At 31.1% G+C, this 144,179-nt stretch overlaps 6 protein-coding genes and 1 long non-coding RNA gene across 9 annotated transcripts; 3 read left to right on the forward strand and 4 right to left on the reverse strand.

The window, feature by feature from the left end:
- Positions 1-26,337: 26,337 nt before the first annotated feature.
- LOC121128479 (protein unzipped) lies at positions 26,338-82,012 on the reverse strand. Its single transcript, XM_040724069.2, has 3 exons — positions 81,624-82,012; positions 34,492-34,694; positions 26,338-28,057 (listed from the first exon to the last, which is right to left on the reverse strand). The coding sequence occupies exons 2-3, from the start codon at positions 34,611-34,613 to the stop codon at positions 26,695-26,697; spliced, it is 1,485 nt and encodes a 494-aa protein (XP_040580003.1). The 5' UTR covers positions 34,614-34,694; positions 81,624-82,012; the 3' UTR covers positions 26,338-26,694.
- An 18,852-nt stretch (positions 82,013-100,864) lies between these two features.
- Positions 100,865-105,148, reverse strand: LOC121128499 (syntaxin-7). Its single transcript, XM_040724086.2, has 3 exons — positions 103,869-105,148; positions 102,729-103,125; positions 100,865-101,299 (listed from the first exon to the last, which is right to left on the reverse strand). Exons 1-3 carry the CDS (start codon positions 104,093-104,095, stop codon positions 101,054-101,056), a joined length of 870 nt encoding a protein of 289 aa, XP_040580020.1. The 5' UTR covers positions 104,096-105,148; the 3' UTR covers positions 100,865-101,053.
- LOC121128490 (phosphatidate phosphatase LPIN2) lies at positions 101,378-102,739 on the forward strand. Its single transcript, XM_040724078.2, has 3 exons — positions 101,378-101,925; positions 101,983-102,189; positions 102,252-102,739. Exons 1-3 carry the CDS (start codon positions 101,482-101,484, stop codon positions 102,588-102,590), a joined length of 990 nt encoding a protein of 329 aa, XP_040580012.1. The 5' UTR covers positions 101,378-101,481; the 3' UTR covers positions 102,591-102,739.
- A 4,259-nt stretch (positions 105,149-109,407) lies between the features above and the next one.
- Positions 109,408-110,234, reverse strand: LOC139906242 (uncharacterized). Its single transcript, XR_011781618.1, has 3 exons — positions 109,943-110,234; positions 109,700-109,881; positions 109,408-109,596 (listed from the first exon to the last, which is right to left on the reverse strand). It is a non-coding gene; the product is annotated as an uncharacterized lncRNA (long non-coding RNA).
- A 3,990-nt stretch (positions 110,235-114,224) lies between these two features.
- Pomp (proteasome maturation protein) lies at positions 114,225-115,379 on the forward strand. The gene has a single exon (XM_040724093.2). It carries the CDS (start codon positions 114,922-114,924, stop codon positions 115,306-115,308), a length of 387 nt encoding a protein of 128 aa, XP_040580027.1. The 5' UTR covers positions 114,225-114,921; the 3' UTR covers positions 115,309-115,379.
- A 2,577-nt stretch (positions 115,380-117,956) lies between these two features.
- Elp6 (Elongator complex protein 6) lies at positions 117,957-119,295 on the reverse strand. Of its 2 annotated transcripts, none has more exons than XM_040724104.2 (2): positions 119,145-119,295; positions 117,957-118,751 (listed from the first exon to the last, which is right to left on the reverse strand). In XM_040724104.2, exons 1-2 carry the CDS (start codon positions 119,162-119,164, stop codon positions 118,031-118,033), a joined length of 741 nt encoding a protein of 246 aa, XP_040580038.1. In that variant the 5' UTR covers positions 119,165-119,295; the 3' UTR covers positions 117,957-118,030. The 2 variants fall into 2 exon arrangements, with proteins under 2 accessions (XP_040580038.1, XP_040580045.1); XM_040724111.2 differs by having other exon boundaries at positions 118,985-119,193.
- Positions 119,296-120,079: 784 nt separating this feature from the next.
- On the forward strand, positions 120,080-125,822 carry LOC121128534 (homeobox protein extradenticle). Of its 2 annotated transcripts, none has more exons than XM_040724122.2 (5): positions 120,080-120,459; positions 121,640-121,811; positions 122,557-122,810; positions 122,867-123,067; positions 123,955-124,882. In XM_040724122.2, the coding sequence occupies exons 1-5, from the start codon at positions 120,196-120,198 to the stop codon at positions 124,150-124,152; spliced, it is 1,089 nt and encodes a 362-aa protein (XP_040580056.1). In that variant the 5' UTR covers positions 120,080-120,195; the 3' UTR covers positions 124,153-124,882. The 2 variants fall into 2 exon arrangements, with proteins under 2 accessions (XP_040580056.1, XP_040580064.1); XM_040724130.2 differs by having other exon boundaries at positions 120,082-120,459; positions 121,640-121,805; positions 123,955-125,822.
- The last annotated feature ends 18,357 nt before the right edge of the window (positions 125,823-144,179 follow it).

Below are 144,179 nucleotides of genomic sequence, written 5' to 3' on the forward strand. Positions count from 1 at the left end.
GTTACGATACATCAAATTGAAAATTCTAGCAAGCCCGATTACATAATGGTCTAACCTTGTATATTAACCAGGGACCGTAGGGTTGCTGGAGGGGATGTAGCCCCATTCTCATGCCCCTGATTATAGAGTACCTAGAATTAACCATCACGTAAATAATGAAGAATATCCCTACATGCCCTAATCGGTTTGATATTAAAGTTAACCCCCCTAGCATTAGAGGAATTTCTATTGTTATACCAAAAAACCAACAAATACGAGCTCAAGCCTAAACCATCTCATCCTAGAATTAACTGTATGACATTTCTTCTATAAATTAATAATATTATGCTTAAATAAATACCCTTACTAAAACTATAAACGGATTAATGTATTTTCCCCTCTTATGCACCTAAAGACATAAATGTAAACCCTGCCCCTAATTATTATTACAGCCACCCTAAATGCCACAGAGTAAGAATCCCCTAAACTTATCAGCCCTAACACTAGACCTAAAACTCTTTAATCCTTGAATCCTTCAAAAAAAATATATTTATAAAATACTGCATCAAGTCGATATCGAATCATCGGAGGTTTTCTCTTAGAACTCTCATTGCCGCCGTCACAAATCCTTTATTTATGCTCTTTCTCTTCGCCATAGTTGCAACTAACATGATATAGAGTTTAACAATTTAATTGGCTAATACATACCTCCATATTTAATTTTGACCATTTACTCAAAATTCAACCTATCACTGAATCAATTCAAATTAAAGAGGTTTAAAAATTATGGTAAACCCTGTAAAGTACAATTTTTTTCAAATTAATAATGTTTTTCTCCTTCTAGGTATCGTCATTATCATGCAAAAAAAAAAAAAAAAAAAAAAAAAAAAAAAAAAAAAAAAATGTTTACAAATACATTTCGTTTACTCACTGCCGTAAGCTTATTTTGCATATTTTTATACGTCAAAAACCCCTGTCATGGGAATTTTTTTTTATATAAAGTCTATGTAATTTATGCATTGAATTCGTTGTAACGTGATGAGAACCATTTTTCTGTGAGTCCAGTTTAAATTGATTTTTTTTTTCATATTTTAATAGGACTATAAAAAAACCCCAACTTTTTACGAGGTGATTTAATTATTGATAGGGGTATCTTCCTTCCTGAAGGCATAAATAAGTAAGTATTTATAGACCTTAATTATGAGAATTGAATGGGCAGGAATAATGAATTCATTAAATAGGTTTGGGGGGGGGATATTATCAGATGAGATGATGTTGGGAGAAGAGAGAGTTTATGAAGAATAATGAACATAAAAATCATCATCATATAAGCAATTAAGAGACAAAATGCAATTAAATATAATATAATACAAATCTTGGACATTAAGTTAGTTATAAGATGTAAATTGTTACCTATCTGATGATAGAATATGACTTACTCCACTATACATTTACACTCTCTCCCATAGTTGCTTGATAGTTAGGCCCAGATTAGTAAAAAACTATAGAAGACTTTTCAAAATTATTTTGAGCCATAGGTTCAATAAAACAGAAAAATAAATTAGAAAGAGAAATATGTCTTATACTTAATTCATGTTAATAAATGCAAAATATTGGTGCCTACAATTCCAACTTGGGAAGGCTATAATGGATCCAAGGAGGCCAGATAATGTCGTCAACTCCAAGGATTGGTCCATGGTTAATTCTGATGGATGTACTGGTTATATAAATGGAATCTCTGAAATTGAATTTGAATCACAATTTCAACATTTCTCGGTAATTTAAGAAGGTAGGACAAATTTCATTATTTAAGGCAACAAATCAACGGATTGTAATTAATATATAAATACATTTGAAGTTTGATGCTAATGTTTACCGTGTTTATATTTTATTTAATCAAGCTCTGAGTTGCTGAGGTAAAACAATATAGGGTTATCCACAGGGGGTTGGGGCTGGTGGGGCTCTATCCCTCTTAAAATTAAGAAATTGATCGTTATCTATATCATTATGAAAGAAAAATAAAACTTTTCACCAAGGTACTTTACTTTGAACTTATAAATTTCAAGGCATATATTGCAAAAAAAACTCACATTCAGAGTAGAAAATTTTAGAGCCATTTTATTAGATGCCACAGTAATATATGTTTCTTTCCTATCAAAATACCACGAGTCAATGGAAAGTTATAGGAAATTGCCTAAGACATAGATTGGTTCTTACCCTCTGAATCAGAACGTCATCTGAAAAATTTATAACATATCGTCGTCCTTCAAATAAGTTAAAGATGGGGAAATTTTTGTTACTGTAATTTTTATTATAACATTAACTTTTTCTGAGTATTCGTATACATTTTAATTTTTTTTAAATATTTTTGTTAACTGTTTTTTTTGTATCTATATTATGGCTACTTTTTCGCTTTTATTTTTATTTTCATTATGTTAAATTAATACTTCATACTTCTATAGAATTTCTGAAATTGAGACATAACGAAAGGAACCGGCTATCTCTGGAGTTCTAATTTGAAATTAAAATGTTTATTTATAAAATGCAATTCCTCCAGTTACAGGGGCGTCAGCAAAAATGTTTTCCTTCTTACTATATAATTTAATGTTTAAAAAATAAATATATAATTTTATATTTGAAAGAAAAAAAAATCAAAAAATATAATATTTGAAAAAAGAATTTCAAAAAATTTAATATTTGAAATTAAAATTGGATTTTCCTATTTTTTTTCCAAAAAAATTAATTTTATCTAAATAACATTGGATTTTTAATATTTTTCTCCAAAAAATTTGTTTTCCAAAATTTCATTTTGGAAAACTTTTTCGGAACAACTGTGGGTTTTTAAATTTTTTTCGAAATTTTAATTTGTCAAAAATAGCTATAGATTTTTAATCTTTTTTTTTCAAAAAATATTATATTTAGAATTTTTAAGCAATTTTTTTCCAAAAAATTGCAAAAACCAATCCTCCTTCAAAATATAATCCTGCGGACTCCTCTTACTTATTTATTGAATTATTAATTAACTATTAATTGTAATACTATGTAATAGTTAATAAAAAAAGACCAAATCTTTAAAGAAAAAAACCAAAAAAAACTTTGAAAAAAAACTTTTGTAGCAACCATATGGGTTACTTCTGGGCGTCCTTCATTTGGCCCTCCTCCAGTCATGACCTCAAACAACCTGGAATTTGTAGTTTGATGTGTCTTAGAGAATAATGTATGTTGCACCTGTTACGCAAAATTGGGATTCACTCTGAGCTGCTACGGTAAGAACGTGTTACGCCATGAACACAGCCTTCATCATGAAGAAATGTCAATTTGTTTACCGGCGTGGCGAGACTGTTATTATTTCTGGAGGAGAACATATCACATATAAAATATAGTGTTAAAACATAATAAAAATTAGTTTGCAGTTGTCATTTAGTCTTGCCCGTGCAAGTTTTGGCTACTCACTCTGCATACTGCGAATAATTCTTCAATGCTTGTAAATTAGAATTTTGTGAGGCAATTATGCTTATTAAGTAAAGTTAGTCAGCTAAAAGCATGTTTTTATTGAAAAGGAAATGGTATATTTTAGTATAATTAATACTTTGTTTATTTAATTTAAATACTTTTGTTGTAAATTAAATGTATTGATTATAGAAAACCTTCCTTCTTTTTATAAATAGTGAAGCACCTGATCTAAAGTTTTAAATAATATATTATTTAATAAATTAGTGTTAGAGAAAGTGCATTAGCTTTAAGAGCCACATATTGATTAACCCCTTTAAAATAAGGTGTAATGTTTGAAAATAGGGAAAACCCCCAGGGATTTTTATCCTTATTTTTATTTTCATATCCCTGAATACAAAGAAAATATTAGGATACACATCGTAAATATATTAAAATTGAAACTCCAAATATATATTCAAATAATTTGAAACCATTTTTAAAGTTTTTTTTTTTTTTTTGTAAGTATAACTATATTTCAATTGATTATTATAAGATGAATAAAGAAGGGATCTGAGTAAAGAAAAAACTAAGTATAGCGATTAGAAAGGGGAAAAAGGTTGATGCGTGTGCTGCTTCTTCCTCTTTCTGTGTTCATTATTTAATACGTCGTAGGGGTTTTAACATCTCCTTCTAAACCAGGACTGCAGAGTCCGAGTCGGTGCCATTTTTGGTGGAGTTGGAGGCGGTAAATCTCTACTGACTCCGACTCAGGCCATAAAAATTATTATAATGTATGTAAACAAAACTTATCTATAATCTAAGGCTTATATTGAGCATTCGGAAAGCTGTTTTCTAAATGGTTATAAATTATAAGTATTAAGTACTGTTCATGTATGAAACTTTATAAGTTTACTTCATATATTTCAATCGTGCTCTATAGTCTATAGAATCACAATTCCCAGACACTTCTAAAGTCTAAAATATTGTGTTGGATAGAGCATAGCTACTAGCCTTGTTAATTCATTAATTAGACTTGTGAATAGTCAATGTCATCAGAGAAAAGTGTAGCATTGCAATGGCATGTTGTGTGATCCTCGGTTATGAGTGCATAAATTATTTTACGAAACTTATAAATGTCTAAGCATTAGATAGATTTTGATCCATTTCATTTCTTGTTCATCTAGTTAAATATATTATATGCCAAATATTTTCTTTATATATAGCACAATTATATAATACATACATATAACCAATAAATACCTTTAGCTATAAATTAAATATATATTGAAAGTATATAGACACAAATGACTCAATAGTACTTATATTGCCTATAAAAGATATTATTTAAAAATAACAATGTGTGTTGGAGTCGGTGGCATTCAAAATACTGGAGTTGGAGTTCAAAGTAGGGCATTTTATTCATCAACGCCATAGGCCTGCTCTAAACACTGGTTCTTAATCTTGTTGGAGGTACTGAACGCCACCTCTTTCATATGAATATTTGCCAAACATTTCTAAATTGCTCAAATGGAGCGTGTTGACCTCCACAGAACTCCTAGGGTTCGACGGAACCCAAATTATGAACAACTGCTCTAGTAGAAGAATTCTTCCTTATTTTTGGTATAAATTGATTTAAAAAAGCATAAATATATATGATTTCAAATAAAAGTATAATATTTCCCTTCTACTCATGCTATTTTAAATGAGGGAGAACCTCCACAGTAATTCATTTTCTCCCTCTCCAATCCTATAACAGGCAGATGATATTAACTAGAGTCTTATTTCAAGTGTATCATCATATCTATCGCTCCCGCCTTGTCCTTACGCTCTTATACAAATCCCATCTCTACTTATAAGTAAAGAAGGGATCTGTGTAAAGAAAAAAATTAAGGTTAGCGATTAAAAAAGGAAAAAAACAGTTGATGTGTGTGCTCCTTTGTTATTTTTTGTTTATCATTAATAGATTGTGGGGGTTATAACAAGGAAATCTCTCTCTTGTGAATAAGAATCTATTAATCACATAGAATGTGGAAGGGTAAACTTGGACCTAAACCTAAAAAAAAAAAAAAAAGAAGAAGGAATCATATTCCTATACAAATCTTTTTATGCATCTCTCAATAATTTGGACATAATTCTCGCACAATATTAAAATATTTTAAATCTTTAGTACTTAATAATATTTTAATATTCAAATAAATAAAAATAATAATAATGTGTTATGCTCTCATTCATGCTTTCACGCGATGACTTAGAAAAAGGAGCAAATTCGTTCTTCATTAGTCTTCCCATAAACACTACCCAGAGAGAAGGTGTTGTTGCTAACTATTTTATATTTTATCAAAAATCGTGAATTGCCTTTATTATATTTTGAACACAAACCCAAGATTAATAGAAATACAAGGTTATACCATAACGCGTGTATGACTGATGTTTGACTTCCACCACGTTTTTTAATATTGACGTCATAGTGTATGAGTGGTTGCGTCTTTCTTCAAAATCTGTCTTTCTTGCCCAGCAGTCGGTACGATACATCTAACTTAAAATTCTAGCAATAGTGACGTGATAGACTATGATTGGTTATATGTTTTGTCAAAATCTGCCTGTCTTGCTCAGCAGTGTGTACGATCTCATATAAAAATTCGTCTAGATTGGTCCAAAGTAAAAATTTGGTCTAATTCGGTCCCAAAATAAATACCATGTACTTTTTGAGACTTTTTGGAAAACAATGAATGACAGTTGATTTAGAAAAAAAGTTGGTCTCTCATTATATATGAGACCGAAAAAAATCGGTCCATAAATAGAGACCGAAAAAAAAAACAGTCTACAAAGTGAGACCAAAAAAATCGGTCACTGGTCTGAGACTGCGGTCTGAATCGAAAAATCGGTCGAGAAAAAATCACTTGAATAGATACACTCGCATTGCCCATGGAATCTCAATTGTTGATTGATTTATTGACTTCTTCTCTTTCTAACTTATTTTTAAAATAATTATACGACATTTTTCAAGATTTTTCTTAATTTATTGAACCTATTTTTCGGTCCATATATGAGACGTTGGGATCAAAATTAATCAATTTAGACCGAATTTTTATATGAGACCGGTCCAGACCGAGCTTTTTTGTTATACAGAACTGATTTTGTCCAACAAAAAAAAAATAAGGTCTCAGACAGTCTAGGATTTCCAGACCGAAACCCAACACTAATAACTACATGTTATTATAACTTCAATTATCATCAAATATGTTTTTTTAGGGAAAATGTCCATTCTGCAAATAGGCCAAAGGGTCCGTAATGGAATTACTTTTATGTAGTAACACCACTGGAAATCTTGGATTGAGGCATGATGCACCTCATTGACACAAAATGCCGAAAACACAACAAAAATTTATAAATAAAAGAACTTCTACACCTTGTAATGCCAATACAGGGTGCAACCTTTATATAAGTACCAAAACATTTTTTAAATGGATTTTATCCTTAACTAATCATATAGGTATGTTACAAAATGCCGATTTAAGGAAAAGAAAAATCTCGCAGGCGGCTTGCACAGATGTTTAGAAGTGTTTTGGAGATCCTTGTTGAACTGCTAGATGTTTATGCCTTAAATTAGGAAAATGAATTAGAAGTCATTTGTATTTAATGAAGATAAATTCTTAATCGTTCACTCAGTTTAATTTTTTTTTTTTTTTTAAATTTTTTTATCGAACAATTTTCTGAAAAATAAGTAATCTCAAGATAGTCTTCTAAATTACAAATAAAGTGTAATGGATTGAATAAAAGTTATTATGGATTTTAAAAAAATTATTAAACTTTTACTTTGGAAAGTTTTTAATTAAAAATTGTTAATGCGACGTACATCACCTTTAACCCGATATTGGAACATTCGATTTTTATTCATGCACAATATGAAAGTACTTTGTCTTAATTTTTAACCTCTCTTTTTTTTTCAATAACGATCATTAATTGTCTTGAGAGAGTAGGAGGATATTTATTTACTCGAGTTTCCTATTAAACAATTGAATTGTAGGTATTTCAAATATTATCTTTTGTACAATACTGTACTCTGTAATTCATAAGAATTTCATTCACTTCTCTTGATGTACAAGAAAGTTGTGTTCTTTTATTGAAATATCATAATTTATTATATCACAGATTTTGGTGTAAGTTATAATATGAACACTACGGGGAAAAAGGCTTGAAAAGTTATGACAAATTGGTCATAACTTCTTTACTATTGAATTTAGAGACATGATTTTGGTACCAAAATGGTTTTTTTAACCATTATCTATTAGATGAAACAGGTTTAAAAGGAAAAAATATAATCTGAAATTTTTTGTAACATGAAAGCTGAATAACAAAACATTTAATTGTTCAATATAACCACCTTTGGCATCAACAACAGCCTCGAATCGCCCTTGGAAACGGGAGCAGGTCTTGATGTGAGTCTCTTTTTGGCATATTTCGTAATTTATCCCGGATCCTGGATATCAATTCAGATTTTGTGTTTTAGAAAGCTCTGTTGGTGTGTTGCTCAACTGTACTCAACACAAATAAGTCCATGGTGTTCAGGTCCAGTGAGCTTGGAGACCAAACACTTTGTCTCACAAAATAAGAATATAAAATCTGACAACCAGATCAACGTTTTCTTTGCAGTGTGGGATGGAGCAGAGTTTTGCTGTCACCTCCGGTATCTTTAAGTTCCTTTCTGACACTCCAGACCAAGAGCCGGTCCAGGCTATGAATGTTTGCAATATCAACATCGTTTCGTCCGCCGCGGATCGTAACAAGGACACTTTGTCTTTTCAACGATTTTTGAATAAAGTCTTGGTTGATCGATACTTTTTTTTTAAGCTGACTTCAAACATATGTATATGGTTGCCGACCAAAACAACAAATAATGCCTTACTTGCACATGCCATCAAATTTTATTTGTTAAATATTGCCTGCACGCTGTATGTTGAATTTTTGCAACACATCAGGTACCCCTTTTTTTAGCTTATAAATTTAATGACTTATTTTAATTTGGAAAAAAAAAAACAATTAAAAATTTAATAACTTTTTTTTACAATCCCCATGGTTCAGAACCACTGCTGCAGATGCCCTAGGTCAGTGATTTTTAAAAAAAAGTTTACGTTGCCAATGAGATATCCTCAATCTAACAGGGGTGTTTCGCCAATTTTACATACGAGAAAACTTAAAATGAACAACTTAGATCAAAGGTAAATATTCCAAAAACTATTTATAATAGACTAAAGATTTTTTTGGAAAGTACAAAAACACAATTAGAAAAATAACATTTATTTATTTTTTTTATGTACAAATGACAACGTTCACAAATTTTTTACTTAAATAATAAGGTATTTTCTCTGTGTTCAAGTGTGTATCTGATAGATGTATGATAACAGAATATTACATTTTTCTCATCATTCTCTCCTATTGTTTGATAGGTAGACCGTAGACCCCATCATTAAAGAACAGTGGACATTTTTTAAATGTTTTACTTACAACTACGTAATATGTAGATACTAATTATGTCATTAACCCCCTCCACAACACCGAGAGAAGTCTATTTATTTAATCATAGACATCAAACGTCTTCCTTCCGTCTTGGAATACACTTCCTTCTAAAGGAAGGCTATTTGAGGTTTTTGCAGGTTGGCAAATATCCAGAATAATTATATACAATGAAGCTGCCTCGATCACGGCCTAGAAACGGCGTCTGAACCTCAATCCAGCCCTGGTGACGACATCATTGTGGAGGTAGATAAAGACAGCCTTGAGCCTGTTGATGAGGTTGTATCTGATCTTACATTCAGTCCTGTAAAAATTGATGATTAATTAAAATATCTTTCATTTTCTGAATAATTTTTCACCTCTTTAATTTTTTTTTTCATCTAACTTGAATTTTCAATTTTTAAATAGAAATGAAACAAAACAATGCATTTTTGAGTTACAATTATAAATCTTAATATTATTTTAGTATTTTAAATTTCCAGAACATTGTAAATTTTGGAATATTTGTAAAAAGGAATTAGTTGCCAAGAGTTATTTTTTCGACAACATTATTCTCCATCACTTTTTTGGTTTTGCTAATACGGAATAAGTATTACTAGATTTGTGTTCCTCTTTACAATGGCAATAAATGTAAGTGGTTATTTTTTGCAAAATTAGTGCAAAATTGATTTTTGCAATTTTCTTTGTGAATTTCGATTATAAAATTTTTTAACAAAATAAGAGATACACGTTTTGACAAATTTTTTCATGCATATTTGTTATATGAAGTTTATAAAACAATTTTTTTTTAAATTCATACTAATACATTTTATATAATTTACAGGCGCTACATTAAAATGCATTATAGAATACCCTGAAGCTTGCCCACACCAATGGCGTATAAACATTAAGAAAATTGCATTGACCATTGTCAATGTGATTTCCCACTCCTGCGTTTGCCCGAGCAACGCCGTTTAATCCTTTTGCTAGAGTACTTTATAAATAAAAATTATAGTACATTCTATTTGTTGGTATTATGACCAATCGAATAAATATAATGATAAATGATTTTTTTCCCCAAATAATATTTTATAATAATACTATTAATTTTCATTTAATATATGTAAAATATCAAGAAGATCCTTCAATCGAGGACACCATGACCTACATACCAATGTACAAGTTGGGCCTTGTACATACATAACTCTTTACCTCGTATACATTTTTTTATAATTATTAGACTATTAATTTTAATTACCAACTATATATTGATACAATCATGTCATTTTGACTAATTAATATTTCCCCCCTTATAATTAGTGTTTTTACTTATAATCTGAATATATATAGAATACAGACACTATAATTTTCCTATGTGGGAAGAAGAAATGAAGGAAAATGTACAAGTTTCATTCGAAAAGTCAAAGGTATTACCCATAAAAATCAAATCATTAAATAAATTAAAAAGATTTTATTTACATAGGTACTCTCTTAATTAGTTATATACAAACTGAAATATTCAAAGGGAATGTTACAAAAATGACTACTTTTCCCATTTTAAAGACTTTTGATCCACTTTTTTTTGTATTATCTAACAACAACTGTTTATTTTGTATTTTTTTATTAAAAAAAATATTTTTATTGTTTTTAGTGAAAAAAATATCTGAAATGATCAGCAATTATTGATTGTTGTCAAACTGGTTCATTGATAACCGGTTTGATTCCAAGTGATGTAACGGTAGAGATGGGGACTTATGAGTTGCGACATGAATTGGACTCGAATTCATATTTTAAGAACTTGTGACTCGACTTGATCTCACAACTAAAGAATCGGGACTTGACTTAGACTCGAAAATTAAGACGTTTAGAATTAAAAAAGTTTGTATTTTTTATTATAAAAGACTGTCTTGGATTTCTACACCATTTTTTGAATAAATCTTCTCAAAATCGTTTCAGACCCTATTTATAAGTAACTTTATGTTGAGTACAAGTTGCGACTAAAAAAATGAGATGAATAATTTTAAATAAAGTATTTAGAGTACTTTTCTGATCAGGAGAATGCAATCATTGTATATTCCATAATGCTCCAATTTTTGTACTATTTTAATACAATATAAGTACACATTATAAAGTTCAAATACTCACTACCATTAGTAGTTGGAAATCAGGATGCTCAATATTGTAATTAAATAATATTTTATGAGACGAAGAAATTACAACTGGTACAATGTGCCTATACAAGTTGTAAGTTCTACATAATATATACGAAGTACTATTCATATAAACCTGGCTATACATCGGAATTGTTGCTACTAAGAATATATTTGCTACAGGTAAATTTTATCAAAGTTTGTATTACAATTTTTTAACAAGATGAAGTATCTTTTTTTTCCTAAGGACTCAAGCACTTGAGCTAAGACTAGAGACTTGAATTGGAGTTGCAATACAACAAATTTTTCCTACCTCTGTATATTGGAAATAATTGGGAAATTTTGCGGATTACCAATCATAAACAAGGCCCTATAACACTCATATTTATTAGTCTTATGGATACATCTCTCCGTGGGCGTCCGCAGGAGGTGGGCTGGAATGGCTGTAGCCTACTTTTACAAATTAGGGAATTTTTTACTCTTTACTAGAAACTTTAATATTTAATATAATATTCTTTCAAAAAATTTAATAAATTTAAAATTAATTTACTATTTTTTTCCCCACTATTTTAAATTTTTTTGTACATAAATAACTGTGGATTTTTGAAATATTTTTGCACAAAATTGATATTTGAAATTTTTCTCCAAAAACTTTAACATTTGAATTTTTTTTTTCAAAAATTTCTTATAATTTAAATATAGTTCTGGAAATTGTTTTCCAAAAAATGTAATGCTTTGTAACGGCTGTGGATTTTTGAAATATTTTTCCACTTAATTATGTTTTCTATGAATAAATATGGATTTTTGAAATTTCTCATCAATAAATTTAATATTTAATTTTTTTTAAAAAATCTTATATTTGAAATATATTTTTTTAAATTTTTTCCAAAATATTTAGCATTTGAACTTTTTTTTTTAAATTTTATTTCCAAAAAAAGGAATTTTTCGATATGTAAAAAAAAATCCAATAACTAAGCCCCCCCTCCTCCAAAGAAAAAAAAAAATGTCCGAGTCTTAATTTGTAGTTATGTTAGAATCCCTAATAAGCTCTAAAGTATCTCAAACAATGTCTCTTTCCGTTCTTCAAGAATATTACCTACACATTTTTAAGGCCACACTGAGAGGAAATGGCTTTACATATATTTAGAGTTAGACATAATGTGTAATTAAATTGTAAATACTATTTCTAACGACAAAAAAGCGTAATATAAATATGTTAGAAGATGAAATATAAATAAATCACACAAGAGTTATGCTTCTTTGTGAAAAAATTAATTTTAATTTTTCAAGGTTAAAAATAATAAAATTATATTAGGATATTTCTTATCGTCTACAAACATATTTGTAAGGGATTTTTAGTATGGATGTACTACCCAACGACGGAACACTAATGTTTTGTGTGGGCATATCATTGTTGTTTGTAAGTAAGAGGGATCCCCATTGGGAGGATTCTTTTAAAAAGATTTAATAGTATGTAAAAAAGCACTCGCAAAAATCGCTTATTTATTCGATCCGTTCCAGTCTTAGGACTGGTACTATCAGTCCTTGGGACCGTTCCTTAAATCTAAATCTGTCAGTCCTTTGGTTAAGTGACGTAATTTCCAACCCAAAGGATATAACACGATCTTTAATAATTAGTCAATTAATATGCTAATATGAAACGTGAAGAAGACCGTTGCATCCAATAAAAGATACACTTTTTTCATGGATTCTTAAAAAGTGATATCGAAACATTAATGACGTCAAATTTTAAGCAATTTATCCGTGAAATGTTATTACGTTAGAGTAGAATATAGATTTGAGCCGACTTAAGTCGAACCGAACCAAGCTTGAGTGCATAATTTAGAAAAGGAAAAGGAAAAAAAAAAAAAAATCTTCAAGAATACTATAAAATTTGGAATTAATATATAATATGATATATTTTCTGTATAATGAACTTGGCAACTCTAAAATTGTTTTCAGGCAGTATATGACGAGTATCCTGTAATAAAATATTGACTTGCCCCCCCTGAGTTTAAAAATTAAACATTTTATTATTAGAGTTGAACCGAGTCAGGAACTACAAATATTAATATGTTCACAAAATGAAAGATTTAACGGCTTTAATGAAAAATATTTTGCTAAGGATTTAAATTCAGAAAATGATCACAGCTTAGGTGTACTACTAACCAACCTCATAAAGCTGTTGCTAATACAAAAGGAATGGGTAGTTATTCCACGAAAGTCCTGGAGCACAGCTCAAATAAACTTGCTATATGAAAAAGAACACCCAATTGCCTTGTGCGCCAAGTGGTACCGCGATTCCCTATTTCTCATAATATCATAACCATATAATCAATATTAAAAAGTAAAGTTTGACTATTTGTTTGATGGATTGTCTGAAAAGGACTCATTTTTAAATATGAGCGTCTGTAGATATAGCTAAGTACGTTAAGCCAAAAAAAAAAAAAAAAATAGTGAGAACATATACATTTGTTGTAAATCAAAAGTATTTTACGCCCACCATTTTTTTTTTTTTTTTTGGCAAACTGAAAGATGTTCTTTTAATTTTCTCAAGCTCATATTAATATTCTTTCATTTTTTAGGAGAGAATATCTAAGTATTGAGTAGCTACGTGTGAGTGCACTCCTCATAAACGAAGAGTATCACTGATGATTTATTTATGAGTTATCTTAAACATTAAAAAATGTTGTTGATAAACGGAACAATGTTTTTTTATTTGCTCAAGCTGTTATGATTATTTATTTTCATGGTTGAGGAGAGAACATCTGAGTTATGAGTAATTACGTGTGAGGGGTTTCATTAAAAGGCAGAAAGAAAGATTGAGGGATACTATTCTATTAGAATTTATTTATTTGGTCCAGCCCAGTTGCAGGACGGATCCTATTAGTCCTCGGGACTGGTCCTTCAGACCGTCAGCCCTTCGGACTGCCAGTACTAGAAATGATTAAAAAAGAAGAAGAAATTAAGTTGAGTGACGTTAACAAGGTCGGAACTTTATAAGTTTTCGGACTGATAAACATGACTGAACTAGACGGGGACTCTAGTCATTTGTCCCAAATAAGAATCGACGCAATATTACTCAGAGAGAAAATCTATTTTATCAATCAAAGTTTGTCTGTTTGTTGACGCCTAATAACTTCGAGCACGGCCGGGTACTATCACTCGTAGCTAATGTTGTGCCGGTCCTTATTTAGGACCGAGGAACGCTGTCCAGTCCAGTCCTATTTGTCAGTTTTTAAAGAAAGTAAAATCGATCCCTCGTGACGTCAATGTGTTCATTATTCCCTTAAATAATAGAATAAATTATACTCTAATTAACAATATAATTTGTTTGTATTATAATGAAAAAAATCATATTTTTTTGCAAGATACATGGAATAATCTTAATACATCTATCATATATTTTAATAAGCTTAATAATCCATCCATATTTTCATGAAAAGTTCCAAGAACCAACAGTTAAGGACCGGTCCTAATGATAGACACTCCAAAGGACCGATAGTACCGGTCCTAAAACTGGACTGGACCAAATAAATAAGGAACTACATAACCCTACTCCTACTATACAAGTTTATACAACATCTTCTAAAAGGATTTACAAATATATATATTCTAAATAACCTCATTTTTGAGATATAAAAAAACCCAATATGGAAACGGACTCAAGTTAATAAATACCCAACTAAATAATAGCTATTATTTTTTGTTCCTTTCCTCAAAATTTATAGGCCCATTATACCTACTTTATCTATTTTTTTTTTGTAAATATTTGTCTAATTGACATGTCAACCCTTCAAATTGTAAATGCCTCAGAATCTTTAAAGTCTCTGATGTAGAAATGAATGGGTCGAGCAATGTCAAGTATTTATATATGCATTTTCTCAATACCTATAATCTTTTTCAAATTCCCTTTAAAAAACGTTAAAATGTATTATTAAGGTGTAATGAAGGAACGTCTGTAGCTACTAGTAGGGGAGACTGTGCACAGTTGAAACACTCTTATACTTTATACTTTAGTGACTAACTCCATTTCACTTTTAAATAAACCAGAAATAGTTATTTTTTACAAAATGCAAGGATTTTAAAGAAATTGAAGCTAATATTGACGTTTCCAATGAAAATTAATAAAAATGAAAAAATACCTCCTATGTTGTAAATTCAGAAAATGAGTCACAGCTCAGAATTGGGTGAACTACCAGTGGCATCTGGAAGGGGTGAGATGGAGGGACTGCAGGCACCCCCTCAAAAAAAAAAAAAAAAAATGTTTTTTACTGGATAATTTAATTTAATTTTTTCAAAAAATGTAAATAGTTATGGATTTTCAAAATTTATCTTCAGAAAATTGGAGTTTGAATTTTTTTTCACAAAATATAATATTTTGAAATTTAATTTTTTAATGTTTTTTCCAAAAATTTAATTTTTTGTGAGGAGCAGTGATTTTTTAAATTTTTTGGAAATAGCATTGCATTTTTAATTTTTTTTTGTAAATAGCCTTGGATTTTTGAAATTTTTTAATTTCGAATTTTTGTTTCAAAAATGAAAAACAACTTTGGATTATTGAAATTAAAAAAAAAAATAATGTTTGAATTATTTCCCTACAAATTTAAAATTTTGAAATTTTTTCCAAAAAAATTACAAAATCCAAGCCTCCACCCCTCCCTTTCCCCCCACAAAAAAAAATATATATATAATCCTGCAGACGCCCCTGACTACTCACCTACTGTAGTTATAGCTGTTGCACGTCATGTTAAAAAAGAAAAGAAACGGGGAGAACATATGCATTGGGTTGTAAATCCTAAGCATTTTTTATTGTGCGAGTTTAGTTTGTTTTTTTAACATCACGTGCAGAGCTATAGATACACACGCTCCTTTTTAAAAATGAGTCCTTGTCAGAAAATCATCCAAACAAACCGACACAACCTGCTTTTTAATACTGATTATGTGGTTATGATCAATATAAAAATATTGATTTATATATTTTAAGATGAATTAATACATATTATGCTATTTTTATCCATCCAGTCAAATCCGAATTATGCAAACAACTTTTTTTTTGGATGAGAAGTTAACTATATCCAGATTTTTCTTAATATGCAAAGTTCTTGGATGCTTATGTAAATAAGTAATTTTGAAATTCCACATTTCTAGGCAACCAGCGTTTGATTAGATCCTGTTTTTGACAGATTAGCGAGGCTTTTTTGGCACGTCTTTTAGCCCAAGTGCTTTTTGTAGGGGCACTCATAATATGTATTCGTATTCATTGAAATGCAATGTGATATGATTATAAAAGAAACGTAGAGGACAAAAATTTGGCGCCACTCTTCCATTTATAATTTGGCAATTCTTCATTTTTCTCAATTCCTATGAAGTAGGCTTTATGCAGATATTTTCCTTCATGTTTCTTCTATGCAAAGTATTTTATCTATTACAAAATGAGTTTGTGGGAGAATTTTAACCATGATTGTGTTTCGTGTAAATCCGGATGTAACTATATTCTTGATTCCCCTTTTCTTCATTTTTAACCCAATTTTATTTCCTATGAAATACATAAATTGTAATTGACGAACGGCCTATTTTTTTTTTTTGGTATCATATTAAAATATTTTTTCAAAAAATAATCTGTAATATTGATGTAAATTTTATGGGTATAGCTTTTTTGATGCTCGAGGAAGGACAAATTTAATAGATACGAAAAAAATATCAATATTTTTTTAATAGACAAAATACAACTTTTTTTATTGCAATGTCTATAAAATTTCTGTAAAAGTGGGAGAGAGCCGATGTTCCCAATGGTTTCAGCACATTTGTTTGTAACAGTTCCCAGTCTCCTCTACCCATAACCTTTTTCAAATTCACTTTAAAAAACTATAATATATTTAGGTGTAATAATAAGCGAAGGTCTGTTCGTTCCTACAAGTACTTACCCACATTATAGGTAGATAAAATAAAGTAAGGAAAAACGTAGCAACATAGAGATAAGAATCACTAAGATACTCCATAGATCTCACTCAAATATAAATGAACAGATATATATGTATACAATAATACGTTTATATTACTTTAACAAAGCACAAGCTTTTAAGGCTCATTTAAGGGGCTGAATCACGATAGCAAACTTCTTTTACGAATTGAAATACATTGAGACACACATTATCGTAAAATAAAAAAATAAATAGCATCGTTGAAATGAATAGCATACGAATGACTATTTTGTTGTATTATACTCCCAGTTTTTTGTGGATCTCATGGTCTGTGATTTAAATGGCAATACTTTGGTATTATTGATAAGACTTTAAAGCAATGCAATGGATATAGGTATATATAGCTATATGGATCATTCCATGAGAAATTTTCATGAAGGAACAGATTGGACTTGCTATATAGTATATTCGACTGTAGATCAACTTTGAAATAAAATTTTGGATCTTTAACTCAATCCAAATCTGAGTTTTTGTACCATTTTTCCTCTTAGACATTGTTATGGTTGAATGATTGAAATTAATTCATATTTCAAAATATTACAGTACCAACAATTTGTTGCAAACAAAAAAAAACCTGAGCTCTCTGGATTACAAGTCGAGAAAATGACTCTTGAACGTGATCCATGAATTTATATTCGCATAATCCAAGGGATTTGGGTGTTTCCAGGACCACTGTCTACGCCGTCAGCAAGTCCAAAACATTGGAGAGAAAGAAGGATTTTGTTTAAAAGGCCAAACTGGACCCGAAGGAGTAAAAAAAATAGCCCAAGCTAATCTTGTCAAGTCCATGTGGGTCCATGCAAGATATATCGGGATTTTACACTAGACGTTCCAGAGAACACTATCAAAAAAGTTGGTGGAGAGAGCCTTGTGAGGATGGAGAGGACACTTTTGACACCAAAATAATAAAAAAAACATCTCCTTCAGGATAACACTCTATTGAATGAGTCTTTTTGCATTTTTTTGATCTCTTTTATGACACTTTTGGCCCCCCCTGATGCCAACCCCATCGACTACACCTTTTTGGTGCATGTGGAGGAAGAGACCTACAGTGTCCCTCATTCAAACATCGAAGCCCTTAAAGCCATTTTCTGCCAGCACTGGGACGCCATGACAGATTACTACATCTGCAGCGAATGCAGTGCCTTTCGCCGCCCCTTGAAGCCATCATTGCCACAAAGTCCGGCTACATTAATGATTAAGAGAGCTCAGATACACATCTATTTATAGTATTAATTTTTGTTGACTAAAGAATTATATCTTGTAGAAGTTTAAAATTCAAAGTAATAAGGTATGGTTATTTAAACCTTTTTATGAACTTAACATATAAACACGCTATAAAGACATGATTTTTTTTGTCGACATTTTTTCCCAAAACTTTTGAAGGCTGTTCAATATTCTTTGATGTCTATGTTTATCGATTTTACAAGTTTACAAAATTTTTTTGAGTCGAATTTTACATTATTTTATTTGCTCAACAAAATTAAGTTTTAAGTAAAAAAGCGCCATCTATTTGTGAAGCCCGGGACTTTTCAGTCCATGTGTTGTAATAAAATTGCTATATTAGTCTCATTTCTCTGTTTCACTTATAAGCTGAACTCATAAAACTCATTGAACTCATAAAGAAAGAAAGAGTTTTGGGGGGTTTTCCTCCGTTAATTACAATGTTAACCTCAGGGGAATCATTCATCATCATCGTAGCCCATACTCTGACATATTTACATGTAATGATGTTAAATATATATATAGTCATGAGATATCATAAGTCACGAGAAGAAACACGACAAAGGCATGTACGAATACAATATAATATTAACTGTGGTTTTAAATCAAGCAGAAAATGTTGGGATCAAGGATCTTTGTACAATATAAAAGGATTGTATACAAATAGTGCTTATATGTCATTTGAGGGATTGATGTGGGTATATATAAAAATACATCAGACAGTCCCGAATTCAGGTGAATATTTTCTCGCCTCAGTACAAAGACCGTTTTTGAAGGAGGACCATAAAAAAATTACTTGAGTAATGTTTTATGCCTCTCAAACAATTTTTGACGTGGTACGCGTCATTTTAATCTAAAAACTACCTGCCAATATATTTGCAGTTTATCTGTTTGATCAAAGACTATTGGTAGTACCAGGCATTGTCATGAATAATAAGGCGCGAAAATCATCCGTTTTTCATGTGCACATAACTACTCGACCCTTAGATGTCGTTTCCTACAGAATGAAAGAGTTATAATAAAAGCAATACTTAAAAAGAAAAAAAAAATCATCTGATATCTACACATGCTCGTTCCTATACTTCATCCACAGTCAAATTCATTTCTTTCTATTTGTATTACCTTTTTCATCTTTATTTTTCATATGAGCTCAAATGGAATTGCCGTAGCTCATGGACAACGCGTTCGGGTGATATTATTATCTTGAACTCAATGTGCGTAGGTGCACGCCCAGGTAATTCCTAGAGAGAAAAAGTACTTTGTGTTTATGGACTTCACACAAGATTCCTAGGTATGTTGGAGTAATTGTAATACTATAACGTTTACTTATACTTAATCAGTGCAATTCCATCCAACCAATTAAAGGAACATATAAAAAATGAGTCCTCATTCGACACAAAAGTCAATTATCATTCAGACCGATATATTTTGTTTTATTTAATTAAAGATAGTGGGAGAACGTACAGACATACAAAAAGACAAACACACTTTGCTTTAATAATATAAATATGTACACTCTATTTCTTTTCTTTTTAATGTGACGCGAAGAGCTTTAGCTACATACACTCATGGCTACACTGTTATTTATACTTAAAACTTTTATATCAGTTCCTAGTTATTTAGCACACATTTAAGAATGATGTGTGGACAGACATACAAAAACTTAGCTCTATCAATGTAGATTATGAATATTTTTTTCCTCTTGTTTCACTTACTTTTTAATATGATGTACTATGAAGGTTTGCAGGATTATGCTAGGCTCTCCTATGTCTGGCAACAGGATGGTACATCCAGTAACATGAGGAATGAACCCAACAAACAGTGGCTACCGGAGAATCTCCGCAAAGCCTGTGTTACTCCTCACAGGAATGTGAATGACCTCAAAGCTGCTGTGGAGAGTGAATAGACTATAATATTCCAGCTATTGTTAAGTCACTCTGTATATATATACATATATATGTATATTTATTGTTGCCTATATTTGATAATTCATTTTCCTATATGAAGAATATATTAGACTCACTATTAGAGCTGACGCATTCATTATCCTTATTTATCAAGATATTATATTGGCAACGAGGATGGGATAAAATTTAACATACCAGAGGACTGGGTTGTCCGTTTCCCCCAAGGGCTTCAGGCCTCGTCTGGAGGCTACGGTTTCTGCTGGAGAATCATATTTTAAATGGAAATATATATTATATATTTTGGTTAATAAATTCAAAAAAGTATAAGAGTTATCAGACTTATTTTTTCTCAAATGATGTGCTTTCCAAGATTCCTTGGGTAACGTGCAACAGTTATGCTCACGCACACTCTGGATTTTGACAATGTACTCCTCTTCTTTTTTTTTTTTTATATGGTGCACTGTGCTTTAGCTACACACGCTCGTTGCTACATTGCTATTTTTTAGTTTAAGAAGACATAATATAGTTTTGAGACATTAAGTGCACACTCAAAAATGAGCCCTTGAATAATTTTTGCTTTATTTTTACAGGTAATGTATGTTGTTTAACAACTATCATTTCAGCTAAGGCTTTCATTTTGTTATTTTACTTCTCTTTATCAGTGATAAATAATTAAAAAATCAAGGTAGAATATTTTTTTAAGAAATCCCATTTATTTCAAATTAAAATAGATTATACATTCAACACCGAAAATGATTAGAGAGGTCTTTAACATTCCACCCAATCATTTTTTTATTGTCCTCAGCAGAAAAGTCTTGGTGTAGAGAATGTTAATACTCACTCAAAAACAGGACATCCTATTATATGTATTTAGATATATAACCATAGGCAATTAAATAAAAATATGTTTGAAATAAATACTCTTTGAGTTTTCAACCCTAAGGAACTTCCTTTCATATAATATCAAATACCCTTTTAAAAGGGGACTCAATCCATAATCGCATTTGTGTATTTAATGTTTATTCATGTAAATAGTTTTACTTTCAAATCCATGTTTCTCAATTATTCACTTTTAGGAGGAGCTCCTCATCTCCTAATAGAATCCCTCTTGGAAAGGAGAAGGGGAATAGTTGTATAAGTTTATATACATTATGCACCCAATTGACTCGGATTTAACCCCACATTGAATTTAAAAGTTTATGTTGTACAGTATTTTATAAAATATAAATTAAAGTACTCTAAAAAATAAAAATATGTTTATTATTAGTGACTAGCAGTTGTACTTTGCATTGCCTAGCGTAATTAGGCGTCGGGCAAAAGACAAATTTGGCGTTAATAAGATGGAAGAGAACTCCACAAAAAAACCTCAGTGCTACTCCATCCATTATCCATGAACACACTAACTCAATAATTTTGTCAATGACGTGTTCTCTCCTCTAGAAATAAATAAAAATAATAATGATTGGAGAAAAAAATAAATAATATTATGGGATAGCTAATGATTACTTTAGTTTCTAAAACGCTCACTAACAAAAACAAATAATTCGAATCATAACATATACTGAGAATGCATATGAATTATGATATATATCAGAGATCAATAACAAAAACAAACAGAAACAGTGCTACATATTTCAATTCTAAATGCATATATCTGCAATATTTCTATACACATAATATGCACACTCCTTCACTATTTCAATACATAGGGAACCTGGTGGTGACTGTTTTTTATACAGACAAACAGATAAACTTTGCCTTATTAATATACATTTAAAGAAAATGACTTCATTACCTAATATTATTAAGTATGTAATATCCAGATTCTAGAGACCCCTTCGAAAAGAACTTGCGTCTCGACAGCTCCTACCATGAAGTGAGCTCAAATAACACTTGGTTCTTGATGAGGAAATTAGAAATAACTCCCCAATTACTTTTCGATTGCTTTTAACTTGAATTCCTTAATATGTAGTTTACATTCAATGGGACAGAGGCCCTTTGTAGCACAACCATCTAAAAAGGAAACGCTAAAACTTCTCAGAGAGGCGTCAGTTTCTATCTCTAATGAAGGGCCTTGTTATTGGGTTGAATACAAACTCAGAGGAGATATCTATCTACCATTGCAGTTATGTTTTATCTTAATCTAGCAACTCTATAGTTATATTTGAACGGTCTATCATAATTACTAGGGCAGGGACGGTACGCTAAACCCAGGGTTTGCTACGAACCGTGGTACACCATTCACGGGACGTGGTTCTCTACGGTATATAGCAAAATGTTTTTTTTTTTTTAAATAGAACTACTGTAGTTTTCCAAGTTTTTTTGATATTTTCTTCCTTAATAATTTATTTTCTGTACAGATAAATTATTCCAAAATATGTTTAACTTATTTAAAAAACAGAGATTGATATAAATATTCACGGGCTTTAACAATCATATTATTCATGAATTTATAAATTTTTTTTGGAAACATTTTCTGCTAACAAGAGCGATTACCAGTCACAATATCGCCAATATCAAATTATTTAATATGTGATTATATAAATACCGACCACATCGTAAGGTTCCTACCAATTTGAACTACAGTACATCCCGGTAATGTACCAGCCCTTATAGTTACCGAATCTAAGGAGATATTGAATATTTCTATCAAAGATTAGCGGTAATTCGATCCCGGGTCTTAGAATCCATAACAAGCCCCAACATTAATGAGAGCTCCCTAGGATTTTTCTTTGTAATAATCCTTTTCCTTCTATTCAAAAGAAAATACAAGACATATGTTGTTCGTCAATATAAAAACAATCTTTATAAAAAGATTTAGAAAAGAAGAAATAGGTAATTAATTTTATTACTTCAAACATACAGCCCAATATTTAACATATATATTTGAGTTCATTAAATGCATTGTATTCAAATTTGTGAGACGAGTTAAGATATCTAAGAGCTTTATTTATAGGTTAAAACTTTTATTGAATTTAATAGACTTAATTAATTGGTCCCGATATGTTCTTTCAAATAAACGATGCCTGTTTCTCATTTTTATATGATGAGGATGAATTTTGGTTAATTTAAATGCACTTACGTGTTTTCCATGGCGTTCATAAGAATAATTAGTTAATACAAATTTTTAAAAAATCCTTCTGCTTCATTGATTGTGTAGACGGATGACATATTTTATAATATATATATTTTTTAAATAAATATAGCCCTTTTAATCCTTTTTACATCATTTTTTTGTCAACAACTGCTGTCTTTTGCAATAGCATTATCTATTTCGCTTATATTACATAAAATTGTTACACCCTCTGTTGCTTTAAAATTTTAATTAGTTCCGTTATATGATTTACATTTTAGTTTATCTTTATTCCTTCAAATTTTACTCTTAATTATAAAATTTTAAACTACCGTCAATTTTGATCTAATGATCATCTGATTTAAGAGTGTACAAGTACTAAGGAGCCGTAATCAGTTCCTGAGCAGAAATTTCATAACATTAAAAAGATCTATTAGGCGTACCCTGAAATCCACATACAGCGGTCATACTAATTATTAGATAGCTACTATATAAGTTCATAAATAAGCCTGCTTTTAACGGTCACGGTTTTAACGGTAGGCATGATCTACTATAAACTTATAATAGACCTTCTCTTAGAAGTTAATCAATAAAATATGTAAGCATGCTCATAAATGAGAATTTATCCGAAAATGAATGTTTTCCCAATGGAAATTACTGCCCCAATGTTAATATTGTCCCTTAATGTATGTATTTCAACCTTTGAATTACTCCAAATACCTAATCTGGTTTATGGGATCACGTTCACTAACCGATCACTTATTAATTTCCCTTGTCCGACCGCCTAATACAGGTTTGACTGAATATTGTTTTACAAATTAAGTGAATTTCAACAGAAAACATTCTCATTAAAGAAATATTTACAAGTAAGACAAAAATACTACTAAACTTTGAGTCTTGTTTTCAACAACACCTCATTGATTCGGATGTACAAACAGAGTGGGGGACCCAAAAATTATATTTTTATGATAATATTCCATCATACAAACAAACAAGAGGTAAACAAAAAGGAAGCAAGCAGTGATGTTAGGCAAGAACTCATCACATATTTCACTCCGCATCTAGAAAGGGCATCATACAAAATAATTAATCCAATAAAACTCTCACTCCTTCTCATATTCCAACAAATCCTACTGTTAGCCTACATCATTCATTATGTGTGTCCACAGGATTATATTTTTGGATGGGGCTAAGTTTTGGATTTTTTTTCGAAAAAAAATCCAAAAATTCACAAATGTTCACAAAAAAAATTATTTTTTTTGGAAAAAGGTTTCAAAAATTACATTTTAATTATAAAATTTTTTGGAGAAAAAATTCAAAAATCTATAGCTTTTCATAGAAATTATTTTTTTTGCAAAAAAATTTGAAAAATCAAAGCAAATTTTAAATTTGTTGAAAAAAATATTAAATTTTCTAGTAAAGAGCAAAAATTCCTCAATTTGAGGGGGGCACAGTCCCTCCAGCCCAACCCCTGTGAACGACCCTGTTCATGAGCTCACAAAAAAAATTGTTTCATTTTATTCTTACCTACATGTTCTCTCTTGAAGAATTAAACAATAATGCAAACAGCTTTAAATACACTGTTCAGGTTATCAACAAAAAAAATAAGATGCTAAAAAATTCCACGAATTTACAACCCTATGTATATTACTATGATGATGATGGGTTTAAAAGAATACTCAATATTAATAAAGAAAAGTTTGTGTGTATGTATGTTTGGGTTTATGTTAAGTCATTATTTAGTTACAGGATGGGGACGCAAAACTTGCAGTACATTTAATTACGACTTTATCTCGTTGTTTTTTTTTAATTTAAAGGTTTTATTACGCTCTCGAACAACAGTTGAAAGGAAAATAAACAAGTTTTATTTTTATTTCATGTCTCTAAGTGTAAAATATTAAAGCGGCAACAAAACAGGTCACCAGTTTGCAATCTTTTTCACGCCGGTGTCAAAGCCGAGAAGGCTTCAGAGATTCTTGGCAGCTCCATCTTGGTCCCCCTATAACATCAAAAAGTACAATACAGTTCCATACAGCCAAGAAGAACCAGACCTTCTGCATCAACAATATGGCGGACTTCTGGTCGGTCTCCATATGGCTCTCCTACAGGCCTGACGTCTACCCTCATCGACTTTACAGTTTGAAGTGTCTTGGAGAATAAATTCAACCACAAATTATAGCCAAATTTGGGTTCGCTCCGAGCTGCTGTCATGACTTTGTGATGCGCCATTTGAGTTGAGTGACGTCACAAATGTTGTATTCACTTAGAAATGAAAAAGATAATATTAATATGACAACGTGAGTTGAGAATTTATCAAAGTGGACTATGTTATATCTCTCTTTAATGTAATGGTCTACTCAAGGGATCTCGACTCTTAAGGCAAGATTCCTTGTAATCTTAGAGCAAAATACAAGTACGGGCTAGCGTTTCTACACATATGTGACGTCATTAAAATGGGCTTGCTTACTTCTGTCAAATTGTAAAACTTGTGAGCTACACACCTTTATTATACAACATCTTGATTTATACATATCAAATGGGCTGTATAGTCCCGGGCATTACAAAGAATACACGTTTTTTCCGTTCAAAATTGTTTTTTTAAAATTATTATTGTTATTTATTTTTATCATATTTTTTTATACGCCTTATGGAGCAGAGTACCCATAACACATTTCAAGACATTACTTTGCTTGAATGGTATTTTTTCTCCGAAAAAATAATCAAAACACAAAATTGATTTTGATCTATTGTTTTGGGAATGACAAAAGTCGCGTCACACTTAGTATAATAGCTCACATACCAAAAAAAGAGATTTTCATGAAATCTGGACAGCTGTCTTTTAAAGGTTGGTACTAACTGAAAATGAGGTAAATTTAAAAAAAATAAAAATATCACCATCTATGTGTGAAGCCCGAGACTTTTCAGCCGATGTGTTATCAAAAATTGATTTTGAGTTATCATCTCTTGAATTATAAAAACATCACATTTTTCGTAATTTATTCATGATACTGCTAGGTATAAATAGGTACAGCAACTCAGGTAATAATTCCATTAAAAATTCCCACTCGGTTTGAATTCACGAACCTCTTTTGTGATTTAATTTATTTATATGTTTATATTCTTAAAGATCTTTTTCATTATACCACATTATTAAGTATACTAAATAAATATATAATAGTGTTATTATCGTATGAATACAACAAACAAATAAGACAGGCATGAGAATGTATATTGCATCAAGAAAAATATAGAAAGAAAAAGAAATAAACAAAATGTCCACCCTTGTATTGTAACGCGTTCTATTGTTATATGTATGTAGTATATGTATTTTTGTTATATCATAATAAATCTCGGGAAAACAGAGCAGCATATATCTAAATATTTTATATATAAACACAATGTATACACAGAAAGAAGACAGTAAGAGGAGGATGTAAGCCTTTTGTGGTATGTTACATAGGAGTACCAGTGAAGAATAGTAGGGCCATCAAGGAAAAGTAGCAATAGTTATTTCCTAGGTGATCCTGATGAATACTTCTCGGAGAAGCGTTAGTAAGTGAAAATGTTTTTGGATTACCCGAGTAGGGAGATGTGGAAGACCTATTAGAATGGATCTCTCCCATCTCCGTCTCCTTTTCTTCTTCTTCTGGAGGATAGAATCGATAGAGCGGATTCCGCGTCGTAGTACTACTGTGTGTGTTATAAAGTCTCCCTCCTCGGACATGAGCATTGTTATTTGCATGACGAGGGTTTTTGATTTTAAAAACAATCCCTGAGTTATCCGCATAAGGATCCTCTGTAGGACCAACGGTGGTTGTGGTAGTCGTTGTGGTTGTAGTAGGAGCCACACTTCCATTCTTTATAAAATAAGGGAGTTCACAGTCCACACTCACATCCTTTAATACGGTCTCCATATAAGTTCCTTCGATTTTGAGTGAGCTGTTGGATCCGTCATCGTAGAAGGAGAGTAAAGTGGCTCTGTAAGGGATTTCAGAGCTCTGTTCTAAAGCTTTAATGACACATTTTGAGGCCGTTTTGGCCTGGAGAACTCGAGATACTTCTTTGAGTTGATGTGAGTGAAGCGTGAGAGGAAGGCCCCACTCAAAGTCATGGATAGGGAAATCATCTTTTTCTTCATGGTAGGAGGGGCCACGTGAGGGAAGGGCTGTAATAAGTCCCCAGAGTTGACCCCAGTTATAGGTATGAGATGTGTTGTAGGAAAGAACAGAGCGAATGGAGTTCCATGCCCCTTCGTTTTGATATAGACCTGCATTAATAAAGGTTTTGGATCCAAGGAGAACCTTTGTCTCATTGAGTACCTTCTTTCGGCGCTCAATATAAATCAGGTCACGAAGTTCATAGCGCACAGGCTCCTTCTCCACCAAAACAGCTCCAACTGTGGAGCTCTGTGTTTTACGATCACCATGCAAATTAAAGCCATTGATCTCTCCACTCAGCCCTGCATTGGGATTCAGAGATCCAAAGCAATACAACCCCTTCTTCTCTGGATCCTCAATCCTTGCAACAAAGGTTTTTAGATCATAGGCTACAGATGAACTAGGGATCTTTGTGAATATATCCCAGGGAGTCCAATCCAGTTTGGAGGCACGGATCCGCTGTATAAGAATATAGAATTTAGTGCGGAGTATATGAAGAGATCCATTGAAATCCACGTAGCAATGACCATTGGAGCGTCTTGCAGAGCCAATGACTGCTACGCCTTTGTAAGTGCCTTTGCAGGCTGCAACTTCTTCACTGAGGAGAACGACGCGGTTGTCTTTCACCCAGTCGTGGGGTTTCTTGATATATTCCCATCTGAAAGAGAGAGAGATGGAGAAAGTGTTAGCAAATGAAATAATGATAATATATATAAAATAATAATACGTAAATATGGAGTGGCCATTAATAAAATGAGGAAGTCAAAATTTCCCAGTTTTTCTTTATCAATATCCCATCTATTTATCTATCTATCTACGTATGTCCAAATATGTAGGAACAACGTATGAATATAATTAAAATTGGTCAACTGTTTAGGGAGAATGAATCCTTATTTATTCCTTCACTAGACAAAAAAAAATGTTTTTTTTTTCTTCACAGTCTCGCTTCCCAAATCATTTGCATATAGATTAGCTTCTCCTAATTTCATTGATTAATATATACACATACATATCCCTACAAGGAACTCTGTATATAACAATAACAATAAAGAAAATAAACAAGAAAAGGTATGTTAATAGTTTTCTTTACTCCATATTATGTATCTTCCAGACACATATTTGTTTAAGAAACACAATGGTATCCCAAAAAACCTCATCACATTTTGTAATAATGATCAGAATCCTATTCTCCCTCCATTTTTTTAAATTAATTCTTCCTTCGCTCCCTGATTGGTTCTCTTCCCTTTTTTTAGCTTCCATATTTCGCAATGTGTTACAAGGTGTTACTTCGTCAACACAAAAATACCCATTGTATTTTGTGGTCAATACGTCATGGCTATTTCATAATGTATTCTTTTCGATAAATAAAGAATGTAATAAGTTATTCTACATTTATGCTCCGTTTCCAAAAGAACAGGAATACAATTTCTTGTTGATCCTCGTCGTATATATATAATGTATATATTGGCCATTTTATTGTTTCTATGAAGAAATTTTGGCTATCACACACAAATACAAATGTATAACTACTATTTCGATATAATATTACTTAGCAATATTATAATACAGTATCGAATAAAATACTATTTAGATTTTAATAATATATATTTCATTTTAAAAATGGTGAAGAATTAATATGACAGTGATACTCTGGGTGTAAATTACATAAAAATGGCAGTTGGTATGATTGACATATTTGGCTAAATACCAGACGATTTCAGGGCTTTTTTTCTCTATCTTTTTGAAGGAAAGTTTTTATGATACAATAAAGATATGATACACATGTTAGTGTTAGATCAATCTAAAAAACTAAACGACTGAAGTCCTATCAGTCCAGTCCAAATAAAATTTGTCAGTCCTAGGACCGGTCCTTATGAGTCTTTTATGGAAACTATAACAGCTGAAATTATGTACGTCATTTGAGTCGCTGAAGTTTCGTATTAATTCACCATCTCTTTTAAAGAGACAATATACCTGAAGTTAAAAGTAGGAAGTCTGTGACTAGAACGTATTATTATACGTTCTATCTATCATTCAAAATTTTCTGAGTTCTTATATTCTTCAATCTTAGCAAGGAGTAAAGAAAATAAAATGATAATTAGGACTGTATAAAAGAAAGACCAATGTATCGGCCCTTTGGACTGTGGAATGAAAAAAACATCGGACACATAGAAAAAAAGACTAAAAAGGGGACTGATTAGGAAATCAGTCCTAAGACCGATCCGACATAGAGATCTACGACAGAAGAAGAGAGAATAGAGATAGTTTACCAAAACAATCGAAAAAATCGTATTTCTCGCCATACTCTCTAATAATATTATGGTATTAGTATTGTAAAAAATATCGTTTTTATGAAAAAAAAAAAAGAAGAAGATATTTTAATCTATTAATGATCATGTCTTTGATTCATCTCCTGAATTAAACCCTATACTAAACTAATTAAATATATTTTGTTAAGTTATGTAGGCATAAAATGATGCAATTTTGGTGAAAGTGAAAGGAATCAAGGAACCAAAGTTTGGAAAATACTCACGAACTTTATTCAATTTAAGAATCAGTAATTGTTTAGTCTGTAATTGAATTATAGTCAGAATAATCTCCCAAATCTATCATTAATATTTTGAAAGGCTAAATAAAGGTATATTTTAATTTAAGAATTGGAATAAGATATTAATATACTCAATATATCTAATAATATGTTTAATAAACTGTATTTAGACATCTCTAAATTCATACATTTTTAGAAATAAATTATTATTATTATTATTATTATAATAAACATTTTAATAAGTAAAACTTTTTGAGGCATCCTCTATATTTTTAACATACCTTACTATTACAATTTAAACGTTTTTACCAAGTATTTATTTCCATCTACTTCTTCACTTCATCACTATATGTATTTTATCTCTATGGTTACATTGTCCACTTTTAAAAATATGCAAAGATGAAGTATATTTTCCTTTCAGCTGTTTCTTTTAATTATCATAAATAGACTCTTGTATGGTTTAAAGCAGATGACTTTATGTATCATGAACTCCAAAAGATATTAGATAGGATTTTGATTTTGATATTAATTTATAGGAATCTAGGGCCTTCGCTTAAAATTCCTGTCCTTTAATACTCTGTCATTGATACTTATTTTTATAAAATTATTCATTCAATATTCAAATTAATTCATATTTATTATCTAAATAATAATTAACAGTTGGTAACCGTAGGTTGTTGTTTTTTTGGGGTTTTTTTTTTCAAACTTTGTCATTCCTTTTTGACAGTCGAGGCTGAGATGGGATAAAAATATAAACAATGTTTTCACTGACGTCATAAATTTCATTATAATTGAAGGAAACGCCATCTTAGGGGCTCAAAGTTGATATTTTTACTTCATACAATGAACAATCATCCAAAAACCTTGATAAAATCAATCAAATAGATGTATGGATAAAAAAAAAGACTTAAAAATATTCTTGAACATTACTTGAGCCATTAATAAACACTGATATTTGAATTTAATGAAAGTTTATCTTTCCTGAAAATTCCTAAAAATGGTTAGGTTTGAGCATTTTTTGTTTGTTTTTGTTTGATCAATAAGGTTCACAAAAAAAGTAGGATAGTTAAGTTTAATATCTTATTCCTTCCATTAGAATAGATAATTTTTATCTACAGCACGGAAATAAGGTTGTCTAACGATGTAAAAACATATTTTGGATACATTTTAGGGTCATATAAATAATAAGACAAGGCAATTGAGCGATAATAAATTTATGGACATTAAGGTTTAAGTCCTTTTATCTCTGAGTCCCATTTTGACAGTTCACTATTTTCCTCAATACGAAAAAAAGAAATGCTTTGATTGTTATAAAACTTGATTGCTAAGGCCCCCAAAATGGACGACATCAGTATTGTGACGTCAGAAGAAAAGGTTCAATAGAGCAACGAAGTTTTAAGTATTAAAGAGATTGCTATCGACTCGAGATGACGTTAGCTGTTGTCGAGGTATTTATGCTATAATAACCTACCAAGATTCTGGAAGAAAATATAAGTATAAGTACCTTTATCTTGCAGCAGGGGCATAGAACAGTTGACATGATTTTACATGACTCTAGTGCCTCAAGTAATATATTGTTATATATAGTGTTACACAGCACAACGTTACCTCACTAACACAAATATTTAGTCTATAGTGTGTTGTCAGCCGTCAATGTTTCTTCATTGACATCACAAATTGCACCATATTTGAAGGGGACTCTATCTTTGAGGCTCTTAGTTGATATTTTTATTGAATATAATGGACAAGTTTCAAATAAATCTAAGTAAAACTTTATTTGACAATTTTTATTCCGCTTTTTAATCACCCCAACTGATATTTATCTCTGAAATACTCGGTGACTATCAATGTCTCAATATATTATGTCTTCATAATTTTTTAAATGAATTATATATAAATAGATCATAATATTAAAAAATCCTACATAATATTTCATTCTATACTGTATTATAATTATTGTTTAGTGACCTTTTATTACAAGTGTTCTATATAATAACAAAATTTTAATCCTAGAATTATAAATAATGAGACGGCTAATGTATAAACATACTACAAGGGATCAACACGAAATTGTATTCCTGTCCTTTTGGAAACGGAGCATATGTATTGAATAACTTATTACTTTGTTTATTTATAGACAAGAATACATTATGAAATAGCCATGACGTATAAAGTGAGACGCAGGAATCGAGAGCTGATAACAAAGTACATAGGATAGCGTTACTTTTATTGTATCACGCAGCCTTTCCACCGAAAAGAAGCAGAAAAATGGCCCGATATCCTATGTAACCAAATAAGTCAATCATACCAACTGCTATATATTTCTAATGTACTTCCAGACTATCACCGTCAAATTAATTCTTCACCATTTTTAAAATGAATTATATATTATTAAAATCGGCATAGTATTTTATTCGATACTGTATTGTAATATTGCTTAATACTATTCTATTAAAAGTGTAGCTATAAATTTGGTATTTCTATATGATAGCCAAAATTTCTTCATATAAATAATAAAATGGCCAATATATATATATTAAATAAACGACGAGGGATCAACACGAAATTGTATTCCTGTTCTTTTGGAAAAGGAGCATTATTATAGAGTAACTCATTATTTTCTTTATTCGTCAAAAAGAATACATAATGCAATAGTCATGACGTATCAAGTGAGGAGAAAGAATTGACAGCTAACAGCAAAATACAGTGGTTATTTTGTTGTTAGTGAGCTAACGCCTTTTTTTTGTGTGTTAGCAAGGTAACGTTAGCGTGATTATGAAGATTGCTCAACTCGTAACATTTATTGTATCACACAAATTTACCTCCGAAAAGAAACGGGGGAAAAGTCTCAAAATCAACTGGTAGTTTGCCAATTATGTGCAAATACGGTTATAATTTGTCAATAGTTCTTGAAAAGGGTTTATAGCATAATTAGAGCTTATTCTGATTCAATCAATTAACTTTTTTAAGGGGGGAGCAGAGAGATCGACAGCTGACAACACAATACACTGGATATTATTTTTTGACTTAGGTAACACCATGTATTATTTGAGATAAATAAAATGGATGAAGAAGGTTGCGAGACTTTTTGTTTTATAAAAACAACACATTTATATCTTTCTTTTCTTGGCCCCCCTTCCCCCTTCTGTTTCATTATTTGTACCTTCATACATTAGTCAAAATAACAACAAAAATAAGAATCATAATAATAGGAAATGTACGCATTTGTTTTAGACACGGATCTCAGAAAGAAAAAAAAAACTATAAATAACTTTACTCAACAGACCGAGAGACGTGTGTTTTAATTCAATATTATTTTTCTTGGCAGTTCACAAGCACTGTCTTGAACAATTTTCATTTTTACTTCTTTAAAAAACAACAAATACATTTCGGGGAAATGATTTGTCTTTTGAGCTTTTGTAAGTACGTACCTAGGAGGAACCCCATGTCTCTCTAATTACGGCATATTTACCCCCGGTGTATCCACCATAGATATTAAAAAACAAAGGTCCGACTTACATGATACCCAACTTTTTTCCTTGTTATTAAAAAAACCTCTATGTGCTTACTTACGACAAGTGGAGTGAAACTCATTTCAGCACCCACCTAGGGGGGCTGGATAGATAAAGGGAGTCATTTAATGAAAATCAATTTGTCAGAGAGTTACTAGGCATTAGGGTGGAGCAGGCTATAGTCTTCTTCAGTCTATTTTTTTGAGAAATAAGGGACTGCAACATAGTGTTACATCCGTCTTCCTTAATATGGGACTTATGATTATCAGGGATCGACAGCCATGCTAGCCGGTGGGTATTTAAAAAAAACCATAGGGCTAGTGCAGGGTGCCTTGTATCTAAACCTGTTTAGCTATACAATGCCTTACTTTATATACCAAATATACTCCGTCAAATTTGGGCTCAAATCATAATTAACACATGGTTTGAAAAGTTTTTTTCGTAACAAAGAAAAAAATTGCCTTTTTTTTTGAATAATTATAATCATTTTTATTTTCTTTATTGAGCAAAGTCCCCAGAACACTTTTGAAGTCATTGTTTAGATTGAACGGTAATTTTTCTGATCAGGAATCTGGTTAAAATTAAAATACGAAATTGTTTTTGATCCATTGTTTTGGAAATAACAAAAGTAGGGTCACAAATATTATTTTTACATTTAAATACATGTCAATCTATTTGATTATGCATTTTTAAAACAATTTACACGAAAGAGGGGCGAGAATGCTTACTTCAGAGGGATAAATTAAAAATATGAACATACTACGCAAGCAGCGTTTTTCCTTTTCTAATTTCTAAACATAGGTTTTTTCCTTACAAGAATATGAACTCTCATACTGAGTACAACAACAGAAGCTACTACGTATTAATTATTAGTAATACTCATGACTGATGACTGATACATCGTGAATTACAGAAGCTAAAAAATGAAGGAATAACCAATGAAGGAGTGATCAGGAAAAGTAATAATTAATTTTTAAAAATTGAGAAGACATGATATTTATGATGACTATATGTACATCTAGGTGAACTTACCTTAGAGAATTGGATGTGACGAGTTGTTTAAGAGGACTTTTGACATAGGCACTCTTAAAATTATGTCCAAATGAGCTATTAAATGCAGTGAGTACTAACCAGAGGACACATAAAAAATGCATGTTTCTGTTCAAGTAAGTATCTTGGTTGGGTATGGAGAGGTTTTAATGAAGTCTTGACGAGGGATCCAACATGACTCGGATCTGCAATAAAAAATGGAGCATATACCAAATCGTAAAAATAAAGGTAGTTTGGATGAGGGGTTCTCAAACAGTGAGTAACAACTACAAAGTAGTCTCTAAAGTTTGGCTTGTGGGAAGTAGGTGGGAATAATATTGTCTCTCACTTTTTTTACTATTAAACATCATCAAGTTTTCTTGAGAGAAATAATTTCTACAGTTTGTAGTTCTTTCCCCAGTATTTGTCCTCAGTATCTTCCAAAAGACAGCTATACAAAAGTGTGGAGCATAGAAATATTTGTTGTCAATCACAAATAACAGGAAATTTAAAAAAACGAAGCTGCTGATAAAATATCATTAATTGTAGGTTTCCAAAGGTTGGTAAAGTTTTGGCTTCGATCAAACATCCAGGTAATTGGATTACCCAATTACATCATGAAAGCATTTACAAATTGTAAATTTAGTGTCATGAATGACCTTTCATTCCTAAATAAATTAATGTTGAAAATCACCGAAAACCAATTTTTTACCTAGTTTGGTATGTAGTGATGTTTTTAAAACTAATTTTACCTATATTTTTGCCAAGCCTGCAAATTAGACGAATGACTAAATATAAATTATTCTCAAATGATGGAACATTATTTTATCAATCTCAGATTGTGATTGGAAATTTTTGAAAGTCACTGCAATAAGAGAAAATTGAGACTCGGAAATGAAAATCCTTTTATGATGATTATCTATCTTTAAGAATATAAAATAAAACTTTAGATCAGTAAATAGCCTAAAAAACTATTTTCTTCAATAAAAATAGATGCCAAATCGGACAAAATCTGGATATATGATTTTCAAATTCAAATTTATTTTTTCTATATATGAGTCATTCCATGGGAAATATTTACGAGAAAACTGATATAACTAATGTTTACTATGTGACACTGTTAAGAGTATATTAGCGTTGAAATGAAATTTTTAAATCTATACCTCAATCAATTTTTAGTTCTGAGGCCTTAAAGATGAAGGAAATATAATTTTGACAAATATTTGATTCGTGATACATCGCAATGATAGGCAATACATAATTAAAAAGCTATCAATTAGCTTAACAAAAATTATATTATATTTTTATATGATTTATTTAATGAAAAAAAAAAAAAACCTTATGAGTAATACTGCGATTTTTTTTTAAATCATAACTGTTTTGTAAATTTATTATATTTTCATAAAAAGTGTAAGCTCGATGAAACGTTTTTTAAATATATAAATACTATAGCTTGAAAATTAAATAAAAATAACTGAACTACGGTTATGCTTTACTTTATTTTGCTATGTATAAAGAAAATATTTGGAATATAATATATTTAACTAGATGAACAAGAAATGAAATGGATCAAAATGTATCTATTGCTTAGATAATCATAAGTTTCGTAAAATAATTTATGTACTCATAACCGTGGAACACACAAGATGACATTGCAATGCTACACTTCTCTGATGACATTGACTATTCACAAATCTAATTAATGAACTAACAGGGTTAGTGGCTATGCTCTATCCAACATAATAATTTAGACTTTAGAAGTGTTTGAGAATTGTGATTGTATAGACTATAAAGCACGTTTGAAATTTGTGAAGTAAACGTATAACTAAATAATTTTCATAAATTAATAGTACTTAATTCCAATAATTAATAGCCATTTAGAAAATAACTTTAAGAATACTCAATATAAACCTTAAATTATAAATAATTTTATTTACATAAATTATAATAATTTTTATAGCCTGAGACGGAGTAGGTAGAAATTTTCTTAGGTCCATAATGGTCCCCATAATGACAAAAAAATGATTCATTTTTTGTATTAAAATCCCATATACCTCCCCAAAATGGTCTGAAAAGCTTCAAACTTTGGTAAAGTCAGGTTTTTTTTTACCAGAAAAGGTTTTTATGTATAGTTAAAAATAATATTCCTCCAAAAACGGGAAAATTTAATGTACATATAATTTTGCTAATTTGTAGAGAAGAAAGACATATTAGATAAAAAACTTCGTAAAACGTCATACACATACTTATTTCAAAGCAAATTAGACGTTCCTTAAATAGCTTACCTCAAATTAATCTTTTAAATAAGAACAATCATGTCCGAATTGACCGATAGTACTGATCAAAAGAAGTACGACAATCATGGACCGGTCCAGGTTTTCAAACTGAACTACAACACTAACAGGAATGTTTTATAAAATATTGTATACTATATACTACATAAAAAAAATCTGAGTATTTTATTGAAAATAAAAACTTTTCAGGTTTTGACAATATTTTAAAATAATTTATTTTTGTAAGAAAAAAAAGATTTATGAATTTGAATTCTACCGCCCATTTTATTTACAACATATTTTCATCTCATTCCTTGATAATACATGATTGAGTAATGATTTTTTTTTCCTTCTATTCTATTTCATCTTTTTGAGTGCATGGTGTTTGTGTTACGTAGGTCGATAGATAGATAGTTTTTGAAATGTATCTTAATGGAAAAAGATAAATCATTCTTTCTTATTATGGTTAGTGATATCGTACGGGCTCTTATTCTGAGTATCTTTTTTAATATCAAAATATAAATAAAATTATATCTCTTAATCTTTTATCCTACTAAAAATCTGTAGAGGTTGATTGTTTTGCAATGAGATCTCTATCTTGATGTAATAATAACATGTACTATTATCAATAGAGACGCCACAAAAAAAAAAAAAAAAAAACCTCTCAAAAAGTCATAAAAAGACCCCATTTAAATGAATGTTTTTAAATGTAAATTATATATCGTCAACATGAACCTTTAAAGAAAATATGTAGTGTGTCAACAATCTGAAACGAAAATCAAAACAAGGAGAAAATCCTATAGAGGTACAAATTGTTCTCTTAAACCTAATGTGCGTAGGTTCGCGTAACGGTAGATACTAGAGAATGAAATGTACTTTATGTATATAGACTTCAAAGACAATTCCTAGGTCAAATGGAGTAATTGTAATGCTTAACTTATACTTAATCTGTGCAACTCCATCTGAGAAATTAAGGGAACATTAAAATATGAAAAATCCCAATTATTTTTTTATTTCTACATACAACCAGACATGTTCCTCTATAGGATTTATGCCAAGTTCTTGTGATAATGATGTTACGTTAGCAGGGGGTTCTGTATGGAGTAGACTGGAGGTGCTGTAGCCCCCAAAATTAAGGAACTTTTCATTTTAAATAGATTATTTTTTTGTCACTTGGGAAAATTATCCAACAGAGCCAAAAAAAAAATTTTTTTTTTTTTTTTTTTCCTACAAATTTAATTTTTTGTGAATAGGTGTGTATTTTTGCAATTTTTTAGAAAAAATTAATATTCGAAATTTAATTTAAGAAGTTTTTCAAAGGAATTAACTTTTGTAGATAAATGTAAATTTCTCAAAAAAATGTCATATTAGGACTTCAATTTTTGAATTTTATTTTTTGTGAAAATCTCTGTATTTTTGAAATTTCTTTTTTATAAAAAATTCATATTTGAAACTTAACTTTTGGAAATTTTTTTAAAAATAGTTAATTTTTGTAAAAATATCTGAAGGTTTTTAGAATTAGTTTAGAGGAAATGCCATATTTGAAATTCATCCCCCCCCCCAAAAAAAAAAAAAGTATAAATATCTATATAATCTTCTGGGCGCCCTGGCGGTTAGAGATGAGTTGTATCAAAATGTCGAAATCTTTGGATTTTATAAAAGCAACAATGTCTGATTACTTTCGTTTTTTTATACTAATCATATTTTCAAACATTGTTTAGCTAAAGTGTTAAGAGTTTACTACTGGTTTGGTCGTTTTACACTCGTTCTCGTTTCGTCTGATTTTAAGTGTCCCTAAATAATATATTCATGTTTGAAAAATCGAAAAAACACGTGTTATTTCATCCAGAATGCACTTAGTTAAAAATCCATCCGTGGTCTTGTTCTTTCTGATACTTTCAAGTTTACAAAACTAAAACTAGACCAAGACTTTAAGGGTTGAGATCAAGACATATCACAATAACCACATTACTAGTTTAAAGCTTTTAAATTTTTTATTTAATCCAAGGTGTCTGACTTTTAGAATAATACCCTCATGTTAAGAAGCTCTATTGTTCAATTAAACTTATATCGCAGCTTCACCTCACTTATACATTTTTCTGGGTTTTTTCCCCCACTTATCAGTATTTTGAGTGTTGATTGTTGAATTCAAATTCCAAACAATGATTAAATAATAACTTTATATTTGTGAAGAATCGGGGAACTATTTAGGGATTTAAGGCATTTTTTCTGTTTAAATTTTAAGGATGACAGGTTGAAAAATGCAATAAAAGTAAGAAATCTCATTCCGGGATGAGTTTATAATACAGTTTTTCATTTCATGATTCCTTTAAGTAATAAAACTGAAGAAGAGAACTCAAAATTAACCTAGTTGTACATAAAGAGATAAATACCACTTGACTCTTCATCATAAAAATGAAAATAATTCTAATAATTTCTCATCAAACAATTATGGTTTATTTTTTTAACATAGATAAAATAAATATTATAAATACAAATGTACTTGAATCCTCTTGATAATGGGTCTCTTGAGATATGAGGAACTCAAGTAGTTAGGTACCTCATGTATGTATTGTATATATATATATATAATCTACATAATATCTACTTTTTGGCTTTTCCCTCTTTATAAATATATAAATAGGATCCAGTAACATGACATCAATTTTTTAAAATGCGTGGTAATCAAGCTGTTGAAGTAGTGGCGGAGTGATTATGGTTTAATTCTAGATACAATATTCTGAAGAATAAAAATAAGGTCAATCGCTATTGCGCATTTGAGGGGTGAAGAACGTGCGTTTGCCCTCAGACGGACCAGAAAAAAAATTGGAAGAGAATATTTTCAGAACAAAAGAACCATTCGGAACCATGGTCTTGAGCATTGTGGTCAATGCAGGAAAGAGTATGCTCTCCCATTTCTTGGAGATGAAGGAGAGGAGCAATGCAGTCATTTATATCAAAATTCTGGATAAGAAAGTAATCCCTTGGGCCAGAGAAAAGTTCAGGACAATTTGTTTTCACTCACTAACTTTCCATATTTTTGGGACCTCAACATGTGGCCGCCCTCCTCTACAGACACAAACCCGTTAGACTACTCTATCTTGGCACGTCCGGAGAAGAAGGTGCATGCTACTCCTCATTGGAGTGTACAGTCTCTTTTTTTAGTGGTCGGGGAAATGGGGTCCTTTACCCCAAATGGGGTAATTTAATTTTTTTTTCGTGGAATGGGAGTCCTACTTCCTAGTGTTAACTGAAATAAACGAATAAATAACATGCCACTAGATGGGCATCAGCAGGGGGTGGACTGGAAGGATTGTATCCCCCCCCCATTAATAATTTTTGCTTTTTACTAAAAAAAAATTTTGTTCAGGATGAAAAAATTTTACGGGAAATTAGGGATAAAAAATCAATGTTTTGTGAATAACTATAAATCTTTGAGATTTTTTTCCAAAAATTCTAATATTAAAAATTTTTATTGATTTTTTTTTTTATAATAGTTGTTAATTTTGGAATTTTTTTTTTCAAAGTATATAATATTTAAGTATTTTTCGAAAAAAATTTAATATTTGGGTTTTTAAAAAAATTTAATTAATGAAATTCTATTTTTTTCAAAAAAATACAATATTTTTGTAAGTAGTCGTAGGTTTAAAAAAAAAAATTCAATTTTATGTGAATAGCTATTAAAAATTGAAATTAAAAATAACATATATTTTTGTATTTTTTAAAAAAATACAAAAACCTGTGGATACCCCTGGACTAGTTTGGGGTAAAATAATTTTACTACAAGTTATTTAGGGGTAACGCTAAAAAGTTAACCCAACCTCAGCTCTTGAGGCTTCCATCGAGAAGGAGAGGACCAAGCTCGAGTCTGATTATAGTCAAGGTCTGCAAGCGATTGAGGCTCTGTATTGATGGATAGATTGAGGGCTCATATATTTAATAAAAGTTTTCCCAAGCATTATTTTCAGAGGATTTTATTTTATAAATGTCGTCAAAAAATATCTTGTTTAAATTTTACTCTTGAAAAATTGAAAAAAATATAATGTGTACTATTTATTAGATAAGATCAACGCTGCATATTATTAGAAATATACAGGGTGAAGCAACATAAAAGTATTTGCGTAATAGGTGTAGTTTCATTCTAGAGGCGAGATTCTAAAGTTTTTTGGAAATACAGTCTGTAACAATCATGCATTGGACAACTTTATTACTTTGTTAACTTGCCTTCCAAAATTACTTAATAAAATATATTACCAAATAGTTTTTGCATCTTTTTAAATAGATTAACTATCCCTCAAAAGCATCTCAATAAAAAATTATTTAAAGAGTAACAAAAAAATAATAAAATCACCGCGTATTAAAGTACCAGTGTTTGATTTATTCTGTATATGGACTTCGGGAGACCTCGCCCATCTTTCAAAAACTATGTAAAACAAAATCTCAAATGTATACTATCCTTACAAAGCATTATAATACCTAGTAATTATGTGACTAAATATTTTATAAAATTAAGCTAATTGTAATTTAGCCCTTGAGTTTTATTGGTCAGTTAATTGCTTCAATTTCTAATATACAAAAAGAAACGATTATTACAATTCATTTTCATAATTTGAAATTTGCTAAATTCTTAGAACGCAAATGACATCACGGACAATTATGATTAAGAGCTAAAACTAATTTAATCAGTTCTGGTGTTATGAAATAATGTTCAATTAGTCCAAATCGGTTAATTTAAACCGGAGTTATTCCGGCAAAACCAGAATTTTCAATACCTTTGGAGTATCGCCAATAACTAATTATTTACAAAACTAATTATTCACTATTATATAATGTAATTTATTGTTAATTAAATTTTGCATCTTTTTGTAAAGCCGTTGAGTGAAAATTGATTATAAGAGAAACAATAAAAAGGAAAACTTTAAACTTGTATTATCATTATGAAGCAAAATTAAGAATTTTTTGACATATACAATTTGTTTTATTGTCTTTTGGAAAAAGGAAGTTATGTTCTGCACTATTTATAAGGAGGTTGATTTTTTAATCTGCCTTTTACATAAAAAGGCACATTCCTGCTCCATTTTACTATAAAGGAAAATCATTTCACTAAGTTTTACTTCTTTTCTTATTATCATGTAAGTAGACTGGTTCTTAAATGGGGGTTTTCAGAAATGTCTGAAGAAAATAGTCTACAAATGTATCCTTCGATAAAAATTAAGACTCATAAAGTTTTAGGCACTTTGATTAATGTTTTTAGGTTGCTCAGGGCTTTTGAAGTTGTATTTTTTTCTTAAAAATAGTCTATATTAGAAGAAGTACCCCAACTTTTTTCGGTTTATTAAAGTTTAATTTATTAATTAAGCATTGTGGCTGAACATTTTGAGAACATGAATGGCTACAAACCAAATATTCATTAAATCAAAATTAGCTTGAACTTTTAACAACTTATTTTTTCAAGTAGGCAAAATTGATGGCTTATTATATACATATTTAATATTTTATTAAAAAATTTAATTTGCTGTGAATGTATTTAATATTTGAATTATTTCTCCTAAAAAATTATTTTATTAATATTTGAATTTTTTTCGAAAAAAATTTTAAACTTTTTTTATATCTTCTGAATAAATTTTTTGATTAGGGTTTTTTTTTTTTCCAAATGATTTTTCCAAAATTTTAAATAATAAATTGTCGATTTGAAATTTTTTTTTTTTCAAAAAATTTCCGAATAAGGAAACTCCCTCTAAAAAAAAAATATATATATATATAATAACGTGGACGCCCCTGATAGCAAAATGGTATTTTTTAACTATTATTTTAAATATTAAAGAATCGGCATCGGGAATTTTTACTAGACTCCCACAAGAATCGGTATCAGGGTTTTTTTTTAATTCGTCCTATTACTAATTTATAACAATTCAGTCTTACATTCTTCAATTAAGTCGATTTTTGTTCCAATTGTAATTGTAAATAAACTGGTTATAAGACAAATATACATTTGTAGGGTCTATTGTAAAAAAAAATTGCCAAAATTTAATTAATGATGTTACTATTGACACAATTAATGACTTATATCACAAATTTTAAAAATATTAGTTAGGAAATATACAATTGCTACTGATTTGTTTAACCCATATAAATACATTTAATTGTATTTGTCCCAAATTGGTACATACACATTATTATTTATACAGAAATAAGTTAAAATTATAATTTATAACTTTAACTATTTTAGGTAAATTAATAATTTATCACAAAATTTAATAAATTTTCCTTATAAAATGAGTATTTTGAAAATAAAAAATGATTTGAAAAACACCCATTCAAAAAAATTTAGATTTGAATATGATATACATAAAAGACAAAAAACTATTTTGTTTATAATTCTTGGAAAAAATATTCGTTTTATGAGAAAATTATCGGAAAACTTTTGAAAGATTTTATTATTAATCTAGAATAGCTATTTATTTAATTGCTCTATTATAACTTATATTAACCAAAAATAGGTAAAAGTGCTATTTGTTTTACAAAATTTTGTAATTGTGAAGCTTTAAATGCATTTTGAAGCTTCAAGTTTTACATTACTTCATTTATTTATTTTTTAAAAAAGAAACATTTTGGCACTACGTTCCCCCATATTTTGAAGAAAAAAAAATAATCTAAGGGCCACTCTAATGTACATGTTAGTCAGGAAAGAAGAAAAAAATAATAACATAGTCATGCCTTTATTGTTGTAACTTGTATGTACAATGTTACATTATTTCTCTAAAAAGAAATGATAGTGCAGTCATTAGATATTATAAGACAACAAGAAAATGAGAGTTGAAGCAGTAGAGAAGAGTGAAGACGTAAGAAAGTTTATCGATCAAGAAATGTATTATTATAACAAAAGAAACGCGGGAAACAAAATAGAAGAAGAACAAAAAAGCACAAAAGTTTGAATGATTGCTGAGTATGCAACCGTATAATTTCAATGCTGATTGGGGGAGGAAAAGTTTGATAATAATATCCCCTTTGCAATTAAATTGCATTACGAATTATGAGAAACAAGGGGGCGGGGCAGCCACGAGAAAATGTATAGGCTCCTTGAAATAATTTCTTTTTAATTGTGTCACGTGGTCATTTCATTCCTAGTAAATTCATTCCCGGTTAAATTAGTCTCCGAACATTTCATTCCCACTGTAAAGATGGATAGTTAGTGACGTCATACGGTTTCAATCCAGAGATGAACTTAAAGTAGGTGAGTATAAGTGATCCTGGAAAAGGATGCGAGGGACCCAAGTAATCTTACTTATTATTTACGTAGATCTGAAGTGTAAGAACATAAATAAGAATGATGAGATTTATTTGAGGTATTAGTACTAAAGATAGACGATCACAGGGAAGAATTATGACGTCATTTACTTCTACTTCCCTAAGTCTGAACAATATCTACGGATCGGGATTCCATTCGTACTTACTGTTAAAGAATGACGTCATTTCTAGTCCATAAACATCTTATATCCTTCATATTCGTATTTTATCCATTACAAGGCATCAATTATCTGGTTTGGACAGTTTGACGTCATAAAATATTAAAGTGTGGACACATTTACATGGAATGAAATTACCGGTCTCGGTGTCATATGTCTTTAAATGGGCCTTGCCCAAAGCATTAAAAGAAAGAGATGTTACGCCCATGTTAGCTCAAGGAAATTTCCTTGCCCACGAGATTTTTATTAATTTCATATCCCTAAATGCACAATAAAGTTAAATTAAAATTTATTTGCAAAAAATTTAATTTTTTGTAAAAAATAGAGTTGTTCTAGGACTGAAAAATGTATGCCTGGTATTACGCTTGTTCCTTAATCCATGAGTATTTTCCAATATCAATTATCCATAATCTCGAATGTTAATTAATTTATAACGGAGTAGTGATTATAACTTCTTCCATTCCAGTCGCTGTCGTGTTTGTTTATTAATTTAAAGTACTACAATAGTAAAGATTCGAACTTCATTCGAACCACATACTAAGGTGCTGTATTTGTACAAAGATCAATAATGAAAATAACTACTTAAACAAAAAATTTTCCAAGGAACACTATTTCATTTACTTGTATGAGATATATAACATATGAAGAATACTTATTTATCATACCACAATTTCAAATTGAATGGCACGACCAATATATTATATGTATATCATTTGTTACCCAAATGTTTCAAATGGTCAATTGGCGAAATGTATTTCTACAAATTGTCCTATAACCATAATTGCCATAGAGATTTTCAGAACATATTAATTTCATGTATTCAAATATGACTGTTTATGATTTGTATCAAGTTGTATTAAATTCAAATATTAAGTCATTTTGTTCTTAAAGGGATTTGATTAAGTTTGATCAAGGCTTAATGGAAATGTATCTATGTTATTTAGTATTGATATCAACTTTAAACCCCCACAATATCGTCTCCTTCAAACATGATTCAATTTATGACGTCAGTGAAGACACTCTATTTTGAAAAAAATGGACGTTGTCATATGGTAAAATAATAATAATTATTATATCATTCAATCTCATTGTTTCTCAATTTCTTTATCGTTTCCCCTATGCAGCTTTTTTATATTTGGAGCATGTATTACCTATGTAGGTTGATAGGAACTCCACCCATTTATCATTAGGCCCTCTAGATCCGTCATTTGATTGAGCATTAACCTTGTTTTTTCTTTATGTTTTGTATACTTTTTTTAAGTCATTAAGCATCAGGGTTTGATTTGATACGTCATGCATATTTATCTGTACGTCATTAATTATATATTGTACATATATAACAAGGTACATTACAATGATCGTTTTTGTTAAAAAAAAAAGATGATTACAAAATACTTTTGGCTTCACTCTAAGTCAGTGGTTCCCAACCTTTCAAATGAAGTAAAGGTGAATATAAATGACGCCACTAAAGAAAGATACAGGGGTATCCGCATGATTTTATATATATATAATCTATTTTGTTGATAGATTTTTTTTGGAAAAAGAAACACACAAATATAATTGTTTCTCCCTTAGCAAAAAGTTTATACTAAAAAGTAAAAATTCCTTTATTTTGAGGCAGGGGCTATAGCCCCTGTGGACTCTCTTGCGATACCTTGTAGCATACTTACTCGAAGCTCCAACAGAAGAATTGCAACACCAAGCAAGCCGACTGAGGTCCGCTAATTTGTCTACTGTCGTTAATTTTGGCCCAAAACTTTTGTAAGTTAAGAAGTTTATTAAAAAACAACTTACTTATTCAAAATTATTCAAAAGTCTTCGCAATAAGAGTTCAACGCAACCTCAAAATAAAATTTTCATAAATCTTTAAAATAGTCTTGGCGAGTTTTAAAAAGACAAAACTATTTTCGTAATCCTGGAGCATTACATATTCAAACTTGATATGGGCATCTTTGTATAATATTATATCGTAAATAGTGACCACCCTAACATAAGTACATTGTAATTAGTGATGTACTGAAGGACCCGGATCTCTTTTTTATTATGGACATTAATTTTATATGTAATACAACTACCTCCATGGAACATCTATCTATCTAGGCCAGTTACTTATTTTATAAAATATTACCACTAATATCAATTAATTATATTATATTTATAATTCCAATGGTTTTTCTTTTGGCAAGGGACCCCTTCTCCTCTTATAATATCCACTACCCCTGTCCACAAGTTATTAATTCTCTTCTCAAATTGTTAAAAAAAAATGGAGAGAAAAACTCTTTATAACTAATAAATTTATGGGAAAAGGAGAAGTTATATATTTTAAAATAAATCAAAAAAGAAGTCGGAAAAAAAGTTGGTTTTTTTTTTTATTTTTACTTAACTTTTTCTTATTATCTAGCTGTACTGATATAAGTAGAGTCTTCAACCACCCCAGGATTCTTTCGTGAGTAGATATAATTATGTCCAGGGGGTTGTTGGAACGAAGAAAAAGAAGAAGGAGGGAGGAATAACAACAAAAGGCTTTGTAATATTCAAATCGTCAGCCTCATGATCCGACCCTACTAAGTATTTAGATATATCAAGAGTGTCTACTAGAGGTCGTTTTTATTGTACATCACAACCTTTCCTCCAATCAGAAACAGAAAATTAGCCCAAAATCAGTTGGTAACTAGGCAATTATTCCCAATAATTAATTAATTAATTGTTGGGAATTGTTCAGAGCCCTGAATTAAAGGTAATTCGAATTCAACCAATCAACTTTCAGAACTGTGATTAGAGGAAAAGAAACAGAAATATTGACAGCTGACAACAAAATACAGGTTGGAAACGCATTACTCGCCCGATTTTTAGGGGATTCCATATCTACCCCTGAAAATAGTTGTAACGGACCACCTTTAGTATTGAATAAAAATCATCTTGAACAAGATGGAAGGACAAACAGTGAGATTGCACTTTTCAATATCACCCCTCTGTGAATATTGTAAAATTTTTGAATGAGTCTTCGATAAGCTTATAGACTATAGGGGTGTTCATGCTGAGTTTTCATTAAGAGAAAGGCCCTCAAGCGCTATAGTGACGCCCACAACGAGGCCCTGGTCGGCACCATTCAGCACCTCATCGATGAAAGTAGTCCCTGAAGAAGATAGCAAGAGAGGATGGAGTCTCTCACATTCTTGTCAACCAAATACTAAAGGAGTACATTCGCTACAAGATTACCCACCTCTTTAGATACCTGTTTATGAACACTGCAACCAAGGAGAGGAGGTTGACCGAGTCGTGCAAATATTAATCTATAACTAATTATGCAACCTCCACGGATTTACCCTTCGACCTGAATTAACAGAGTAAATTCTGCAAAGTGAATAAACACTAACATACGTCATGAGGTAAAATGACATAAAATGATACAGTGACGTCATCTGTGATACAACTAAAAGTGACATCTTTCGTTGCGGAAAAACATATTAATATGAGAAGGAATCTACTACAGATAACAGGCGTGTTTCGTTATTTTGTTTTATAGCTATTGGTTCGGTGCAACATCGGAGTTTCCATAGGGAACCCAATACTAGTCACTACCATAGCAAGACACCTTCTTCCTCCTTCTTTTTAAATGTTGTTTCTTCATTTTTTCAATTATATGTACTCGTACTTTACACATTTACATTGCTCCTCAATCAACAGTCACTCCATTATATAACATCCATAAAAATCTGTCTAGTGATTCTTCATCTAATATGTATGTAGTTACTTAGTAGTAAATTCCTTCGATGAAGAAAACAAGCCCCCTCCCTCCCACCTACCTAAGCATAGGAAATTAAATATTAATATGGGCGATGACTAATCCATTTCCGTCTCTTGGATTAGAAGAACTGAAAAGTCGATTAGGACCTGTAGTGACAGAATAAAGAACTAATCCATTATGTCTTAAATAAAGGGATTACAGTAGTAATAATAATGAGATCAGTACGTATTTGTTTGTGGAAGTTATGTACAAGTTGGGTTTTGTACCAGTTGTCCCTACAAATTGTGATTGAATGTTTCCAAGCTCAACTTTATCAAGAATGTCAAAAAGTACAAGCAGTAAGACTATATATTAACAGTATATATCCCTTGTCCTTCAAACGGGCTGGAGGCCTTGCAGGTCTTCTCTACATATACTTCCGACATATCAGTCCACTCCTTCTCCACGGGATCCATGAGGGAATCCACATTCACATAGGAGGTAGCACAGGGCTTCTCCTCGGTGGCGTCCCAGATCCCATAGTCAGAAGGATTGCAATCCTGCAAGGACAGAGGCCACATTGACAAGAAACTGATATCTTGAGTTTTTATGGTCCACCATTTCTAAGACTCCTTACAATAGATGATGTTCATTCTGGCAGACTCAAAATTTTAATCTACTACGGCCTTAATATGCAAAAATCCCAAGCAAAATCCCAATTGTCGTCTCTATGTATTTATTTCTCTACAGTTGCAACCCAAAAAATGAAATGAATAATTTATAGAATTCTATTGATGATAATGCAGCAATTAAATATTCCATGCATGCTTGTCGATACATAAATAAAGATATTTTTTACTTTTTTATTGCAAATTACTAATAAACAAAACGTATTCTCTGGTACTTAATAAGTTTTAAATGCCCACTCTCGTAAATGCATAATAAATGCATAATTGAAATAGATTATAATGAAATGATAGCGATAGATGGTAATTCCAGTGAATGATGCTGTAATTAAGTCAAACTTAATGAGACCTTTAAATTGTAACGTGTACAATATGCTTATACAAGTTACAACTTGTACAGAAATCGCAAAGTATACCCAACATTTATAACTATACAAATGACGTCAATAGATGTAGGAGATATTTGTTTAGAGAAGTGGTGGTTGAGCTCTCTTAATCATTACTATAACCACCCTTAGTGACAATGATGGCTTCCAAGCGGCGGCAGAAGGCCTGACACCCGCTGCAGGTGTAGTCCTCTGTCATGGCATACCAGGAGTGTACACCTGTATACCCTTTGTTTCAGCAGATATGTTTTGTCAATCCTTTAAAATCCCTGATAAAGGGAAAAGAAGCAGAAAGATGGATAGTTGACAGCAAAATACAGTGTAATATATATTTGTTATTCATCAGCAGTTTCTTTTATTTTTCAAATAAGAACACGTGACAACATAAATTCCTCTCTACTATATATAAGTAGTTTTTTTGCGTATTTGAAGATGGAACTGATAGTACTTGTATCGAAGGCTGCTCGCCTCTTCCTTTGGAGGGATTATGTGTTCATATAAGTATTAAGTCTTTAATCCTCCCTTCTTCATAAATTACTTTGTAATTATGTATACATAATCCTTTAGCTACAGATCATAAAACCTCATATGTACGAAATGCTCTCCAAATCTTTTTATGGGTCTCTTAAAAATATAAAAATATTCATAAGTAATATATTCAGCACAACTCTCTTTTGTCGTTCTTCAAATCAAATATCAATGTCATCATCTCTACATATAAAGACAAAATAAAATAAATGTATATATTAGGGAGGTGTGTTTTTCAACTGTTTTCGAATTTCGACTATGATTTGGAAAAAGGCCATTGTTCTACAATGTCATTTTTAAGTTCCATATCACGACTAAAGATTGAAAGAAGGTAACAATGATTTATTTAGTGAATAAATATAAAATAAAGCATTATTCTGTATGTTGCATAAAATAAAGTTGTAATATACTTTTATATAATCTATAAAAATAGTTGGAAATTTATTTTCTAAAAGTTATTTATTGGAGTAAAAAGGGCAGATAACATAAGAAAATATTGATGCTCTCCGTATAGCGTATATTTTTTTAATTGCAGCGTGTCCCAGCGAATCATAAATGAAACTTTGGACAGTTTTCAATGAATTAACAAATAATTTACCAATTTTTCCCCCTGTAATATCAACTGGTAGAGCAATAAAAATAAATTTCTTCATCAGACCAAGGACAACTGAGATGGTGGCCAAAATAAATCGTGCATCTGCTCTTTTTGACAAGAGAAATAGTTATGATGAAGACTTTTGCATCGTTTCTTGCTCCAAGGGTCTCATTACCAAGGCTTAAAAAGCTAAAAGACCACAACAAGAACCTTAAGATGAAGCCTGGGAGTGATGTGTGATACTGGAAAAGGACTGTGGACTCCATATACTTTTGGGTTTCCAAAGAGCTTTAAGATTGGTGTAGACGTGTACCTTGAGTTAATAGAGACAGGGGTTCTTCTCGGGTTGAAAGCCAACTATCCCTAGGGTAATTATGTTTTCCAACAACCTCAAAAAAAACACATAAGTGTTGTGAAGGCAATACAGCGGATTTCAGGCTCTGATTAAAGTGGCATTTGTCCTCTCCACACTGCAACTCGCTTGAATACGGGATCTGGGACCCTATGAGAAGAAGGTCTATATCCCACCTCCCATGGGAATGTGGATGCCCAAAGGCTACAGTGGAGAAAGAGTGGGCTGACATATCAGATAAATAAGTGAAGAAGACTTGCTAGGCTTTCAGTTCTATGATAGAGGCCAAGTGTGGCCACTTTGAACTATAATTGATTATATGAAGCAAAATGAATGTATAAGGGTGGAATCGAGGAACGTTAATGAACAAATCGCTCAGGAAAAATTATTATCTTCAACTCAATGTGCGTAGGTTCGGGCCCCGGTCATTCCTTGAGAAATAAATGTGGTCTTATGTATTGGGACTTCAAAGACAATTTCTAGGACAGATGGAGTAAAGATAGTACTATAATGTTTACTCATACTTAATCACTGAAACTTCATCAGGCCAATTGAAGGAACATTTAAATAAATATATAGTTTCATTAGTCACTACCTTACTTCTTGTTCACACTCTACATTTTCAAAAAGACAAGAGCAACTAACTTATATGTTCATAATATTGGTACGTTAGTCTCCATGTTTTGGACCATTAGATGACTTTAGAAGGAAACATTATTAATATTGCTTATAGGTTAGAAAAATTTCTATCAAAATCATGTCATACGAAATAAAGAATAGACCTTTATTTGATTAGTTTTGCAAAAACACATTTTAGTTGCCTTTTTCACATTTGATAGAGATGTGCGATCTAAATATGATATCGTAAATTATTGAAATATTGCATGGATAATTTTCATACCACATGACAACTTTTCCACAATAGTCCTAATTCAAATTCAAAGCAAGTAGAAAAACAAACCACCCTACTATATATACATATATTGCATGTGGTAACTAACTGCAGTCATGCTCTTTTTATATATATATATATATATATATATATAGTTGCAGTGGGCTCATATAAAATGCAGTTAGGAGCACATTACTGCAATGACTTTCTTATTGAGCCCTTGTTTTAGTAACAAAATGCATGAATAACAAGGGAGGAAGAATCGAGAAAGAGAAGGAAATAAATGAGGCCTCTTTCCTTTACGCCTCATTGGAAATGTCAGCTACATACAACATTAGATATCTCCTTCTTTGTACTTTTTTTTCTACAAAAAAGATTCCTTCCATTTTTCAAGAGAAAATACTTCACCTAACATATTAATATATATATAAAATGTAGAATTAGAATTTTTCTTCTGGAATCATAGAGTTAGACACATTAATGAAAAGCTCTGGGTGCTGTATTTTTCAAATGAGATATTACAAACAAATACATATATCTCAATCCCAAAGATGTAAAACAAAAGGTTGGAGATTGCAACTTTAATCAGCGACGGTCATGACACCTTGTACATGATCAAGCGGCTTGTGGTCAACTGCCACACCATCTAGCACGTTCACAGGTTCCTGGTAGATGGGCTGGGTCTCAAGGATCGTCCCGCTAGCGGTAAGCGGGTCAAACTAAACCCTGAAGCTGTTAAATACTCCTTAAAGGCAAACTTGACCATATTCATGACCAAATTCACGGAAAAGAAGTCCCTAGACCGGTCTACCGTATCAATTATGATCAAGGTTGCTGGGGAGTTTGAGTAAAGGATATTCTTGGCAAAAAAAACATAGATAATTCCGTATGGAGCGTTGTAGTAGTCTTGTTAATTGACTTCTAGTCAAACAAAAGTATCTACCTCAGCATCTCATGGTAAATGGAGTCGAAAGTCTGTCGAGTCCACCACAGCAAAATTTTCGACCTCAAGTTTTCTTTAAATAAGAAGTGGAACAAGATTAGATGCAGCTACATCTCACCTGTGTGTACAGACTTCTGGCCCGCTTGGAAGTCATGATTGCCGCCAATTTGCTGCCAAGTTCATAAATAATATTACTGTATATATAATATATTAAATAAATGTACTATTAATGTCTACCGAATCCATGTTCGTTTGACTTCATTCAGATTAAAATGAAGTACAGCATACAAGGAGTTATTCACTAAAGGGGATTTTTGGTCCGTCGACAAAAAATAATCGTGCACAAAGAGCAAGAAAATGAGAAATTTTCATTTTTTTAAATTTATTATTAATTCATATATGATACAGCCGACTATTTTATAGACATACTTAGTTCAATTATAGGCCTTGTAGTCAAGTTAATGTTATAAATTGAGAGAGTCAATATTGTGTTAACTATAACTTAGGATATTCATTTGATTTATGAATCTTAATTTGCTCCTGATGTGGCCGCTTTCTTATAAAATCTATCAATTTCTGATTGTGAAGATAATTTTTTCTTACTTTAAGTGTAATCTTCTATTTTATTAAAGCTAAACATGTATGTTTGTCGAGGCATAATTACTCCGGCTAACACAGGTTACAACCGCTAGTATAAATTAAATTAATACATTTCACAACATTTATATTTTGTTAGAATGTTGGATTCGAGTTCTTCGACATTGAGTTTGTACTATGGCAATATATTAAATTCCGAGTAACAAGAGTTTTTAAGAATTTTCACATAGAGAACATCAGTCAACTCTTCATTTAATACGAAAAGATCGTCAGTAGTTAGCTTTTACCTTCATTTGAGTGATAACAAAAATTAATCGAATGGTTCGAGTATTGATATTTCTAGTTGAAATAGAATGAAATTTTTCAAAAAATATTTCCGTCGAGCTCTAGTAATTTTCAGAAAATGGTTCTGCTTTAAGAAAGTCGATTTTTTTCATGTTCAACTAATGTTCAAATCTATCTCATCCTGGAATTTCTATGATTTCGAAAACCAGGGAAAATTCTAGATTAAATGAATCTACTAGGTACATATTTAATGTGTTATAATTTTGTCATTTTTGATAGTTTTTGAGGGTTTTTTTGATAAATGATAAAAGGGGCGGAGAAGAAATTAGACTTGACTTGGAATCTTGGTTCTTTTTCTCAATTTTATTCAAACATACTTGTTGTTTTTTTTATTACATATAAATATATATTTATATACATATATATGCTGTTAAGAACCTGGGAGGTCTAGACTCAAAGTTTTCCTCCCTTCATTTCTTGAAAAAAAAAGGTATACATATATATATGTACAGACTAGAGAGCTATCATTTTTTTTTAAATATCGTTGAAAGACATGTTGAAATTACATATTTACACGTGTGTGATGCGTCAACACAAAAGTAATCTTGTACAAAAATCAAGAAATAATGAGAAATTATTTAGGAATTGGATTATTACTAGGATCTGTAAAATACTTCATTTTGAAGTGGAAAAGTTAAAACTTCTTGTATGTTTGATCCTCAAAGGTATTTGCCAGGGGGGCTACAACGTGTCCAATGTTATTTGAGCAATAATTATTATAATAACTCGAATGTGTATCCTTCATTCAACTTAATTGCTTGAACTAATTAATAGTAAAGTTCTAATAATAATAAACATTAAGATTGGGTAATTTATTATTTCAGCTTCAGTAATTAGTAAAAACTGTAAACTTAATCCGGATTCTGAATTGTTTCAGGGGCCTACGCAGGGGTTGGCTAGGGGGACTACAGCCCCCTAGCCAACTCGATTTATGAATTTTGGCTTTTTACTAGAAAATTTAATATTTGAAATATAATTTAATTTTCCAAATATTTTTCTAAAAAAATTAAAATCTTCAAATTTTTATCCAATAAATTTAATTGTCTTTAAAAAACTATAGATTTTTGAAATTTTTCTCCAAAAATTTAATATTTGAAACAAATTTTAGAAAAAATTATATTTGAAATTTAATTTTTCGTGTATTGCTGTAGATTTTTGAATTTGTTTTAGAATGGCTATAGATATTTGTATTTTTTTAAAATAAATTAAAAAATTAATGTTTAAATTTTAATTTTCCCAAAAAAATTAAATTATTTCAAAAAAAAGCCCCCGCCCCAAAAAAAAAAAAAAAAAAAAAATCTATATATGATCCAGCGAAGGCCCCTGTGTTTATATCACAGACAATATGTTGTTGCGTTATTGATTTGAGATCGCAATCCAAGTAATTCTTCTCTATATTTTTACTTGATACGGAGTGGGATTAGTGTTTATTTCCTTCCACACATTGCTGTTTGTGGGTAATCCAATAAAACATCACAGCAGCTCTTCTTCAAATTGTAATTTTCTTGATTTTTTTTTTTTTGTTATTTAACTATTTGAAAGGTCATATTTTTTACTACTTTAGTTTATAGATGTTTCCTAACATGTAATTGACTTGAAAATGAGCATCAAAATGAACACTGAACAGCAATGAACCGAATCTATACAGCCTCACAACCATGACATTTCTAACAAGTGGGAGTCTCTATGCATTTATATCATGATATTAAATACACTTGTTGTTAAATATATATTTATTTGATGTCAAGGGTTAATCGTAGTCCTAGGAGTACATAGGTACATTTATGGAAAGAAAGGCATTCCATTGTGATTTGTACAATATATTTATATAGGTGCCTATTTATAAAGGTATGTCTGTAATTTTAATAGGCTCTTGTTAGAGAAATGAGTCGAATTTGATATTTCAATAATAGTTAGTGATGGGACGATTAATCCGAGGCGGGTATCAGAGAATCGGGTGTTTTTTTTAGTGGAATTAGAATCGGAAAATATTTTATCCTTTTCCCGATTCAGATTCTTTTTATTGCTTTTCTAGGTAATGAAAAAAATAGCTTACCCAAATTAATGAATTTTTACTTTGTACTAGTAAATTTAATACTTGAAATTTTTTCCAAAAATTTTATATTCGAAATGTGATTTGATTTTTAAAATATAATTTTAAAAAAATTAATTTTTGAATTTTTTTTCCGAAAATATATTTTTTTGAGAACTGGGAATTTTCGAAAAAAATTTAGAATCTTTGTTATTTTTTGAGAACAACTGTGGATTTTGGACCTTTTTCTCGAAAATATTTAATTTTTTGTATATAACTATGAATTTGTGAAAAAAAATTTAATTTTTTTGGAGAATAATTTGAGGATTTTTGAAAAGTTTTAAATATCAAAACTAAGCCCCATCCCCAGAAATAGAATATATATACATATATAGGCTGAAAACAAAATTGTATTTTTTAACTATTATATAAAATATGTAAGAATTGGAATCAAAATCGGGAATTTTTTCTAGAATCGCAATTGGCATCGATAATTTATTTTTTTTAATCGTTCCAGCACTAATTATTATGTTGTAAGGAATGCCATACTTATATAATCAAATAGCTCAAAGTCATATATTTGGTATTTTTATCAAACTGATGGACGATAACAGTCAAATGATATTTGTATCATTATAAAAATGTTTGATCTATTGATGAAAAACTTATGATGTTTCCTTATTTTTAATCAATTTCCCCGCTTAAAAAAATTATATGTGTGGCCCGTCAAAACAAAAACAAGCTAGAATTATTTTTCTCAAAATTGAGTGTGGATTACATTTCTATCCGAATTATTATTATAGTAAATTTTTATCAACAAATTCTTCTTATAGACAAATTGTGTGTCTTGCAAATTCCACTTTAAGTAGAAAATGGATTGTCAATAATAATAAATGAGAAATTAACATATTTTTTCAAAAAGGGTCCATATTGGGGCCAATATAAGTCCCTTAAATCAAATAAGAATTTAAAGCCACTGATAAAGTTATTGGGTAGCTTAACTCATCCTAAAAAAATGACATAAAAATCCCATAAAGTACTCAAACATGTCAATGAATATTATGGTGTATGTGTCTATGTGTAAAAATGAAATAAAGTACTCCAAAACACTTGAAGTGTTGACAATGGCATACAATGAAACTGTTCTGAGTAAAAAAATGTTTACAACTGGTACAAAATCTTACAAAATGGCTGGAAAGATGCCCATGAGAAGCCTTGAACGTCAACAACAGATGAAAACGTTGAAGTCGTGAAGAAAATTGTTTTTGAAAACCGTCGAATCAGTATCAGATAAGTATCTGAGAATAATGACAAATCGGTTGGTCTGTCCATAATTTTTTTAGAACGTTTTGGGCATCAGACGAGTGCCAGGGAAGTTTGGTCCGAAACTGCTTAATTTTGCCAAAAAAGAAAAAGACGGATGAAGATTTGAAATGTTTGAGGAGATAAAGACTGCATCATCGCTTACCAAAAGAGCTCGAGGATTGGAAAAAGGCTGGGGGGGGAAATTTTTTTCCTATTAAAATCAATAACTCAAAAGTCACCTTAATTTTTGAACACACCTCTTATGTAAGTCCATAGTGCATAAAATTTAATTACTTGATTTTTTTTTTTTTTGCTAATTCTTAGTTAGGCACTTTGATTGTATGTGTATACATAGATTACAATAAAAATAATGAATGAATTTTCATAGTTTTTAAGCACATTCACGCTAATATATTTAAGTGGTTTAAATATATGTGTGTTGCTTCAAGCATAGAATTTTGCACTATTCATATCATTTTTGGTCTTTGTTCCTACTGCAAAAGTTTTTTTGCTTTTTTGGATATGGGGATTTGATTTGAATCAAAGATTTACTTTATTTGATAGAGAAAAAATATTTAGATATTTTTTTTCTTCCATGAAAGAAAATATCTTTTGCAATTCATAGTTTCAGATTGGAGGGGAAATTATCAGTCAATTTATGAGGCAAATTTGAAATGATTCAAGACGTGCCCAGGGTGGTCCATTCACCATATCTTTAGTACACCTCTCACTAACATTAATGAGTATAGCTCAATGCTACAATTAAATATTAATAGTGAGTTTAATCATAGTAATTAATATATTTTGAGATATTATATGAGCTTAAGCTCTGGAGGAGGTCTGCAATTTTAAAGCCTTAATCCCATTATATATAGTTAAAAAAGTTAATAGGCTTATATTTTGAAAGATAATTTGCAAATTCTCTCTTTCAATAGTTCCTTTTGCATATTCTCTCAATTTATACTTACAATTACCGGGCCGTGCAAAATTATTTACCGATGATTTAATTATACTTTTTAAGAGGTTTTTTTGGCAACCAATCTGATTGTTTCGTATTTTTACTGTTAAAATAAACAAAAATCCTTCCTGTGAGGGCGTAACAACTTCCACACGTGAGACCATGTCCAATCAGGAAACAAAGAGGATCAAAATTGCAGCCCTCCTCCGAGCGGGAGTGCCTCATATCAACATTAAGGAACAGGTTCGGGCCTCGTTGAAGACAATTTATAACGTTTCCAAGCGCTAGGAGGCTGGGTGATCTCAAGCATTCCCCTGGGGCTGTCAGGAAGCCCACTGTCTCAACAAGGCAAGTAAAGGCAGTGTTCAAGAGGACTCCCAACAGGTCCATTGCTGACATGGCCAGAAAGATGGGAACGTCGAGATCAACTGTTTCAAGAGAAAGTCCCTGAGGCGTACTGAACGCCCTCTGCTAACTGAACGTCAGCAAGTTGTCAGACTTGAGCGTGCCAAGAAAATCTTGAATGATATCAAGAGCTGGACGCATCATCATTTTTTCAGATGAGAAAACTTTTACGGTCGATCCTGTTTTCAACAGGCAAAATGACCGTGTTATGAGCTTTGGAGATGTGCAAGATAAGCACTGCTATGTGGCAACAACAAAGCACCATACTTCGGTGATGATGATGGGTCTCGTGGCCTCCAACGGGAAGGCCATGAAGCCGGTATGGTTCCCCACTGGCTACAGATTAACAGCGGAGGATTATGTTAAGATTCTGGCGTGGAGCACCCACCCACGCTTCCAAGAAAGCTCAGGAGTGGCTCAAAGACAACATTAACTTTTGGCCCAAGAACTACTGGCCCCCTCAGGCCAGATCTGAACCCACTAGACTTCTCTATCCAGGTGCACGTGGAGACCAAGGCCTGCAAATACGACACAAGAACATAAATGCCTTAAAGGCTGCTGTCAACAAGGCCTGGGCCTCCATGGACGCTGATTACATCCAGCAAGTCTGTGGCAGCTTCAGACGTCGCCTGACCAATGTCATTGAGTCAAATGGTGGCTACATTGAATAAATTTGATCACAAACTATTTTATTGTTCTAAAAATGTATGAATAAATTGTTTCTCAAGTCATTCGAAATGTCATTATTGTCCGTGGGATGTTCTGAACAAAAATCGGTAAATAATTCTGCACGGCCCGGTAAAGACCTCAAATGAATTTGAACGTATATAGTATTCAGCATCACTTTGTTTAGGACTTATTCATTCAGACCGGGAGTTTTATATGTAATAATGTCCGGTTTTCCATTTCACAGTCCTTTTAGCGATAAGGTCTACTATTTAAGAGGTTGTCACAATATCTGTATTCTATCAAGATATTATAATAGATAGAGAACGATTCTTATTTTTGATTGGAATTGAGTAGTTTGTAATGAAAAAAATAACAATAAAAATTAAAAAGGTTGGTGTCTGTGCTCTTTCGTCTTTTTTTTTTTTTTTTGTATTTTAGTAACTCGGTGGTCGTAATGTTAACTTCTACCTCTGAAGTAAGCATTATTGGCTATATTTAACGTAAATTGTTTTAAAAATGCAAAATCTAATAAATATACATGATTTGAAATATAATTATAATATTTTTTCGGCACTAATGCTATTTTAAATCTATAAGGTTAATAATTCATTTTCTCTCACAAAATCATGTAACAGGAAGCTGATATTAATAAGGATCTTAAGTCAGTAGTACCTTATGTCTTTCTCTGCCCTTTCCTTGTCCAATTTTTGTTTTCACTACAAACACATCAACTCTTAATATGATCAATCAATATTTAACAAAGTATCATGTTCATATGATACGCCAGCCCAATTGTTCTCTTTATGATATTACATCCAAAAAATGGTCTATACAAGTTATAAAGTGTACAAGTTAATAGGATGACTAATTTTTACTGGCCGAATGCGCAATAAATCCCTTCTCTAATAATAAAATTAAACAGTATTGGAATGGAGAAGTGGAAATGCTCAAATTTTTATTGCGTAAACATAAGACTTTACAAGTTACTCTCTTAAAATGGTTACTCTGTTGATTTTGTTTCATTTCATCTTTTTATCAAACAAAGAAAAATCAACAAAACTTCCTTTTTTTAAATGTGTGGCAGTCAGTTTGGAGAATTAAAAGCGGTATAAAGTGTAGTTTCATTCTTAAGGCAATATTCAAAAGGATTTTTGGAAAAACAGTGAGTTGCTATCATGTTTTTAAGTAATGAAAAATATGAGTTTGCCGTCGAAAATAAATATTTCTACACACTGGTTTGATAGAATATTTTATCGAACTAAAATCATTGGAATTTAACTCTTTAGTATTTATTGGTACAATTTATGAGAATCTGTCAATTGATTTAATTGCAAATAAACGAAAAACGATTTGTTCAATTACTTTTGATTATTTTAAGTTTTCAAAATTCTTTAAGCGCAAACAAATCAGCACATAATCGTGTTAGAGGGCAAACATTGCCACCATCATATTTCATGTCAAGCAAGAACTCTACATTGGTACATTTGTTCAAGTCGGGAGATTAAAACCGGATTTATTCCGGAAAAATCAATATTTTCAAGACCTTTGCAAAATCGTACAAAAAATAAAAACTTCACCAATTAACCATCCATATTTATAAAATAAAATATGTTGCAAATAAACTAATTACATTTTTCTAAAAGAAATAGTTATCCCTGTAGAATCTCTTAATGAAGAAGTATTTAAAGAGTAACAAAAATGAAAACAATCACTGAGTATTAAAATACCAAAGTTCGGCTTATTCAGTGAATGAACAATAGGACTATCGGATATGATTTTCAAAACTGTCTAAAACAAACTATAAATATCTACTATCATTATGAAACGAAAAATCAAACATTGGTGATTAATAATATTTGTTTTATTGCCTATTGAAAAAGGGAAGTTATGTTTGGACATCCTGTATTTAGACTTTTAGCAGTAAGGTTATTTTGGAAGATGATCTCTTGTCAACACGAAAAAAACACACATCCAGAAATGTCATGCTTAAAAAAAGAAGAAGACTCAAAATCTGTGACATCACCTTAGTCGTTAATATCATAAATGAAAGAATTGTACCTACCCTTATATATAGATATAAGGGAACAGAAGATATTTGTGGAATTCAGAGCCTGCTTTTTACATTCTTAGTCCATCATATTTCATAGAAGTACTTCATGACAGAAAATATGTGTTTATTAAAAGCTTACATGGAATATGTATGTACAGATTGAGAGAAATGCTTACTTTACTGGGGGAGAATAATAATAATTATCTTTCTTCATTGTCAAGAGTCAAGTGGGTGCAAAAGAGATTCTTCCACTCTTTTCTCCGTTCCTTACAAAAGTGCACTGAACACTATTAGACACCCTTCAAAAAAAAAAAAAAAAACAACGAAGAAAAATAAAGTAAATCGTGCATGGCTTATGAGACGTACTCATAATGTCTTAACATCCCCCCTCAACATTTGGGAAATTGGGGAAGGGGAAAGAAGCATTTAACTCATTTCCTTATACCTATCTAAATATCTACTAGTGTTAAGACTCGGCTCGATTTTTTGTTTTCCAATTCAGCCTTAAGTGATTTAAACCGATATTTCGATCCAATTTGTAGCACGTCGTTACTTTTAATGTATCATGCAACCTTTCATACGAAAAAAACATAAAAAAGAAACCAAATCAGTTGGTAGCCTATTCTTTCAAAATATATAATTATAGTTCAAATAATTGTTTATCATTATGAACAGTTAAACAAAATCCAATTCGAAGTTAACCAATCAACTTTAGACATAGGTAAAGAAAAAGAAGCAGTTACCTAACGAAAATCAATGTGTATTTGTATATTCTGATAATAGTTTGGTGTCACAGCTCAAAGTGGGATAATAATTGCATAATAATGAAGGTTGACGTCGTTATAGGGACTCAAAATATTTTTATAACATAAAATGGACACATTTCGTATAATGCTCCATAAAAGTTTATTTTAGGGGCAGGCACTTTCGACAGGTGACAACAAAATGCACATTATACTTTTTCGTTACTGAAGGAACGCCGTGTTAGACCTCATCTTGTTAGTTTGTATCTTATGGGGTATTTGGGGTGGAGGGGGTGAGGGACTCCGAGTCGATCCATGGACTGAGGGATGAGGCAAGAGATGACACTTTCCTTCAGATACTGAGACTTTCTATCTACTTTAATGATCCTCAAAAGTGCTAATTGTCGAATATCTCGATAAGACGGCAATGCCCTCTCCTCCTATTTCAATAGTTTATTCTTTGCGTCACGTTGCTTCGCTTTGCAAAGTTATTTACTTATTAGTAAAGAATTGCGGTCTCAAATATCCAGTGATGCAGTCTTCAAATTGAGATAGAAGGAGAAACAATGAAGTACGGGCAAACTTATACAGTATACCTCTAAATTAGAATGACTAGCTTATTTTTGGGTAATTTAAAATGCTGCAAAGGGGGGCAGAGGAATTATCCCTATGGCTCAGGCGTTATACTCGATGGTAGAAGGCCCTGCAAGATTTCTTAATCTGGGACTCTTTCATGGTGGTCCATGTCTTCTCAATGATCTTTTCAGGTGGGATTTTTTCCCCCTGTGTTTTTTGGTTATTTTATAAATGCCAAATTCGACAAATATTTTTTTTCTCTTGGTCAACAAGGCTTATCTATAATTCAATTTAATAGCCCTATATAAAATTAAAATTATTGAAATCAATACAATATAAATTATGTTTACTAAAACAAAAAGGCACTACAATTTTAGCAATAAAACAAAAATTCATCTATAACACAAAAATAAAATAAAAGCTTGTCAAAAATACTGAATTGTTAAGTTTGTTAATAAAAGGACTATCCGTTTAAAAAAAAATCAAAGTTGAAGTTTTACAACGGATAAAACACCGAACATATCATAGTCCGAGGAAGCATGTTTCGCATACAAGATATGCAGATCCTTTGTAATAGCTCCATTAATCATCTTCTTCATTTTCCAGAGTAAAAGGCTAAATTATCATCTTTCTTCAAGTGTTCCTTTACAAGTTTGCCGATGGCGTTATATATTGGAAATAGAGTCTCGCATTCAAGGAGAAAATGATGGCTTGCCTCTTCCTTGGTCCAACAGAAGCCACATATTCGTTTACCTCCGTAGAAAAACTTTGCCTTTACTTCTTGAGTACCAGACAGAATTCAATAATTTAGCCATTTTTGTAATGATGATACTAAGTAATTTTTATAACGCTTAAGCTTTTCTTTACAGGGCAGTTTATTGCCCTTCTCTCCAGGTATTTAACAAAAGTGTCCCATGTCTGAGTTTGACTCGATTTTCTAAGGTCCGACTTACTAAGAAAAAACATCGAAGACGTATTGGCAATGCAGGTCTTAGAATCGGTTCATAACTCCCGAAAGCTAATTTGTATTGTTCGAAGGCCATTTTTTTTTATTGGCTCACCTATATTTGCTGTTTCGCTTGTAAAATCGACTCCACTCGTCTGGACCTTCATATCACAGAGAGAACCTCTGGTAGGAATTTCCCACATAAGGGACTTCTAAAAAGAGCAGAAGATATCAAGGATCCCCTCTTGATAGTCTTTTTATCCTTTCTGAGTAGGTTGTCAACTTTTCCAGAGCCCTTCTAAAATATCAGTAGGGCTCATTTGTGTACTTGTTACCTAAAAACAAAGAGAGATGAGCACTTCAGTTCCTCAGTCCAAAGTTACCCTATCCAGTAGGAGTTAAGTTATTTCCACAAAACATTAGAAGGCCGACATATTTCAGAGGATTATGAATTCTCTTCACAATGCTTTTTTCGAAATTATTTTCAACATAGTCGCTCCCAATACAAGACTCTAATAACTTTATGGTTTCTGTAATGTTAAAAGTTGGCCATATTTTTCCAATAATTCCATGATATTGGCTGAGTATTTTATTTTTCTCAGGGTCCATTTTTAGCCCAGAAACTATTATTGTTTGTATTGGATCCCTCCAAAAAAAGTCATCTACGTAGTAAAAACACTTTGGACCAGACAAAGGGGCAGAAAAACCAATCCATGTCATCTTGATCCATGTGAATTTTCGGGATTAAAGGGTCGATGCACATAATAAAAAGCAGAGCCGAGGGAGTGTCCCCTTTTCGAACACCTCTTCCATTATCAATATCGACAAATAGAGACAAAAAAAACTTTTGTAAACAAGAAGATTTTATTTTATGTTGATTACTATAAAAATTTCGTAAAAGTTTGCCACAATTAACTGCAAATATTTTGAGCCCTTTTTATTTTAATTTTTTATGGAACGGGCGCGAGATACAAGCAATATCAAAAAACGGAGAACTAAATAAGTTATATCGTCCAACAAAGCCGGTCTAGGATTTTCAAACCGACACCCAACACTACCCATTTATTACTTATTATTATCAATGTTATTTTTTCTCTTTTCTTTTCTCACAAAAATTTACTTAAAATATTTATCTTGTAATTTTTTTTTTTTTTTTTTTTTTTTTTTTTTTGTAAGGGATGTCTTTATGACACGTTAATGGATGATGTACCTACTAGACGATTATTATTATCCACTTCCCTGTTAGAAAGTATGTTCCTACGACAACATATGCAGAGGTACGAAAAATAGGAATACAAATTTATGTAAAAATGTTTGTTTTTTAACTAATTATTTTGTATAATTACTTTCAAAAAATGTCAATTCAGAGCACAAAAATTATCATATGCCTTCTTTTTTTTTGTTTTAAAAATACTCTTTCTTAAAAACATATTTTTACAAAAAAATTACTCTTCATGACCTAAATCCTATGACAAACTCCCTGTTGAATAATGGAAAATATCGGTTTTTCCTTTCAAAATCTGCAAGACATCATTTACACCCAAGGACTCGACACTGAAAGATTTCTGATTTCTCCTTCATGTGCTGATGTGTATTTGATATAAGATATGTCAAAAGTTGGAAATAAAATTGAAACTCCCCAAGTTTTTGGCTAACATGATAGCGAATTCTTTCTGTGGAAGTTATGGAAGCAAGAAAATTTAGAGCTTCATTCCAGATTTCGACAGAATGTATTTATGAGTATTTTCGAAAACTTTTTTAACAATATTTTGCAAGCTTTTGTCGAGTGCCCGTTGGTTACCTTTTTACATGAATTTGTTTCTCTTAATGTGGAGAGGGAAAGGTTAGCAACTTGAAGGCAACCATTTTGTTCGGCTTGCAAATGAAAATCGGGCAATATATTTCTCTTGTTTGAACGCCAAAGCTCATCTTGCCAAAGAGTTGAAATGTGGAGAGCCATTTTATAAAACTAACTATAGAGCATTAATTGTGTCATCCGCTGCAGTTTTTTCTTTAAAAATACTAAAGACGTGTGGGGATTCCTGGGATTATGCTGAATTATCTCCCAATTTTTATATACATATTTATCGTGATGACATTTTTATTTGAAATCTTTTTCAAAAGATTTACATTTTTAAGGCTTTATTTTTTTTTCAATACATATTACAAAGTTTGCCTTTTTTAAAATGATATTTTGCAAAAAATATATTTAAATAAAATATTTTGTTACTCTGTTTATTTTAATTAAGTAATCCTCATTCCTTTCAAATATATTTCATTCAGAACAAAAAATATTAGTTTAAAAAAAAAAAAGACTGAATGAACCTTATTTTTATGAAGAGCCCCACATGGTCGAACAAATTGATCAATATGGATCCCTTGAATGTGAATATTTATATATGAATATATAAAACTAAGACATTGCTTCGACAAATAGGTCCTTTTCAATTCAAGTTTGATGCTTTAAACAATATTACTTTCATGCCAGTCACGTCATGGTTAAGCTTGTTTACTTATTCCTCACTTAAATATAAAAAAACAGGAGTTATAAGTAACGGATAACGACACTGCATAAAAAAAATGAAGGAGCGAGGCCTGACTTTACAGGCTAGTAAATTCGAACTTAACAGGGCTTAACTTTTTTAATTTCTAATAAATTAATTTAAAAGTATTTAAACTCAGGAGAACTATATTTATCTATTAAGGGCAACTTGTAAGATTATATGGAGGGGCAAGCTCAGGGCTTAGCTGAAAAGGCCAAATCATGTAATTGTATTCTTTATCACTGCAAAATTATTGATTTCGGGGGAAAAGTTTATGTGAGGTAAAAAAAATTTGTAAGGATTATTTTCTAAAAAAAAAAGTCATCTGGTCAAATTCAGGTCTGGAAACCAGAAGAAAAATCTAAGAAATGTTAATTAAAATTGATCATAAAATTCTAAAAAAACTCTTTTTGTAATTCCAATCTGATAATAAATTCTTTATTTTCCAAAGCTGTTGTCCTCATTTTTATACTCTTGAAGAGAGAAATAATAAATTATAAGTATTAAGTAATCACAAGTGCGTGAGAGAAAGGAGTCCGCCAGAGGAGTTATATATTTAAGTCTCTATTGGGCTCGGAGTAAAATTGAGAATCAACATGGGAGTAATTTCTGCCTATATCATTGCTAGATACGGAATGGAATTTGTGATTATCTCTCTAATCACATAGCTGCTTGCAGCTATTCTAATGAAACGTCATGACAGCTAAGCTGCTCTCCTTCCAAACATTCTTCAAATTGTAATGGTGATCCCGTTTATTTTCGATTTTTTTTTCCTTCACATATTTCATATTATTTGGAGGTGTATTAAATATGTCGTACAAACTGGGAGCAGCATTTTCTAGAGGGCAACTTGAACAGGCTTTTTATATTTTTTTATAAAAGGATACTCTTATTTTACTCATTTAAATATTGAGAAAGGAACATTAAATATCAAGTATCAAGTTAGTGTTTGTGCTCATGAAATATGGAAAGTAACCCTCAGGGTTTTTTGCAGAGTTGTAAATGTAACTTCTTGTTGGACAAGGATTAGAATGGAATTCAAAGTAATTTCAGCCACTTTGTATATACCCTTGATATAGCAAGGGCATATACAAAGTGGGATTGGGGTTTATTTTTTCCTCTTATTGCATTAATTTTTGGGGGAAAAATTTCAAAATTTGAAAAATTTCAAGTATTCAAATTTTAAAAAAATTATAAAATCCACAGCTGCTCAGAAAGTGGAAGATGAATTTATGTTTATTTTCTTCCTGTTACGGCTGTTTAGAGTTGATTTAATAAAACTTCATGCATAGCTACTCTCTTCCCAAAAATTCTTCAAATTGTAATGGTAACCACGATAATTTTTGGGTTTTTACATATCGGTAGGACATTTTTTTATAGGTTACTGTTAATAGTGATGCAAAGCTCCATGGCATTTGCCAAGGATGTGATGGGGGGGGGGGGGAGGTTCTGAAAGAGTAGTTTGTTTAAAACAAAACCAATTTTTTAATCGAAAAGGTTTTTTATTCTTTTTGGAAAAAATAAAAAGTCCCTTATCTTAATTCCAAAGGTCAATATATTTTAAAATCAAGAAAAAATTAGATGTCAAAGGAGAAATTGGAAAAATATGTTCTACAATCCCCCTTCCAATGAAAAATTCTCCTAGCACAACCTTGCGTAAGGGGCGTCCACAGGGAGTGGGCAATATATATATATTAAAGAATTTTTTCTTTTTTCTAAAAAAATGTATTTGATTTTATTTTTTTCCAAAAATTTAGTATTTGAAACTTAATTTGACCAAATCCCCCTCAAAATATAACCCTGATGACGCCCGTGTGCATAGATCCCTTTAAGATCAACGTGTCAACTATTAAACTGCTTCAATATTACCATTTAATCTATCAACACATCAATATACTTGGATCTGTCGGAAGGAATTTTCTTCTTCTTTTTTTAAAGAAGCTCAAATAGACAATTCGTTTCGTGAGAATATCTTAATCAAGCACCGTATTTTTATAGGTGTATATATTTATTTTTCCTTTGATCGTAGATAGATATCAAGATATCCCAAAAATGGAATAGATATAATATGATACTTATTTATTTAAACACCGTTTGGTCAAACATGTAGGAATGCGCTCCCGGATCACAAATAAGGCTATTTTCTCTCACTCAGTTGGAACATTAAAAAAATGTTGCAAAGAATTTGGGGTATTAATATGTTAATTCCGTGCAAACATAGATTGCAGTAGATGACTATAAATTACGAGTCGTCACGATCTCCCACCCACAAAATACCAAATATTAAATATACAATAACTAATACGCGCAACAAAAATAGACAGATTTGATCCTCCCTCCCATTGATAAGGAAGTGAAATTTATTGACGTCACAGACTGTATAATAGACTAAAAGTTACGTCATTTAAGAGAGATAGTTTTTGATATGCAGGGTGTGCAAGCTATCTATTGGCTCACTCTCTTGGGCAAACGCCCTTAAGAAGTTGATTTTTTTTCTTAAGTAGCTTGTTCAAACCTGCACCAGTTAAAAAATGGAATCAATAGACTTAATTAAGTCTTAAAGTCATAGCTTAAGAGAGACGTCACTGTCACGCAAATAATATTGTTACAAAGCATTAATATCGTATTAAAATGAGGAAAATGTATTAACTAGTATATTAAGGTTTTATTCTATGTTATACCATTTATTGTGCTGGTAGTATTGAAATATATTCAGTTAAATATAATATAGGGGACGGAAAACGAAGCCAATAAAATATAATATAAAATTAATGGTGGTCCTATAAAAACTTAACAATTAAACCGGACGAAATGTGTGTTTATAAATAAATAACAATTTGTAGTATGTATGTCTTGTACCTTGTTGTTTACTAAATGATATAAATTGCTTCAACAAATATCCCCTGTAACTTTTTTGCATAATTGATTAGATTAAGTAGTAAACATATTTGGTTGTTTAGTATCTCAAAAGATCCTAGAGCCGGACCAGCTTCGAGTACTTGAACTTTTACATATCATAAAACAAATTCATTTGATTTTCCGGATCTTAAAAAGCTTTATATTATTGCTTAATATGGATAGGAAGAGTCTTGAATCCGGATCTAAAGTACTTGATTACGGTTTATAGTTAAATTTTTACTATCATAAATCCAAGTAAGCTTCTGATCCTCGACCTTTTATGGATCTGAATAAGATCCGAGGGATTTTTTTAATCTTAAAAATATTATAGTATTGCCTAATACTTATCTTGAGTAGTAATCTTGAGTAGTGCTTTGGAGTTACATCTACATAAACATGTGTATCGCTAGGTTATTCTTCAATGTTATTATATCAATAATTCTGATAATAACTAATAATTGAGCTCGAATAGTAATAACATTGGGTATTTCATTGTTTCGGTATCAGTAATTAGTACAAATCTACCTTCAATTTGAGTCCTATTTTATTTAGGTCCGAACTTTGAGTAAAATAGAGCTCATAGACAAGTATCCGTCTACCTTTGTTTTTGAGTCTGACCCGGTTCCGAGAAAATGTGAGTCTGCCCTAATTTTATTAGGGGAGGGAGATATATTGCAGTCAGTTATGTATTTGTCAATAATATCTCTTTCCCAATTAAATTGGATTATAAATTCATCACGAACTTGGGAGGAGACGGAAGAATATACAGGTTGTGTAACTTTTTTCTATGTTTAGTGTCATAGGTCTTGTTAGAAGTACTACTCAAAGCTTCAAAAGAAAGTGATGTAATCCCCATCTTCGCTAAATGAAGTTTCCGCTACCAGATTTTTTTTTTTTTTTTTTGTCATTTGTAAGCTTTTGAAGGTAGGAGGATTTGCAACACGGGACGGTGATCGTCAAAAAGTTACAACAATAAAATTAACATCATAGTTGCATAATAAAATGTAGATTATTTTGAGAGAAAAATCAATTGTTTTAGTTTACTAAAAACTGCTTTTAAGGGGTATTGTTATTTTAGTAGGCCTTAGGTTCACAAGTGAGGACATACATTTTATGTATTGTTTGTTTAACTGCCTCTTTCAAAGAGGGTGAATGATGTAAAAGAACCCGTTAGTCACAATATGTACTCTGTTCATATATACATATCTACAAACAACATTGAATTGAAAATATCAAGTGTCTTGAAACCTAGCCCATTCTATTCTCTCATTACTTTATACTTAACTAGCAGAATACCTACTCGTTTCAAGCACTTTTGTAATTGGATAGTTATAATCAACATGATATATTATTGCTCAAAACCCGATGTGCATTTGTGTACATATTTATTGATGTTTCTGAAAAACCAATAATTTAACAGGCTTTAATTTGAGTTATGCCATCAACTATTAAAGACTCTACTGCTTTTTTTAAAGGCCAATAAACATACCTTTATTTATCATTTTGACAAAAAACAACAACATACAAATTGAATACAAAACAATCCCTACACATATCTGGTATGTGTTAAAGAAAAAACAATAAGAAGAAAAACGACGATAGAAAATCACAGTTTTTTTTTTTTACACATGCACATAAAAGTCTGAATTAACGACCATTGTCGGAGAAATTTGCTAAAACGTCGAGTTCTTTCTCGATTACACCTTCCAAATTTGTTGGTAAAGGGTTTGTTGATATATCTGCAAGAATATATTATCACCTGTGCTTTACTGATGATATGGCCTCCACCTTGAAATCCCTGGGAAGATTCGTATCTGTAGCCACTGCCTAATCAGTTCTTGACGTCGAGACTAGTAGTTTTTCTTTTAATTTTACTTCTCACATTTTTACCCAAGGAATTAGCCTATTACACCCGTAGAAAATATGTGCTGACGTATCTATTTTCTCGCTACAGAATGTCCATTAATCTCTCATCCTCGTTATTCGACTTATTCGTATAAATTGATGCGGTAGCTATTCTGTAGCGAAGCCATTTTTGCCTTAATAAAGTAAAAAGGTTTTTAAATAGTATTTTTGTGTCGGTGTCAACCCTCGGGGGACGTAGTCTGTCCAACCGTTTGATTACCAGCTTTTCCGCTGAGGTTTCTCCCCGACCTAGTAGTTCCATTCTTATTCGTTTATTGTTATTGTCTCCAGAGCTATAAAAAGAGGAGATGCTGGCCCAAAACGCCTAGTTAGACTCTACTGCTTCTCGAAATATGATACAGGGCGTGGATTTTAAATCCGAAGGATAATTTATATATCAATTTATTTCCCAAAATATATTCAGCAATTCATAAATCTTTTGCTCTTTCATGTAAAGTACCATAGTGAAGTCTATCACTCAAACAAACCACCTCAAGCTTCAACCACAGCCTCAAACCTGATCCTGACAATAATGGGCAAACGGGGTACGTATTCGGAGGCCATCTCAAGGATTTTGTATTTTTTCTTCTATATTTTTGTAATTTAAATTTGATAATTACACTTTCATTAATATAGATCTAAGGGTTATCAAGGCACTGACGTCTGAAATAGTTCCAGATTTAAAATCAACAACCTGATACTTCAATTAAATACTCTTGAAATATTATCTCCTCATTTTAAGGGTTCTGTTGTGAAAATAAAAATATTGATAATTTTGAAAAAGCATCTCTAATTATCCCATGTTACCCAGAATATATTTTTTTACCCGAAAAAGCATCAAAATATTGATGCGAATTTCGGTACCCTTACCGTTACAAAAATATTTGTATCGTAACAACACTAGTAGATACCATTTACAAAACCAGTCAGTTTGAAGTTTAGACGAGACAAAGAACGATGTTGCGAACTAACGAGTATTCATCGTCAAAATCTTATTTTTGATTTAAATCTTAGTTTCCAATTAAATTATATATACTTATAAACCTAAGCAATCTTACATATTAATTGTATTGTTATAAGAGACCTTTTAACCTTTTAAGGGGTTGACCTCTGGTGTTATCTTGTTTTTTACTGAGCGTGATTAATCACCCACAACAGAAACAACAACAAAATATAAGACGTCTCATCATAATCTCTAAGGCCCCGGGTTAAAATAAGTTTCTCTTTGACTCATCCCCTCTTCAATAAGAATCAAAATTTATTTTCGATCGTCATAATTCTTCAACACCCTAATTTAATAGTGAAGCCCTTTTAATTATAGCCCCTTTGTTTGATTCACCTCATGATGGTAGCTTTTATTTTATTCTTCCTACTTTAATTATTTAACTCTCTGTTTTATCGTCCTCGTTTAATCAATTAGCTTTAGTCCGGAAAGCTCTTCCAAGGAGAGAGATCCCCTTGATTTATGGTTTTGAAAACAACGACCATAACACATAAATTATTAACTTGCCAAACATCTGTTTGTCGTTTGAAGGGAAAATTGTTCAAATTAAAAAACATGTTGTAATTCATTTTTTTTTTTTTTTTTTGTGAAAATGAATTATTCTTTTTTCAATTCGGTGGAACTCTTCGTTTTACAAGTTATTAGATTAATGTTAGTTATAGCAGTTTTCTGTCATCGGTTGGTCATTAATTACAAACTTCATTAAGAGCATGAGATATTCATCTCTTTATTTTGTATAAATAATGAATAATAATTATTTATTTTTTTACATATATACAATTAATATAATTCCAAGTGAATGGTAGAATTTATTTCGATCATTAAAATTATATGTAGTATCTAATGAAGGGTGTGCACAAGGGGAGGGTCTAGGGGTCAAATGGTCATAATATGAAATCGTCAATCCCTCTAAGAAATTCATAAGTAACTTCATGAAGTACCATCATTAAATTCCACAATTTCATATTTATTTGATGTACATTTTTCTAAGCCATGTGAAGTCATGTCCCTCCATTCCAACACGCATGTACTACTGTTGAGAATCGGTCCAAGACCGATATTTGTTCGGTTCGGTATTAAATTATTTTTTACAGACGGATTAACACCGATATTTTGGTCCAGTACGAGATCTCAGACAAAATACCGAAATTAACTCGTTTTAAAATCGTAGATCTCAAAAAGGCGGTCTCAATATACAAAATGGGGACCCAAAACTTACAGTTATGATTGGTCATGTGTTTTTGTCAAAATAAGTGTGTCATGCCTAGCAGTCAGTACGATACATCATATTGAAAATTCCAGCAATAGTGACGTCATAGACAATGATTGGTTGCGTGTTTTATCAAAATCTGCCAGTCTTGCCAGCATTTGGTACGATACATCAAATTGAAAAATCTAGCAAACCCGATTACATCATGATCTAACCTTTATTTCTATTAACCAATATATTGACCTAAATATCTTCATGAAATATTGGGATTCGTGCATTTATAACTGCCCAAAATACATTAGGCATTTCTCATTTCATGATATTTGTTAAATACTGTTTTTTAGTTAACTCATAATGTATGTGGTGTGTCAACATATAGACAATCTTGAAGAAGAATCAAGAAAAGGAGACAGTTCCATTTTTTTTCTTCATATATACATACAGCCATATATTGAATATCCTATTTGATTTAATTATAGGCTTTGTACTCAAATTTCTGGGATGAGATAAAATAACCAAGAATTCATACTGCAGTGTAATGCCTTTATCTGGTTTCTGAAGCTTCATTTGACCCCGATATAGCCATTAAAATAAAATCACCAAATTATTATTCTTTTATCGTGAATTTTGGTTAATTTAAGTGCTATTTGCAACGCACCTAAAGGATTAATAAGAATACTTTTGTTGATAGACAATGATGGCCATTTGTTGAAGAATACCAATATAATCCAAACTTAATTTTGAGATAATTCATTTTAGATTGTTTTAGCGTTAACGACTCTCATAGTTAGTTATTATTTAATACAGTTTGTCCATCAAACAAATATGTTATTTAAGTTGCGTGATTTTTTACTCAAAGGTCCATTTATAAACGCTTTTGACACAAATGATCCAATTAAGGAACCATCTTTCTTTCTCCCCCTTTTAAGGCTTTAATGGTCATCGGAAGAAGAGAGACAAATGATGGAGTAGATTTGATGAATTACCTTTTTGTTACATCTAGGGAATTCAAACGATTTTTTTTAAATTCTTTTTGTTATTTAGATCAAATAACAGGTTCTCTCTGATAAGTACAAACAAAACTACTTTTACTGAGAAGCTGAGTTTGAAGAATTGAATTCATTAAATTTTATTTTAGTAGTATGTGAATCACTGCCAATAAAAAATTTAACTTTTTGCTAATTAATCCGAGATAATTATTCATTTATATTCCATGAAGGGAGTCCGAGTAGAGTAGCCTTACGCGTTACTTATTTTCTCACTCCAGGAGGTGCTACGAGTGGCGTACACATAGATAGAGACCCTCAAAAACCTAAGTGTACACATAAATATATATTATATTACAAAAATCTTATTTTCATAGCCGAGTTTTAATTTGAAATTTGCTTTTTAGAATATATCATAGTTAATGGCCATAGGTTGAAATGGATAAAAAAAAGTTATAAAAGAGAGAGGATTGACCTCATTATGACGTCACTGTGGGGTTAAGAAAGATATTATTCGGGGGTTAGTTTGAACATTATTATTTATATACTCCTGCTCCCTTAAAGCTACATAACATAGCTTACTACATGAAGCTTTTATGTTACAAATATGCACGTGTTCCTTAGAGCAAAGGTTGGCAACTGATGATCTACAGATCCCTTGGGCTCCGACCACAAATACATTAAATTAAAATTATTAAATTTTATAAATAAAATAGGCATAAATACAGTAAAATAACTACACTTGAGATAATATAAAATATTTATGGTAGACCTGATTTCCTGAGAGACAGTATATCAACCGTCTATATTAGATTTTTGGAGAGGAGTGAGTCATCAATTTGCTAAGAGAGAAGAATAATTGCAAATTCGAATACCCAATAATCTATAGGGAGAGGCTGTAGCCCCCAAATTAAAGAGTTTTGGCTCTTTACTAAAAATTTAATATTTGATTTTTTTATTGCACAAAATTTAATTTTTAAACTTTTTTTTAATTTTCTGTGAATACCTGTAAGTTTTTGAAATTTTCTCCCTCTATTTGAAATTAACAATATCAAATCAAATACTTATAGGACTTATAGGATCCCCCTCCTCCTTATGTAAAATTATACACTTTTTATTTGAAGAAACTCATCAACAGCAACAAAAATTCTTCTTTACCTCAATATAGATATATTTTTTCTCATTTAGTATCATAATAAACTCAGAATAATTCCAAACACCGTGTTATGCAAAATCCGTGGTGATTGAAATGTTAACATGACATTTTGAGGACTCGTTATTAACAACATATTATCTTTCGGAGGAATCAAATCCTAGTCTGAGATCGCTGAAATTATTTATCTTATATATAACCTAATTTATGCTTTTAAGACGAGATAACGCGTCTACCACAAAAAAAAAAAAGGTAAAAATTTTAAACGAGATATCTCGTTTGAAATCCAGTAATGGGTTAAAAAATCAGGACTTTTTGTATCTATAAGGAGATTTCACTACATATATAGGGCGAGGACTCGAAAAATAAAATTATCTTCGAAGTTGTCTTGCCTCAGTTCTAAAAGTTTGACAATTTTTTTCTTTCCACCATTCGATTGAGCTAACCAAAAACTACAATTTGATGTTCACTTTGTTTTTGTGCGATAAAAAGTGTCCGAGTAACAAACAAGTATACACAGGTATATCTTTACAGTGGATACTGTTCAGAAGAGGAGAAATGATCGCTTCTTGCCTGAATCAAGAACTTCGGTCGAGGGAACCTGTAGTACCAAACATTCAGCTCAGGTTATGGTCCACGGTGTAATGGCGTCTGAGGGCAGCAAGATGCACCCAGTATACACATCCAAGAAGGTGCAGGATTTCTGAAGGGAGAACATGGCTGCCTTTCTGGCTTCGTCCTTAGCCGACATGAACCCCTGAATTTCGCTGTTTGGTGCATCTTAAAGGTAAGACAAAGAAGACTTTCCAACCGAATGTTGATGACTTGAAGCCCGTGGTCACAGAGGAATGGAACAACTTGTCCTCGGACTACATCAAGGTCAGCTGTGCTTCTGTTCCTCCCCGTATTGAAGCCATCATTGATTAAAAAGTGAAGAAAATTGTTGAATTACCAACTTTTAATTCAAAAGTTTTTCCTTAAAAATGGCATGCACAAAATAAAAATATATAGAAGAGAAAATGGCTTCTAAAATTTTATATTCTGAGCAGATTCCATTGTTTTATCTTTAAATAGGTAAAACTCATGTTACAGGGATCTTATTCGTTATCCAAGGTGTCCCTGTATAAGATATATATGTAGATAAAAATATTATGTACATAACTTTGTTATCTGTATCTCATTTTGGAGAATATATATATGTTATATACAGCCCTCATAAGTTATGATAGGTAGGATATCGAGATAAACCAATGGTTGCCGCAGCGCTATGGCGTGGCTCTTTTTCTTATTGTTTTAATTATTATGACTTTTTTTGTGTGTGTTTAAAAACTATTGATGAAACATTCTTTTGTTTCTTTTGTATTTTTATTATTTGAAAGATTTTTATTCTTGTTTTTTTGTTTTTTTCCAAAAACCATCATAATTAAAAGACATAAAAAAACAAAATATAATTGAACTGTTTTCTAATAAATAAAACAAATTATTTAATGTATTCATCCCTTTACATGCATGGGTCTAACATTGCTTTTAAGACATTAACATCCTCATTTATTGGGAGATCCAGGAGGGGAAAGGGGTCCCCACTATTTTATAACTCAAAGCATCCCAAAGTACCAATTTTTTATAGGAAATACAAATTTACTTGTACTTTGGTACAAATGAGGTTTCTCCCCCATTTCCACAAATCAAGGAATATATATTTTTGACTTAGAAAAAATTATCCCCTTGTAAGAAAAAATTTTCATGGGGTAAGAGAGGAATAAACATTTTATAAAGGATTTCTTTCCTAAAAAAAGTGATCATTTAATCAAAAAGGCCCATGGAAAAAAAAATTAAGTATGTGATTTATAAGCCAATATCCTCTATTTTTCACGTTACCCAGACCCGTAATGATTATAGATTGAGTTGTAAATGAACACATAAATATTTTCTAGCGTGCAATATTTATTGTTGATGGCAAACCTAACAACTTTTTTTTTTTCATTTTCCAAAGCTCTGTTGCCATTATTCTTTTTATTCTCTGATAGAAAACATCTAACACGGTGTTCCTCCCTAACAAAAAAAAATACAGTGTATATATTATGTTGTCAGCTTTCGATATTTCTATGTACTTCATTTCCTTAATCAATGTTCTGTACGAGGATGGGTTTAATAAGAATTAGTCTCATGTTAAACTGTGAACACTTCTTCACAATTATCAAGCAATAATTTTATATTATCAACTTCATTTGGTTAGTTAATACTTCGTTAATTTGGTATATTGCCTTCCTTTCTTAGGAGCTAGAAGCCAATCTAATGCAGTGGGATGACAGCTAAGCTGTTTTTCTCTTAACCCTTTTTCAAATTGTCAGGGTTACCATGTCATTTTTTGGTTTAGTTCTTCTTCCTTTACATAAATAAAGTGCTCATAATTTACAACTATAGCTATTTATACTAACGCCAAGAAGGGTGGAAATGCAAAGAATTTCCTTGACCCAGTAGTGACTGAAAATTTGAGTAACCAGGGACATCTAATTTAAAAAAAAATAATGTTTGATAGTACGCGGTCTCCTGCAGCAATGCCTAAAAGTTAGTTACAGTATAAAAACCCACTTCACATCTTTACTCTATCGGTCCTCCCATATTCTGTAATCAAATTTGCAGAAAGAAAACGCGCAAAGTAGATATTCTCGAGCATTTTACAGAAATTTTCTTCCATTAGAAAGACAATTTGGACAATAAATTTGGTTTTTTGGTCAAATTCCGAATAGTTGTACTTTTAAGTCGTCGATAGTCAACTCCCACATAACGCTAGCTTCTTTTATTTTCCAAATAATTTGTAGGAAGATAGGTATACAAGTATGCACAAGGAACTAAAATAATTAACGATGTTTAATCTTTGTATGAGAGAATAAATTATAAAATATTTGATATTTTCCGCAAAAGGACTCTTCATTTCCTTCATGATTGTTTTTTTTTTTTTTTTTTTTTTTTTGAGAAAAAAAATAATCTATACAAACAGTAAGCATTCACATTGCGAGATATACAATACATTTTTTTTAATATTCTAGTCTGTATTACAAATAATTGGGTAACAAATAAGGGTTTAAGTGACATAACTTTCATTATTTACGCATCTTTTTTAACATTTCAATCCGATAAAAATACGTTAAACTCGACCCTAATTCCTTCCGAAATTGTGATTTACAAGCCTAAGGGCTTACCAAAAACCTCTCTTTTTTCTACGTTACCTATACCCGTGAGTATTATGGATATAGTTGTAAATTCTACATAAGTATTTTCTAGCGTGCAAGACTTTTGATAATTGGCTATGTAACTTTTTTCTTTTCTTTTTTCAAAGCTGTTACGATTACTATTTAAGTATCCACTGAGAAAATCTAACACGGGGTTAGCTTACTGAAACAAAAATAAATAGTATATATCTTTTGTATTAAGCTGTCGATGGCTCTGCTTCTTTTCCGCCATAATCATGATGATTCGAATTATAATTTATCGTTTGTGAACCTATGAACACTTCTGCATAATTTTTGAATAATAATTCCACCGATGAAAATAATCGATCCAAAATTTGTTAAACTACCAAGTGTTTTGTCCCTTTTTTCGGTTTCTTTTCTGTGTGTCCTCATAAAAGAAAGAGAGTATAACTGATTATATTTTGGGAGTTTTTGGTGTAACTTCTTGTTGGACTCGAAGAAGTAATTGTCTTAGACTCATGAACGGTGGAAAGTAGCAATAAGGGTTTGCTTGGGAGATATAAGTAGTAGAGTAGAATTGAGGATGAATTTGGTAGTAGTTCCAAACTACATGTCATATACAGAGTGGAATTTGGGTTTATTTATTTCCTCTCACAGCTGCTTGCAGCTGTTACAAACAAACGGTAAGACAGCTAAGCTACTCTTCTCCCAAACATTCATCAAATTGTCAAGCGGACCAATTAATTTTCTGTTTCTTATAACTTTACAAACTAGCGTGATTATACATCGTGATGGCCCACTTTTTGCTAATGTAATTTTGATCATTTGAAGAATGAATTTTCTTTTCCTCAACTGTTGTCAAGTTCCTTTCCTACTACATTCAATTACATTCTAAACCTGATTAAACATTCGTGGTTGCTCATAAAAGACGGAGAGTAACCTTGAGAATTTGTTGCAGAGGCATAATTCCAAGTCTCAAGTGGACACAGAGTAGAATTGAGGATAGAATTCGAAGTCATTCTTGCCAATGTCGTTGTTTAGTTTCTTTTTTCCCTCTCCTTGTCACAGCTGATTGTAACTGATCTAATGATACGTCAAGACAGCCAACCTGCTCTCCTACAAAACATTCTTAAAATTGTCCGGGTTACCATATTGATTTTTATATTTATTATTTTTTATATTATATATCACTGGTAATGACAGATGAGTAAAAGGCTTATGGACTATTTTGTAAATTAACTTCTAAATTTTAATTTAGTAGAAACTGAATTAATATGTAGAAATAATGAAAAATTATTATTATTTTTTTTTTTTTCAAATTTTTATATTTTAGTAAAATTAGATAAATATTGCAGTGACTCAAAAAGCGAACACATGAGCATCACTACTATGCATGTATATTATTTATGAGTCTGTTTTTGCTTTTTTTTAAATATTATTTTTCTAATGGTTTTATTATGGATAAACTGACCCAAATAATTAGGCAATAAGCGAATAGGGAAAAATTCTTCGAATTAAGGGATAAGATTGAATAATAGTTAGATAGAATAATTAATTAAACTGTTTAAAAAATAAGGCTAAAAACATATCTTAAGTAATTTTATTTTATTTTCCCTGATGAATCAGATTAGATATGAGCATATAAATCAACATTTATGTCTACACCTAATAACCAAAAATAGGTATATATTTGATCAAAATAATGCAACAAATTGTTGGTATTCCAGCTCAGTATAAAAATACGAGGAATTAGTATCTTTCAATCATGACATTTAAACGACATTAAAATGAGCTATGGTCACGATAGGACACTTAATTTTGTCTCTTTTGATATTAGACTTACATGGTATAAGTAATATTCAAAAAATTGATCTTTTGTTTAAGAAAATAAATACTTTTTTTCTTATCTATATAGTTAATTAAAAATACTTGAACATTGTACATGACCCGCAAATTTCTTTAGAAGGACAAGAATATATATTTTCTTCCAAGAAAAAATTATAAACTATCCCACATTTTAAAGATCAGGTATATCAGAGCCCCTTCTTGTGTTATAATATCAATGGACAACATGACTTACAGATTTTTTATTCATCGGAAAAACAGATTTGTTGCACATATTACTGGTTAAGCATATCTGATGATTAGACAACGTGACATACATATTTTCCATAAACGTATCTGACTTTGATTAAAGTATTTTCATTCATAGTTTAAAAATGTAGGACATATTATTAGTCAATGTTGAATATGGACCAGATACTGACAAATCTCAAAAAACATATATTAACATAATTCCAATTACTTTATTTTTTTTAATTCATTTTGGAACTTTTACTTCATTCTCTTAGTTAATTCATTTCTCTGAAAAAATTATTCTGTTCAATTTTAGTCTCTTTCCCAAAAATTAAATCAAACAAGTTTTAGTCTCTTCTAAAACAAATTATTTGTTAAATTTCGCATATATGAAAAAAGCACAAGGTCAAAAAATACCACTCCAAAAAAAAAAAACATCATCATGCAGGCTTCCAAAGTGACGTCACCATTATATATCTTGCCCCACCCTCTTCAAATACATTACAACTACAACCCCGGGTGATCGCCCGCAGTAGGTCACGGCCACCTCTTAAAATATGTTAGCCAACATTATGAGCACATTTTTGTTTTTGTTCTTCCATCCCAAGGGTTTAGGTGAACCCAGCAGACCAATGTTTACAGACTCCTGGTTATTGAGTGGATTTAGGAGGGGTTTATATTCTTTTAAGAGAAAAATTAGTAATCTAATTTTTGACAACAAGACCCAGATTTTGGAGGATTAAGACAACGAGCTTACAAAAATCGTATTTATATCAAGACGAATCTCAAGTACTCCATCACAGATATTCAATACAGTCCATTAAGAATAATTGAAATTTTGTACATATTATAAAATATAAATTTGTTCCATAAAACACATCACACAACCTCTTTTTCTCATTTTCAGAGGGATTATAATGTCTCTTTTTTTTTAAATTACAAATGACATACATAACAAGGAATAAATCTCGCCTAAAAGATTACGTACTTAGACAACATTTATTTGACAAACAAAGTAATTGAAGTCATTACTTCAAGCCAGGCTTGCTTTTTTTAATTTATTTATATAGTTAAGGGCCCATTACATAGTTATTCTCTGAGTAATTGATGACTACAGAGCAATTTTAATTCCATTACGGACAAATGAATTAAAAAATTGGCAAAAAGTAATTCATCTCACTCAAACTTTTATTTCCTTGTACATAATGTCCCAACAATATGTAAAAAATAATTTGTAAATAGGTAAATTAAAAAATTGCCAAAAATGAGGGATCACTCAATTTCTTTTAAAACTACAAAAACAATTATCAAACTCTTTGCAAGTTGATCTACATTTTCTAAGGTTTAATTTTCCTTGATGGAATTTATGAGCAATAATATTGAACCACCCACTTTTTAGGGTTTGTGAGTCATGTGTGGAGGTTCATCAATCAGTTTTTATAATACCTTCATACCTAGGTATATAATTATTAATGAGTCAAATCAGACAGGTTCAATATCTCATCAGTTAAGTCAATACTATATAGATGATCAAATACTTGTGAGAGTTAAATCAAATATTTACTCGGGGAAATTGAAAAATAGAAAAAATAAAAATAAATACAATTTTTTCAAATTGAAAAAAAAGAAAGAATGGACATCAATTGACATTCTCTAAATTGAATTATTTCCTACTTATAATGGAAAGACCTACCTGTTTTCAAAGCCTTTGTATATTTTTGAATCAATCAGTGATTATCACATATATATTTTATTTGTTGTAATAGCCTCACTACTGAGTCCCACAATTCGTACTCTACTCTGGATGAGGTTGTAAGTCTTACTGCTTCTATATAGCTTTTGACTTTACATATTAGTCTGTTTTTCAAGTATTAAAGAAAAAAGAAAGAAAATAATCTTGAGCGCACTCCATGAACAACGCTCTCTACCATCAACGGAGAAAACTCTATTTTTTTTTTACAAATATTATTTATTATATAGAATCATTAATTGGTTTGCGATTTTCTTTTCACAAAAAAATAATATTTATTTTAAAAATAACGAATCCACTATATGCTATTTCCTTTTCAAAGACAGGTTCACAAAATCCCTTCACAATTTTGTATATTAGATATATTTTATAAAATATGGTATTTTTTTTCAATGCGACGTATTTATTCAGCGCAATCTTAAAAATACGTGCATATATTCATACATAACACGCTCTTGGGCTCTTAGTAAGAAAGAGGAACAAGTCACAAAGTGGAAAGCTTTCTCTCTGTCCGTTGTTTCATAAGAGAGATAATTACTGTTCAAGGATTTTTTTGTCAATTGGACAGTTCCAGAAGTGGATAGTATGCGGCTCGTCAACATAAAAGCAAGCAAGGATGATTTTTCTTCCATGCGAGTCTTCATTTTATGCATAAATTGTTCTGATTAATCTTGCAGCTTGTAAAATTTGATCGTACAAGTTACAATTTGTACATAACAATTACAATGGGGGCCCAAAACTTGGAGTAGTATGACTTAATTACGAAAAACGTGACCTTGTTATGTTTTTAAATACTCTATTTACCTATATTTTTGCTCAATATGTTATCTTCTACCAGCGATAACTGCCTCGACACGCTTGCAAACAGATTGACAGCTCTTGACAAAGATGGCCGTATCCATGGCGTACCATTCTGTACGATGGCAGCTCAGAACAAATCCTAATTTGGATGAGAGCTACGGCAGACATTTTTCTCCAAGATGCCCCAAACTGAAAACTCCAGGGGTTTGACATCAGGCCTAGAGGAGTGCAACATGAAGGCATTGATGTTGCAGACGTTTCAGTTCTTCTTAGATGGTTGGGGCTGTAATGTACTTGTTGATGGAGATGCCAACAGTCTTTGCAGATATTTCAGTATTTCCACCTGTGCAGAAGAGATTGCACAACCATGGCCTTTTTTGTTGTTGCTCCCACATTTAAACACTTCGAGACACGGGATAAAAATAAAACTTGTTTATTTTTGTTTCAACTGTCATTTTTTTGTCTAAGTAAAACCTCCTAATTGAAAACGGGATAAAATTGTAATTAAATGCTACTTCAAGTTTAGGATCTCTACTACATAATAGATATAACAAATAACATCAATTCCCAGTCTTCGTTAGGATTATCATTGGTCCTCTCCAGTTTGTATATATTGAAAAGTGGACAAAATAACCACTTTGTGAATGACTACCAGTGTTTTCAAATTTATATGAGGTTTAAATTTACAACCACTTATTTTTTAATTTTCTCTTTTTCTATTTCTGGTGACGTCATTGGGACGAGTCCTGGTTATTAATACTGCATAAATTTAAAAAATAAAATTTAAATAAATGATATCATTATCATAGAAGTGATTACTCTTTATTTCTTAAGCAAATTTTATTTAATTTTTATAAATTGTCAAACAATAAGAATCAAAATGCAGATCACAAATTCTGGTTTCATCAGAATTTAATTCCTCTTTTCTTCAACAAGACAAAATCAAACTCCTCTTGGGGTTTTACAAATAATCACTTATTAAATTAAATATAATATATGAAAGATCAAAAATATTAAAACATATTATTTATTAACATGAGTTACGTCTATGTTTTAATCATCATTTAAAATTTACGTTTGGCATTATATTTTGTAAATTATATCTTCAGAAATATCGAGTATCCAAATATTTATACATTTTAAATTTATTTAGTATTCATAACCAAAAGGCATCCCAATGACGTCACCGTAAATAAAAAGTGAGATGTTTATTAAATAAATCTGCCTGCTATGCTAACCCAGCCATTTTTTTGTTGTCTGACCTTAATCTAGTAACAATTTACAATTTTATATTTTTTTTTTAAAGACGATTGTGGAATATTCTATTTAAATGCATTGTTTCATCAATCAAAAAAATCATATATCCAATGATTTTTTATTTTTTTTTTCAATATTATTTTCAAAATGAGAAAAAAAAATCCCCTAATTTATGGCAAAAATTGAAATTTTTTAATACATTGTTCTGCAAGACATGAAGAGTTAAGACTAGAAAAAATTGCCAATCATCTAGTTATCTTAACCCATCTGATAAAATATAATATAAAACCCTGGACCAAAATAATATATTTATAAAATATTCAACTATTTATTAAGTAAGGGAATTTCCATATCCATAGTAAGTGAACACAAAAACAGTCATGAACTAAAATCAAGAATTTTTTCCCCTGATATAAATAAATATGTATTTATATAATCCAATGATTCTTTGACATATTTCTGTCAATTATAGCCTTTGCAATTCAAACTTATAACTTTTTTCTGTACGAATGAGATACCCAAAAATTTTAATAATACTTTATACCCTTCATGAAACATAACTTAGGGCCTATATATCCCCTTTCAAATAAAATATATGTATTTGTAAATCCTATTTATATGACAAAGAATTTTATTTGAACCTTAACTGCAGTTGAAGTTCCTCCAAAGAATTAATCATTATAATTTGCAAGTATAAATGGACAATAATTACTTGTGTTACGTTTCGGTCTAACAAAAAAGCTTGGTCTGGACCGGTATCATATAAAAATTCGTTCTAGATGGGTCCAAAGGAAAAATTTGGTCTAGTTCGTTTCCATAAAAATCGGTATGGACCGATTTTACGGATAAATTGTGTATAACATGACATTATATGTATTTTCAAGTACAATGACATCATAAAAATTTTAAACCGTTTCTTAGTTTGGATAAATTTTAATCCTGTCGTCTCTTGTGAAATTCGGAATTCGGAATTGGAGCATCTCTTGAAATGGGTGATCAGGTTAGAAGTATATTCCTTCGATTCTGAAATCTTCATTTGTTCCTAACTCCTGGAGAACATAGAAGTCCAAATCTTTTTTTGATGCTCTTAATAAGGAGTAATATCGCCAGACATTACTACATAATTAGCTTTTGCTCTAAATCTTTACGATGTCATGTTAGAAAACTACATTAAGTCAAGAATGATTGCCTGAATTGTCTTATCAGTTATTAAGGAGTCTTATTTTTATATCTAAGATAAGTAATTAAGATTTAAAATTTGATTGCATGGATTAACTTTTCTTTTTTAAGATAAACATGAAAGAAATGAAAGTGGGATTCTAAAAGCTGTTCGTACTAAGATTGGAAGAAGATATGGATTTAAATCTAACATTATTTTATTATTTTGACATTTACTTTATTATTAATCATTATTAAGATAGCATTGGTAGAGATATATCTATCCTGTGCACAATTGTATATAGCAACTTCCACATGAAGAAGAGGGGTGATGATATTTTTGATTAAACTCCACGTCTGGCTTGTGTTTTGCAACCTAAAGTTATGACATATCGAACTGAATTCCGATGTTAGAACAAGAAAATATTATTTGGATCAATCTACTATTTCATTATTCTGTATTTAAAATTAATTGTTCTTCTTAGTCATATGATTCTAATTGTTTAATTTTGTATATTTAACTTGATGATGGTTTATTTTTTTAGTATGTAGATTATATTTAATTTAAGCCTTCTATTTTAAACTTGGAACTTCAAATATATTTCAAAATACTCTACTTTGTCGTTTTATTAGTTATTATTCTGAGAATATGGTTCATAATGAATTACAATTTCATGGAGTGTGACGTTTTCAAATCTACTGCAACGGAACCTGTAACCGTCTAAGTCAATTATACGTAGTATATCTTAATTAAACAAATACTTTCGTTATACCCTCAAAAGTCATAATAAAGTAGGCATCTGATAAATACTGATGTGATTATCAGTGAGAATCACATCAGTATTTTAAACAATGATACCATATGTCTTTCTCCCCCTTCCCCCTTCTCCTGGCATGCGTTTATCTCTACAATATTATCAACTATACTCATAATATATGAGGCCTCAAGAAATTGGTCCATAGGGTAAGACGTAAAAAACGGGCTATAAAGGGAGACCGGAAAAAATTGATCCACAATGTGAGATCAAAAAAAATAGGTACACAGGCTGAGACCGCGGTCTGGACCAAAAAATAGGTCCAAATCGGTTAGAAAAATCTAAGACCGAACCGGAAAAAAATCGTTACTGGATCGAATCTCAACAATAATAATTATTAGTAATGAAAATAAATTGGATTTCTTTTAAGCTCTCCCGTTTTTTTGGAGTTGGCAAACTAAAGAATGAATGTTCTTTTCCAAAGCTATTATTATTTAATTTCTGAGGAGTGAACTTCCATTTCTACTACATTCAATTATATTCAAACACAGTGTTTGCTCATATAGACCGGAGAGTAGCCCTAATGGTTTGTTGTAATTATCAGAGTAATTCTTGACTATGTTCTATTTATTTCCGTATCTCCTCGTCACAGCTGATCTAATGGAACGTCATGACAGCTAAGCTGCTCCAAAACATTCCTTAAATTATCAAGGTTATCGTGTTGGTTTTCAGCATTTTCGCCCACCGGCTAAAGTCCACATATATTATTTTTATTTAAACCATAGAACAAAAAAAAATAGTACTTATAATTTTTAAATGTATACAAATGCATATTTGGCCTTTAAAGCCTTTTTTTTTTTTAATCAAAGTAGGAGTGTAAAATTTCGATTCAGAGCCATATTCTAATTGAAATAACTATATATATGAAAATTAAAATTAATAGCAATTGGTTTAAAAATATTCCAGTCTTCCAAAGATAGAATATTTATTGGGCTATCTTAAATACAGTTCTTACAAAATGGATCTAATCGTACAAAACTCAAGTAAAACGAAGGATCATAATACGTTGAAGCTAATATTTAGAAGCAAGGAAATTAATCCAAATTTTAATATGATACATACCCGATGATTGGTATTTATTGATTAAATGTAAGTCATTTAATCAAATTATTTATACATTTTTTCTATTTATTATTATTGATTTATTAAATAATAATATTTTTAGTGTTATTAGTCGAAGAATACATACAAATTTAATTTAGAGTCAATTTGGAAAAAAATTATTGTAGCTTGTTTTGTGTTGACGAGCCACATATTTTTCTGATTTTTGTTTATAATTCCTTTTTTGTTGAGACACACGTTTTATATCATCTTAATTTACAACGTGTATAATGATTGATTGTGTGGGTTTTGCTATCGAAAATAATTTTTTCTTCCTAATTAGGAAATATCAATTGTCTATTTTGTTAAGTGACGTCATAGCTAATTTTATTTACTTTTTTTTACAGGATTCATAAAAAAGTATCTTTGTAAATAAATACAATTCAATCCAAAAGATTTTACATCATATTAAATATCCACTTTTCAACAAATAATTAATCTATCACGACGTGTATATGAGTTTTTTCGTACTTACTAGTAGTTTTCAATCCTCGTGTACAGGGTGCAGCAAAGGAACTTAATGTTTCCAAAAAGGAAAAAAACAAGTTTTATAAGGTTGAAAACTTGTGTTTTTGTTTCATAGTTATAGTACATATTAAAAGTTTTGTTTTACAAAGTTCTGAAAATCTTATCAAATAGCAGAGGCATCCGGAGGGTGTAAGCTGGAGGGCCTGCCCCCCTCCCATCCCTAAAAAAAAAGATTAGAGATTTCTACTCTTTCCTACAAATTTAATTTTTAAATTTTTTTTTTCCTGAAAAATTAATTTTTTATTAATTTTTTTCCAAAAAATGTAATATTCTGTAAATAGCTATGAATTTTTGAAATTTTTTATCGAAAAAGGGAATATTTGAAAAAAAATTTCAAAAAATTTAATATTTGAAATTTTTTGTGTAAAGTTGTGGATTTTTCCAAACAATTTAATTTATTGAGAATAACTTTGGATTTTTTTTTTAAATCTTCAAAATTTAATATTTTGTGAATAGTTGTTGATTTTATAAAAAAATTATATAAACTTTATTTACTTAATTTTTCTTTTTCAAAGAAATTTAATTTTTGGATTTTTTTTAACCTAAAAGCAAGCCCCCAAAAAAAAAAAAAATATATATATAATTATGAAAATAAACTGAAAAAATTGAAAGCAATTTTCATAAATTGCACTAATAAAAACCCCAAGACTTCAATTGCAATTAGTTTCATTGAAGAAAATATGACGTATGTGAGGACTTTCTGAGTCAATTTTTATGTTGGATGGCAAACACACGTTCCTCACTACTCCACGCATGATTGCAACTGAGTGTAAATCCCAAAGAAAACTTTGGAATCTCATCTCTAGAATGAAACCACGCCCCCTTTCGCTACTACTACTACACATTATAAAAAAGGATCCTAAAAACAAAAATATTACAAAACATAGATACAAAAAAAAAAGTTACAACGATATTATTTAATACAAAACTATTTCCAATACTGTCAGATATTGATGTATATATTTAAATCTGTTACCATTAGTCATTACTATAATAGTAAGGTTCTTAAAGAAAGATACGTAAGACTTACGGAAGTAATCCAAATCTATTTCAATCCTGGTCCGGCCAACAGCTGCATAGATTGGTTCCACACTTTCATGACATTTTATACATGTCTTTATCTCAACATGCGGCCAGAAAGAACGATCAAAATGATTAGCATCTAGACTTCTTTGACTTCTCCCATTAATTAATATTTTTAGCCAAGAATGAATGGGTGAATTTGGCCCTGTGTGCAAGAGCTCCATCCTGCGGGAAGATTACATTGTCATCAGTATTATTTCTGAAATCTACGCTCAATTTTGACCCCTACAAATTTATTTTATGACCTTGAGTCGTGTGTCCCACTCTGATTCAATTTTTAGTTCAGTTAAATACATGATAAATGTTTGCTGACAGCTAATTTTTTACTGTTACACATGATAGCAGCTAACAGCATTTCTAAGAAAACTTTAGAATCTTGCCTCTAGAATATAACCCCGCACATCTCAGTATAATGAAGGAAGTTAGGTTGCTACGGCCTCTGCGTATGTTTCCACATATAAGTTAGTGATATTAATTCATTATTATTAGATTTGCCCATTCCTCAAAGTGGAAAATTAATTAATTCCCATTTTCTGCAAAATCTGCAAATTGTTTAAAAGAAAAAAGATTTCCAAAAAGAGTATTAAAACATGAATTTATTTAACTTTCTTCACTTTGACAAAATTATAGCCATTTATAAAAAAATAAAAATCAATCATTCAGTGATATCTCAAGCTACGTACGACTCACATATATTATAGCCATAGATCCCCCAGAATGGGAGTTATTGAGTGCTTAGAGTTGAAGTATATATACGTATACATAAAATATATATATTTTTTTTCATAACTAGAATTTACTTCAAAGATTTTGAAATACTGGACACATAGTACATCATGCTACGATTGAGTAATAAAAACACATAAAACACAAACAAATATTCATTAAAATATTCAAGACCTAAGGTTAATTGTATTTAAAATGCTAATATAGTTTCTTAAAATATTAATCACACCATCGTCAAGCTTGGAGCTGGATGCTTTCATGGCGTACATGCAGAATATAATTTTCACGATTACTGCATGATGATGTATTTTGTCATTGGAAGCTAGTGTGAAAAAATACTTTCTGCTGACTGAGTCTCCGAAGCGTTCCTTTACAAACTCGTCAAATGTAGAATAGACAGGTTTTAAAACTGGGTACTCCCACAGAAGGTGTGAAACTGTCTCTCTTTCTGAATTACAGAAATAGCAATTAGGGTTATCTGATAAGTATCCTGATACCTCCAGTGTTCCTGTCACTACTCGATTCGTGAACCATTTCTAAGATGGAGTAAGGAAATAATTTATGTGGATCATACAAACCTGAGGAGCGGAGACATCAATGCTCCTGCGATTTAATACCGACTTTACCTCATCAAATGACAACTGCAACAATAATCTTCGAATTGATTTGACACTCATTATTTTTACCTGACTTCTGAAGGAGATATCGTTTGAACAAGGTAGTCTGAAATGGTTTGCATTTAAGCCACAAGATAGTTCAAGCATGTGGTACATGTGCAATAATTGTATTTTTTACCAACTGCACTTAGTTTTTGAAAAATTGACTTCAAGCCTTGATGACAGTTCTCTTCACTTAGGGCGTTATCTATGACACAGTTGTTCCAAAAGTCCTTTTTTTAAAAGAATTTCACCAACCACTCGGTTAACATAGCTCTCCATATGTCTCGGAAGCTAATATTTTCCAGACCTCCCCACCTCTTTGGAGATATTATTCTCTCCGTCGAGATCTTAAGTTTCGTGTTGAGATCAAGGAATCTGAGAAGAATTTTGTCCACCTCTTTGTACAAATGTTTAATTTAGGAATTTAGAAATCTATAAAATCCAAGCTTCTTTATGAGACTGGCGCGCTAAGATATTTTGGATAGAATTGCACTCTTGTTGCGACTCATGATGCCTTTTCCAATGAATGCACCAAGTAACCTGATCCTGTGTTGGACTATGGGTCGATATATATTTACAATGTATGGATTATGTGTGGTCATGCTCCACTTCTCTTCATTAAAAAGTAGGCGTGACATTATGCCAAAGGATGATACAACTCTATTGAGTTCTATGAATGATGCCATTGTCAACACAGTGCTTCCATTGATTATAACAGATGTATCATCAGCGTAGGCATATACAGAAAGACATTCCGTAGCTTGGTTTTTTCCCAATAACTGTATACATAAAAGAAGGTAAATAATAATGACATTAGCTGACCAATAGAAAATTAATTCTTCAGATGTCCAATTTCAAAAAAAAAAAAAAAACAGGCCAGCAAAAAAATACTCACGATTTACATCACTAGTAATAATGTTATATAATATAAAATATAGGTAAATGTTACTGACATAGAGGGTACTCTGATATTTTTTCTCAATATGCTCTGGGTTTTTTTAAGCAACAAACTACAGACTGTCATACCACCTTGCGGATAATAAATTTTCTTCAGTTTGCTCATGTCTATTAGTTGATTGATTATTTTAATATTTTTTGTAGATATAAAAGCCCTTATCAAATTGTATAACGTGCACAACCAGGTTGTTTTACCATTATTTTTAGTCAACAGGGTTGACTCCTTCGTGAGACGCTCTCGTTATCTAATACTTTAATCAAATTTTTAGCTTCTCTTTTGCTTTGTTTTTCATGTTATTTAATTTTATCATATCATGATATATAATATAGGTATAGTGTGAAACTGTGGTACTATATATAAAACAGTTAGGTGTATCGTCGAAAAATGAATCACACGTCTTCATGAACTCGAGCAAAAAAATAATCTATTTTTTGTTAAAGTATGGGATTAAGACATTGAAAAACTACTTATAAGGAAGAAACCTTATCTAGAGAAAGAATGTATATAGAAATATTATCCATAGAAGAAGATAAATGCAATAAATTAATATAAAAATCGGTGAAATGTGTCTACTACATAGTTAACTGTTACAATTTATCTTCATATGTAGAAAAAGGAGGCATTGCTCTGGAAATGACGTCATTTCTGTACAACCTTACTTATTTCTATATTAATGACGCAAAGTTTGTTTGTATGAATGTTTAAATATATGACAACAAGTTACAGCGTGCATTGTAAATAGTGCTCCATGATGTATATCATAAACATATTTGTATCTAAGAAATATAGTCGTATTAATGAAATATTGTAGGCATGTGCATATATCATATAACGGGTATACAGGGTGTAATGTATATAGTTATCCCCGATGTATATCATATAGGCTTTTTTGATATAAAAAATAGCAATAATGTCCTTTTACAACACATTACTTTTTTATTAAACTTATAATTTTATTACTAAGTTTACAAGAGCCAATAGTAAAAGTATTTGGCGGGGGGGAGGGGGCTATGATTACACTTTGTGGCTTACCTTACTTAACTGGATTGATGTAGTGTGATCAGTATATGCCACTATTTAGAAAGGTTAATAGAAATACAAGGTCAGGCAATCATGTAATCGGGCTAGATATAATTTTCAATTTGATGTATCGTACCGACTACTGGGCATGACAGACATATTTTGTCAAAATATGCAACTGTGCTATATAATATTACTATTGATAAAATTTTCAATTTTATTTATCGTACCGACTGCGGGCAAGACAGACAGATTTTGACAAAACACACAACCAATCATATTCTATGATGTCACTATTAAAAAGCGTGGTGGAAGTCAAACATCAGTCGTACACGCGTTATGATATAACCTTGTATCTCTATTAACCTTGGTATATACTATAGTCAATTTCCCGCTCCATCGTTATTATGATAGTAAGATGATTAGAATTAGAATTATCAAGATCGTTCTGGACAACAAAACATTCGTATTATATGTTGTACATAAAAGTATTTTTGATAAGTTTTTAAATTTTTTTATATAATTATTTTGACCATTCTGTATGTGATTTCCCGCTCTCTCCTTGTTCCCATGGCACTCACAATTTAAGTTTTTAATGTACTTGTATCAAATAAGAGGCATAGAACATGCCATGCCTCTCCCTAAATGAGGGGACAATATTAAAGAACCTAATCTGCTATAATGAAGCAAAATTTGACCCTTAAAAAATAAGTTTATTGAAAAAAAAAATGTTAGTCCGAAATATTTGATGAAAATTTTGTTGCCCCCCTTGTTTTATTTTCTCCTACGCCTACTCTTGAAATAAATGCTAATATATCTGTACAATGTAGGTATTTCCAAATCTCACGGCACGTAGAAAAAACCCACGGAAATTGAGACCTTATGGGATCATAAAAGACTCTTTATAGGCCTTCCCATCATAAATTTAATAGGACCCTTTTACATATTTAAATACCTTCTGTTTTTCATATATAGATAATTTTGGACATATTTATGAGAACCTGTAATTCATGTACAGGGGCATCCAGATAAACAGATAAATTGGAACTGACTTAAACTGTATCCACGTCAATAAAGAGAGCATATATATATTATTTTAATGTACCATTTGAGAGGTTTCATTATTATCTTCTGATTGAGTTTGAATGTGATCAGACAATAAGTAACGATGGAGCAGCGAAGAAGGTCAACAATTGTTCAACTCGCTTCCTACTCTAAGTCTACCGTTTACCGGGTGCACAAGGGATGGAATGAGGAAGGCAAGGTCCAGAGAAAGGCCAAGAGTCCTAGAAGTAATCGAAAGAGGACAATGAGGTTCGTAACAGGGCTGAAGAAGTTAGTGGATGCATATCCTAGGACATCAAGAAGAGGAATTTGAGCTTCTCTACCATTTCCAAGACCATCCATATGGATTTACGGATGACTTCCTACAGGCTTTCCACCCATCACATCCTTACCTAGGCCAATAGGGGGGAAAAGAGGGAGCAATAAAATTCCTTCTTGGGAGCAACAAAACCTGAACCCCTTAGCCTTTTACTTCATGGGGAAGTTAGAAAGATATGCTTGGGATACCAGCCACAACAGCATCAAGGCATTGAAGGCCTCTATCACCAAGCTCTGGTCAGAACAAGCAATTTTTAGCACGAAATCCAAAGTAGGAGACGAGATTTTACAATTTAAAAATTCCCATTTCATTCCTTGTACAAATTACAACAAAGATTTCTCAAATTTTTTATAATACAAATTTTAATCTAATAATTATTTTTTACAGGAAAATTAAATTTTTAATTCATTTTAGGTTTTTTTAAAAATATTATCAATATATGTAGAGTTAGATTTAGAACGATATAAAATGTTAGGAAGATTTTCTTTACTAAAACATAAATATTTACTTCTCAACTATTTAAAGTTTGTGAATAAGTTGAGGACGTTTCATCCCAAACACTTCTAATCATTCGCTTTACCGGAGGAAACTCGATGGCAAGCAATAGCTACCCTGAGGTATAACTTCCAAAGCAACCAGCTGCTAGATAGCTTGATTAGTCTTTGCTCGACTTTATCAAACAATTTTCTCGATGAAACCTCAAAAAAAAATGTGGCTTTAATTTACCACATGTTGTTCTCTGTCAATTCCATGTTCGATGACAAATACTAATTTTTAAAAACTCATTACTAACACGGATGTCGTTGAATGTCTTTATTTCCAAAGAATTACTAAAAACGTAGATAAATACAAATTATGCACAAAGGACTGCAAGTGTTATTAATTAACAAGAAAGAAGAAGGATTTATTACTCAAGTGGGAAAAAGAAGGGGGAAAAAATAACGTCGATCAACTTCAATGAATTTAAATTTCAATAGCTTATTCCAGAGGGTTTATTCAATCAAGTAAATAATATGTTAAGTCCTTCGATCTAAAAAAAAAAAAAATTGGCACACACTACGCTACAAATAATCATAATTCCTGATTTTTTGCTTATCTAGATTTGTATCTAAATTCATGCTCCTTCCATGTATGTATGTTTACATAATATTGCATTATTATGTACATATCTTGGCCTCAAGGTGTGGACTTGAGTCGTATGAGATTGGAGACAAGTTATAGACTTAGTCACTTACATAATATGAGTCATGTTATTTTAACATGAGTAAAGCTGTTAATAATATTTCCTTAACCGAGCTCATACATTTATTCTAACTGCAACCTACAACAGTGTTTTTCAAATTTTCCGAACCCGCAATCATTTTTATTGAGTAAGGATATCATTTTTTAATGAAAAAACTACCGTACAAAATTAGAGCTGGAAAAACGGATGTTGCGTGTGCTTTTTCTTCTTCATAATTTAATAGCACGTCGTGATGTGCTTTTTAAAACAATTTAAACCAAAGAGAGATGATAATTCTTACATTAGAGAGGTATTTTAACACCACGACGACCAATTAAATAATGAATAAGAAAGAACACACGCAACAGCCATTTTCCCTTTTCATATTTTTAAAAGCTAGCAATTATACCAATAGCCTTGTTAATTTCCTTCTCCCCCTCCTCCATTGTCATAGCTGATTGTAGTTGATCTAAAAATATAAACAAAACATCAAACAAAAGGCATCGCTACCTGCGATAATTACATAATGCGAGTGCGTAGTGGCCCAAGCTCTAGCAGGGTCCCCGAAAACTAAGGTTGATTAATACAATAGACCTCAAGTGAGGCAATGAGGGGAGGCTAGGGGGAGGGGTAGATCAGGAAGATGGTCGAATTATTTGGCAAAATTACCAGATGATTTCAAACCTTTTATCAATTTCTTTTTTGAGGAAAGGTTGTGTGGTACAATAAAGGTAACGACGTTTTTCATTGACATAAAATTATGAATGGAATATTAACAGGTTATAAATATACCAAAAAATATAACAAACGAAAATAAGTACAAGGATCGATACCAATTAACAATATATTGCGGTTTCGGTTCTACTTTGTCGACTCCAGTTCTAGTGGTTCAAGAACCGGAACTGCTTGAACCATTAGAACCGCTAGACCGATATAGGCACACCTTTGGTCATGATAGCTAAGCTGCTCTCCTCTAAAACATTTTTAATATAGTCAGGGTTACCATGTTGATTTTCGCTTCTTTTTTTTTTTTTTTTGCAAAATAAACACAGTTGTCATCACTATATCCAATATAGTTTTTGGAAAAAATTGCACACATTACTGGATCCGTAGATATGAAGAATAACAAAATTTTAAAATTTTTTATTTGCAAAAATTAAAAAATCATGATAATTCAAAATTATTCAATTTTTTGGTAAAGAACATTTTTTAATGTTCCTTTAATTAGTTGAAGTTGCACTGATTAAGTTTAAGAAAACATTATAGTATTACATTTACTCCCTCTGAGCTAGGAACCTTCTTTAAAGTCTATATACATAATGTATATTTCCTTCACTAGGAATGACAGGGGCGCGAACTTACGCACTTGGAGTTCAAGCGATAAAGTTCGCCCGCATACGTTGTCCATTGAGCTACGTTGTTCCATTGACACAATTTATCTTAGTCGATTTTTTTTTTTTTTTTTTTCCCTAAATAATCCAACATCTCTAGTTATAACTACTTATCTATGAGTTTGAACTATCAAAATAAATTAATTTAAAGCAACGAGCTCCTCTCAAATACATTTTAGTAGTTTATATAACCTTAGTTAAAAGTATAAGAAGCAAATCATCAAGTGGGAGTAACTTAAAAGGCCTATAAGTATAGCATATATCAAAACATTTTCCAAATATCAACTATGTAACTCTTCAAAAATAAATGTTTTCAAAAATCTCAAGACATAACCATAAAACGTAAAATATAAACAAACATACAAACGAAAAGCCAAGTCAATATTGATGTTATCATAAAGAAGCATCATGGGGAGGAGACAGCCAATTTGTATTTCAGTCACTTTTGATAAAATACAATCATTGCGATTCTCATCTTTGTCAAGCAACAATCTCCAACTCATATGGTTCCATTAGTTCTTGGCCCGTATTAAGAGTATCTTTTTAACTAAGTCATTATTGTATAATGGTACACATTATGTAGACATTTGAAGACTCACTTCATGGTGCTATATTTCAAGCAGATCATAAAACGTTTATCAAGCCCATCTTTTTTTCTTTTTTTTTTCAACAATAAAAAAAGAAGGTCTTTTTAATCCGCTAATTGAATTATTGTGATTCGTTTCAATTACCTATATTATAAGTTCATTCCTGTTTATGATTCTGATAAGATTTGTAAGCATTCCTTAGCAAAAGTTCTAGAAGTCATGTTTAATTATTTGCCATAAATTCCAATGATTATCTGTTAATGAATTAATTATCGTCTCTGATGGGTTTGTCATTAGAAACTTATAATTAGCAAGAAGAAGAAGAAGTCTATGCAAAAATATTCAACCAAGAATTCCAAACATTGACAACAAAATACACAAGAATAGTGTATAACACATGGGATGAAAAGTCCTAAGCTTCACACATATATATGGCACTATTTTTTTTTCAAATTTACCTCATGAGAACCTGTTATTTATTTTGTGAGTTATTGTGCTCGGTAAGTGTGACGCGACTTTAGTTGTTTCCAAAATAATGGATTTAAAAAAATGTGTTTTGATTTTACAGTACTTCTTACTGGGTAAAAAGTACCGTTCCAAGCTAAGTAATGGCTTGAAAAGTCTAAAAAATCCAGATCGAATGTTTAAACTTACATAATTTTAAAAATCCTAGAACTGGCTATATCAGCCATTTGCCAAAGTCCATTTTCCTCTCTTTACAATTAAATAAATAAAAAATTACCCTGATGGTGGCCGTCAAAATTCACTCACAAGAGGATATGGCCGTGGGCCGGCGGTTGCCGACCTCTAGCTTAGGGGAAGAGTGAAGCGAGGCAGGTTGCATATACCGTGTAGACTGTGCATATCAAGTTAAGCTAGTACAGCCACAAAAAGGTGAGAAAATGTGTTGTTTTTGACAAAAAATCAAAATTGTGATGACATATTTTTTCGCACACTATTAATGATGAAAATTATACATGGGTATGACTGGCTTTATGGTTTGACTTTTGTGTGATTATGCTTGTGAGACAGCAAAGCTTCTCTTCTCCCTGACATTCTTCAAATTGTTAGGATTAACAAGGTTTTTCCTGTTTCATTTACATTGCTTAAAGTAATATTATCCGGGGTTAAACTAAAGAAATTATCATTCTTTTTTTTTTTATCTTTCACGCACTAGTGATGCCTTTATACTTATAAAATATATGTTCTCACTGCAAGAATAGCGACAAAACTTAGGAAAAAAAAACAATATACAACCTATATTTTGGTAGTAATTACAAAAAGCCTGGCCTTTTCTATTATAGTGTTATTTTCATCGATATTTATAACTAGTGATGGACCATAAATCGAAATCAGAATCGGAGAATCGAGTGTTCTTTCTGGAATTGGGATTGGCATCGAGAAAGTAACATTAAATTTGTAATTCCGATATTTATTTATTAGTGGTATTTAACTAATTATTATTTTTCTAAGTTAAACATAAAAATAGCCTCCCTCACCAAAAATATTAAGGAATTTTTTCTTTTTATCAGAAAATTAAATATTTATAATTTTGTTTTTAGAAATGTAATTTAATTTTTCAAATTTTTTCTTCTAAAAAATTCTTAATCTTAATTTTTTTTTTCAACAAGTTTAATTTGTTTACTTCCAAAAAAAATAATTTTCACTCAATAAGTAGTTACTTTTGAAATTTTCCAAAAAATTTAATGTTTAATTTTTTTTTTTAAATTATATTTAATTTTGAAAAAATTTTCTAAAAAATTTAATATTAATTTTTTTTTTTAATTATATTAGAAATTTAATTTTTGAAATTTTTTTCTTAGCAGCCGGTGATTTTGAAATTTTTTTCCAAAAAAACTAAAATTTGAAATTTCTTCCCAAAAATATATTTGAAATTTAATCTTAAGTTATAATTATGTGGATGCCTCTGTTAACAAAATTGTATTTTTTAATTATTCTTTAAAGTATTAAAGAATCGGAATCTGGAGTTTTTACTAGAACCGATTGGCATCGGGATTTTTTTTTTTTTAATTTGTCCTATAACTACAAATAACATTGAACTGCACAAAAATAAAAACAGGACTCTCTTCAATTCCATTAAATTAAGGGAACTTGATTTATTGCTTATAAATGATTTGTTTTGACATATAGACAAACTGTAAATACTCAACTAAATAAAAAATATTTTCTCAAGGCATTAAAGAGATTAATACATGATCCACATGGAATTATAATAATCGATATCCAGAAAACACCTATACGTTAATCCACTTTCTATAAAGATTTTAATTACATCTTTATACATAGGGTCATAACACCACAAACGACTCAATGGTCAACATCCTACAATCCCAGAATTTGATGAAATTTTAGTAATTTCATTATCTGCAAAATAATAAAACCTTATTTTATTTGCCAATCGACTGATCGGTTTTTAAGCTTCTTCATTATTCAAGAACTCTTTTCATCCTAAATACGCAGTAATGTTGATTCGTTCGAATGTTTTCGAGATGGAGTCGTAGGCCGCAAGTGGATGCTCCTTAGTTCCAGTTAACAACAATTGCCCTATCTTTGGTCAACAGAATGGTAATATAATCCGATTTTGTGAAATGTAGGCTGCACAGTCTTGAATTCTTAGTAATTGTCTATATTTTTTAAATCCCTTAGAGATCCACTCTCTGTCTTGGAACAACCCTCCCACATTTGGATTCAAGTTCCAGATTAGGAGGCACATTGAAACCAGGAAAACTTAGTATCTTAGGATTCTTGGGGGGTACCATCGTAACCTTGACGACATCCAGGAGCAACACTTCGACCCCATCACCTTAAACTTAACAGTCACGATCGGAATCCTGAAGCTATAAGTTTAGACTGTATAGTATCTTTCAGTACTGTCTAAAATTGAAAACAATGACAAATCTTTTTTCTTTTTAAGCCGTGTCTTGGAGCCAGCACGCTTTTTTATTCAACTGCATGTAGTCCAGATAGCTCGAGATGTCCATGATAAAAGGTGAAAATCCAGTATGGAATGGGCATGTTAAAAAAAAAAAGAAACCGACAATCAACATGGAAACCCTAACAATTTGAAGAATGTTTCGAAGGAGAGAAAGAATAATGTTCATTACGTTTCATTAGATCAGCTACAATTTGTTTTGACAAGAGATGAAGGAAAAAAGGATATAAACAAGGACATTTACTAGAATTACTCCGATATCGATCCCCAATTCTACTCTGAGTCCAACAAGTACTTACAATTATAACTCCGCAACAAATCATCATGGTTATACTCCGTCTTTTATGAGAACACACGAACGTTCAAACAGGTTTTGAATATAGTTGAATCTATTTAGGATAGGATATTCACTACTCAGGAATTAAATAATAATGCCAACTGCTAAGGAAAATAAATATTTTTCTTTATACTACCAATTACAAATTAACAGGCCAGCTAAAACACACTGGATTTACATGTATACCCATGATACAATGTACCCAACTTGTGATGAAATTCAACAATTTTTTTAACAAATGTTTGGAATTTTTTGTAGAAATATCGCAAAAAAAAACAACTGATTTAAGTTTGATTTAATGTACATTACTAAATTATGAGTTGTGTCAGTCCTGATTTAGGACAGAATACTCCAGTCCCGTCTAGTTCAGTTCTGCTTATCATTGTCTATCAATCATATTTTTTTAATCATTTGTAGTAGTGATAGTCCGATAGTGATGGACTGATACAACACTAATGAGAGCACATATATGAGTACTATCCACGAACTGTTCCCTAAATCAAAGACTTATTTTTTTTTCAAAATTCATATCTAATTATGTAAGTCATTAGGACATTGAATCATGACAGTAGAATTACTTTCAGGAATATTTTGCACTTGACGTACAGAAGTTATTTACTTATTATTAAAAGGTTGCTATAATTGAATTTCAACTATCCTCTGTCGTTGTCTCCAATTTCGAGATATAAAGAGAAAGTATGACGTGCGGGAAAGCTTATACAGGATACCCAAATTTTCTAGTAAAAAGCAAAAATTCCTTAATTTGGGGGGGGGGCTACAGTCCCTCCAACCCACCCCCTGCTCTTCATATTACCAATCATATTATTGCTAAAAAAATATATAAAGATATATACTCAATAAACCTATGGTCGATTTGGAACGGGATTATCCATGTTGTACTCATTATTCTGTTTAAGAATCATATATGAGTCATCGTGTTAATCTCCAACCTTTGACCTTATTTTTAATCTTGATAGACATAATTTATAACATATATATTGAATACGAGTCCAAATTTTAGCTTGATTTCCCAATAACAATATAAATACAAATTTAAAATTAATAGAGATTCTATGTCTTGTTTGGAGGGGATTGTGATTTGAAGCAATCAAGATTAAAATAACAAATACCTATTTTCAACCTCTTAGCATGAATTTCCAATAGAGAATGTATTTTATTCAAATATTATTTAGAAGGGATCATCTCAAGCATACTTAATTCTTTATTTTAATTTTACATAAATATATAAATTCACCAATTTACAGCGATATTTTATTTTTTTTATAAATGACAAAAAATTTCCATCTGACTTGGTCCATCAATAATTACTGACCACAAAGGGCACGTTGTATTTAAAGACGTAGGTAAAAATACTATGAATATGTTACTATGTTCAAAAAATCTTATGGCTTGGCTTGGCTGAGGGAACAAACTGCCATATCATGACTCCAATTAAAGCAACAAGGGCTATGATTAAAAATATATAAAAAAATAGTCTCTTTTTTCGAGCAGCTCCTTGAAAAGCGTGTGCCTCTCGTATCTTTCCTCCAGCAAGATTCACATTTGCACTTGTTGTTATAACTGTATCCTCGATGGAGTTGACGAGACTCTCTTGATCATTTATCATGAGTGACAAATCCTAGGAGATTGAAAAAGAAAACATTAACACATGGTAAATATAAGAAATCGTTGTAATGACGTTGTGTTATACTGAATACAAGTTTTTTCCTCAAAGCAGTTGTTGTAAAAAATATAATATGTACGAATAAAACTTGAATGCATAACATCATTTGAACTCTAGCTAGAAAGTGCAAAGTTACAATGACCAAAGCTTACTTATCCCTAATATTACTTGGGAACGTTTTACTCCTACACATTGCTACCGCCATTTATTGCGATGGTGCTATGACAGATGCAGCAGGGAGTGGGGCTTCTGATGTAGTTGCCGTTCGCCAAAATGATGGATCCATTCACTCAACACCGTTTCATCTACAAATTGGAAGATTCTCTAGTTTCTTTTCATATTGGTTTCGTCGGCCAGGACTCTCTGTTCAAATAGTTATTAATGGAAAGAGAGGACCCATGGATCTAAAAGTGTCAGAGATGGGAGCAACATGTTTCGAAAGATCAAGTCCGGACCACAGTGAAACATGGACGCCATCAGAATGGGATCAAGTAGAGCTCTCATCAGGAGAGAACAATGCTAGTTATCGAATCCCTTCTTTAAGAATCGAAATATCATTTCAAGTATATTTATACAAACAGGTAAACTCTTTGTTCATAATTCACGAAGGAGGATCATTGTAAAATATCAACATTTAGGAGGATAAGCTAGTCATAAGTGATGTAGATGGAACAATTACGGAGTCTGATTTGGAAGGTCAAATATTCTCCCAGTTAGGAAGGTCAGTCCATTACTTCGATGTAATACCCCTCTTCAAGGCCATCAGAATGCGAGGTTACAAAATTATTTATTTAACAGCTCGATCCATTGCTCAAGACGAAACAACTCGATATTATTTGTTCAATGTAAGGAATCATACAAAGGAACTTTGATAATTCTTAATAAGAACCTTAAAATTTATTTCTAGAAATTGGGACTCTTGGGACTTCCAAAAGGACCTCTTCTAATGTCACCCAAACCCGCAGCTGAGACGTTATATGAATCCACTGTTGGAACCCCTCGATACACAAAAGCAAGCAACTTAAATGATCTTTTAAATCTCTTTAATGACAAAGATAACGTCGTGAAAGGAGCTTATGGAAATGTTCAATCTGATTCAGAAGCATATCAAGATGTTGGAATATCTAAATCATTGATTTATTTAATTGAATATGGAAATCTTCGTCGTGAAGACAGAACAGATGAAGTTTCTTCATACCATAATGAAATAAGAAAATTAGATGAAACGTATCCTAGGCTAGGATAATCATAAATTACTATACATACCATTTTCTAACTTATTGAGAGCGTAGGTTAAAACGATTAAATTACTCGCTCTAATCATTATTCACAGTCGGAAAAAATACTATTACGTGTGAAAACAGTAATAAAAATAAAAATAAACCTTAAATATAACATTGACGTCCCGGATATCTCCTTCCAATTGTACCATGGCCTGCCTTCTCTCCTCTATCTCATGTAGTCGTTCTATTTCCTTGTAATTCTCAAATTGCTGATGAACTCTGACTCCTCCCATTGATCCACTTCTTCCTTCTTCACTCTCCTCATCACCTCCTCTATGTTCTTCCATAGACGAGAGATCCAGGAGTGGATACTGCTTCCGTTGTTCATTACTCTTAAATACACTCAAATTCTCTCTTTCCTTCCGAATAGCCGTTTCTTGGAGACTCTTAAAGTTCTTAAGGTTTGTCGAATAGGACTCACGGAAGGATTTGATTTGAAGTGTTCTTTCTTTGAGGGGGTATTGAGAAGCGATTCCTTCAATTTTGGAAAGTTGAAGACTAAGGAATACATTATTATTAACAATTAAGTATGCGTAAATTTTCTTTCAAAAATAGCAGAAATGACCGTATAAGGAGACTTTACTTAAAATAGTATCAATTAGTATTCATCCCATGAAACAAAAATATTTGAGGTAGTTTAATAATAAAATATATATCGATTTTTGGTGCAAAGGGGGAAGCGTATTTTTTGTGTATGTCAAATCCTATCAAGATAAGGTCGACTTTTTAACATAGAGTTCATTTAGAAAAATAAATACAAATTAAATGTAAATGTTTAAATGTAATTTTATACTGCAACTGATAAGATGATGTCACCTTTATCTATCTCAGCTAAGTGAGGGAGGAAAACTTGGCAAAAATGTGTGTATATTCACATGGTACCTCCATGAATGAATACTTTTTAATTAGTTTAATGGATTGAATTGAATATCCATATATATGCACATTTCTAATGATATTTATTGATAGGATTGGCCTCATCGATAACAAACAATGCTTCATTTGATAATAATGGAAATTGATATATCTACGTAAATCTATCGGTCATAAATAACAATTTCTTCTGCATCAAATATATAAATCGATGAGTGATGTCCTTAAAGCCATCCTCCGACAAGAGAAGGAGGAGTAGCAAACAGACCAACAAGAGTGCCTTCCTACCTGGCTATAATATATCATTGACCACCAACAGCTCCTTACCCAAAAAGTAATATGAATTAAATGAGTTGAAAGAAACATACTTAATATTCTTAGAGAGCTCCAAGTTCTTTGTAATGACTTCCTGCATTTGACTAAAGAGTTTCTTATCAAAGTTTCCATCAATGGGTGTGGATCCCAAGATTTTTTGAAGATATGATACATTTTGAATAAATTTTTGTATGTTTAGTCCAAGTTTTCCAGAGACGTCTCTATATTTAGTGTCCTCGCCACCTTGCCAATTGTTAATATTGTAATTATTATCTCCCATGTTGTTGATAATTATGTGAAGAAGGAGTCTCTTATTCAACAAATGAGGATGTTTGAGAAAGGAAAGAAGAATGGCAATCACCTACTATTAACCACGAAGTGATAAAAATATGATGTGTCGATATTTGTAACAATAACAATACTACTAACTCATTTGTAAGTTGAACATAATAAATATAAATATTATATTGGAAGTTGTTAAAAGCGGGAAGGGTTTATCTTATCCTGATAAGAACAATCATTGTGGAAAATCATATGGACTTTCAGGCTCTTAATTGGATTTTTATGTGTGTGGGTGTAAGGGGGTGGGGAGCATAATTTGACAAATAAAGTATAGGGCATCATTAGTGATGAAAATCGTCTGTATTTTGGGCATTTAAAAAAAATAAACTGGGAATTAGTATGGTAACCCTGACAATTTGAAGAATGTTTCTGAGTAGAACAGCTTAGCTAAGATAACCTCCATTAAATCAGCTGTGACAAGGGAGGAGGGGAGAAGGAAATAAACAAAGCCATCGGCAAGAACTACTCAGATGTCAATCCTCAATGGTACCATGAGTCTAACAAGGACTTTCAATTATAACTCCGTAACAAATCCTCCAAGTTATTCTCCGTCTTTTATGAGGAGTAACGAATGTTCAACGAGGCTTAGAATGTAATTGAATGCAGTAGGAGATGAAGTTTACTACTCAGGAGTTCAATAGTAATGACAACAGCTGATAAATAAAAAGTTAATTCATATAGCTCTTACTAGGATTTTTCATAACTTATTTATTACTATTTTTGAGAAGGATAATTTGGCAAATAAAATCATAGGTGGCCATTCATTTCCGCGTGAACCTTTTCAGCAGAGCACTTTTTGGGTGCAGTTTTTTAGCCAAACTTATTTTCAGCGTACTTCTACTCCGCATTGCTGGAAACAGACGGTAAAAAAATATGAAATTTGAAGATCACAAGCTTTTTGTAATTGGTACCTAAACATTTTTCGTTATGTACCAAATATGTCATTATTATTTTTGAAGAGAGAACATATAAATTAATTTCCTTTTTTTCTCTCAAGTGTAGTATATTCTGAAAAATTTTAACCTTACAATTTTTTTTTGTAAAAAAGCCAACAGCCCAGCCCCCTCCCCCCCACTTGAAAATCCATTCGGGCGCCGGTGACTTGGGATAAAATTGACATCGCTGTAATTGTATGAGTGGGGTTTGTGTTTATTTCTTTAATGAAACGTCATCCAAGCTAAGCTGATCTCCTCCCAAGCACTCAACAAAGTATTAGAGTGACACCTTTAATTTTCCGTTACGCTTTTGTCAACATTCCGTCGTTTCATATTATTTGAATATCTGGCCAGAAGTGTATAAAATATGTCCTAGAAAGCTAATGCGCCTTTTTCTAGGGATCAATCTGAACAAAGTCTTTTTTTTCCAAAACTGTTATTGATATTATTTAAGTCTGAAAAACAGAACATATCGCTATTTATAAAGTAATAACTTGTGCGTGTGCTCGAAAGATAGACAGTAGCAATGAGGGTTTGGTCGGGAGTTATAAGAGTAAGTCCTGGTTTGACTTCGGAGTAGAACTGAGGATTCCAGCCAATATGTTCATTCTATGTACGGAGCGGGATTTGTGATTACTTCTTTCCTTTTACAGCTGCTTGCAGCTGATCTAATAAAACGTAATGTCAGCTAAGCTACTCTCCTCCGAAACATTCTTCAAATTGTCAGGCTGACCATAATTAACTTTTGGTTCCTGTTATCATACCGGCAGGAACGGGCTGATTGAACATTGGTGTCTGCTCATAAAATAGGGAAAGTAACCCAGAGGATTTGTTCCGGAGTTATAATTGTAAGTCCTTGTTGGACTCAGGGTAGAATGGAAGAATTACATCAGATTAATTCTTGCTATTATCCTTGTTTACTTCCTTCCCCCTCCTCCCTTGTTACAGTTGATTACAGCTGATTTAATGTAGGTTATCTCAGCTAAGCTGTTTTACTCAAAAGCATTCTTCAAATTGTCAGCGTTACCATTTTTATTTCCATTTTTTTTAACATGCCAAAGATACACACAACTAAACATAATATCTTTTTTTTTATTCTCTCTCTCTTGAGTATGGATGATAAAATTTTAAATTAACTGCAAAAATTAATTAATATATAAACCCTTTGATTAATTTTAATCTCCATGTGAAAAGATAATTAAATATATATATACACCTAATTGTATTTTATTTGATATATGAAGCAAAAATCCCTAATGATATTTTTATTTTAACCCGTATTGGTAGACATTTTGATAAATCAAAATGGAAATAGAAATTACACCTCATAAATGCAATCTTTTTAAAATATCAATTTAACTTTGAAGAGGCATACTTAAGTTAAATCTCATTAGGGTATGATGCATCAAATACTTTAAAAGTAATTTATTTAAATCAAAGAAACCTAGAGCTACTTAATAAAGTTAGGTTGTTGTTTTTTTAAATCCATAAAATTGCAGATAAACCTCGTCTAACGGTCAGGAGTCTCTTAGGACTTGAAAGCAACGACCCAGATCGATTGAGTCGCGTGTGAGGGGTCCAGGAACCATCGGGCTCCCTTCAAGAGAAGAGTTACGATGATAGGTGGATAGCTCGTCGTCGAGGAGCAAAATCTTGAGATGACTTGTATTAGCGATGTGAAAACTGACTAAATCATCGTTAGTGTAAATTAAAATGAAAAGTATACAGCGGCTATTTTGATGGACGACATATTTGGTGACAAATCTATCACTATGAAAACTACAGTTCTCCTTGTTTATTACTATAATTACTAGTATGGTATTAGTCAGTGATGTACATCCTGTGAATTTTGTAGCTCACCCGTTTTTTGGAATTGGTAACTGAAGAATGAATTTTATTTTCCTTAGCAGTTGTCATTATTAATTATTTAATTCCTGAGTAGTGAACATCCTTTCTTAAATAGATTCAATTATATTCAAAACTTGATTGAACATTCGTGTGTGCTCATAAAAGAAGGAGCGTAACCCTAAGGATTTGTTACGGAGATATAATTGAAAGTCCTTCTTGGACTCAGGGTAGAATGTGGGATCGATATCGGAGTAATACTAGAGAGAATCATTGTTTATTTCCTTCGTCCCTTGTCACAGCTGATTGTTGCTGATCTAATGAAACGTCATGAGCATTATTCTTTCTCTCCTCCAAAACATTCTTAAAATTTTCAGAGTTACCATGTTGAATTTCGGGGTTTTTTTTTTGTTTTTTTACGTGTCCATTCTAAATTGGATTTTCATCACTAGCCTTATTTAGGTTTTTTTCTATTGGCCTCAGGGCCTTCAGAAAAGGCCATAAAGTATTCGGTATTTTTTACTATATTTAATATTAGTATTAAATGCTTAGTATTGGAGATAGGGATAAATAATTTGAATATATTTCAAAGACTAAGGTTGAAAAATTGAAAAAACCATTTTCTATAATATTTTATTAATGAAAACACTACTATCTTGCAGGTATTAGAGTTGAGTTTTTTTCTAATACTTACGTATATACTTTTTTATTTTATGCTTAATATAATTTCAATCATTTTTGAAGGCCAAAATGATAAATATTTATAATATCGTTTCTTATTTGGCATAAATGAACACTGGAAGTATATTTGATACTAATATATTCGACACTTAGTATCAAAAAACGAGATTCGAGTAGTAAAATTAAATTAACGAATCCAAATATATACGCGTAATACACGGTACCAAAAAAGTAAATTTATTAACTTGCAACATCTTTAGATCTAAAATACTCATAATGTGAGGCAAAGTACCGCAATATTATTAAAGAATATACTTATAATCTACAATATTTAATTTATGATAATCCTGTATCTCGATGTAACTTGAAAACTATAAAGGAAGAATAAGGAAAAGTCATTTTGTTCGATATTTTACAGATTTTCAAATCAAAACGCACCCATGGACCCACGCACCTTTTTTTTGGACGATTGAAGACTATTTTCTAGTTTAAATTAAAAAAATAACACATATCCTCCGATGCCAGATTCCGAACTTTTGTCATTAAGGTCCAGTCTAATATATACTCGTATATATTAGACTGCCCAGATTTTGCATTAGAAAATAATCAAATAACTCAAATGCACATAAAAACATACGCGTTAATATCTTAATGGATATTCTAGTTAGTTTTTGCATTAGAAAAATGCCAAATAACAAGTCTCATTTAAAATAGATATGAGCCATTTAATTTATGTTATGTAAATTAAATTTCGAGTAAAGGACCTCTTTGGTCAAGTATAAGTTTTAAACATAATTATGCCCTTATCGGTCAAACAGTTCTGGTTCATGAATCCTAAGAACCGGAACCGACAAAGTCGAAACGAGACCGCAATATTTTGCTTATCGGTCTCGGTTCTTCTCCCTATTTTCGTTAGTTGCATTTTTTGGTATATTTATAACCTTTTTATATTCAATCTACATAATTTTATGTAATTTTACGTTGTTACCTTCATTGTATCACGCAACCCTTTCCTCCAAAATGGGGGGGAAGGCTGGGTGTAGATTCTGGATCCAGGTCAACAAGTAAGTTTGATGGGGTCCCATAATATGATAACTTAAGCCAGGATGTATATTTTTAGCTGAGGCGAATTATACGAAACATGTGTACTATGTATGTGTATACTGAAAATAATCCTCAATTCTCCATTTTGCTGACGAAAGCAGGGCCATCGAGGAGTCCAGGAAGCTTTTTGATGATGTCTTTCTTACCCAAGACATCGCCTTAATAATCTCTCAGCTCTAGGAAAGACTGCCTCTAGTCCATCATTAAGAAGGTATGTAAGAGCCTGACCATCCCCAGCTTTGCCCACAGTCAGGAAGATATTCTCAAGAAGAACCCAGAGTGATATTGGTTTAGTGCTCTCCGGTGATAATGTGTTTGGCGTGAAGGAGAATCCCAACATCATAGCGAGCTTCAACTGCCCCCCTATTATATTCATGGACTGTGAAAGAGCCTTTAGTATTTCGAAGGACCTTCCCACTATTAAGAGGAACAGGCTAACAGAGGACCACCTGAGGGATCACATGATTATTCAGTGGAATAAGGGCTTGCTTGAATAAAGAAAGTTATAATTTGATTTAAATATTTAAAACCAATATAAATCTTTTTTTCTGGATTTATTTACATCTTTGGCCTTCTTCGGATCATTTATTTGCATTTTCGATTTATTTATTTTTCATTCTAATTTGCATACTTAGCACCATTTTTATGCATTATTTGGACATCATTACTTTTAACTTATTAATAGAGATAAGGAATATCATAACTTATACTATAGAAAAATCTCACTTGTTTTATTTTAAAAAATATCTATATTCAAGGATTTTGGCTCAATTTTGGGATTTTTTTGAGCGATCATATTTTTTATGGGTTGTACTAGCAAATATATAACATTATCTTGTTTACTATTTCAATGTAACAATACTGACAACATACCCTGTAATAAATAATAATAATTAACATCACAATATACTGCTGCGCTTCGTACAAATTCAAATAATGTAATTACTAATTATATTTGAAATATGGAAATTCCCTACTTTTCGTGTATGGATTTCTTCATCGTTGCAATCTTGGGATGTTCTTCCCAAGGAAGGAGTCAACTCTGTTTTCTAATGAAGCCTGGTAGTTTTCCTTGAACGAATTTTTATCCTGTCGTCCCTTGTGGAATACGGAGTTCTGAATAAGAACATCACGGTTAGTGATCAGACCCAATTTTCTCCTATATGGTGGAGGAGATAAAGTTTAATAAATTTTGATTTTTGTTTCCTCAGAAAAAATACTTAGATTCTTGATAAAACTCCTTAAATCGGACATTTTATGAATTCATAAAAATAGTCCCTGGACACTTGGACAGAAAGTAAAAAGAGGACATGTTCTTAAAAAAAAGAGGACGGCTGGTTAACCTTATATAGCCGAATTTTTCTCGGTGGATGCGTTCCTTAAATTTATTCTTGAAAGAAATAACAGTGTTGCATCGAGTGTGCGGGTCATACTAAAAAGGAGGAAGTGAAAATATTGAAATAAATTAGTTTAACAACGAGCGTTTGTAGAGCCCTCTAGAGAGTAATGTTATCCCAATACTCTATGAATGAGTCTTTTTTAAACTCCTTTTTGACTCTTTTGTCCCACCCCCCCTGCAGCCCTGATGTCAAGCCCTCGACTACAACTTTTGGATGGAGGTTGAGGGGAAGCCTGCAGTCTCTGTAATCCAAACACCGACATCCTCAAAGGCACTGTCGAGCCAGCACTTGGACACCATTACAGAGGACTACATCTGCATCGTGTACCAGTCCTTCCGACCACGCCTGGAAACCATCATTGCCGCTAAGGACAGATACATTAATGATTAAGAAAACTCAGGCATACATCTATTTATAATTAATAAAATATATCTTGTTGAAGTTTAAAATTGAAAATGTTCAGATTTTAATGGACCACTCGGTATATTATTATAACAAAGTGTTTCTGTTCTTCAACGTGTAATTACTCCGGGTAATGCCTGATACTATTCCTTGAAATTATATATAGGATTATGAGACGTAGAAAATGTATCTTGTAAAATCTGCTTGTACAATTTGTACAGAAATTGTAACTTCTACATACACAAGATACACCAGGGTCGCCACAATTGGAGCATGGATGCACCCCAATCCCAGATTACCTACTACGAAATAAGGAACACCCCGACTCCAATTCGTCGCGGCAGCACTGCATGAATAAGAATCCTTCCCTAGTATTTTTAAATTATTTGTGGCAGCTCAGTATTTAATTGATATTTTAAAATAGGTGGATTTTTGGGGAGCAACGGACAAAGCATATTGTTACTTATATCATTTTTCGTTGAGTCTTTATGGAAGAGATCGAGTTTTAACAAGCAAAATGTTAGCGATCTAATGATCAATGGGAAAGGAAGTTTTCTTTACTGAGTCACATAATTGGTAAAATTTTACTCTTTTCTTTAATTTGATTGGCTAACAATAGCTAATTAGATACAGAAGTAATACTGAAGAAGCTTAAGAATAATAATAAAAAAAAATATATTAAATTATTCATCCTTGTGGAGGAATTTGACATTAGTCGGTAGTTGATGTGGTTGCTGGAAATTGGAATTGATCCTAAAAGTAGCATCCAACACTATCAGGGTCAAGCTCAGGAATCATCTACCCTATTTAAAGCAAATAATGTAAAAGTGATACAGAAGTGTACTGTACTTCAAATTTCCAAATAAAATCTTTGGCTACTTATTATAGGGCGGGGGGCTACAAAAAGTAACCCAATACGAATCTTTTAACATACTTTAGAGTGTTTTGAATTGTTTATAACTAGCAGGAGTACCTGACATTGCCTGGAGCTATTAAGCGTCGACGAATAAACAAACTTTGTTTCATTAATATAGAAGCTATAAGTAGTTACTATTAAGATATTTTATGTAGTATAGACAGGTGTGTGCCCGTTAATCGTTCATTTTGTAAGAACTTTACATTTGCAGTAGATTCGTTCATTTTTGAATTATTTATTTATTCCTTTAATATTTACCTAGTATAAAAGTTCAACCAACAAAGTACTCATTACTATATCAATCCCTTTTTGTTTCTCAATACATTAAAATGAGCCACTAGGGCGTAGCTTACTCAAAGCAAAACAAGCAATTCCAGAGGTCCTAGAATGTATAGGGCTCCAATATACTGGTATAAATGATGCTCTCAATTTATATAGAATGGTGTCCAATTTATTTTCAAAAAAAAATTAACAGCCTCAAAATTGCCTCCAGGCAATTTTTTAAGGAAGCCTGAAAAAGTGTCTAGAGGTAGTACTTTTATTCAAGGCAACCTTCAATTTATTTTCAACACCCTCCCTCCTGTAAAAAAAAAAACCGCTGAACAGACCTATTTTTTTTAGAAAACCTTATTTACTAGCAATTCCGACCCGTGGCATAGACAATATAGACTAATACTAAGGGTGCCGTTCATACAGGGGTGCCATATTGGGCAATAAATAATAATTATACTCATAATAAAGAAAAAAAGATGTATTAATCTTTGCGAAAAATATTAAGACTACCCATTATAGACAATAAGAAAATAAATGTCAAGAGGAACACCGTTCATATTTTTCCCCCGTTCGTCGTTCACTTGTTCAAAAAATGAACGGAAAGCCTGAATGGCGTTTGTTTATACATTCAATGTTCAACCCTGAGTATAGAGTTGTATAGAATATGGATTGACATAAACGCCTACTAAATTTCCCCATTTTTACGTACCATTTTTATACAACTCCATATACATACTCCCTTTTTCAAAAATATGGCGCGCATGCTCGATTGTATTGTAATTTATTAGATCAAGTATCTACACAGTCATAAGAGACACTCAAAAATGAATGTACATCGTACGTAAATACATACATACAGATAAACATTGCTTTATTAATATTTAAATTTATATAGCTATATATTATTGCGGGATGTTTCGAATATTCCGTGCATTTGAAGGTGGTGAATACACTTTTAGTTTATAAATAGCATATATTTATTACTAGTAGGAGTATCCGGCATTGTTCGGAGTTATTAGAGGTAGACAAACAGCCAAACTTTTGCTTTATTGATATTGAAGATACCTCCTCAACAAATCTTTCGTATTTATCTCGTTTTTCATGAGCACATACACTCGTGGTTACACTTTATGCTTAGATAATCTTTCCTCAATATCAAAATAATACTGAAAATTGATAACAGTTTTAAACAATAAAAAACATGATTGAGATTGCCAACAAAAACAAAACTCGTACGGTAAAAAGGCTTGGGATTAAATACACTAGATGTATAGAGCCTTTTTCTTTTCTTTTTTGATATAACGCATTGAATTCATTACTGCATCATAATTCATTATTTCTTAAGATCAAGTAATAACGCTCAAAAATGAGTTACCGATAAACATCCAGACAAAATTATCTGTATTTATATAGATTATATAATATAATTGATTTATTCCTTAAAAATTCCTAAAATATGATTAATTTGTCTCTAATTTTAGTAGACAATAATTTATTTTTAATAGTTTACGTCAAAATAGAAAAAACAAATGATTAAAGTGATGTTCTTGAATTAGTAATACGTAATATTAGATCAATTTTAATTTTCTAATAAGTAGCTGATTTTTCAATAATATATATATTTTTTATATCATTATATTGAGATTTCATCCTTTAAGTCATTATTTATATATATTTTTAGATATACAGTCAAATTTGGATATAAGCATGTAACCCTTCAGTTTAATTCCCCAAAAATGTTTATTTTATGCAAACTGCATCTTAAACACGACTTTTTATAAATAAAAACATGCAGAGGTGTTAGTTCATAATTGAATTTTAGTCATATTTAATTCAGATAATCACTCATATTTATTTGTTTTTGCAAATTCACATTGTGAGAAAAATCAGAATTTAGTAAACATATTTTCCTTTTTAGACAATAAATGCTGTCTTTTCAACAAAATTTTAGTCAAACAGATATAAAAAGATCGTTTATATACTGATAATTAATTTTTTATTATAGATAGCACAGGAAATAAATTTTACCAAAATAATATTTTTGAATACAATCTTATTTGTGACTCTGATACATATTCCATAAAAATATTTTTGAATTTATTTGTGTTAATTAAAATTCCTTCCTATACCGATATCTTATATTAATGATGATCTTTTCTGAAGTTATTTATTCATGGACTAAAACTTGATTCTGAAAGGAAATATATATTTTTCCAAATTTTACTTATATTCAGATTTGATTATATTAATAAATACATTATTTTATCAAATCAATTGTAGTTTCTCATAGCTTCAATAGATCATTATAGTGCTCATTATTTGTGAAGCATTAATTTTATGAAATCATAATAATTTATAAAATAATAATGATTCAAGTTTAGGATTAACATTTAGTACTAATTAAAAATTATTAATAACATATTTTGTTACCAATTGAAAAAACCTAATTTCATAGATGATATGAATTCTTTTTATTTATTAAGTGCATCTCTAATTATTCTTGGGTGGGGAGGGGTCCTTCCTGGATTTATACGTCTGCAATGCAAATTAATGATTGATACCTCTAGGCTAAAGACAATGACGTCGCTAGTCCCTTCTTATATTATAAAGTGTTGTGCCGATCCTTATTTATAGCTGATGACTCCCATTCAATTCAGTCCTTCTCTAAAAACTAAGATCATTGATCACGTCACTCAACTTTATTTCTTCCTTTTTAATTCATTTCTAGTCATAGAGAAAGAAATACATTCTCTATGGTTCTAGTATTGACATTCCGAAGAACCTATCCAAAGGACCTATGGGACTGGTCAGACTGGACTGTACGGAATATATAAGGACTGACAAAACCCTTATCATATATATACAAAATAAACTTATTCATACAAGTAATTATATTATGGTGTTAATAACTTTTTGGGCTAAGCCCCATAAAATCATGAAGCTCTTGCGTAGCCCTTGCCTATAAATATAATTATTATGCAAAATTGGAATAATGACAGGATAATATTTAGTTGCCGGATCGCTACTCGCGTATATTATTACTGATAGTGGTATAACGGAAAATATTGAATATAACAGAGAGTTCATTGTTGTTCATTGTTATATTTTAACCGTTGTATCACTAAGTTATTAGAAATTTTCCTGAATCATTGTCTACGATAGCTGACTATTATATTGATATTTTATATTATTATTCATCTCAACGAAAATGGAGATCGGACCTGTCAACAATTATGGACTCACGGATATGATGCTCAATGGTATCACTCGTAAGAAGGACGCTTTACTCAAATCCGCTCATCCACTGGAGATTTCCGATCGTAAATACGAGGACAACGTCCTTCAAGGAGAATTGGACATGATTACAAAGACTCAAGGCCGTGCTGCCGCCCTTCGCATTGGCATGGAACTCAAGGCGACGTCCCAAGTGGGGCACTTTCCCTTCATGTCCAATAGGAATCATTTTAGTCGGGATGTTCTTCTTAATCGGGACTCGACCATTTCTTTCAAGGATGTCTTGGGTCGACCTGAGCACTGCGAAAGAGGCATCAATATGCCTCATGCCTGTCTGGAAAAACAATTGGGAATCTTGTAAAACTGAACTTTGTGTGGAAAACTATTCAATATTTGTAATACAATTAAAAATACAGAACTTGTCTCTTTTTAGATCTTTGAGTACGTTGCGCCATTTCTACCTCCCTTGCATTGATCATGACTCATAATGGATAATCATTTAGCCATTTCATTCTATGAGAATCCGTTCAATTATAATTATCTTTGTCAAAAGACTTACGAACTCATTTTTCACACTATTTTGCCCCTTTTATTCAGATTAAACCATTTAACAATACAAAAACTCAAAAATTGAGATGTAAACTAGAACGTTTTCACTGACGTCATAAATTGCTACTTAATGGAAGAAAACACCATTTTGGGAGCTCAAACTTGATATTGTTACTGCATGAAATGGACAAATTCCAACATTTGGTTTAAAACAAAAAAAAGTATGTTGTACTGAAAATACATAAAATGACTAGATTTTTACTTTCTTTTTGTTCGATTAGAGACGAGAAAAGTAAAATAGGTTGAGAAGAACATGTTGTTCTTTCCACTATAATAGTTACTTTTTATCTACAGCAGGGAAATAAGATTGTATAATTATGTAATAACGTATTTTTTATACATTTACGGGTCATATATAGTAGAATAAGTTTTTATAGACCGTAAGGTTTATGTCCTTCTATTTGTAGGTCTCATTTTGATATTTAATTTCAACTATATTTGCCTTAATATTCCAAAATTATGACGTTACGTAAAAACGTTCTAGGCATTCCATAAAAATATGATTAAACAAACTTTTATACATCAATTATTTTTCCTAATAATAAATTGCAAAGTACATCAGTCTCATCCAATTGTTTTGTAAAGGCATACTGCTGTATGTACACATAGGTCAATTATCCATTAACTCAAATTCATAAAGATGTTCATTAAGGTGCACTGTCAATCAATGACAATAACAAACAGTCAGCTCCTTCTCGTATTTTTGGTGGAAATTTAAAGATGTCAAGGTGTTATATAAAAACAATGTTAGAGGAAGGGAAAATTCAGTTTGGATTTATTTGGGATAGTATCTACTGCTCCAGTGATATATTGTAAAGTTATGTTGCAAAATGTTAAGTTCAGTTAGATGTAATAGTCAGCTTTGATCATGACTAATAATTTGTTAGGGGTATGAGATTCCGCTGAAAAATTATTTTTGTTAAAAGACTTACAAACACTTTTGACCCACTATTTTGCCCCTTTTTCCTTGGAAAAAGACGTTTAAAGCAATGTTACAGTTGGTGTTGATACACTATTGTTTGAGTGCGAAATTGCAATAATTTTATATTTTAGATATTGGGGATTGAGTTTTCAAAATCAAGATAATTATGAGGTTATATGTTGTTTCTTGGTATGTATATTTTACAAAGGTTTATTGAATAATTCCTTACAATTAAGTCATATGGTTCTTGATACTAATTATATAATGTCTTAATTCATCTAAACCTTGGTCTAATTGTCATGACCAAAGATCAATACAAAATATATAATATATATATATATATATATTTGAAACTAATTCAATATATTTTCTTCCATAGGATTTGATTCTTGACAATAAGTGACTTTTTGCAAGTAATATAGAATAAGTTATTATTGCTAGACTGACGTAATTAATTATCACTAAAGGTTTACTCATATATTGAGTAGTTGTGACTCCTATAGTATCTAGACAGGTCTGAAAACATGAAATTATGATATACAATGTGATCCATAAGTTATTTAGTGCTATGAAGTTACTAATTGAATTTATTTATAAATATCATTTCTTTTAGACAAGAGAGCTATTTAAACTTTTACCAGCTGGGATTGAAAATTGTTCTCCAGTATTTTTGGGTTCCGAAAGAAGTCCCCAAAAATGCACCCCATAATTAGCCTGAACCCTCTAAAGACCCATTTTTAGTCTATTAGTTCCTTAAGTATTGCTTTAAAAAAGGGGAAATTATGACTTCAATTGATCTGTTAGATGCCTTTCATTCGTTCAAAATTAATTCAAATCATCATAAGTAGTTGTTTTTTTCTCAAATAGAAAAGGTCTTACTACCAGTTTTCTGTATGGCGTTTTGGTCTTACCTTTGCCCTTAATTTTTTTGCTAAGATCTTTAAAACTGTGATATTAATTATTTTAGACAATAATTAGTCCCTTTTTTATGTGCGATAAGTCCGTACTATTTATTATTATTTTTGGGGCCGCATGTTGAAAATGTATGGCTTAAGTTAACTCAAGGATTGTGAATCTATCAGTAGCCTTTGAAGTTTTAATTAAAGATAAGATATGTTAATTATATTCAACATATTGCCAGATGTACAAATAATTGCACTAAACTTATTCCCAAAATGAGCACCACAATCAATGCTCTTGGAATTAAGGGAAAGTGAACCAATTTAATAATTATTTGAGTTAGTATAGTTCATTTTATAGGTATATAATTAGTATTAGTTTGATTCCAATTTCATATGATGTTTTAGCCTTAGTTGCCTCACAATAAATTTGAAATAATTAAAATAATCTTTTTCAGTTTTAAATCTGGATTAAAATCCATGTTTTCCAAATCTGAGAGATATTCAGCATATATAGTATGTAGAAGAAGTCTCATTCATCAAAATTAATTAAATGCACAAACTCAACTTAAGAAACAATTAGATTTCGGATGAATATTTATTTTTTAAATAGTTTTTTGTGCTTTTGAATGACCGATTACATGGTAAAAGTTTCACAAAACAGCCGAACTTGACCCAAGGGCAAATACTTGAACAAACTTGTCCCTTCTTAAATATTGAATCTTGTCCTGCTCATATTTTCCCCATCGAAAGCGAAGATTCCCGGTAACACTCGAAGAGTATCCTGTCTCTAGAGGGGATACTTTTAAAATGTAATCACTACAATGTCCCATAAACTTTCCAACTCCGGAATCCTCTGATGTAATTATAACTAGTGTACCAGATAGCTTTTTGGCGAGTTCTCTAAGTTTATTAAAAAAGGTAATGATTTCTCCCTTGGAAACACCTAAATCTTGCAAAATCGCAAGCTTATCAATAAGAATAAGGCATGAAGGTTGCGATTCTTTTTCGATACGTTCGTAAAGACCCGACAGATTTCCGGATTTAATAAAATTAAGCTCATTTCCTTCACTCTCCACTCCAAGATAAAATTGATGTACATGCTTCAATACTTCAACAACTCGTATCTTCTCACAATGTTTCATTAGATTCCCACCGATCCTTAAACTAACAGCCTGATAGTGACCCTTGGTTTGTTTTAGAGATACGAGAACAGCTGACAGATCAGATTGTTTAGACACCATGGAGAGGAGATGGTGAATGACAAAGGATGCATCCGCACCAGATTCCTCCAGGACAACGACTGTTCCTCCATTATTCCAAGAGAATTGGTCCCATCGTAAAGTCGAATGAAATTCTGTAAACATTGCGTTCCTGAAAACATAGACTAAGTTAACTTTGTTCACGGACTAAGATAAAGGTTTGATTGTGTAATTCTTAAGTATGAATAAATAGTGTTTAATTAACAATAAGGAATACATCTCATGTACATAAGATGTTACTATAAAAAAACAATGCATCTCATTAAAATGATGTAACATGCCCCACATTTTAAGGTCATGATCTGTTTGACTCAATCCTTTAATATATTTCTAGATGAATATTACCCTAAAATGACAGATGTTCTACTACTATTACAAGGCTCGATCCCTCAATTCCACCCAAATGCCGGTCAATCCAGTAATATTTTGCAAGATATTATATTAAAATATGTATTTCAAAATAAAATACTACTTAGAAAATGCAATGTGTGTAGCTGCGACTTACGAGTAAAAAGTGTGATTCATGCGTAGTACATGACGTTTCTTGAATTAACATCAGTTCTCTCTAAATCTCTCTAGTCTAGCTCTGAGCATTGTATATACTCTGTGTAGTCCTGCACTTCCTCCCCTGATCCCACCGTACGCTACAGGCGCCTCTAATCAAAATCATTCAATGTCCCGTCTAAAATTTTAATGAATATGTAGCTAAACCTAAAAATAAATATAATGGCATCAAATTATGATGGAATAGGGAATCATTTTAGCAGGTAATTGAGGTTCATGGGGAATGACAGAATGTATTAGGATACTCTTTAAGATGTGGATTGGCGTAGTGAATACAAGGGCCAGGGCTGTGGCCTTCCTCTCTCTTTTCTTTCTTTCACTCCCTCCTTTTTTTCCTCTCATAAAATGGCGATGAAACACTCTATAAAAGAAAATAATAAAAGTAGAGAACCGCCCGGGTTCCTTCCCTAAACTGGTTTACCTTAAAACTTTAAAACAAAATAGAGAGACGAAAAACACGTGATCCATATTTATACAAGATAATGGTCGTAGCTATAATTTTTTTGTACGCTAGGGGCGTCGTACTACGTAACTAACAATGCAACCTTTATAAATTTTACCCTAATTGACGTTGAATAATCAAGATACATTCTCTGAAGGGAACAAAAAGTTGTATATAGCATAAGGAAACATGGCTACAAATGAAACAGTGACGTCACTGTGGTATTATAAAAAGCGACACCTTGTGTTGGAAAAAGAATACTACTAGGACCAATATATCTCTTCGACTTAACAGGCGCGTTTTGTATCTTTGTTTTAAAGCTTTAGTTTACCTGACGTCATTTTGCGCTTTTTCATAGGAACTTTAGCGCGTTCTCCTTTCCCTCAGCGAATAAAAGAGCAGATAGTACATGAGTAATAAGAATAAGAAGAAAGAAACTAATAAGAGCTAGCTAAGAAAGAAGTCAAGCTTTGTTCATCACGGCAACATCGATATTCTATTCTTGCGTGTGTGCATCGTATTGGAAGAAGAAGAAGGAATCCTCGATATAATGCATCCGCTCACGGGTACAGGATATCAACCAGGTTACTTAGAGGGTCAACAACAAAGTCCTCAAGCGGGAGATACGGGTCCTGTGGGTTCACCTCCGACTGAATCTGCGGCCTCTGGCGCCTCCAACAACGGATCCTCCACAACCCCTGCTCCCGCGGAAAATGGGTCTAACAACAACTCGGGAAATGCTACCTATTCGGATATCAATCAAATCCTGGATCAAATCCTCAATATCACGGATCAATCCTTGGACGAAGCACAGGTACACGTCGTCGCCGGATCTGTGACATAATAATAAAGGATCCTTTCTCCCATCCTGCCCCTGGAATCAACACCTTAAGTTGGTCATTTCTATTCACTCACTTAAAAGATCTCATCTCATGACAAATACGAACCCTGGACCCCTTCGTGCCATGAATATGCATCCATTCCGCTTCAAAACTTGTTTTGAATAGAATATATATTTGCTTAAATGTGTGCCCTGTACAAATTGCAACACTCTTGCCAAATCTTACACTAGAAGTCCTTTATATTACCTTGATTATATAAATTCCTTTTCGAACACTTGATATCCCTACCAAAGTGCGTTTTCACGTGACGTGAGCATTGTTGATGCATATACCCCATTTTGTAGGCCTGAAGAACAGTTTTGTAATACAATGAAACCCCCTTTTTCATTCATATTAAGGAAAATAATGGATGCCAAAATGGGACCAACAAATCAAAGGACTTAAATCTGACTATCAAAAATATATCTTAATGGCATAGTTTGATTATATTTCTGACCATAACATGTATTCAAAATAAGTTATTAGATCGTAATACAGTCTTATTTACATAGTTTAGATGGTAAATTAACTAATTGAAAGAATAAGATATTTCATAGGGATTTTCCTCAGAGATTACTTTGATTATATTCAAATATCAGTGTTTTATCAAGTAGTATTCAATGTAGATCTTTTCTATTTATTTGTAAAGGCATTTGATGGACTTTACTCATAGTTCATTAAATATCATCTATCAACCCCCCTAAGATGGGGGTCTCCTTCAATGATGATGTAATTTATAAGTCAGTCAGGAGAAAACGGTCTATATATATTTACGAGAAAAATATTTTTTTCAATGTGCCACATTATACTTGTCAATTAGTATTTTTCTTACGATTTATATGGGGAATATCGAATGGAAATTCAATAATTGATATGAATAACTAGATAGTAAATTCTTCATTCAAAATGTTTCATCTCATTTTTTATTGCAAATTGTACATAATTAAATTGAAACCCACCCGTTAAATTTATATTGAATCTATATCAAATATTCAAATAGTTGTTCTATATCCAATCTTGTGGGGCTTGTAGATCCTATATTTTTGTATGCTTAATTATAGCATATCATCCCATCTATCTATGTATATAAATATATTTATCTTTCATTTGCAGGCTCGTAAACACACTCTGAATTGTCATAGGATGAAATCCGCCTTGTTTTCCGTTCTGTGTGAAATTAAGGAAAGAACCGTCCTATCCCTTCGGAACGTTCAAGATGATAACCCTCCTGATCCTCAACTCATGCGTCTAGATAACATGTTAGTTGCAGAGGGAATTGGTACTGGTAAGGGTTATTTCACATTGTATTTTTTAGTAATTAATTAGATCAACAAGTCTTTTTCCTTCTTGTATAAATACAAATATCTGACAGTAATTGTATGATGCCAAATTTATGTGTGTATATACATAAACATAAATAATCTATTTTTCATTGAATTTATTTCTTCTTCTTTTATTGACACCTTTAAATGCATCAACTAAGTATTAAGATCCTTTTTTTTTTTAATATATGAAGTATAGTTAAAATCAGGATATAAAATAAAGTATTAAATTGCACACGTTTTTAATAATGCACATTTATATAAAAAAACGTATTTGTTTAGGAGAAAAGAAAGAAAAAGTTGTTATTAAATAATAAAAGCTAAGTAAAATTTGAAAGATGATTACTTGTTCATTTAAAGATGCCTGAATCCCCCCTTACTTCGCTGATTCACTTATTATTTTAAGTAATTCTTCCATGTTGGCCTTTTTTCATATGTATATATTGCAAACTAGCGTAAATTTCTCTAGAAATTTCTATATGCATTTACATTGTAAATATTTAATTTTCATGCAATTTTTTTGGACTATTGTCAATTATGGATTACGATGCAAAATGTAGAAGGAGTTGTTACTCTTGATGGGTATTTTTCTTTATTTTGCATATCAGGCGTCTCCTTGGTTACTATATACTATACCAATTTTTATAATATGTATAAATATGAATTTTGTATTACAGCAATTTCCCATTTTTATAATTTATTTTATAGATAAGGCTGGAGCTACTGCAGCACAAAATCTCCAAGATGGAGCAACAGCGATTGAACACACCGACTACAAAAATAAACTTTCTCAAATAAGAACCATTTATTCACAAGAAGTTGAAAAATATGATCAGGGTTGTAACGAATTTACTACTCATGTTATGAATTTACTTCGAGAGCAATCACGAACTAGGCCAATTACACCTAAAGAAATTGAAAGAATGGTCAATATTATTAATAGGAAGTTTAGTGCAATTCAAGTAAGTTTCTACAAATACTTAACTGATTGATGATTAATACATTATTTTGATTTTAGATTCAATTGAAACAAAGCACCTGCGAAGCCGTCATGATTCTACGCTCCAGATTTTTGGACGCTCGTCGAAAGAGACGGAATTTTAGTAAAAAGTCTTCCGAAATTCTGAACGAGTATTTCTATTCTAATTTAGCGAATCCCTACCCCTCAGAAGAAGTCAAAGAAGAATTAGCGAGGAAATGCGGCATAACTGTGTCACAAGTATGTAAATATTTTTGTCCTAATATACCCCTACTTATCGTGGACCATTGGAATCGTGTTAGGGTCAAGTCCATTGTTGTGAAGCTCACATTTATATATGTACAAATATATTTTTTCTTATTATTTGATTTATACTGTAAGGAAATGTTTGGTGCCCTCTATAAAATCTACGTTACAAACATGGAACAGTCCTAAGTTGTTTACCCGAGTCACAAAACTCCTTAGTTCTTTCCGATTGGGACTAGAAAAGGGATATTCTTTTACTTTTTGACTAAAAAGGACTTAAGTTACATTAATCAAGCCATTTAGCCCGAGTACATATATTTTATGTATTATTTAGTGTTAAAATCGAGTATTACTCGAACTTGAAATAAGTGCGACTTTACGAAAGCGTACAGTTTATTGAAAATACATATATTCCTCCATAACATTTTTATTATGTTTAAATTCGACTTTACTTGGACTGAAATGATTAACCAATTTTCAAGTATGATTATAAAGTAAAAAATTACATACAGATCCTCCTTTCTTATTTAAAGAAGAGTTTGTATTCTATTAAAAAGGCCAAAGAAGCCACATTGCATAATATGTTGAAATTCTAACTCAAATGTGTGTTTTTATTGTCCTAACACGGCCTTGATTCGGCCCAGAGCTCAAAAATACGAATATTGTGTTACTTATTATACGTTTTCTCCAGATTTTATATATCAAAGATGTGTATTCGAATCACAGAACTCCTTATTACTTACTTATTTGAGTCCAAAGTTACCTTAAACAAATCACTTGACTCGAGTACACTTCTGTTACGTATATAGATAGTATTGCTATAAATATTTACTTCGTTTCATCATACTGTTGTCTCGTTATTAATATTATTTCCTTTCTAGGTGAGTAATTGGTTTGGCAACAAGCGGATTCGCTATAAGAAAAACATTGTAAAAGCTCAAGAAGAAGCCAATATGTATGCTGCTAAGGCAGCTGCTGCGGCTGTAGCTCCTGGAGGAAGTTCTCCCTGGGGCGGCTCTCCTTTCCCAGGTGGAGCAGGAGGTAGTGACGGAGGAGGAAATTTCGGACAAAACTTTTAATTTCTACCTTTTTAACATTTGTTGTACTATCATCATCGCCAACTCAAACACCTCCATCACACACACATCTACCACCACCAAATCTAACAGACTTAATCGAATCTTCATTTCTCTCTCTCTTTCTTTCGTCGTCCAGGACAATGACGACGAAGACCTCATTTATTATTATTATTATACCTCTTCTACTCTGCTGCTGCTGCGACAACTGCTAAAGCAAGAAGAATGGGAATCTCTCTTGTTGTGTGGATCTCTTCTGTATTCTTCTTCATTTCTTTATAACTCAAAAACGAAAGAAGAAAAATCATATTAGGGGGGAAGAATTTACTTTTTGTACGTAGTTGCATTTTTTCAAAAAGTGAATTACAAAGTATTATCCTCCATTTTTTTTTTGGTCTCTCATTGAATTATTCAAATATTATACTTATTGTGTCTCCCTTTCATTTAAAAAAAAACATTAAATTTGTGGACCTTTTCTAAAAAGGAAAACCTTTCAAAAAACAATACAAAAAGCTGAGTTTAAAACGTATTTAAATTTTTTTTTTTTTTTTTTTTGGAGAGAAGCAAGTTCTTTATTTAGTAGTTTTTTTTATCTGATTTAAAAAAAAAATATATATTAATAATATGATGCCTCAATTAAATGAGAAAAATAAAAAAAAAGATCTTACGGTTGTGTATGTGAATCTCTTTGTTAGTTAATAATTATAATAATAATACTGTTTGTACATCTTAATTATCTACGAGCGTATCCGGTGATATTTTTTTCTTCAAATTTCTTATAAAACCCTTACATTTTGTACATTTTTTTTCTTGCTCGTTGTGACATCTTTATGTTCGTGTACATTTATATATACACTCCACAATTTCCTCTTCGCCCCAATCAATCGATCAACACAAAGAGAGTCTTCCCTCACTTCACATCCCTGTTGTGTGTTTTTTTTTTGTTTTTTTTCGCTTCCCTGCCTGTCATGATTTTATTTTATGTCTCAATCTATAATATATAGAGTCATTATCTCTCATTATGTTTTCGCAACAATTTGACCATTTTTTTAAGTATATATTATATTATAATATTATTATTATAAGAAAAGAGAAAGCGTTATTTAGTTCAGGCCTATGTTATTATTATTTTTTCCCTTTCTAATGAATTTTTTTATTTCTTTTAAAAAAATATATAGAATCAATCTCTCATATAATTATTATTATTCTTATTTAGTAGTAATTAACTCTCAAAATAGATCTTTTCCCCCCCGTTTCCTCTTTCTTCTAAAAACATATAAAGTTCTCCATTCATACTTGTTAGTGTGTTTTTTTTGGTTTTTTTCCACATTCCAGTATTATTTTTGTATGAAACAAAGAAAGTGTTTAAGGGGATGTTGCGTGTGTTTTGATACTGTATGTAGTGTGTTGTGAATATCTCTCTTTCTTTTGTATTTTGAAGTTATTATTTGTAAAGAAGCTGCAAAGAGGAAGAAAGAAGAATAATTTGAATCTTTCTTAAATTCTCTGGCTCCTCACAATGACTTATTCAATCATTTACTCACACGCTCCCGCCGTCTCATCACACTTTCCTTACTTTTGCGTATTAGGTTCTGTCAAATATTTTTAATTATTTTATTATGACTTCTACAACTACAATAAACTCTACAACCACTTGATGAAATGTTAACGAATCCATACGTTAAAAATGTGTGTCTTTTTTTATCATTATACTATTATAATTAAAGTTATTAGTATCTTTTTTTTTCTTTTTAAATGAATGTAAATAGATTATAATTATTCATCGTGTACAATCTTTTCTTTATTTCGTGTTGTATGTAGGGGTGAGGAGAGGAAAGAAGTATTTGATTCCTTGGCGATTTTGTAAGTTTGCCTCCTGACTAAGAAAAGAGGGATTTGTCATTTTATTGGTAGGCTTATTTTAACAGTGAGAAATGGGCCAAATAAATTTGTTAAGTAGTGATATGCTATGAGCAAAGTTCATTAATTGGTACTCGATTTTTAACTTATGAAATTTTTTTCAAAAAAATTTATTTTCTATGAAGAGTTGTGAATTCAAATTTTTTTTATTTGAAATATTTTCCAAATAATTTAATTTTGGGATTTTTTCATGCGGACGCCCCTGCAAAGGAGAGTATTTACTCTGAACCTGTCAAAACTTAAGATTATGCCTATTGTTTTTAAAGCAAATTACATTATATGTTATAATCCCACTGTAATTAAACATTTATGTCTTGATTATATAAACTGTCGAATTACGCTTATGACCACGATTCAAATAAGTTAAGATAATTTTTAAGTTAGTCTGTTAAACATAAATTATACCAAAAAAAGTTAAATGACAGCTTTTAATTACGAGTATAGCTTAAAGTCCTAGTGTTTTTTTAAGAAACATGGAAATAGTCTAGTAACAAAATTTAGCTCGCGTCAAATCAATAGTTTTAAGGAAGAAAAATTGTTGCGTCTTGACGAGGGAGAGACGCAACAATTTACCATTATGTCAAAGGTAGGACATAATAATTTAACCTTAATAATTTAATTTTACGGCCTTTTTAATCCCGACTTCTCTTTAATTAGTTTTTTATCACCATAAGATTTGAGACTCTGTTCGAGACTGTTTTTCCCAAGCCTTTCTTAAGTGATTTTTCTAGACCAAAAGCTATATTTGGTTCAGGCTGTGGACCAGTCTTTTTTTTGTGAGACCAATTTTTTGTGTATCCTAAGCATTTTTTAGCGTTTTCTTGATGTTGGTACTAAATCGTATTTTTTTTTATTTGATTTTTTTTTTCTTCAAAAATTTTTCCTTAGTTGCTGTTAAATTTGCTAAACACTCAACTGAAAATTTTTCACGATTTTATTTTTGCTCGAGTGTGAGCATTCTATTTTGCACACAGCTTTCTCATGCCGAAATTTTCAGATAATATGCGATATCCCGCCCGTTTTGAAATGCCTACGATTTCTTCTAGCTCGCCCATTTTCAGTGTACGCTCCATCAATACCGCTTTGTGGATTTTCTGCACAATTTATGGAGTCTTCATTTCATTTGTTCGATAACTGCGATGCTTGTCTTGGCTGCTCGTATGACCTCGTTTAAACTCACTTAGTCAAAATTTACCTATTGCAAACGAAGGAACAGACTCACTTAGAGTAAAATCCAGTTCCACTTTTATATTGGTTGGGCTGAGGCCTTTCAAATAAGAGTAATGTATCACATAACGATGACCAATTTTCTCCATTTTCACATATTCTCACTGAAAATATTAACTATTGATGGATGCCAAACAAATACTATACAACGTGGCACCTTCAAACTTTGAAACATATGATTTATAATTGATTATTTGTAATACATTGATTTTTTTTGTAAACAATTATAGCCATTTCTTAGTCATGCCGGATACTTATGACACCAAACCAACATGTATCAGAGTTTTGTTCTTTGAGGATAAAATAGCTAACCGATCGGTTTGAAATTTGACAAATGAATGTTCTTGATAACACGGTGAATTAAAATTTACTTTAAAAAGAGAGGAACAATATTTAATAAACGACTTCAAAAGATTCCTAGGTGATATGGAGTAATTTTAATACTACAGGGTTGACCTTATCTAGTGGTACACATATTATTTTTTTCAATTTTTCAAGAGTAACATTTAAACAAGATGTTTTGTGAGGACATTTATTTAACAAAATCATTTAAAAATAGAGCTTGGCACAATTTTTATTCACTATGTGAGCCTCAGCTATAGTAATTGCCTCAATACGAGGCCTAAATCCCTAGCATACCTTGACTATGTTGTCAGACTCGTGCTTAGTCCACTCCTTCTTAATGGAAGCCTCTAGAGACTGTACACTCGCGTGAGGAGTAGCACACACCCTATCCTACAGAAGAGTCTCGATAGAGTAGTCCAAGGGGTTCGTGTCTAGAGAGGAGGGTGGCCACATGTTGAGGTCCCTAAAGTTTGGAAAGTTGTCTTTCAGGGTGCCTGTGTTTTAACAGCACGTTGACACGGAGCTCCGTCTTTAGTGAAAACAATGTTGTCCCGAACTTTTTCAGCCCCAAGGTAGCACTTTCTTTTCAAGAAGTTCGACGTAAGCATCTGCATGGAGCCGTCCTTTCTCTCCACAAAAATGGGAGGGCAGACTCCGCAACGCGTAAGAACGTGGTTCCGGGTGGACTTTTTGTTCTGAAGACATGTTTCACTGGAGTTGAGACATTGTCTGGATGTTCAGTTGTGATGTAATGGCTGTTCTACCTTGTCACAGTGGAAGTAACGCTGAAATTTTTTCGGAGCAAAATATTGCCCGAATCTTTGGTTGCATTGAGAAAATTTGGAATCTTCTTTGGTCTTTCAAACTGCCTCAGCTTGTTCTGTTCAGTAATAAGATGTCTCTGATTTTGTACCGATGTCATCCCGGATTGAAAATAATAAAATGTGTACCACTAGATTAGATCAACCCTATATAATGATTACTTATACTTAATCAATGCAACTCTAAAAGAACATTTAAAAAATAAATAAATATATATAGTTAAAGAAGGGGTAAATACCTTGAAATCTATTGAACTCTCTTTCGAAGATATGATTAATCCCAAGGAGGTCATTAGGGGCCAAAATATATTATATTGAAAAAGTACCCAATTTTTTACAGCTTAAAATTATGTATTTCAAAACAATTATTACTTATGAACATATAATCTGAATTTATATATTAATAAAATTAAAAGTAACTTAATAAACATGGATTCAGACAACTTAGTACAGTCTTAATAAATAAGATAGAGTTCCCGCATAAAAATACAAAACCGACACTAGAATCAAAACAAAAATCAACAATAATTGATTTGTTAAAATATTTTTTACAGTATGAATCATATTTACTGGTATTTCTAAATTTAGATAAAATATTAAAAACTTATGCAGCATTAAAATTAATTTGATGTCTGTATGGACCAATATTACACTAGTCCATTTTTGGCATTTATTTTTTGAAAATGTTTTCTCCTATAAACCTAAAATATGAATTTTGGTAAAGAATGATCATTGACAAATTTTGAACGATTTTGAAACGATCAACGACCTTATATTATTAATAATTAACATTTTTCCTCCGAAAAATTGTGTTTTCTTTCTCAATTATGTCCCAAACTCAGGCAGATTTTATTAATTTTATCTTTTAACCATTTGTACACAAATAAACTATTTTTAAAGATATTAGTGATGAGACAATTCCATGGAAAAAAATCCTGATGCCGATGCGATTCTAGTAAAATTACTGATGCTGATTCTTCAATATTTTAAAAAAATAGTAAAAAATACAATTTTGCTATCAGGGGCGTCTACAGGATTATATTTTAGGGAGGGGGGCTTGGTTTTCGGAAGTTTTTTGAAAAAAAAATCCAAAAATTGAAATTTTGTATAAGAAATTTTGAAAAATTAAATTTTTTTAAGGATACATTTCGATATTTATTTTTTTTTCAAAAATCTACAACTGACACAAAAAAATAAATTTTTCGGAAAAAAATTTCAAAGCCCATGGCTCTTCTCAAAAAGTTACTGTTTTTGGAGAAAACTTTTCAAAAGCCACAACTGTTCACAACTAACAAAAATTTTTGAAAAAAAAAAAATTCAAATATTAAATTTTCAGGAGAAAAATAAAAAAATACTTAATTTGTCATAGAAATTTAAATTTTTTAGAATTTTTTTTTTGAAAAATTGAATTAAATTTCAAATAATAATATTCTATTAAAAAGCAAAAATTCCCTAATTTTGGGTGGTTTAAATATTATATAAGAATCGGAATTGCAAATTAAAATTTATTTTCCCGATGCCAAATCCAGAAAATACAGCTGATTCGCCAATTCCCGACTCTGATTAATCGTACCGTCACTCAAAAAATATTAATGTATTGTTTTTAATAGTTATTACATTTGATTGAAAACAGAATAGGAGGGCAAAAAATCTTTTTTTTAAATTGTTCAAAACTTTGTAAATGATCTGGTTTTACCAAAATGCGTGTTTTAGGTCTATCAGAGCTCATCATTTCTAACAAAGCCAATATATATAAAACAAAAATGATATGGTTTTAACTTGTAAGAGTATTTTATATTTACTGGAACATGCCAAAATGAAATTTGTTACTTGTGTTAATATTGAATAAAAATTAGTGATGTGCCACGAGCAAAACGCGTACATCGGACCTCAACTTTTATGAGGTAAATAAAAAAAAAGACACAAAAACTGGACTCGTAAAAAAACCCCGTCAAAACTTGGGGTTCTTTGTTTTTCTTTTTCGAGCCCATATTAACATGTAAATATTCCAAGACTGACTTCCTTTCTCAAAACTCCAAAATACTTATTCAACAAAATTCAACTTGCGTCACATCACTAATTAAAACATTTGTGTTTGCTTTTTGTGTATGCATACCTATCTGTGATATCTGTAAAAAACCCTACAATAGTGAAGACTCAGCATATGTGCATATTATTTATTTCACTTTTCAGACCCCCCGTCATGTTAACTTGGCTTAGTTATAATATATACTACAAACCATCCCCCCAGGTATGGACTTCTTTCTTATGATAAAAGTCGTAATTCGTTTATTTCAAGCATTCATAGAGTGCATGAGGAATATAATTATTTATTATATTTATACTTTGTTGTGTTGTCTGGAATATCTAAAATAAAATGTGGATATTTGCGGCCCTTCTATACAAAAATAAAGCTAGAATCATGGGTGTGCGTAAGATTATATATATACATTTTTTTTTGGGGTCCCCAAAAACAAAAAAAAAAAACTCTTAAAATAGCTCTTGTGACTTAAGTATTATTTTTATGAATAAAAAAAAAAATATTTTGTTATAAACTTCAAATTACATAGCAACATAGATGCATCGAAAAATTGTCTAAATGAGAAGTCCATTTTTTATTCACTTAAAAAAATTCCTAAGCCCCAAATTGAAGAAACTTTTTTTTCGAAAAAAAATCCAAAAACCAATAATCAAATCCTCAGCCTAAAAGCAAATGTCAAGATGTCAATTAACAAATGTGAGAGTATCAAAATGTATTACTTTTGTAGATTTCTAGGTGAATAATTCTAAATTAAATTTTTTTATGAAGGCAAATTAGATTTTCTTAGAAAAGATAATCATCCTATGTGGTCCATCAACACAAAAACAAATTAGTATGACTTTTCTCAAAAATTAGTATGTTCTACGTTTTTAATAATCAACCAGTCATAATATAGGGCCCCGACAAGCTTAGTAGTGGACCTGGATCCATAATCTACCAAGGTATTGTATTATAAGTGTGTGTCGCTCACTATTTTTACAATTTGACAGAAGTAAGAATCCCATTTTAATGACGTCACATATGTGTGGAAAACGCAAGCCCGTACTTGTATTTTACACTAAAATTACAAGGAATCTAACTTAAAATGTAAGATTTTATACTTGCAAACTAGGCCTGGCACTATATAATAGGGAATTGCATTTTATTTTCATACTATATCCTTGTAGGTATGAAAAATAAAAAAATAGGTCAACATCTATCTACGTTTATGAATATAATACGGTAGACAACTATTACTATTAATTGCCTTGTAGTTGTAAGTTTGAACAACTGCATCTAATCATTTGTGAATATTTTTCAATTTTCTTTGGATAGGGGATATACACCATTATCTTAATATTAGGTATAGTTTTATAATCAAAACAATCATTATATGGAATAAATCCATTATATACTAAAAATAAGTGGAAATTATTTTTTCTTAACATGAAACCCTCTTGTGAAAGAAATAAACTCACAACTAGATCTTAATTTGTTATTTATGTTAGTATAGAGTTTATCTTGCTAACAGAACTGAAGATGATACATTGAATAGGCCTCTGTTGGCTTGTGATTTTTACTTATCTATTCAGAAAGAGATAAAAAATTGAATAATACTCGAGAAATTAAATGTTCTAAAGATTTCCCACTTGTATATTGCTTGCAATAGCTTATAATACAAACCATTAATAGTTCTACAGCTAATAATTAATAGAAAGAATTTTGAAATACTACTCACCTGACAACAATCACAATAACAAAATATCATTTGCATTTCCAAGATATAAACCGAATAAATCAATAAGATAGAAAAAATAAAATAACAGAGAACTCATAAATAGGGAATGTAAATTTTGAAGAATATAATTGATACTTTATTATTTTTTCAATCAATACTAAAACAATCGTATTATTATATTGTTACATTTTAATTAATGTTTTGAGTAAAACAACTTATAATTATCTAGAAAAGGCAAACATTTAATAATTAATTGATTCGTGTTGAGATCCTAGATCTTTGCAAGAGTAATATTCCAATATGGTGACAAGCAATTTGGCTGTTTAGAGAAGGATTCCCGACACAATAAGTTTGGGAATGTCAATGACATTCAGATATTTCTACATAATTCTACAGAAGTTAAGAAGTTTGTTTTATATTTTGTAAAACACTTAATCACTTATCAGCTCCGAATAACTATTTATATGTAATAACAAAGTAGAATATGCATTGTAGAGCAAAATATCAAGAAAAGAGAAGCACATTATCTTTACCAGTCTAGAATCATGTTCCACTTGTTTTCCGATGCCAAGTGACTCAGTAGGCATGAAGCAATCAGGCGAGAGCTTGAACTGTCCAGCTTATATAATTATCCGTATTAACTGCATATCACGAAGTCCACCTTATAAATGGAATTGATTTAAATGGGATAGGGATGAGTGATTTCTGCGTTATATACATCCAGGAAACTGAAAGACCCTTATTAATGGAATTATTTTCTTAGAGTAGGAGACGAAACAGAGTTGACTTTCAATAATTTCAAAGAAGGAGCTGGGGGGTGGAGGATGAGAACTCTCCCTGCTCCTTACTGGTTATCCAGTTGATTATTCTGTCGTTTAATGGAATCCTTAGTTCTTATATGTAGAAGTATACGACGATTCCGTGGAAGATCTGAAGGAATTTATGTAAAGGAACAATTATTAACGAGATCAGAAATCAATAGTCACCTTGTTATAAAGAGGTAGTTGCACAATGAACGAACTTTCCATTAAAGGTGATGAGATCCACGGAGTGAAACACTTATTCATTGGATCTAGCCTTAAGAATCGAGATCCCTTGACTAGAGCATCACATTGAAGAGAGTTATATCATCCACCACCTTGATAAATTCTCAATTCCCGTTGTTATATTAATATTATTGTTTTAATTTTTGAGTGAATACAAAGTATGTGACGTCACTCAGCCAAGCCAATCAGAATGCAGACGCTAACCGGCACACCTACATTATCCACTACCTTTGCCCCACCCCTTCCCTCTTTTATTTACACTGATTGGTGCCTAAAACCACCTTTCCACATCCATAAGAAGCTCTTAGCTATTTGGAATTCCGATAGAACTGTATCACCCTGGCGACGTAAAAAAATCATTGGAAAACAATGCAATTGCACACACACATACATTTTAAATCAGTACTTGTATCATTTTTGAATGTCTGAGATGTTTCATCATTTCACTGCATTCATGTATGTAGTGTATCAACAGCGGAACTAATCCGTCAATCATAATCAACTCTCCCCCCTCCGATATGTTAAACAATCATTGAACAAATATCAAGAAAAGAAGGCATTTCCCCCTCCTGTATATATAATTACAGGGTGGACACGAAATACTATAAAAATTAAACTTATATAAATCATAGAGGTTTAGAAATATAATTGTAAAAATTTCCTAATAAATAATAGTGTTTGTTTAAAGCCTTTTTTTGGTGTGCTTTCATTTACGAGAAAAAAGGGAGTCAACAGAAGCAATAAATCCCTCTGTTTGTTAATGTATGACACGCGTCCCATTATTGTTTTTTTAGGGATGATAAAGTTTTTCTGTGGAGGTATTTTCAAATCACAAAATTTTGATCAAAAGAGGATCTGATTTGTCCTATAGGATCTATTGAAAGGAGAAATCAGTGTCAGTTATGATATAAGGTGCTATTAGCCGGCCCTGTAAGACGTTTATAATCTTTGTGCTCTCAGGGTTCAAAATTAACAAAATTGATTACGTGTGCACTATTCTTCAGAAAGGTTTCTATTGATGGGTGTAGTATATTTACATTAATAATATGTATATATTATAGTTGTATTATCGGAATGTTATGTTAATTCACTATTACCCAACCTATTTTGTATGTATATATTAGTTATGTTAATATAGATATATATAGAATATCACAATGGGCCAATTCCCACTTAAGGAAAGACACTTATAACTTTCAGCAAGATGCTCCCTCTAACACGTCCAATATGATGCCAAAATGCTGTGACACTCTTTTTCCTATCTTTTTTTGCAAACAACTTTTAGCCTCCATCCAGTTTGTATTTGAATCTGATATATTTTAGAATATACTCCATTTTGTAGGACAAGACTGCATAAAGCCCCATTCAAATTTGGATCTGCTGAAAGCTTTCCTAATTAGAGATTGGGACAACGTTCCCATGGAGGTTTTTTCAAACCACAAATGACAAATTTTTTTTTGTCACCTATTAATATGGTATATGAGTAGTGTTCATACAAAATTTTAGGTGTCTAGTAATATAGATAAAAAGTTATACGCGATTGTTCATTTTAGAGTATTCAAGGTCCACCCTGTACTTAGGTCAATTATAGGCTTTACATTCAAATTTCGGGGACAAATAGATATACCCAAGAATATTAACTCTAGTTTACAATTTTTTTTAAATTTATGAAACTGTTTTAATAGTTCCGATATGGTCTTTCAAATCCATCCATTTTTAATTATTTTATGATGACAATATATTTTTGCTACTTCAAGTGCAATTTGCAGTACTTCCAAAGGATTAAAAGATCAATACTTAAATTTGATCCTCTGATTACAAATATGGCCTTAATTTTTTATTATTATCCTCAGGGCCTTAAAAAATGTTCCATTTTACGCTGTTTTTAAGATTCAAATTGTTTTTAAGTGCTTGGTGTTAAAGATATGAATAAATTATAGGAATATCTTTCAATACCCAATGTTAAAAATTTTCAAACAATTTTAATACTGTATACATCATGTTAGAGCTTGAGTTATCTCTGCTTAAAGTTTAAAACGGTTGTTTTTTCTTCAGAGGCTCATAGCTCCAAGAAGAATATTTCCAATAAGTGTACAAATATTTTATTTGACGGCTGAAGGTCAGAAGAATATATATCGTTGTAAGGCCATGACGATATATCAAGGATATGGTGCTCAACGTGGGCTTTCTTCAGAATTTTCTAATGCGATAATTGTATTAAATTCAAATGAATTTTGCCAGGTTGGGAATCTGGACTACTGAGCCTCCGAAGTAATCATTTCTATCATATGATTGGAGACACTCAATCTGAAGTAATTTTTTTCCATGAGTACTAGCACTTCGTTTTACGAGTTCTCAATTTAGTTTCATTATTGTCCAACCAGAATAATTTTGAAACATGATAAATCAAAATGTCAAACTTTTGTTGTATTTCTAATACTTATTTGAGGGAGAATCCTCCTGTAAGTTAGATAGTAGATATGTTAATTACTGGCGGTTCTTTTTTCTTCAAAACAGTTGAAAATAAATATTGGTTTGATAAGAAAACGTTATGTAGTATTTCTAAAATACTACAGATACGGCCAGAAAGCAAGAGACAGGAGAAAGAGCCTTCCATAATGAATACTTTGTTGGAGATACAATCATAAACTAACTAAATATAATTATAAGGGATTAAAAGGTACAAGTAAGCACTAGAATGGACACTCAGTAGATTGCAAATCCTCGCTTATGGTGATTTTTCTTCAACTTGACTTTTTGTTAATTGAAGTGTCTTTATTAAAACTACATAAAGATACCAGTTTGAGCTCTGTACCCCAATATGTATCAAAGTTAGGCACGATTATATGTTTATAACGTTTTGTGTTTAACTCTCAAAATGCAAAATAGCCTTTTACTGTGACCATATATAATGTTCGTACCAAGTTAGATCAAAATCGAACTTTTGTCGTAATCCTGGTGAGTAGAAGACAAACAAACAGAGACAAATATATAATCTCCATTCAACTTTCTTAGCGGAGGTAATTTAAGGTAAAATTTACATTAATGACTATAACGATGCCCTACTTTGTTGGAGGCAATAATACTTGATATGTTGTTATTGATTTAATATTACCATAGAATAAATTTTATGTACGACCCATAAAATTAATTCATTTTATGATATACAAAACATATACCAAATTTTAATTAAATTTAACTATGTTTTTTTTTAAATTTTGACTTTAAATTATCATTTGTGATTTATCTATTTTCCAAATCATAAAATTATTCAAGCCATGATTTAAATTGGTTTTCGAACTATGTCAATATTTTTCTATGGGTCTGAAACATTGCAAAGCATATTTTTACATATGGGGACAACTTTTCACAAGGAGCAGCCATTCACAAATATAATCATATAAATATATATTTATTAGTTTGTTTTGGCTGTTATCAGAGATAACAGCCAAAAACAGTCAAACAGATCAGTCTGAAATTTAGCAAGTAGAGTATAAAATAAACAAAAATATTCTTATATTATTTTTTGAGCCTTCATGGTCATTAATATGCTGTTTTTGAGAGAAATAAAACCTCTTTCTTTATCTCTCTCCTTCTCTCTGTCTCTTTCTACATCCGTCTCTCTGTCTTTTTTCTTTTACCTTCATTCTTTGTTTCTATTCCCTTCTATTCATCCCTACAACGCGTGCACTCTCTTCTAGTATATAATAAAATTGATAACCATTTTAATGTATAGCAAATATTAATAAAATAGTTTTTTTTTTTTTGATGAATACATTCATTATTTTAGGCCCCTGACGTACAGCGCTATCTCAGTGATTATTTTAATTCGCATCGTTTACATCTCACGCTCCATTTGGACAAGGTGGAAATCCTTTATAATTGGAGAAAAACCTGCAGTAAAACTTATATAATTATGACCATTGCTCACTCAAGATCAGAAAATTTCGCATTAAAATGACTGATTAGCGTAATGCTAAGACACTAACAAATTATATAGTTTTAGTAAAATAAAGTTGAAATTATGTTTATATTTGTATGTGGGACGAGTATAGTTTTGAGCGGGCAAATTATTACAAGATTTTGCTGGCCAAACGCTGATGTATATATCACTCTTGTTCAAGTACACGATAACAAACTTTCCGCAGGTGAGTTTTACATGTGAGTGTTCCCATGAAAGACGGAGAGTATATTAATGAAGCAAAGTGCCCTTAATTGTATGTCTGTTCGTTCGTTAAATCCTAATAATTCCTAGCAAGGACGTTTACTCCCACTAGAATTAAATTTTATAATCTTCAAATCTCAACAATTCTTCATGTAAGAATGAGTTTAAATCAGAGAATTTCTTTATTTCTAAATAGAGAATTGCTATGTTTTGAAGATTATAACATTCAAAGTTCTTAAGAACATATCCCCTATTTAGTTATTGTGTTATATACGTACGATAACCGTGCGTATTCACCTTAATGCCATAATCAATTAATTTATAGAAAGACAAGGATTCCCAACAAGAAATATGTAAGCAGATAGTAAAAGCATAGGAGCAGGATCCATCCACGGCTCCATCATGGTTCACTCACGCAATATATTATGTGAATACCAAATTTAATTCATTTCTTACTTCTATGAAATATAATATCAAAAAAATAATATTTTTCTTGGGAAAAGATCATATTTTTCTTACAGATAAAATATTCTATTGTATTAATCTATTTAATTTGTATAATATAGTCATAGGACTTCAAAAAAAAGTTGAATTTAATCATAAGACGGGAGGGTATAGAAAGAAATAAAAAATATCAAAGAATTTTTTTTTCTTTTCTTACATTGAAATGAAATAATATTCTTGAAACATTTATAAAATATGAATAAAAAAAACTGTTTAAATATTCAATCATTCTTTATTCTTGAATGAATAACATATTAAAAAGTTATAGTGGTATGCTGTATAAATACAGGGTGATGCTGGCTCTGCTCAGTGTTCATCTCATAAACTCACAGTGTTATTGACATGGATGAAATTTATATGATTTGCCGTAAAGTTAAAATAAAAGAAACAGAAAATCAAAATGGCTACCTTGACAATTTGAAGAATATTTTGGAGAAACCCAGCTTAGCAGTCATGACGTTTCATTAGATCAGCTACAAGCAGCTGTAATAATAGAAAAATAGAACAAATTAGGTCATACGTAGGGAAATCATCCTTTGTCCCTGGTATCCAACAAGGTATTATAACTCTGGATGCAAATCTAGTGTATTTTTAGCTCACACGTTTTTTGGGAATTGGTAATCTGCAGAATGCATTTTCTTTTCATCAGCTTTTGTCATTATCATTTAACTCTTGAGTAGTGAACTTTTGTTTCTACCACGTTCAATTTATAGAAAAAAACCTAATTGAACATTTGAGGATTTGTTGGAGACTTATAATTCTAAGTCCTTGTTGAGCTCTGAGTAGAATTGAGGATCGACATTAGAGTAATCATTTCCATTGCCCATGTTTCTTTTCTTTTCTCCCCTCCTCCATTATCACAGCTGATTGTAGCTATCTAATAAAACATCAGGACAGATAAACTGCTCTCCGCCAAAACATTTTTCAAATTGACAGGTTTACCATGTTGCTTTTCGCTTTCTTTTTTTAAATATGCCCAAAATACACACGATTTACAATCATAATTTGGCAATACATCCTTTGGCTTATTCACTGTCATTTATGAGGCAAGCAAATCGGGTTCGTATATTTCAATGATAGCTAGAAAAGGAATGTCACTTCTCAGAAATTAATTTATAATGATAGCAGCTTAGGAAAAGAAAATTCACTCTATAGCTTGCCAAGTCTAAAAAACAGACGTGCTAAAAAACCGATGAGTTGAGGTGTTTTTTTTTGTAAGAGTGTGGGAAGAAGGGTGGGAGTGAAACATATGCTACACCTGAATTGAGACCCTTCCTAATATCAGCTGCCTATTAAAGCAAAAATGAATTATTGTTTTAAATGGATATTCTTCTTACATTAAAATAGCATTAGTGCGGGGAAAATATTGTAATTATATCGTAATATATACATATATTTTATAATGCATTTTTAAATTAATTTATACCAAAGATAGGGGAGAATTCTTCTTTTAGAGGGAGATTTTAAGACAAACATGAATGCACAAAGAAGAAGAAAGAGCATACGCATCAACTGTTTTTCCTTTTCGAATCGCTATACTTAGTTTTTTCTTTATACTCATCCCCTCTTTACCGATTAGTATCACTGGTGATAAAGATACAAATGAAAAAAATGATGGTGCGACGTAGTTCAACGGACTCACTATAAGTTATTCTCTTGAACTCAATGTGCGTAGGTTCGATACAAGGTTGCGCATAGAACAGAACGTAAACATGATGTATATGAACTTCAAAAACAATTCCTAAGTCAAGTTAAGTAACTGTTCTACTATAATGTTTATACCTACTTGAAAATTATATTAAAAATAAAAGCCAAAAATTAACGTAGTCACTATGGCAATTTAAAGAAGGCTTGGGAGAAAGGCAGGTTTAATTATGACGTTTAATTAAACTATGCTATGATATGAAATAAATAAACACAAACCCCACTCCGTATCTAGCAATGATATACCTAGGCCGGAATTACAGCGATGTCGATTAGGGTTATTCTTTGTCTATCACAGTGATTCCTGTATACTTTTATGTTCCCTCTTCAAGAATTAAATAATAGTAACAACAGTATTGAAAAACAATACACATATATTCAGGTAGAAAGTCATTTTATTTTCATATATAGTAGTTTCTAGGAGGTTTCTTTTGAGGATGTTGAACTTTTATCAAATTTTCGTACTCATGTCCCATTTCTTCCGAATGAAACATGAAGAAAATAATAAACCAATCCATTTTTCTCCTGACTCTAGGTTTTTCTTTTTTCCTAATAAAAAAGTATTTCTGTGCGGCCTTTCTATCAAATGTCGTTTTTTTAAATACAAAAGAATATTTTATGTTGCTTTTAAAATGACCTATTTTAAAGGAAATACCAAGACTTTTTTGGCATTTTTTTAATACATTGCTTCCGTATTTAACTTAAACACTTAAGTAAGTTTTTTTTTCCATTAAAAGAAAATAAAAAGTAATTTTATTTATCAATTTTGATGTTAAAATATCATCCCATTTTTCGTCTGAAATATAAAATGACTTTTTTTTAGGGTTGACATTTCAATTTTTTTTTACAATGACAACAATAATAGTACCAAACTTTCCGATATCCCATTTTTCTGGCTCAAAAAACACAAAATAACCAATTAAAAAAGAATATTTTAAATTATATATTTAATTCTTGTAGTACATGGGGAACTGATTACGAATTTGTAATAGGCATATTTGTATTGGGGTTCATCTCCTGGCCTCTAAAATATGAATTACTTGTTACAATTAGTTATATATGTCACTTAATAGGGAATCAGTGTTGTTTACTCTTATAATTTTGTCAACCTAAATGCCACCTTGCAGCAAAGTAATACAACTCCCTGAATGAAAGTATTATTTCATAAGTAATATAGGTGTATATTACTCACATAGAGGATGCTGTAAAAATTATTCTTAGCATGCCCAATTTATTAAAGAATTAGCTTAAACAACAAGCTGCGGACTGTCACACCACGTAGCGAATATATATTTTTTTCTTTAAAAACAATCTAAAATTGTAAATTGTTACTAGATTAAGGTCAGACAACAAAAAAATGGCTGGGCTAGCATAGCAGATTTACTCTCTTTTTATTTCTGGTGACGTCATTGGGATGCCTCTGGGATATGAATACAACATTAATTAAAAAAATTAAAATTAGTGGTTACTCGATATTTCTTAAGCGATATTTTACTAAATATAATGCCAAAATTAAGCTTCTAAATTTCATGAATTATTAAGACATAGACGTAACACATATTAATAAATAATATGTTTTAAGATTTGTGATCCTTCATATATTATATTTAATTTAATTAGGTAAATAAAACTTAAAGAGGCTGTGCAGTGGTTTTTTGTAAAATCCCAAGAGGAGTTTCATCAGCCGATTACCGAAAGACCTTGCAAGAAGGAAGGCTTGGATTGTGTCTTGTTAAAGAAAAGATAAATTCAATTATGATGAAACCAGAATTTGTGCTTTGCATTTTGATTCTTATTATTTGACAATTTATTAAAATTAAGTAAAATTCGCTTAAGAAATATAGAGTAATCACTTTTATGGTAATGCTATCATTTATTTAAATTTTTATTTTTTAAATTTATGTAGTATTAATAACCAAGACTCGTTTCAATGACGTCACCAGAAATAGAAAAATGGATAGATTTATCTAATAAATAAAAAATAAGGGGTTATAAATTTATACTTCATAGGAATCGGAGCATATTTTTTCCCTTAACTGTTATCATTAGTCTTTAATTTCGAAGGAGAGAATGTCTAGTTATAATGTGTTTTTGAAAGATGGAAATGAATACTGAGGATTTGTTGGGGATTTATAAGTAGTGATGTAACTCGTGTGTATTTTTTAGCTGGCCCGCTTTTTTGTTAATATGAAGAATGCATTTTCTTTTCCTCCAAAATGTGATTAAAAAAAGGTTTTAAAGGACAAACCTTCAACGGTTGAAGATTTTAACGGTAATTTTTGTGTTTTATGACTTTAATAACAAATAACTAGAAGACAAAGTGCAAATCTCACCCTATAGCCATTTATAAAAAATTTGATTATAAACCATTTTTATTAAAACCACATAGGTACACCAATTTGAGCTCTGTAGCTCAAAATGTTCCAAAGTTTTACCTTTGATTTTGACCTCTCCAAATTTATTGGCCTCTTACTCTGACCAAATACAATTTTCAAACACAGTTAGATCAAAATCAATATGTGACTTTTTACGTAAACCAATAGACAAACACACTAACAATCAAACAGAAGCAAAACATAATCTCCATTCAGCTTCGTTGGTTGATAAATAAATGTGATTTTCAGACATCGGAAAAGTATTCTGTTGCATAGTTTAATCTGTACGTCCAGTAGAACTAGAATTCAAATAGAAATCAAAAAGATTGAAAAAAAGATCAATATTCACATCGAAGAAATATCGAAGACCAGATAATGCCGAGCCTCTTGCAAATGCATGGATGACTGAGTTAAAATTCTTTCCACAGTCCTTACAGGAAGAGTTGAAGTAAATACAGCCCGTCGAAATTTGGAAATGAGACGTAAAGTACTCGTTTGCCTACTTTCTTTTTGGAATGCCTCAAGGGCAGAAAATGTGACCCACGAAACTAGGGATATCTGCTTTACTTTAGTTAGCGCTAAAGCTGCCTCACTTCTGAGTGTCCAATAAGCTTTCACTCTCTGAAGAAAATTGTCATTGCATCTGCAGCAAGATACGTAGCCTTGCCCTTAATGAACCCCCGTTACGAGGATAGAGAATGCAAATACGACGCAGACATTGTTCTATTTTCTCCACAATGGTCATGCAAGTTCTACTCAACCCTTAAATGATTAGTAAAAAGATACCTGATGATGTGGACAAGAACATTGAAGAAATAGTTTTTGTGTGCTTGTCTGTTTTAATTTTATCATTTAATTTTTTTTATTTACTCATATTTTGTAGTGATAGAAATTAGTATAATTATATATAGACTGTAAAAAACATAGGATGTTAATATTGAAGGGTTGGGCTTTGATCTAGGGTGTTCATTATAAACCATAACGTTTATTTATGATTAATTTTATCGCAATCCCTCTTGATGTATTTTATTGTTATTTTAATCTTTATGTTATTGTATCAAATTTTAAAGGCAAAAAAAAAAAAAATTGGTAATGTAAAATTTTGTATACATTAGTAATCCATGGTAGAGGGGTTGGATGTCACCATCGCTGCATACGCCATGCATAAATACTTTTGAAACACACAGTACTCGTACAAACTTCACAGAAATGATAAATAATTACTATAACACGCTATTGCACTCATTAATTTATTGTCGAGAGCCTGTAATTTATCCATAGTAGTTTCGCATTTTCACATTAACAAAATGCTGAATGAGGGAGGGAGTGAAATTTTATAATGGGGCAGTAACGATAACAATAATAAATATTAATTATAGCTCAAAAATAACGTTAATAATTATTCATTTCCTTGTGACGTAGTCTTGTGATTCGGTTCTCAAACTCAAAACTGGTCCAAAACAAAATTATTAGGAAATAAAGTGACGAAATACGACCGTTAGCTTGAAGGGATTTCCTTAGCTTTTAGAAAAAAATCCCTTTGCAAGATGTCGCTTTTGTGATATCACAGATGACATTAATTTATAATATTTTTCCCAATTTGGGTTTTCGAGATTTTTCAATTTGAATTTTTTGAGTTAAATTTTGGGCGTGAAAAAACAAAACAATAATTCATTTAAAATCTCTATTATTTACCTATTTATATTTGGATAAAATCGTGGACTTGGCTTTAAATCAATCTGGGTTACTTTAGGGTGAATATTTTGAAAATATAAGTTGCGTTATTAAAAGTAGAGACTATTCCGGACACTAAACAATAAAAAAAAACTTTGAACAATCAACTGTTGTCAGCAAAGAGGGGAAAAGGCAAAGGGTGTGAGGTTTTATCCTCGGCCAATTCAGTGTCGAGAAGATTATGAAGGTCATAGGGGCCTTCCGGAGTCTTATTTACAAGATTGAACGCATTAAAACAATGAGAGGCCCCTTGGCAGTTGTAGATACTAGAAATTGGGATATGGAGGACGTGGACACCGTGATTACCAGAAGTTCAAGTTGATGAGGCAGGATGCGAAGGCTCTTAATGTCAGGGGTTGGACTGCGAGGTGTATGTGAATGACCTCTTATGTAAAACTACATCACTAAATGCTTTCAACAGGAAATAAGAC

The sequence above is a fragment of the Lepeophtheirus salmonis genome, chromosome 1 (genome assembly GCF_016086655.4).
Source record: "Lepeophtheirus salmonis chromosome 1, UVic_Lsal_1.4, whole genome shotgun sequence".
NCBI lineage: Eukaryota > Metazoa > Arthropoda > Copepoda > Siphonostomatoida > Caligidae > Lepeophtheirus > Lepeophtheirus salmonis.

What these genes read in the sequence shown, in the direction of transcription:
- Elp6 (XM_040724104.2), bottom strand. Translation starts at nt 119,164, where the DNA reads ATGAATCACACTTTTTACTC. An exon ending in ATGAATCACACTTTTTACTC is followed by an intron (nt 118,752 to 119,144) that starts GTAAGTCGCAGC and finishes CTATGTTTTCAG; the next exon opens with GAACGCAATGTTTACAGAAT.
- LOC121128534 (XM_040724122.2), top strand. Translation starts at nt 120,196, where the DNA reads ATGCATCCGCTCACGGGTACAGGATATCAACCAGGTTACTTAGAGGGT. An exon ending in GGAAGTTTAGTGCAATTCAA is followed by an intron (nt 122,811 to 122,866) that starts GTAAGTTTCTAC and finishes TTTTGATTTTAG; the next exon opens with ATTCAATTGAAACAAAGCAC. An exon ending in GCGGCATAACTGTGTCACAA is followed by an intron (nt 123,068 to 123,954) that starts GTATGTAAATAT and finishes TTTCCTTTCTAG; the next exon opens with GTGAGTAATTGGTTTGGCAA.
- Pomp (XM_040724093.2), top strand. Translation starts at nt 114,922, where the DNA reads ATGGAGATCGGACCTGTCAACAATTATGGACTCACGGATATGATGCTC.
- LOC121128490 (XM_040724078.2), top strand. Translation starts at nt 101,482, where the DNA reads ATGACCAAAGCTTACTTATCCCTAATATTACTTGGGAACGTTTTACTC. An exon ending in AAGTATATTTATACAAACAG is followed by an intron (nt 101,926 to 101,982) that starts GTAAACTCTTTG and finishes ATCAACATTTAG; the next exon opens with GAGGATAAGCTAGTCATAAG. An exon ending in CTCGATATTATTTGTTCAAT is followed by an intron (nt 102,190 to 102,251) that starts GTAAGGAATCAT and finishes ATTTATTTCTAG; the next exon opens with AAATTGGGACTCTTGGGACT.
- LOC121128499 (XM_040724086.2), bottom strand. Translation starts at nt 104,095, where the DNA reads ATGGGAGATAATAATTACAATATTAACAATTGGCAAGGTGGCGAGGAC. An exon ending in GAGCTCTCTAAGAATATTAA is followed by an intron (nt 103,126 to 103,868) that starts GTATGTTTCTTT and finishes TGTATTCCTTAG; the next exon opens with TCTTCAACTTTCCAAAATTG. An exon ending in ACGTCAATGTTATATTTAAG is followed by an intron (nt 101,300 to 102,728) that starts GTTTATTTTTAT and finishes TCAATCTCCTAG; the next exon opens with GATTTGTCACTCATGATAAA.
- LOC121128479 (XM_040724069.2), bottom strand. Translation starts at nt 34,613, where the DNA reads ATGCATTTTTTATGTGTCCTCTGGTTAGTACTCACTGCATTTAATAGC. An exon ending in GTCACATCCAATTCTCTAAG is followed by an intron (nt 28,058 to 34,491) that starts GTAAGTTCACCT and finishes TCTCTCTTTCAG; the next exon opens with ATGGGAATATATCAAGAAAC.